The 141940-nt window shown below is 49.7% G+C and overlaps 3 protein-coding genes, 1 long non-coding RNA gene and 1 pseudogene across 5 annotated transcripts in view; 2 read left to right on the forward strand and 3 right to left on the reverse strand.

The window, feature by feature from the left end:
- The first annotated feature begins 273 nt into the window (after positions 1-273).
- Positions 274-45334, forward strand: PPP2R5A (protein phosphatase 2 regulatory subunit B'alpha). The gene is made up of 13 exons (XM_084788606.1): positions 274-1107; positions 24652-24848; positions 27991-28092; positions 35292-35384; positions 38246-38376; positions 39618-39677; positions 40242-40350; positions 40766-40819; positions 42323-42373; positions 42554-42673; positions 42757-42884; positions 43500-43601; positions 44308-45334. The coding sequence occupies exons 1-13, from the start codon at positions 927-929 to the stop codon at positions 44438-44440; spliced, it is 1461 nt and encodes a 486-aa protein (XP_084644732.1). The 5' UTR covers positions 274-926; the 3' UTR covers positions 44441-45334.
- A 978-nt stretch (positions 45335-46312) lies between these two features.
- PACC1 (proton activated chloride channel 1) lies at positions 46313-69915 on the reverse strand. Its single transcript, XM_084788667.1, has 8 exons — positions 69752-69915; positions 67414-67510; positions 56443-56652; positions 54871-55022; positions 50892-51034; positions 49328-49472; positions 48086-48193; positions 46313-46762 (listed from the first exon to the last, which is right to left on the reverse strand). Exons 1-8 carry the CDS (start codon positions 69785-69787, stop codon positions 46601-46603), a joined length of 1053 nt encoding a protein of 350 aa, XP_084644793.1. The 5' UTR covers positions 69788-69915; the 3' UTR covers positions 46313-46600.
- A 7364-nt stretch (positions 69916-77279) lies between these two features.
- NENF (neudesin neurotrophic factor) lies at positions 77280-88958 on the forward strand. Its single transcript, XM_084779960.1, has 4 exons — positions 77280-77577; positions 84995-85055; positions 85789-85892; positions 88489-88958. The coding sequence occupies exons 1-4, from the start codon at positions 77401-77403 to the stop codon at positions 88663-88665; spliced, it is 519 nt and encodes a 172-aa protein (XP_084636086.1). The 5' UTR covers positions 77280-77400; the 3' UTR covers positions 88666-88958.
- A 10289-nt stretch (positions 88959-99247) lies between these two features.
- The window catches only part of LOC311605146, a 69530-nt gene continuing 26837 nt past the window's right edge, over positions 99248-141940 (reverse strand). The window contains exons 2-4 of the long non-coding RNA XR_014781821.1: positions 110541-110685; positions 99921-100130; positions 99248-99535 (exon numbers count right to left, since the gene is read on the reverse strand). This is a non-coding gene — a long non-coding RNA (uncharacterized lncRNA). The remainder of the gene's footprint in view (positions 99536-99920; positions 100131-110540; positions 110686-141940) is intronic.
- On the reverse strand, positions 138560-139320 carry LOC311595364 (large ribosomal subunit protein eL34-like; annotated as a pseudogene). The gene has a single exon. The product of its transcript is annotated as a large ribosomal subunit protein eL34-like (transcript).

Genomic DNA, 141940 nt, shown 5'->3' on the forward strand with positions numbered 1-141940 from the left:
TCCCTCCTGAGAGCTTTCATCTCAGTTGTGACGCACAAGGCGCCGCTCAATGCCTTCACTTGCCATTGGCTGTGGCCCGCGTCTGTCACATAGCTCCTCCCTCCCACGCTTGATAGACATCCGGGAGGCCACGCCCTCTCTGCCGCTTAGCCCTGCGATTGGCTGAGGGAACTGGCATGCTTTCCCGCCCCGGCCCCCTCCGGAGCCTCGGGAGGCTGGTGGGACCCCGCGGAAGTTGTCAGTCAAACTCCTCCTCCTCCCTGCACCCCCCGCGAGGACCTCCCCCGGGCCTCGCGAGCGCGCACGCACGCGCACCGGGCCCCCCCGCGCCGGTGCCAGCTGCCCGCTCAAGTTGTAGCCGTCGCTCGCCAGGCGTGCTCCGTGGGCGGCCGGTGGGCGCGTGGGGGAGAGCGGCGGCGACCCTCCGGAGGTCGGGGCGCGGGTGGCCGCCCCGGGCGATGAGGGGCGAGCGCTGACAGCAGAGCGAGCGCTCGTCGGCGGCTCGCGCGGACCCGCGATGGAAGCGCCCCGGGAGGAGGCTCCCGGCCGGGCGGACGGCGCGGGCAGCAGCCGCTGAGGAGCCGCCGGGGCTCCGCGCGCGCTAAGGGGACGCGAAGCGCGCCGGGCGTCCGCACCCGTGCGCTCGCCCCAGCCGTCCAAACTTCGGGCTCGCCTCTGCCCGCCCTCGGCGCCGGGCGTCAGCAACTTGTGCGGCCCGCGCGCCCCCGCCCTCCCCTCCGCCAGCCCCGGGAGGCGGCCGCGCGGCGCGGGGATGCGGCCGTGAGGCGCTGTCGGGCGGGGAGCAGCTCGCCGAGCGCGAGGGCGGCGCGGCCGGGGCCCGGGGCGCAGGGGCGCAGGCTCGCCGCGCCCGGTCCCTCGCCCATTTCCCGGGCCAGCGGGAGGCGCCGAGCGCCGGGGTCGCGGAGATGTCGTCGCCGTCGCCGCCCGCGCCAGCTGCCTGCGCCGCCATCTCGGCCTCGGAGAAAGTGGACGGCTTCACCCGGAAATCGGTGCGCAAGGCGCAGAGGCAGAAGCGCTCGCAGGGCTCGTCGCAGTTCCGCAGCCAGGGCAGCCAGGCGGAGCTGCACCCCTTGCCCCAGCTCAAAGGTTGGTCCGCTCTCCCGGGGGCGAACCCCGCTCCCCTTCCCCACCCGAGCGCCTGCCCCACCTGCCCTTCCGTGGCGACTCCAGGGCGCCCAGGGTACCCGCTCTCCCTTTGCTCGTCCTGTCCTCCGACTCCCCCCCTTGGGGAGCCTCAGCCCTGGTTTTCTTCACGCCTAGCTAATTCTTCTCTTTCTGTTAGTTGTCCCTCAGGCGCCAGATCCAGGGTCCGAACAAACTGCCGCTGAATTAGCTGGCCATTAGACGCAGCTATACTTACAAAAGCTTAAAACCGGGAGCAAATGACGGGTCTTCTGCGTACTGTCTTGATAGGCGCAAATGTTAGCCCTTAGAAGAGCTCGGTTGTCTTTGGAGAGGTTATGAGGGAAGAGTGTTTCTTTGCAGTGGAACGGGAACTTGGCTCACGGGGCTGTGCTTCCAAGGACTTTGTAAGGTTTTTGTACAGTAATTCAAATTGGTACCCGTGCCTAATGCCTTGCAGGAGTGCTTGGCACTCCTTTTGGCTCACTTACTTTTCCCACAAGGTTTGGAACCTTTTCATGAGTTGTTCCCTGGCGTTCTTGCTTGTTCTTTGAGAATTACTGGCTTTTGATTTAATAATTTTACATCTTTGCATCGAATGAGCTAGGTGTTGTTATGGAAGAGATTATTATGTTCCTAGATATTAGAAATTCTTGTAGCCTGATAGAAATCTAGAGATGATTTACAAGGCCAAGAAATTAAAGGGTCATGCCAAAACAGATACATGATCAGCAGATTTTTTTTCAATTCGTTTGACAAAGATCCAGCATCCCTTTCAAGGCCAATCTGGTTCTGATTTGTTTTTGAGCCTATGAATCCTGACTTAGTTTGGCAAGGAGTGTAGAGAAAAATCCCAGATAAAATCAAAAGTTGACCAGCAACAGCTTTGGAACCCTATTTGGACCCTACATGTGCCTCTTGGGGTGCTTCTGAATCAAGGACATACATACCACAGCTAGAATCAAACGGACCTTTGAAAGGAGTTTATGTATGTTTGGTGCGTGTGATCTCATTTATTACTTGGCTGTCCTTTAATATACTAGAATTGTTAAAATTGACACAGCACCATCAGTGGAGTGCAGCAACAGCCATAAAATGACCCTATCCTACCTGTTAGAGTAGTGAGTTGCTACTCAGAGGTTAGGTTTTCATACTTAATTAAAAGTTATTTTATACCTTGATTGTTTTTCATTAATTTGTCTTGTTAATTTCAGTTTGAAGTCTTGATACTAGCATTTTTCTTCCATATTTAATTTGCTACTGTGAGTTATTCTTGTTCTTAGTGCTGTACTTTGCCCTCTTACCTAACTGAACTTTAAACATCTGGTTAGTCTTATGAGATGTAGCTTTGAAAGATTTTGCTTTTAAAACTGACACAAGTTCATAGAGTTGATAATCAGATTCTAAGTTACAGGGTGTTTGGTTTAAGAAGCTGCAGATGCCATAAATGTTTTTATGGGCTGAGTTTGGTCAGAAGTAAAAAAAAAAAAATGAAACTATATTAATTTTAGGCATTTGCACGTATCCATTCCTCATAAGGTATTTGCCATGATAAACTGGTGCAGATTCAATCGAGGAAATAAAACTTTTTACTTGGAAATAAAACACTCACATAGGAAAAACCAGTTTTATTCAAGTTGTCAAAATGCTTGAAAAGTGGTTTTTTGTTTGTTTGTTTGTTTGTCTTTTTGTTTTAATTGTGTTGCTTACTTAGTTCTTTGGCAGAGCCCTAGATGCCTGTTTTGTTTTGTTTTTTGGTTTTCTGTCAGTTGTATTCTCCTTCCTCCCCCCAATTTGTGGGCTCAACAAAAACAACAGCAGAGGAAACCTTTTAGTGTGAAATAGAATTTTCCTTCTTGCTCTGAAGTACAGTCTTACTGTGGAGTACTTCAGATATCTGTGGGCATCCAGGGTCTTTGAGGTATTTGTATCAGCCTGTTTACTTTACACTCTGTCTACATGGATCTAAACTGGAAAGGTGCCAAGTAGTTTTCTTAAAAGCAGACTGTGAATGAGGATTAACAAAACAATCCAACCTTTTCAGTCTATTTTTGCAAAGTCATGTAGGTGAGTGGGTTGCATGATTGTTAATGCTGAAGATGTTAAAAAATAAATACCAACTTCCCCTGAGAGGTAGATGGTAGAAAATAAAGTTAGGAACACTATATGTGAACCATTGCTTCTGGCCTTGAAACTTATGGTCACGTAGGTTGTAACTTTTCTGCCTAAAACTTGTTATTTGATAATGAACAATTAGGAAACTTGTTATTTAAACTAGGTAGTCTTTCAGTGTGTTTAGCCTATTTTGGTTTAAGTTTCTGGAAGGATTGGCTTGGTGAAATAGATGGTCCCTTATATGCATATAACAGCTTAGTATTTTAAATAATTATCTTAAAGCAAAACAACATCAACTAGTATTGCCCGTGACAGCTGGAACAAGCTAAAACTGTGGGCGTTTACCCTTGCTTCTGCCTTTCCATGCCGACTGTGGTGGTGCTGTTATGCTGTCCTACGATAGAGTAGGGCCCAGTGTGTTTTCACAAACATCTTTCTTCAGGTGACGCTGGTACCTTTCTGTTGAGAAGTTGAGGCTTCAACAGGTTAGTTCCCGACCTGCTGTTTGGGGGTGCTTCATCTGACTGTGGGGTTCTGGTCAAATGTCAGGAGCTCTGCTGCAAACTCATTTTACACTACGTTGAAGTAGTACAGCTTAGCGAGTCAGGTCAGTGGTGGTGGTCCAGGGTGAAAGTAAGGTTTTGATTTTTTCCAAGTCATTTTCCTTATCTGTATAGTGGGAATAATACTATCTCCCAGGACTGGAGGGATTAAATTAAATAATTTAAGTGCCTAAAAATAAGCAAAGAATGCTAGCTCCCATTCTCCTTTGTGTTTGAGATCCAGATTAAGGTATTTTTAAGCGAAGGATTATTCCCAGTACTTGAAGCCAAGCGTTCCTAGGGTGTTCTTTTTACTTGTGTGTGTGTGTACACGAGTACGGGTGTCTGTAGAGGCCGGAGGTGCTCAATGCCCTGCAGCTGGACGTGGTTGTGAGCAGCTCTGACAGAGGTGCTGGGAACTGAACTCAGATCCTCCAGGAGTGGGACATGCTTTTAGCCTAGGTGCCATCTTCCCAGCCTGTAGCAATGACTTCTTTTAACCAAGAAGAGGAATCAAATTAGTCATTATGACTCTACAGACACGTAATTCTCCTAGAATATACAGTCAGTAAACAGCAAGGGACAGAAACTGGTTTTGAAATTGGATTCCTCTAAAGATGAGGCAGAGAGAGGGGGGCTGGAGAGATGGCTCAGTGTTTAAGAGCTCTGGCTCTTCTTCCAGGGGACGCAGGTTCTGGTCCCAGCACCCACATGGTGGCTCACAACTGTCTGTAACAACAGTTCTGGCAGAGTCAGTGCCCTCCTCTGACTGAGGACACTAGGCACACTAGTGGTACACAGACATACACCCATACACACTGAAATAAATAAGTGAATAATTAAAAAAAAAAGATGAGGTAAAGAACTTTCTGAGAATCCTTAAGTTTCATTGTTGATCTCTGGAGAGCTGAGGCCAGAAAGTTGCTGCAAGGAGCTAGCTTCCCAGTGGGGGAAATGTGTGAGCTTGTTTTGTCATTTTGTATCTGGTCTTCTGAGTGAATTGTGACATAATGTTTTTTTGTTTTTTTTTTTTTTTTTTTTTTTTGCTTTTTTAGATTTGGGGAGAGGCACACTTAGCATTTAGCTTTTAAGGTTCATAGATAAGTTAAGAGAAATATTTCAACATTTTAGTTATTTTGAGACTTTTTTCTGACTATTATCATAGCTCTTCTAGAAATCATCATCATCATTATTATTATTTTGCTTTTTAAGGATATACTTAGGAATCACTAAAGTGTGTAGTGCTAGTCTTCACATGAAGAAATCTTTTCTCCTTTAAGACCAATTCCTATTTAGGATCATATCTCCCCTCCACCTCATTTTTTTGGTCATGTTTCTTAATTTAATTTTGGATTGTTTTTCGAAGCATCTAATTGAGTAAAGTGATAATCTAGGAAAATACATCACGCAAATTGGTGAGACTATTGGGGTAGATAGAGCAGTGTGTCCTGTAAATAGCAGATTTGAGTTGTCTCCCTGCTCAGTGATGACTCCGTGTTGCTGTGGGCTAGCCCTTTAACACCTATGTGCTTACTGGTTATTATTGCCCCTTGGAATCTAGAGACAAAATAATACATGTGGGAAATAATAGGGGTTTTTTGTTGTTGTTCTTGTTTTGCTTTGTTTTTGTTTTCTAATGTAGCTTTTAACATTGTAGCATGTGGAGTGGAGTCTACTTCTGTCTTCAAGAGTTGATACTCTGTGCTACATTGTGTAGTTCCTCTAAAGTGAATCTTGGCCTGTTGATTTTAAAGACTCACAGGGTGATTCTCATGTGCAGTTCCTAGTGAGCATCGCAGGCGGCTGCTGGTTTAACTCCTTAACTGAAGCTTTGTCTTTCTGATACTCTTTACTCTCATCTCAGGCCACTAACGTTTCCTGCTCACTTCACCTTCCGGAGTTCACGGTTCACTCTCTTATCTCTGCTGCCCCCTATGGCTGGCTGACCGGTGCTTCCCTGGCGTTTCCGTGGGACGAGATGATTGATTCTTTTGGACTTTGCTTTATTATCTAAATGAAAGCCCAACTGTTGTCCCTCAGTACCAGGTGATCAGATGTTTTTAGAGCTGAGGTTGAGTAGGCAAGAATTGAGAACACATGACAGAGGCTGGCTTAGCGTCAGCCCGACCTTCAGGATCGATCACCGTCATCAGGTGGTGATCAGCCAGTCACTTTGGAGTATCCAAACGATGTCTTCTATTTCTTGAAGATCTTAGCCTAATATTTATACCTGCTGTACCCAATAAAACGTAATGGTTCTGCACACTCTCAGTCCTGCCACTCTAACGTCAGAGTTTGAGGCCATCCTGGTCTACACAGCAGATTCCAGGCCAACCAAGACTGTGTAGTGGACCTGTCTTTAAAAAAAAAAAAAAAAAAAGTAATAGGAAGGCGAACTGTTGAATTTTTTTTTTTTTTCCCGAGTCAGGGTCTCTTTGTAGCCTTGGCTGTTCTGGACTCACTTTGTAGACCAGGCTGGCCTCGAACTCACAGCGATCCGCCCAACTCTGCCTCCCGAGTGCTGGGATTAAAGGCGTGCGCCACCACGCCCGGCCCGAACTGTTGAATTTAACCATTTTGGGTCATGTCTTTTTTTTTTTTTTTTAAGTTTGTGTATTTATTGACGTAACATCCCGACTGCAGCCCCTCCCCTTATGTTTATTTGCATCAAGTGTTTTCCTCCAGTGCGGTTTTTCCTGTTGATGTTTAACCTAATCTTGGCCGTGGCTTTTTGTGAAACGTAGCAGTGAGGCTCCAGAGCCACTTTTGATCCGCTTTCCTAATTCGCCTTTAGCCTTTCTGCTAACCACTTTAATGCTCCTAGCATTTGCTGATTGTTGGGGGTGAATATTCAGTTGATATGTGGTACTTTTCTCTCCAGAATGATATGGCAAATACTGTTTTGCAAAGTGGATGTCATTTTATTTTTTCAAAACCCATACTACCAAGTACAGTATAATAAATGTCATGTAGACACTGTTGCTGCTTTGATAAGTTTCCCCTTGGTTGTCTTCCTATGTTCAGTATTGACTATCAGAGATCTAGTCTCTTTTGTTTGCTTTTTGTTTGAACATATTTATACCTAAAACAGTTCGGGATAAGTAAATGAGGTCTGATTTCTTAGTACTTTGATAGTAAAAAGTAAATACGGGTTTGGCTTGGTTTTTGTTTTAGTATATGGGCTGCTGAAGTGAGCACAGTAAATGCCAGATTAAAACAAAAGTGCTTGCTGTTGCATTTTGACAGTGTGAACTAACACTGTTCTAGGAAAGCAATCCTCTACAGTTGTGTGGAAAAGCAATGTAGGGTTGACTCAGATATGGGCTTACATGTATTTAAAATTGGATAAACAGGCATAGTTTATACTTACATTTTACAATTTTTTCCTCTTGTGGTAGGATCTCACTGTGTAGCCTGGGCTGACCTCAGACTCCCTGCTGTGTAGCCCAGACTGGCCTTGAACTCAGGGATTACAGGCCTGCATGACCATGCCCAGCTAGTTTATGTTAATCTTAAAATTTGAGCTGCAGTCTTAATTTATGAGGATGTCTTTGAAGGAAGTAAAAAGAAACAGACTCATGTATAATTACTTTTAGTGCATTATTGCATAACAAGAAACCTAATTGCTGAAAGTTTGACATGACAGGCTGGATCCATGTAAAACAGACTCTACTTGTGTGAGCAGGATAATTGAGTAATAAGCAGTTTCAAGACTATTTTTCATGTGTTTCTTTTTGAACTTGTCCCTGAAGAATTTGTTTTTGTGAGCTTTTCTGGGTAAGAATGACTTTTAGAAATCCTATCATTTTGATTCACATTTCCTTAAAGAAATATACAAGGTTTGAGCCGGGTGTGGTGGCGCACACCTTTAACTTTAAACCCAGCGCTTGGGAGGCAGAGGCAGGTGGATCGCTGTGAGTTCGAGGCCAGCCTGGTCTACAAAGCGAGTCCAGGGCAGCCAAGGCTACACAGAGAAACCCTGTCTCGAAAAACCGGGGGTGGGTGGGTGGGGGAGTAAATATATATATACACACACACACATACACACACAAGGTTTTATTTGGTCCTGCCTGTCAATTTCGTAGTTTGCTGACTATGTAGGCTCACAGGATCGAAGCGAACCTATTTCTAACGTGGATACTGAATGCAAGAGGTTTCTTGGGGTCAGACACCTGGAGTAGCAGCCAAGCTAACTCACCTCCTCTAAGCCACTATGAGGTCTCTGGTTGAGTCCTCCAGGACTGAACAGGAAGGCCTCAGGAGTCATTCTCCTGAGCTTCCCGTGGGAATTGATTTCACTCGTGTTCCAAATAAATAGCATCCTACTACTCATTTCATCAGAGTCTCAGAGAGAGAGAGAGAGAGGAGTTTGCTAAGTGTCATGATATCGCTGAAGTGTGAAAGAGACCCTGCCTAAATTTTGTTAAAGGAGAAAGAAAACTTCCTGGAGAAAGAGAGCAAGTGAGACCTAAATGGCTAGAAGGTGTTAGGCCAGCAGCTGAGGACGCCAGCCTTTGTGTGGTCAGAGGGGACTCTGGAGCAGCAGTTAGGACCTGGGTTTTACTTAAGAAGTTATGGTAAACGGTGAGCTCAGGCATTGTACTGCATTTATACCTAACCCTGTTGTGAGGAACGGGGCATGGAAATAAGGATGCTAATGTTGGGATCTGGGCACGAGATGACGAACATTGCCTTCATAAATGGCGATGGAGTGGTACCTCAAACTGAGGACTTAGTGAAAAGAAGTCAAGAATAATACAGGTTTTTCTTTTTTGGACAGGGTTTCTCTTGGCTGTCTTGGACTTGCTTTGTAGCCCAGGCTGGCCTGGAACTCACAGAGATCCTCCTGCCTCTGTCTCCCCAAGTGCAGGGATTACAGGAGTGCGCCGTTGTGCCTGGCTCATGAGTGATAAAGTTTTTGGTTGAACAACTAAGTGTATAATAACAGCTGTCAGTAGGTAGCCCAGGTTAGCCTCAGACTCAACAATCCTGCCTTGTTTAGCTGTTTGAGTGTTAAAATTACAGGTATGCGCCACCTCACACAGCAAAAACAGCTTACTGAGAGACAAATATTATTGTTGTTTTTGTTGGTGGTGCTTTAAATTTTTTTAAACAAATTTGTTTTTGTTTCTGTTTTTGGAGACAGGGCTTCTCTGTGTAACCTTGGCTCTCGTGGACTTACTTTGTAGACAAGGCTGGCCTTGAACTCACAGTGATCTACCTGCCTCTGCCTCCCGAGCGCTGGCTTTAAAGATGTGCATCACCATGCCTGGCTAATCTTTTTTTTTTTTTTTTTTAAGATAGGGTTACACTATAGTTCAGGCTAGCCTTAAACTCACGCCAATCTGCCTCGGCCTTCCAAGTGCTGAAATTACAGGTGTGAGCCACCATGCTAGGCTTTAAAAAGTAATTGTTCTTCTGTGGGATTACGTTGAAGTATATCTGCGGGAAACTGAAGTGAAGAAAGTTAATTTGGGCCTAGAGCTGAGTACGTGTGCATATGGTAGTAATTTGGGAGTCTTCAGCTTGGCAGTGGCATTTGAGGCAGTGGAAGTTGAAACAGCTGCTCAGTAGAAACCTAGTATGAGAAGAAGCCGGGGCGCACCAGTGTCTAGAGAGACAGCATGCGGGGGACCAGGCAGCAGGGTAGGGGAGGCTTAAAAACTGGGTAGGTAGAGCAAGTATCAGCAGAAAAGTTGCTTGGTAAGAACTAAATATTTTCATGCTTTAGGCAGTCTTCCTTCTGGCATCATCATTGGTTATTTTGGGGGCATTTTGGAGGGTTGATAGACTAAATGTGAGACTCCTGTGGGGTAAAGATTAAGTGGAAATTCTCTAAGTAAGAAAGGACAACTCATAGAGTATGGTGTGTGTGTGTGTGTGTGTGTGTGTGTGTGTGTGTGTGTGTGTGTGTGTGTGTGTACATATATATGTAAATATATTCATTTAAATACGGGCTAGAGAGATGGTTCAGTGGTTAGGATTACTGGCTGCTCTTCCTCAGGATCCGAGGTTCATATCTGCTAACAGTTCTTAACTCCAGCTCTGGAGGACTTGTCACACTCTTCTGGCTTCTGCAGGCACCAGGCATACAGTGATGTACAGACAAACATGCAGGCAAAAACACCTATACACATACAGCAAAAGCGTTAAAAGATACATATTGTAGCTGCAGAAGGGGGAATGGATTGTAGCACAACAGGCTGTCAGGAGGTTGTTTCTAACAGGCTAGGTACAGCTCCATCCATCAGACCTGGGAAGGGGTTTCCCTGAAGTACCTTACAGACAGGACTTGTTACTAAGGGGAGTGGGCAGAAGTAGAAAGTGAAGGACAGGTCCTCGAGGTGAGCTTTGTCCTGGACACTTGGGTGATCAGCACTACTGAGTGTTCTGGAAAAGGAACCAAATGGGGAGGGAAGATCCCGTTTTATTTTATAAACTTTGAATTTGAGATCTTTTTGAAAATACAGTTCTAAATATCAAAAGGGCTTTTGGGTTTCTTGGTTACACCTGCTTTTGTGCATGAGTGCGCACTCATGCATTTCTGAAGGTCAGAGGACAGCTTGGAGTTGGTTCTCTCTAGCAGGTGTGTCCTCGGGATGGAATGCAGGGCAGCAGTAGACTCAGGCCAGTGCCTGTGCCACGGACCCATCTCACCAGTCTGTGTATTTGAACCAGCAGTGTCCTTAGGACGTTTCTGTGACTACTGAACAGTTACATGTGTTATTTTGCCTTCAGTAGCCTGCTAAGACTCCCAGGTTTGCTTATGAAGGACGTGTCCATAGCTGGATCTGTGTGTGTGTATAGTGCAGGCTGTGAGCAGAGGGAGATGCTGGGAGAAGGAGGTGCGTGCGTAAGTTACGTAGCTGCCTGCTTTGTGCCTTTTGACTGCTGTGCTTTGAAATCTGACTGACACCTGTGTCTTCCTACACAGCATTTAGAGCTTGCAGATTTGCTTGCTGAGTGAAGTAATGAGGCAAAAGCTATTAGGTCGATTTAAAGAAAGGCGTTTTATATCATGTTACAGTTAACGATTTTGTGTTTTGTGACTGTCTTAGTTGTTTTTCTGTTGCCATGAAGAGACACCATGAACACGGCCGCTTATAGAGGTTTGTTGGGAAATTGTAGTTTCAGAGAGTAAAAGTTCATAAGCATCGTGTCTGTGCACATGGCAGCAGGCAGGCATGGCGCTGGAGCAGTAGCTGGAGCATCCATCTCATCGACAGCTAGGAGATGGGGTGGGGGAGGGGAGGAGGAGGAGAGAGAGAACGCTCTGAATACATGGGCTTTAGAAACTCAGGCCACCCCCAGTGACATCATCCTTCAACAAGGCCACACCTCCCAATCCCACCAGTTGGGGGGAGATATTCCAAATTCTCATTCAAACCACCACAGTAACCGAGCACGGTGCAGAAAGACCAACATCTTAGAAACCAAACCCTAACGTAGGTCGTATTCTTTGCTGGTCACTCACGGTTCGATCTTCTCGGTTGTTAATTCCTTCTCTGTAGTGTAAACTGAAGATGTATGTTGACTGCCTTAAATTAAAATTGAGCACCTTGTTTTCTGTCTATGCAAGAGAAAGACTGTGCTTGAGAGCTTTCCAAGAAAGCTGCTGGGCCATGAGTGAACATTTACCCTGTCTTCACTGCCCTTAAGTAACCGAACGCTTGCTCTAAAAATAATTGAGGACGAGTGCTTTATGAATGAGTCCTGATAGTAAGATAATTGTTAATGGTGCAGCACAGTTGTGACATAGCTAGATTTGTAATCCGAGTTACTGACACTCAAAGTTACAATGAGCTAAAAGTGGTAGCTTGAATGTCTTGTCCCAGACGGTCAGGAACTAGGGCTGCTTACTTTACCTGTCTTTTGGAGATGCTGTGTGTAGGGTACTGGAGTTTTCTTATACTAAGAAAATTAACAACAGCGCTGTCTTTCCTATTGGTTTCCCCCAACTTGAAAGCTTGAAGGAAAGTGGGATGAGGTAACTGAGACATATAAACGTAGTTAGGAGAATTCGTCAAACACTTCACTAGTTTCAGCCCACTAAGGTTTCTAGAGGAGATGACATATTCAGATGCATCTGTGCCTGCAGTTAGTGGGCAAGCCCTAATGTGAGTGTGGGCGCAGCTGGAGTAGCGCCTGAAACAGATGGGCTTCTAGGTCAGTTTGAAGTCCTGTTTCCTTCCTGGGAAATTCTTGCCATGCAGCGGGACATGGGAAAGCAGCTCAGTTTGCTTAGCTGCAGCAGCCTGGGCGGCCAGGGATGGAGCTGGTGCCTGGTGCGGCAGATGGCTGGTGTTTCTGCCATCACCTGGAGGACCCTGCACACGCTGGGAAAGGTTTGGTTCCAGAGCAGTAATGGTGATTTTAGGATATAGTACTTGGTGTGAGTCACGAGTCTCAGTTTTCATTGTTTTCTGAAATAAACTCATTTAAAGAATACTCAGTGAGAAGTATCTTTCTTAGAACCACTTCAGTTTTTCATGTGGCTTTTAAAAAAGAGCTTGTAGGTTATTAAAAACAAAACAACCCATTCAGAGCAGACCTTTCATTTAACACCCTACACGTTGCTGTCAGTGGGACAGGTTAACTGTAGGTCGCTCACCCATCCTTCAATGGTGGAGAGTGTTAGAAACAGCATGATTTTTCTGAAAGGAAAGAATTCTGAACGGGATCTGAGTAAATTATGTATTTCTAGAAAGGCTGAACTGGGTGGGTCATTTGAAGCCTTGGTTATAGGCTATTGAAAATGGCCTGCATTTGAGGTGGTCTCACCCATGCCCTGAGACTGGATACCCAATGTAAAATAAGTAAATGCTAATAAATAGTAGATTCCACATACTAAAAGGAAGTTTCTTTTTTACATTTTTATTTACTTCCTTACTAACATGTTTGTATGCACATGTGTGCACTCACACAGGCATGCTTTGGCAAACATACAGACGTCAAAGGGCGATTTGTGAAAGATGGTCCTACTATGTTGTTTCTGGGGATGCAACTCAAGTGGTCAGGCTTACCCGTGTCTTTACCTGCTAAGCTACCTCTCTGGCTCAGAAATAGTTTCTTCTTTAATTTTCAGGTTTTTGTAGCGTTGAGGATTGAATGAGAATCAGTAACTATTATGAATACTGTTTCTTAAGAGTCTTGTTTCAAGAGTTTATATATAGATCTATTAGAAAATCCAGTTAAATCCATCATATTTTAAAAAGAAAGTTGGTTAAGTACCCTCAGGGTTCTGCTCCCAGCGTCGTGCAGGGCCAGGCTGTGATGGGGCAGGAAGTGGAACCTGCGTGGAGCTGGGGCCCTGCTGAGAAGCTGACGCTCTGAGCACAGCAGCTGTTTCTTCAGACCTGTGCAGGGATGAGCGTGAGCTAGCCTTCCTCACAGCTGCTCGAGTGGGGTAGCTATAGCTTCCTTAGCCTTCCGTTCCGTTCGTAAAGATCCACTTAACACTTCTTCCTTACAGGTCCCATACTCTCTTGTTTCAGGAGTAGCAGGTTTCATATTCGAATGAGATTACGATGACACAAGTTTTTCATTTATTCTCCCAAGAGACAGTTTTCAGCAAGCAGCATCTAGTAGCTCATCTTTGTTGTCACTGCTTTATCAGAAGTGATAGTTAAAATTCAAAAGGTAATATATAATTAGCTTCCCTCATTCTCCCCTCTTCTCCTCTCCTCCTTTCCTCTCTTTCTTGACTGGATTATGTAGCCAAGGCTAGCCTGGAGCTCTCAGTTCTCCTGCCTAAACCTTCAAAATATCAAAATTATGAGTATATGCCACCCTACCCATCTTACAGTTAATTTTTAGTTAGTATTGTAATGGTTAATCTTAATACACACATATCAGACTGGCACCGGGCATTGGTGACACATTCCTGTCATCCCAGCATTGTGGGGAGGGGTGGGGGAGGCAGAGGCAGGAGGGTCTCTGTGAGTTCAAGGCCATCCTGGTTCACAAAGTGAGTCCGGGATAGCCAAGGCTACACAGAGAAACCCTGTCTTGAAAAAGCAACAACAACAACAACAACAGAACCACCCAGTGAATGTTTCCTAAAGTGTGATGTCTATGCTTTTTTCTCTCCATCTTCAGTTGTAATGAAATACAGACTTCTAACTAAGTCATACTTATATAGTGCTGAGTAATTGGTTAATAAATATAAATATTTCCATTGCTTCCTTACTATAGCCTGATCTTTAGCTTTAGATAAAAGCTAGTTTAAGCTCTTAGTTATAATGTTCTTGGGCACTGCCAAAAAGCTACATGTCCTATATCCTGTGTCAGTCTCTTAAATTAGAATTCTGGACCGCATCCTTAGCATGCTACTGCATGGTGGTGCTGGGTTGCTATGATACTGCACTCGTTCTATAATTTGTAGCATGAATCCAATATGAGGTGTTACTTTAGATTTCAAATAAATGAGCAGCAGTAATTGGGGATATGTTTTATGAAAGTATCTTATTACAAATTATACCTGCTCTTTCAAATACTTGTTATTAAACATAGCACTAACAAATGAAAAGGTTGAGATGACTTGGTTGTGCCCAGGTTTCTCACATTGATTTGGTGAAGAAGAGGAAAGCTTTAAGGCAGGCTGTTCAAACATCCCTGGTCCCTTCCCGTCTGGCCACAGCACATCCAGGAGCTAAGGAGGAAGCAGCGGTATGGCGCTGTGCACTGTCTTCTGAGGGTCCACTGCTGGCCACACTGACAGCTGTCTGTGCCACCCAGGGAGGGCTCCCCACCCACCCAGCCTGATGAAGTTCACAGACAGATACAAGGCCAAGCAAGGTTATGCCATGTAAGGATTGCCCATTCCTAAGGGTGTAACTTAGAGCAGATCTGTCCATTATGGTGTTGACCCACTAAAGTTCGCCTGAAGCCCTCAGTCTGTTGCTGAAAACAGAGCTGAGTGCCTTTGTGACTCCCTGAGAGTCCTAAATTCACTGCGCTGGTGACTATTCCAGATATAATCCTTGGCGATTATCTGCATTGGCCATTCTATAGATCCATCAGAAGACATCCTGACGCCCAGTGGGTCACTGCACCAGCCCACAAGCACAGAGATGCATAGGCTGCCAGCTGCCAGCTGCCAGCTGCAAGGCTTTGGGAAGGGCCACACGTTTCACCACATTGTTGGTGGCTCTGGCTGTTCTGTAAAAGTCATCCTCGATAAGCAATTTACGAGAGGACCCCCCCCCAAAAAAAAACAATCCAAATCCAAATACCAGTGTTCTTCAATTTGGTGTTTGAAACCTTGAGAAGTAAGAGCACAGACTAGCCGGGCATGGTGGCGCACTCCTTTAGTCCCAGCACTCGGGAGGCAGAGGCAGGCTGATTGCTGTGAGTTCCAGGCCAGCCTGGTCTACAAAAGCAAGTCCAGAACAACAGAGCTACAGAGAGAAACCCTGTCTCAAAAAAGCCAAAACCAAATCAAAACAAAACAAAACAAAAAAACAGACTAGACTTTGCATTGCGATGCGTTTGAGATAGCAATAGCAATACTATGCTTTAGGGCCAATTCCCAATCATATCACTGCAGTTATTTATTTACTTATTCATTTGGTTTTGGTTTTTTGAGACAGGTTCTCACTATTTGCTCTGGCTGTCCTAAAACTAATTCTGTAGAACAGGCTGGCCTTGAACTCACAGAGATCAGCCTGCCTCTGCCTCCCTTGTGCTGGGATTAAAGGCTGTTACCACCACACCCATCTTCACTGAATTAATTTTTAAGAGTTTGGCAAACTGTTCTACAAACTAATCCTATGTAGCCATATTCATATATTTTTCTATTATATCTTTATTTTGTTTGTTGGTTTTGGGGCTCTCATTTATGGATCTTTATAAAATTTTACTGAGTCCAATTTATTATAAATTATAAGTTATTAATGTTTTATAAAGATAAAAGAAGGAGATCTAAGCATGTGTTCTATATATGTTTGTGGTGGACTGAAATTTATACGACAAAGACATTAGCACAGTTGATCTGTAAACTGTTAGCAGCACTCAGTAATGCTAGGTTATTTGACAGGGAAGCATTTGAGAGAATAGAACTGGACTACATTTTAAAAACAGCCTTAGCCGGGCGTGGTGGTGCACGCCTTTAATTCCAGCACTAGGGAGGTAGAGGCAGGCGGATCACAGTTCAAGGCCAGCCTGATCTACAAAGCAAGTCTAGAACAGCCAAGGCTACACAGAGAAACCTTGTCTCGAAAAACCAAAACCGAAACAAAACAAAACCAAAAAATCAGCCTTATTAGGAAAAAATTTACAGGGCTGAAGACGTAGCTCAGTTGGTAGAGTGCTTGCGTTGTATTTACAACCTAGGTTCACATAACCAGGGCTCATAAAACAGATTGCTGCAGTGCAGTGTTCTTGTAATCCTGGTGCCTGGAGGTTTAAGGTAGGAAGATCAGGAGTTCAGGGTCATCCCTGGCTGCACACCAGATTTGAGGCCAGCTTGGATATGTGAGACCCCACCTCGTCCCACGATTGAGTCGGTTTTAATGCAGTCACAGGTGTGTGCTACCATCAGAGTCAGCTATGGAATGTTCTCACCGCTCAGTTTCTTTCTATCTGACATCTTCGTTTTTACTTTCCTGGGTATAGGATTTTTGGTCCAGTGTTTTGAGACTTCGAATATGATTCTATATTCTGGCCTTTGTGTTCTTGGTTGGTAACTCAACTATTAATCTTACCTCCTATGGATAACTGTTTTTATCTTGGTATTTTCAAGATGCTGTCCTTGTCTAAATTTAAGTATTTTCACTGCACTGAGTCCGTAGTTTATGGAATTTCTTCATTTTTCCCTTCATTTGGTTTTTCAATTTACCTTTGTTTGTTGCGTGTGCACATGGCAATGCATGGACACCTAGGTCCACAGAATGCATGTGGGGGTCAGAAGATAACTTGCAGAAGCCTGTTCTTTCCTTCCACCTCTCAGGTTCTAGCTTGGCGACAAGCATCATACTGGATGAGCCCTCCTGCTGGCCTGAGCTGATCCTCTTTAGTAGGCCTTCTCTTCTCTAAGTTCCACTCATTCCCGTCTGACTGCGCAGTTGTCTTCTGCAATGCTACAGGGCACAGTTGATCTGTTCCAATCCAATTCAGGCTTTAAGAGGTTTATGTCAGTGATCTTGTTCACAATAGGCTCCTCCAAGCTGCCCCCTTTACAGATCTCTCTGAAAATGAGTGGGCCTAGGATTACCTCACGTGCTTGGTGAATCTAGAAATCTCTGTCATTCTCTGCCATCATAGCCCCTGCTGTTCTGAGAGCACCTGTAAGCTAAAGGGTCCTTTGGGTGAGGAGCTACGTGTATGTGAGGGAGATTGTAGGTGGGTGTAGCCTGCGGTCTTTCAGCTGGCGTCCGAGGCCAGCAGCTGGGTGACGGGCCATGTTCTTAGTGCTGCTGCCCACAAGTACAGTCTCTGTAGTATCAGTGGCGTAAGGAAGGAGTCCTCACCTCTCCTGCACTTGGTAGAACTGAGGAGTAGAGGCCGCTGTCTGCTCCTTACCTGAAGAAGGCTGTCAGGAAGCCTCACCGAGAGGGAGCCGCCGGTTCTAGCCCTGAGTTCCTGCCTAGCTGAGTGATGGGAAAAGGAGCTATCTTAGTTCAGGTTCTGTTTAGTAAGTTTTTGTAAATTATTTGTGTGGGGGTCAAAACCAAGGCCTTGTTTATATTAGTTGAGTGCTTTTCCACTGAGCTACTGCCCTGAGTTTTCATAGACATTCTTAAGTGTTTCCTGACATGGTGTTTGCCCTTGGGTCTTTTCAGTTTCACACCAGACTTTAAATTGTGTTTTATTGTTTATTTTAAAACTTGACTTATTTATTTTGGAAAAGAGTCTTTCTGAGTAGTCCTGACTGTCGTGGATGTAGCCATGTAGACAAGGCTAGCCTTTAACTTCTGGTGATTCCACTGCTCAGCCTCTCAAGTTCTGGAATTACAGGCATGGGCCACCATACTCAGCTAAATGGTTATTTTAAACTGAATTTTGGGGGAAGCGGGTGCATCTGAGGAATTCTTACCCTTGTCTTCTTGGAGGTTGGTCTTTGACTTTAGTACAGTTTTAACTTGCTTTATAGTAATAATTAGGATATTATAGCTTTTAGGTACAAAATTATGCATTTATATTTGAAATCTTAGAGGATATGGGAAAATTCCTTGAAGTAAATAGTTTTCTAAAAATGACACAAGAAGAAATAAAAACATCTATTTAATTGAGTCTGAATTAAGAAAGAACATTACATTACTAGAAAGTAAAATTACAGAGCAATTTCTCTTATGAACATAAATCAAAAAACCTTTAATTAAATATTGGCAAATTGAATTCTAAAATATATAGTTAGAATAATGTACATTGACCATGTAAGATTCATGCTGGGGAGATACTTCCTTAATGACAATCATTTCTTGGCCTTTTGCCCATAGTAAAAGTGTAAAGCACGACTGCCCTTGGCTTTTGACAAAGACGTAAAGAATAAGAACCGAGGAAAAGGCTGCCTCCTTAACAATAGCCAGAAAAACTAGATTCCACAGGTGGAGGAATGGGCCCTGATCCATACCTGCCATGCTGCACTGTGACAAACTCAGGATGGATTAGGGGCCTTAGGTTAGTAAACTTGACCTGGAAATTGCTGGAAATAAGGTACTTCATGGCATATCACAGGCAAAGGCGTGCTGGAAAGGATTCCAGGAGCCGAGGAAATAGCCCTGGGAGTTGGCAAATTGGAATTACATGAAATCAAGCTTCTCCACAGCAAAGGAAACCATTCCAGAGACAGCTTACTGAACAGGGAGAAATAAATCGTGGCTGTTGTGTTCACCAGAATGGAGATTTGTCCAAATACAGAAGGAGCTGCAAAAGTTAAACACACAAGTCATCTAGGCGGTAAATGGACATTTAATAGCCAAATAGATAGTTCTCAATAGAAAATATAAAATGCCAGTGGTGCTGAACAGCCTTCCTTAGCCATCAGGAAAATGCAGATTAGAGCTTTTGACAGCAATGCTACCAAGGCCCTGCTGGTGGGAAGGCCTGTGTGTGTGGCCACTATGGAAATCAGTGTGGGAGTTTCTCTAATAACTGAAAATAGACCTGTCCTGTACCCCAGCTCTTCCACTCTTAGTGTATACCCAAAGGACTCTAATCAGCACATTACAGAGATAACGTACACACCTGCGCTTAGTGCTGCTACACTAGTCACAATAGCAGGGAAATGAACCCAGCCTAGGTATCTTTCAGGGGACGTGGCACATACACAATGGAAAATTATTCACCTTGTGTTCGGGTTCTATAGAGAAACGGAACTGAGAATGAATCTATATTAGAAGGGAATTTATCACAGTGACACACAGGCTGTGGCCCGGCTAGTCCAACAGTGAAGGAAAGGCCAAGAGTCTGGTGGTGGTCCTGTCCACAAGGCTGACGTTCAGCCCTAGAGGGAGTTGTAACACTAGCAAGGGAGTGAGCGCCTCAGCAGCAGTGGCGGCGGCGGCGGCGGCGGCGGTAGCGGCGGCAGCAGCGGCAGGGGCAGGGTAAATGAACTTGCCAGCTAGAGCGAGAGCAAGCACACGAAAAGCAAACACTTCCTTCTTCCGAGCACCTTTTTTGTAGTTTGCCGCCAGAAGCTGTGGCACAGATTTAGGGTGGTCTTTTGAGTTCAGGTGATCCAATCACGGACGGTCCTTCACAGGTGTGTTCAGCTACTTGGGTTTTAATTGGCTCAGTTAGGATTGGCAGTGAAGATCAGCCATCACATAGCTATAAAGAACAAGGGAAGCCACGGCATGAGCAGAAGAGTGAAAGGGACTGCAAATCATTGAGAGAAACAAGCCAGTGTCAGAAAGCCAGTGACCACTTGTTTTACTCTTATGCAGAGCCCAGAGTTAAGAGGGGCGGGGAGGGAGAGAGAGAGAAAGCCATGAGAGACCATGGAAGGGCAGAGCTCTGAAAGGTGGGATAAAATGAGGTAATGGCACACATGCTGGATACATGTGACATGAAAGTAGAAGAGGGCGCCAGCTAGGCAAGTCTTGGTTTCTTGTTTGTCTGTATCCAGTGGTCCTCAGCCTACCTAGTGGTGATGCTTTGATACAGCTCCTCATGTTGTGGTAACTCCAACCATAAAATTATCCCCATTGCTATGTCATAAATGAGATTTTACCACTGTGATGTGTTTTCCTATAGTCTTAGGCAGCCCCCGTGTAAGGGTCATTTTATCTCCAAAGGGGTTGAGGCCCACAGGTTGAGAACTACTGTTCTAAAGGAGCATTGGATGCTCTGTCAATAGCGTCATTCTCTTTGCGTTCTAGGTGGTTTGATCTCGGCTCATTACTGGTTTACTGTATCATCTTAGGCTTGATAGTATTTTTAGTTTGTCGTAACTAGAGGTGAAGTCTAGCGCCTCACACTTGGTGGTGGGTCTTCTTCCATACCCCAGCCCCTGATATTGTAGCTTTTTACAGTATGGTGGAATGGTGCCTTTCAAACTTTTAAACTATAGACTGCTGTGAAATAAAGCACATCCTGCTTTACAGCTGAGGGTCCAGGTACAGTGCAGTGACACAGTGATGCAATGACACAGTGCTGAGCTCTAGCTCTGACCCAGCAGAATGGCATTACTATCCAGTTGGTAACAGTCTGTACACTACTCTAGGATGGCATTTCTCTTTCTTCCTTCCTTTCTTTTTAAAATTTATTTATTTTTATTAAGTGTACAATGTTCTGTCTGCATGTACTCCTGCACATCGGAAGGGCGCACCCGATCTCATTACAGATGGCTGTGAGCCGCCATGTGGTTGCTGGGAATTGAACTCAGGACCTCTGGAAAAGCAGCCAGTGCCCTTAACCTCTGAGCCACCTCTCCAGCCCCATACAGTGCTTTCTTATTGGTGACTTTAGTGATAGTTTCTAGAAGGCTCCTTTACAATAGCCTGAGCTCTGGGGGTGTTAATGAAGATGAGTACAGTTTGATATCACAGGCCATTATATAATACTCTTCCCTGGGCGACATGAAAACCTTATGGCGTTGAAATTGTTGACTGTGTTGTATACATGCATTAGTTCTGAATTGCTCCTTGGTAGATACTTGACGGAGATCTGAATACTGCTGCGGGCTTATGTGGGATTGGTTTCATTTTATCATTAAGTGGAGTTCACTAGGGTGTCAGTAAACTGTCCTCATCACTGTGTCAAAGGTACGCGACAGAACAGTTTAAGGGAGAAAGTGTTGTGGCCCATGGTTTCAGGGAATTGGTGTGCCACAGCCAGGCAGGCAGGCACAGCAGTAGGAGCCTGTGCCTGCAGAGACAGTACAACTGCTACAAGCCCAGTCACCTACCTCTGCCATCTTCCCATGCTCCAAAGGTTCCGCAGCCCCAGAAACAGCTCCAGCAGCTATGGACCACATGAGCCAGTGGGGGCAGTTCAGACTCAAACCATAGAGCCTGTTTTAAATACTCTTCGCTTATATGCTCAGGGTTCGGTGATGTGTTTCGAAGTAATTAATATTTATCAGTGTGCTAAGTGTTTTTCATTGCTCTGACAAAAACACCTGATACAAATAAAGGAAGGATATTATTTTTTTTATAAGCTTGGGTAGAACAGAAGTGTGTGGTGGCGGGGTGGACAGGAAGCTGTTACAATTTTCAGAGGCGTGGCCCCTGGTCCTAGTTCCTCCATCTAGGCCCACCTTCTGAAGTGTCCATCATCCATGAAAGTGCCACCAACCAGCTGGGCCTTGTGGAGAGCATTGCATTTTCAAACCATAGCACCATTTGAAATAGATAAATAGCATTATAATAGATTAAACAGAGGCTGGCCCCTGTTAGACATTGTCCTGCCTCTGACTCTAGGGATTAAAGGAGTGAGCCACTACTAGCTAAGGTTTTGAGTGGGAGACATGGCTTTTGAAGAGGAGGAGGAGGAGGAGGAGGAGGAAGAGAACTGGTCTTAATGTGTGGAAGTGTGAGGAAGGAGAGAACAGGGCTTGCTCGAGGGTGGTGATCACACGTGGAGGAACGTAAAGCATGAGTCTGTGTTCGTTTCAGCATCAGAGGGAGAAAAATGCTCAGTGCTATTTTAAGACAGTTAGAACTGTCAGCTTCTAAAGGTGGCACCTGTCGTTCTCAAATCATCATTATGGGGTTTATATAAACGTAAAGATGCCCTGCGAGGCCTGGGACATAGCTCAGTGGAAGAGCCTTGTCTGGCATGTATGACTCCTTGTGCTCAGCCCCCAGGGTCACATACGCACAGAAGATTAAAATGTAATACAGACACGCTGTCTGCTTGAGAGAAGGTAAAATAAAGCCAGCAATATTTGGAGGATGTAGGTATTTTTGAAAATAAATGAGCCATGGAGAGAACTGTGAAGGCTTTGTGTGAGTTGAGAAAGGTTCTTAGAGTGGGATAGTCATCGTCCTGAATGTGTAGTGCGTAATGTGTATCAGAAAAGCTCAACATGCTTAGAGAGTTTACAAAAGCAAAGGTATCTTATCTTCTAATTTTTAAACAAAGGAATTTGGTGCCAGTGTTAGGAAATGTCATTTATTAATTGAAGTTAACCATTTAACAAGAAACTCCAAAAGATTTTTTTAAAGGCTGTTCAGATGTCATCAGATTAGCAGAGCTGGAGCAGCTTCTGCTGCTGAACACCTGCTGGTGTTTGGGGTGAGCAAGGGTGCTGGCCTGACTGCTGGCTGTGCGTGTGTTGTCAGGTCTGCTTCATTCTCACAACAGGGTAGTAATGCCTCATTTCAGAGCACAGAGACTTACCATAAAGGGCTGAAAATTTAATGATCCGTTAAAAAAAGAAGGTATGTTAAAATACGCCCACTTCAGAGTAGCTCCATAAAAGGTGATTGAATTTAAAAAAAAAACCCGACTACCAAAATAGAAGTAAAAATATTACTTACTGTCCCTCAGCTTCATGTCACAGAGGCCCATGAGGCTCAGTGATAGAGCAAGTGATGAATTTCTGTGGGTGTAGAACTGTCTCAGGAGCTTTCAGTGGCGCGGCCACAAGTGGCTGTTACAGCAAATACAAATTTTATTTTGTAATTTTCATCATTCACTCTAGAAGGCTTGTAAATGCTGTCAATCTTTCTAACATCCACACTCTGCTGTAGTAAAGAATCATGAGGCCTGGGGAAATGGCTCAGGCTGGGCCCTGTAGTCATCAGGACTGAGTTGAATTTCCAGTACCCACAAAAGAAGTCAGGCACCTGCAGTCCCAACGTAGAGGAGGCAGAGACAGCGGTGGGGGAATGGGGGGGGGGGTGTGTGTGTCCTGGAGCTTGCTGGCCAGACAGCTGGATGAATTGGCAAGTTCCAGGCTCAACTCCTGACTTTAAAAATAAGGTAGAAGCCGGGTGGTGGTGGCTCACGCCTTTAGTCCCAGCACTTGGGAGACAGAGGCAGGCGGGTCTCTGTGAGTTCGAGGCCAGCCTGGTCTACAAAGCGAGTGCAGGGCAGCCAGGGCTACACAGAGAAACCCTGTCTCAAAAAACCAAAACAACAACAAGGTAGAAATTGATTGAGAAAGATGTCTGATGTCAGCCTCGGCCCTGCGCGTATACTCACACAGGTGCACACTTGCTCACATGCAGATACCTGTCGTGAGATTTAAATCTTTCTGAAGATCTTTTTTGTATATTTATATAAAATAGGTTCTGGTTTTGGAATGGAGAAATCATTTTACATATTATGAGCCTAAGTACCAGGTTTTAGCTATGTGATCTTAGGAATTTAAGCTGAGTAGTTCAGGGGACTGAGATAAGTAAGCTATAGGAGGTCCCTGTTGGTAGATGTGAAAGTCCAGAGTTTAAATGTTGGAATATTTTAACGCTAAGAACAAAAAGATGTAATACATTCATTAGGATCAGTGTAAAGTACCTTGTTTTTGTAACAAGCAAAAGGTAAATATTTATTAAGTGTCTTTTATGTGCCAGGCTCTATGCATTAGAGAGAAGAGAGGAAGAAATAGGCATAATGAGAGAAACTTGATTCCTGCTTTGGGGGACCTCAAGGATTGGGAGTATTAAAATACAAGAAATAATTACAGTATGATACAAAAAATACTGCAGCAGAGAAATATACCTAAAACAATGTAGGGCAAAGGTGGATTAACCAACCAGTTTAGTTTCCAGTCCTACTAGGAAGACCCCCAATTAAGGACTTAGGCCAACATGGAACCAGTGAGTAGAGTCTCCAAGACAGTAAAGTGGGAAGCAGAGATTCTGGGCTTAGGAAGCAAGTGTGCTCGTCAGGAGCCCCAAGGGCACTGGGAGGGGCTGGGTAGGCAGCTGCCCTTCCACACAAGGCAGAGGCTTCATTTGCTAGAGCCACAAGGATCTTACTGACAGTGATAGTACTGATCCTTTTAGGAAAGTTTTAACCTTTTAAGTAGCTTAGATAATAAGTCAGAAATGAATGATTAGCCTGTTGTGGTTGGAATCTAGATACGTATCTAAAATAATTGTGACCACAAGAAAAGTGTGTTAGAATCAGTAACATTCGGTGACTAGTTAGGGGCAGCAGGAACAGCCCAGTATAGGATTATAGGTATAGATTTACCACCCAGTCACCTAGAAGACTGTACACATGCATATAACCTCAACAAAATTATATTTTAAAAAAACAAAAGTAGTGCACGCCTTTAATCCCAGCACTCGGGAGGCAGAGGCAGGCGGATCGCTGTGAGTCCGAGGCCAGCCTGGTGTACAAAGTGAGTCCAGGACAGCCAAGGCTACACAGAGAAACCCTGTCTCAAAAAACCGAAACAAAACCCAAAAGTACTGTTGAAGCTGGTTTGTTCAGAGTCTTCCCTTTCTGTTTACAGATGCCACTTCAAATGAGCAGCAGGAGCTTTTCTGCCAGAAGCTGCAGCAGTGCTGCGTGCTGTTTGATTTCATGGACTCTGTGTCAGACTTGAAGAGCAAAGAGATTAAAAGAGCAACACTGAATGAACTGGTTGAGTATGTTTCAACTAATCGTGGTGTAATTGTTGAATCAGCGTATTCTGATATAGTAAAAATGGTAAGCCTCCAGATTTCTATTCCTCAGATTTATGTAAGTTCAAAGATCTGAGGTGTATGCACAGTGACTAACATGCACAAAGAGCGTTCTTGGAAACATCCCACCGGGGCCAGGCGGGTGGCGTTAGGTCAGCCAGGCCAGCCAGGGTGGCATTGTGAGATTCTGTCTCAAAGGGAAGGGGAGAGAAGCTCACTTTTATCTTATTGATGTGGCCATTGATTATAGGAGTCTGAGGAATTAGCAGTTATTGGGGCTCTCGGATACCATATCGGATGGTGCAGATCTTAAACTTAGGAGAAAGACGCAGGCTCAAGCATACCGTCCTTGTATTGGAACTCGGTTCCCAACACCCGTATCTGTAGCTCACTGCCTGTACAGAGCTCCAGCTGCAGGAGGGTGCCTCTGGCCTGTGGCACCTGCACGTAGGTGCACGTGTCTGCACACAAACACATGCATGTAACTAAAACTAAAATCTTAAAAAAAAAAAACTATGTAAACTCAAGTTTATGCAGATAATAGGTAATGTCTGGATGAGAAGTCATTGGGAATTGTAAAGGGCAGAGAAATGAAGGGAAAGAAACACATGTAGGCACTGGTTAAGAGAGAAATCCTGCTCAGGACATTTTTATGTTGTGCTTGTAGGTTATAACAGTATAACTCACAGTCTATAAGGAGTTAAGTAGTACTTCTTATCACGCCTCCTTAATCAGAAGCCAGAAATCAAAAAAAATTTAGAGCACTAAAGACATCGACTATAATTGCCTTTACATTGTGTGTGTAAGGCTCTAATGAAACAAACGAGCTTCATGCTTAGATGCCCAGGTACCTTGTTATAGGTCCTGCTCCAAGCATTTCAGGTGAGGAGCACTCAGCTGGTGTAGATAAGTTACAGGATAGCTCATGTGAAAAAATAAATCGTTGGCATCTCTGCTGTAGGGAGGTTGTTTAGGATGAGACCATGAGTGTCTAACCACCTTCATTAGGGTGATACTGTTAGTGATCTAACCTCCTCCTTCGCCCAGACCATAAACTACACCAGGACAGAGGAACAAACAACCTGAAACATGTTCTAGGGCAAGAGTAAAGTGGGTATTAGGAAAGACAGATTTGGCCCTAATAAATTAGTTGAGTTTTCTTTGTATCACATTTGAAGGCCTGTCAGAGGAACTTAGGAATTTGTGATGTATTTCTAAGAACAGAAATTAACTCCTTAGTAGGGTTTTGTTGTTTGTTTTTAAAGATTGGTTATAGAGAGAACGTTAGTCAGAATAAAATTAGCTTCCTAAACCTACACAGGTAGTAAGAGGGAATGTAAATATTAAATGCTGACAAACTTTCTGTTTTTATTTTATTATTAAAATCTTAAGAGTAAAGGTTATTGTCATCTGCTAACTGATTTCCAGTGGTTTTTATTGAGGAATTTTGAAATTCCAATGGAAGATACTATTTTATAATATTGATATATTGGTTATTCTGTAATTCTCTCTATATTGTTCTGGCATTTAATCTCTTTATATGAGTAAAAATATGTTTACCCCATTTTGTTTATTTCTGGTGCTATCTCCAGGTAAGAATTGGGCCATCTGGTCAGCTTAGTCTTTGACATGCTTTCTGGACATTTGCTACAGAGTATTTTACTGGTGGCTGCAAGGTTAACTTTTCATGTTACTAGTGGCAAGTAGGAGACATCCTGCTGTTTGTGACGCTGGTGCCCATCAGTTACTGGCTTTACCTTTAAACTTGGTTTTGAGAGCTGAGCTGGGCATGGTGGTGCACACACACCATACCTTCTATCTTTAAGGCAGGGTCTCTCTGTGTAGCTTTGGCTGTCCTAGACTCGCTTTGTAGTCTAGGCTGTCCTCAAAGTCACAGTGCTCCGCCTGCCTCTGCCTCTCTGAATGCTGGGATTAAAGGCTGCACCACCAGCCTGGCACACGCCTTTAATCCCAGCACACAGGAGGCACAGGCAGGTGGATCTCTGAGTTAAGGCCACTCTGGGCTACAGAGTGAGTTCCAGGGCAGCCAGGACGACACCAAAAAACTCTTACACACACACACACACACACACCACACACACGTTTTTGAGTTGTAACTGATGAAGCTCAGGACACTTTCCTCTTGGGGTTACGGTAATGATGGTAATGCTGCTGACAGGTATTTAACTGTCCAGGATGCCGCTTTGTAAGAATAGTTGGAAAAGTACTCATACGTAGCTAGCAGTTTACTTCAAATGGTCCTCCCCTCACTGTAGCCGTCCCCTCACTGTAGCCGTCCCCTCACTGTAGCCGTCCCCTTACTAGCTCATCCTTAAACGTTTACTAAGCTACCTGTTCTGTTTTGTTCATCTTTCTTAAAAGAAATAGGCTGGGTGTAGTAGCACACACCTTTAATCCCAGCGCTCTGGAGGCAGAGGCAGGCAGATCTCTGTGAGTGAAATCAGGCGTATAGCGAGTTCTAAAAAACAAAAAGACTTGTTGGGTTGGGATCACGGTGTAGCCTTTCCTGGAGAGAAAAGGGCATGTATACGTAGGTCCTGGCTGACACAGATGACGCAAAGGAGGAAATGCTAAACACCATATTTCACTACTCTAAAATGAATCTCCGAGCACGTCCTTGTTTCAGAGTGATTTGTGCTTTTAAAGTCTCAGATTCCAAAGTATTAAAACCTAGAGTTGAACCATCTCCTGAAGTTGTACAGCTGTAAGACAGAAGTGTGTTCCTGTTGTAGGTGTAGAACATGGCGGGGGTAGCATTCAGGAGCATTGTAGGACGATCAGACTCAAGGCAGGCGAAGCTGGTCCCTTGGCCTCGCGCCCATGACTGCCTCTTCCCTTCCCTCATCCTTTATTTGAGGCAGAACTTGAAAAAATAGCTAGTAATGTCAGCATTTGGAGGTTATCTGCAATCATCAGGCGCTCGGATCTAAGGAAGTTGGTTATGAGAGAGAGAGAGAGAGAGAGAAAGGGGAGAGACCTGCCCTTCATATCTTGAGGAGATTCATAGACCTGAGCTAAATGTATATACCTGTATCATTTTGGTTTTGGTTTTTTCCTGTAAAAAATGGTGTCAGAATGTTTTAGTTTTCACTGTTGAATTCAGTTACACAGCAGAGAATGTGACTCCAAGCTCACTCTCTTTTCAGATCAGTGCTAACATCTTCCGCACCCTTCCTCCAAGTGATAATCCGGATTTTGACCCAGAGGAGGATGAGCCCACACTTGAGGCCTCTTGGCCTCACATACAGGTATGCACTGTATTAGTAGTGTGTGTCCACGTGTCAGTATCTGCTTACACTCAGGGCTTTCATCTGCATATGTTGTCCCGCAGCTGTAGCCTCAGCCCTCAGGAGGCTGAGGCAGGAAGGTCATAAGTTTCAAGACCTGTCACCCCCCAAAAAATGGCTGCTGAGGTGTTGCAGTGGGTAAGGGCACATGCTGCCAAGCCTGATGACCCAAGCTCAGTCCTAGGACCAAACGGTGGAAGGAGAGAACTGATTCCTGAAAGTTGTCATCTGACTTTCAGATACAGGGTGTGACACATGCACCCTCCCCACACACACACACTCACAAACACACAAAATAAATACATGCAATTTTTTTTGTTTGTTTTGAATAAAAGTAGTGGGTTTTTTTTTGTTTGTTTGTTTTGAGGCAGTCTCTCTGTGTAGCCCTGGCTGGAGTGGAACTCACTGTGTGGACCAGGCAAGCTTTGAACTCAAAGCAACCCACCTGCTGAGTGCTGAGATTAAAGGCATTGCCACCATGCCCAGCTATGAGTGACATTTTTATTATGATAAAATAAAACCTACATTGCCAGTCTCAGTGGCGCATGCCTGTAATTTTAGTACTTGGGGAGGCAAAGGCAGGCAGATCTCTGTGAGTTCCAGAGCAGCCTGGCCTACAAATTGAGTCCAAGGCTAGACAGAGAAAGCCTGTCTCAAATAAACAAAACAAAAACCAAACGCCTACATTAAGATAAAATACTACTTGGTGGTATTAGATTCATCAGAAAACTGTGTGAGGGCCGTCAGTGCGGGCTCCAGAAACCACATCATCACAGGTGGATGCAATCTTGTCAGTTCTGTCTCCTGTCTCATAGCTCAAAACAAACGTTAAAAACAAATGTGTGTAGATTTACTTACCTAGTTGGATATTTCATTTACATAGAATTGTAATTTGTGGCTGTTCATGTCTTGGGTCCTTTACTTTGTATAGTATTTTCAAGATTCATCCACGTAATAGCAGAGGTCATTACTCTTTATGGCTGAATAATATAGTTTGTGGATGTATACTTTTTAAAAACTCTATTTATCAGTTATTCATTGTTAAAGATGTGGTTTTTTTACCGTTTTGGCTGTTACAGCTAGTGCTGTTAACACATTCGTATGTAAGTTTTGTTTGAACATTTATTTTCCATAAGATGTTTGTGGTTTTTTATTCACCTAAAAATATTTTCTAATCTACCAGTGATTGTCATTGTTTAGAAACTATACGTTCTATGACTGTAGTTTTGTAGAGGTTGTGGCGGTGTGCAGTATGCCCAGAGAAGGTTACACGTGTGCTTGCGCTTGTCAAGGGTCCATGTACGGCTGCGTGGCCTGGGCCATGCAGTCTGCTGGACCTAGCTGATTTATAATGTCAAATCTTCCATTACTTGCTGGTCTGGTCTGTTCATTGAAAGACAGGCGATGATCTCCAGATGCTGAACTTTCTGAGTTTTTACTTCATGTGTTTTGCACCGGGTGATAGGTACGTGTGTTCATAACTGTCTCTCCCTTGTGGGTGGACCTACCATTATACAATGTCCTCTGTCCTTATTTTGAAGTTAGGTTGTCTCTTATTAGTCCAGCCATTCCACTTTTGGCTACTGTTTACTCTTTGTTTCTTTGAATCTAAAGTGTGCCTCTTACAAATAGCTTTTAGTTGGAGGTGCTGGATTCGCTGTTATGTTGTTGTGTTCTGAGGTAGGTTCTCTCTAGAGCTGCCTATGTTGACTGGTCTGGCCTTGAGCTCATAGAAATCTGCCTGCTTCATGCCTCCTGCATGCCAGGATGAAAGGTACCCACCACCATGCCAGACCCTTGAGTTATTTTTTAATAGATTTGAGCACAAATTCATCTGAAATTTTCTGGTAGAGTTGGTATAAAATTAGTGGTTTTATATTTAATAATGGGAGGGGTTTTTTAAGCATGAAATTCTCATTAACTGGTGTTACCCCTTTTTTATTATGCGTAGTTGGGTAGTCTTTGGAAAAGACTTTTAGTTTTCAAATTTTCAAGAGGAAAGATTGGATATTTTTATATACTCATAGAAATTAACATAAGAAACTCAGCCAAGTAAATAATGTGTTTTCCATTTTTCACTTGTATAATTTGAGGCTCCTTTTCCATTCCCTGACAGAAAATGGTTCCTAGTGTTTTAGGAGATGGCAGTTGCTATCAAGATAGGATTTCGAGGCTGGTGCGATTGCTCAGCAAGATAAAAGCATATGCTGTCAAGCCCAGTGACCTGTGTTCAGTCCCATAACCCTTGTGGTGAAGAGAGAGAACCAACCCACAAGTTGTGCTCTGAATACAACACGTGCGCGCGCGCACACACACACACATACACACACACACACACACACACACACACACACACACACACACACACACACACACGTAATTCTAAAAATGGGCTCCTAAGGTGGAAGAAGAAAAAATGACTCCTTCAGGTGCCCTTCTGACCTCCACACATTGTAAAAAAAAATCTGAGTGTGCTGTAGCATGCTCAACATGTATGCACACATAAATAAATGTAATTAAAATTTTACATTTTAAAAAAATTACTTATACAATATTCTGCTTGCATGTGTGCCATCAGGCCAGAAGAGGGCACCAGATCTAATTACAGATGATTATGAGCCACCCTATGGTTGCTGAGAATTGAACTCAGGACCTTTGGAAGAGCAGCCAGTGTTTTTTTTTTTTTTTTTTTTTTTTTTTTTTTTAAACCTCTGAGCCATCTCTCCAGCACCCCAAATTAACTTCTTTTTTTTTTTTTAAGATTTATTTTTTATTTTATGTATATGAGCACACTATCTCCATGTACACAGAAGAGGGCATCAGATCGCATTATGGATGGTTGAGAGCCACCATGTGGACGCTAGGAATTGAACTCAGGACCATCTGGAAGAGCAGACAGTGCCTTTAACCCCTGAGCCATCTCTCCAATCCCAAATTAACTTTCTAACAGGCAGCTTCATTTCAGTTTCCCACAGGTACACCTCAACTTATCCCACAGAAAAAAAAAACATTACTTTTTTTTTTCAAGATAGGGTTTCTCTGTGTGGCCCTGGCTGTTCTAGAACTCACAGCGATCCACCTGCCTCAGCCTCCAGAGTTCTGGGATTAAAGGCGTGTGCTACCACCACCAAGCTTGACAGTTCCTTTTTAAACCCTAGCTGACAACCATCTGTAATGAGATCGGGTGCCCTCTTCTGGTGTGTAGTAATAATGCAGACAGAATACTGTGTACATAATAAAGAAATATTTTTTTTGGAAAAGAGAAGAAAATTGGGTTTCTATTGCTGCTCACTGTGCACAGGCAATGTTCTAAACATGTAGTGTTGTGAGCCACCATGTGGCTGCTGGGAACTGAACTCAGGACCTCTGGAAGAGCAGCCAGTGCTCTTCCCCACTGAGCCATCTCTCTGGTCCTCCTGGGCTTCTTCATATAGGTCTTACTTTCAGATTCTTTAGTGTTTATACTGTTTTCTGGTGGACTTGTACCTTTTTAGTGATGAAAAACAGAACTTTTAAATTTTATTGGGCTACCTTAGGAAAGGCATGATCAGAACTGAGTAGCATAGTGGAGCTGGACTGTAGCCCACTTGGTAGAGTGTGTAAGCGTGCCTAGTGTGCATGGAGCCCCAAGTGTGTAAGCGTGCCTGGTGTGCATGGAGCCCCAAGTGTGTAAGCGTGCCTGGTGTGCATGGAGCCCCAAGTGTGTAAGCGTGCCTGGTGTGCATGGAGCCCCAAGTGTGTAAGCGTGCCTGGTGTGTATGGAGCCCCAAGTGTGTAAGCGTGCCTGGTGTGCATGGAGCCCCAAGTCAATGGCTGTGGGGTGGATCCCTATCCCCCAGCGCTCAGGAGGCGAGGGTGGAGCCATCCAAAGTTCGTGGTCATTATAAGGTATGTTTTGCATTCAAGGCCAGCCTGGGCTCTCTGTGACATTTTCTCCAAAGGACTGAGTAACACAGAAGATTACCCTCAAGTCCTTTGCTTTTATGTACCTCTAGTCTTTAGGCTGTGAAGTTTGACATAGTAACAGACTTCAGCAACTGCTCAGGAACACTCTCGTCAACCGTGACTTCATACAGCTGGTAAATACTCATCATGCCTCTGTGTGTGTGTTTCCAGCATCAGGAGTGAAGGACCACTAAGCAACCCTGACACCCTAATAACTACATGCTTTATGGTATACACCCAGAATAGTGATCAAATAAGCATCCTTTGTCAGATGTGATAGGTCTAGAAAGAAATAATGTAGGAGAAGAGGTGACAGAGTGGCTCTGGGAACAAGCTTCATTTCATAGAAGGACGATCTTACAGTGACATTTTGAAGATTGTCAGGTCTGTAGCCAGCATTTTCTTCCCCTGCTTGTCACAGCAGGCACAAATAACCTTTGTCATCTCCTCAGCGCTGCTGAATTAGCTCCTGGCAGCAGGGATTTGCTAACCTGGACTAGTCACTTTGTGCGCATTGTTGTCAGGGAAATTATGTGGATAAAAATCACTTTAAGAAATTAGGCAGCCGGGCGTTGGTGGCGCACGCCTTTAATCCAAGCACTTGGGAGGCAGAGGCAAGTGGATCGCTGTGAGTTCCAGGCCAGCCTGGTCTACAAAGCGAGTCCAGGACAGCCTGTCTCAAAAAAAATAAATAAATAAAATAAATAAATAAATTAGGCATCTGGAGAGACGGCTCAGTACCTAAGAGTTGACAGCAGCTGCTCTTCAGAGGACCCGGTGTGAGTCCCAGCTCCAGTTCCAGGGAGACATGATGCTCTCTCTCTTCTGGCCTTCTCGGTGCACAGACAGACATAAAATAATAATACAACTAAAAAATAAGCCCTATACAGTTTATGGGAGTCTGAGGCTTGGGCTTGATGTCAGGTAAGTCCGAGGGATACGCTGTTTCTCTGAGAAGTTATTTGATGGAATGCTTAAGAGAATGGGTAGTCCTGGGAGCTGCACAGAGAGCTGAGGCTGTGATTCCACACACACGCCCTTAACCCTGCATCATCTCCATTGCAAGACACACAGTGGCCCGTCCACAAAAGTGATCTTCCTAAGAGGAACGCAAGGCTCAAGTTCCCTGCCCTTCCCAGCCTTCCTTGACTTGATCCTTCACCGTAGAGCTGTCCATCAGATGTCTCCTGCACTCCGTCTGTAGCTTCGCGTCTGTCCACCTCACTTCCCTGGCTGGTCGGATGAGCGTTTGGAGCTGCGTGATGCTTATCCCTGCTCCCCATACACATAGCCCACCCAGTGCCCCGCCTGAGAGCAGGCGCCAAATGGGTCATGCCGTCAGCAGAGCTGCACAGTTTAGCTCTCTGGAGCATCCCAGGCCCGTGTTTCGGCATGTTTGTGCCTCAACACAAAATTCTTCTTATTGTGTTCTCAATGCACGATTAACAGTAAAACCTAGGTATCCCTTGATCAAATAAACATTGCTTCCTGCACTACATGGGTAAAGGTGAATTTAACTTTTTTGGAGACAGGGTCTCACTTTGTAGCCTTGGTTGGCCTGGAGCTCACTCTGTGAGTTCACCAGGCTTTGAACTCACAGAGATCCATCTGCCTCTGCCTCCCAAGTGCTGAGACTACAAGTGGACCACCACACCTGTTTAGCAATTTTTTTTTTTAAGGATGGGGTGGCAGAATTGTGTGAGAGTAGTAAAGGTGCCCACAGAGGCCAGAAGAGGGCGTCAGGTCCTGAAGCTGGAGTTAGAGGCAGTTGTTAGCGGCTGAGCTGTCCAGACCCTTGATACAAGACTCATGAGCACACCTGCTCTGGTGCACAGGCATTCCTTCCACAAGCCCGTGCTTGTGTAGTTCGGTTCCTTACTCTCCAGGTGTACTGCTCTAATTTCACTTTCCCTGCTCTGCCCTTACATTTATTTGTGAGTGTGTGAGTGTGCGCACATGTGGAGGTCAGAGGGACAGCATGTGGAAGTTCTGTTTTGTTCTCACCTTCCACCGCATGGGTCAGCGGTTGGCGGCAAGCCCTGTTGCCTGCTGAGCCACCTTGCCAGACCCCACCCTGGTTTAATAGGAAGACTTGATTGTTAAAGCTGTTCTGGCCACACTGCCAACTCTCAAGGGAGCCCAGGTGAAGTTGAGGTGGGCTAGCAGTGCTCTGGGAAGAAGGAATATGGGCATTCTGATTGGTTCTAGATGGTTCAGTGAGTGATGCAAACTGTGGCTCAGGAGACTGTGTGGTTAGGACCTCTGCTGTTGGATGAACACCATGACCAAGCACAGTCTGAGAGGAGAGGTCACATCACAGCCTGGGTAGGTCAGGGGGTCACATCACAGCCTAGCCAGGCTTTGTCAGGGCTTGCGGACTGGAGACAGGAACTGAAGCCAACGCCATAGGGAAGCACTGCCTTCTGACTTGTTCAGTTTGCTTTCTTACATACCCCAGGGCCTCTGGCCCAGAGATGGCATACATTGGTCACTAAGCATTTTATCAGTTGATCTCCTCTTCACAGATAGTTATAGCTTGTGTCAAGTTGATAAAAAGCCAACCAGGAGATAAACTATAAGGTTCATTAAAACTTTATATTTAGAAGCAATTACCAGCTTGGTGTGGTGGTGCACGCCTTTAATCACAGCACTTTGGAGGCAGAGGCAGGCAAATTGCTGTGAGTTCAAGGCTAGCCTGGTCTACAGAGTGAGTCTAGGACAGCCAGGGCTGTTACAAAGAGAAACCCTGTCTTAAAAAGGGGGGAGGGGGTAGGCTGGAGAGATGGCTCAGTGGTTAAGAGCACCACCTGCTCTTCCAGAGGTCCTGAGTTCAGTTCCCAGCAACCACATGGTGGCTCACAGCCATCTATAATGTGATCTGATGCCCTCTTCTGCAGATAAAGCCCTCATAACAAATAAATTAAAAAAAAAAAAAGCTGGGCATGGTGGCCCATACCTTTAAACCCAGCACTGTGAGTTTGAGGCCAGCCTGGTCTACAATCAAGTTCAGGTCAGCCAAAATAGCACAGAGAAACCCAGTCTCAAAACAACAACAACAAAAAACAAACAAACAAACAAAAAACCCAACAACCACAAAACCAGAAACAAAAGAAAAGAAAGAATTACCAACTCAGACTGGTAAAAAAAGGTTTTTACAGGAACTGTAATTCACGACACTATAGCATCACCTTGCTTTCATTTACTCTCTTACACAGTTGGTGTATGAATTCTTCTTGAGATTCTTGGAGAGTCCTGATTTCCAGCCCAGTATTGCAAAGCGATACATTGATCAGAAGTTTGTACAACAGGTAAGGGGCTCTTAGATCTCAGCTGTTTGTATCTTAGCCCCTGCTTGTTAGCAGTCATTGTTATAGTAGTCATTTAAAAGTACTTAGAAATTATTCTTGACAAACAAAATAGAAGCAGCTCCCAGGGGTTGACAAGATGACTCGGGTCAAAAGCACTGGCTGCTTCCAGAGGCTGGGTTCTGTTCTCAGCATCCACGCAGGGCAGCTCATAGAAACCTGTTAATCAGGTGCTATCTTCTGGCTGCACACGAGCACACAGGCGCACATGTTCTCTCTCTCTCTCTTTCTCTCTCTCTCTCTCTCTCTCTCTCTCTCTCTCTCTCTCTCTCTCAAGTAGCTTTCAGAAGTTGAGTTTCTGCAGTTCCTCAAAGTTTAGGGTAACCATTTAATCTATGGGTGAACCTTCTGTTTAAAATGTGTAAGTCTTTGAACGTGACATGTTTTAACCATTGTGACTTGGAGCTGTGTATGCCTGCCTGGGCTTCCAGCATCTGGACACAGTTGCCTGTCGTCCCCTCCCTGGTAGCACCACAGGCCCCACCCCGTCCAGTTCATTAAGCCACAGGTAAAATAAAAAGGGGCCTTTAAGGAGAGGAGGTAATTAAGCACATGAAATGCCTTCTTGGTTTTCAGAAACTGGTATTACCTCTGTTTCTAGAATTTAATGTGCAATTAATTTCTAGGAGTGTATGCATTTATTTTTATTGTCCAGATCTGTTAAAGACAGTTTAATAGCCTCTTTTTAGCCATTTGAAATTGTCTGGCCCTAAGCAGAACCGTAAAGTGGACAATTCTGTATCCATTTTCTCTCTTAAAGCCATTATCAGTATGTAAGCATTGTTAGGAACTTGATGCCAAGGGTGCAATTAAACTCCATTATGAAGACCTTTCAGACCGCTGTTGCGTGTCCTGGATGATAAAGGTTCCACCTATATAGAGCTGTTCCTGGCTCATACATGGTGAACACTGCCTGCCTGTCCCTTCAGGAGCTCTTTGTAAACTACACAAGACCAGATGTTAACAGTACAACATACAGGAATAAAACTGGTCCAGTGTAAATGGGGTCCTTGGGGCTATTTCAGGTGAAACCCGTTTACTTTCTTATATGGTTCACCCGTGGAATGTGCTCAGGCCCCCTGAAACCACACAGGTTAAACTGTTTCAGGTGACAGCATATGAGGGGGTCCTTGCTATGGGGATGTATGAGCCTTAGGTACTTGGACTGCTGGGCTCTTCTTCGGGGAGCAGGGAGAAACCTGGTCCAACAGGAACCCACATATCTAGGAAGCCAAGGCTGATTCCAGCAGGTCTGCGCACTGCCTGAAGCTGTGAGCCTCTGAGGTGTTTCCAAAAACTGCTGTATGAGAATTCTCAGCTTTTCAAAATGTTAAAACTCGGAATAATAGGATTTTTGTTAAGATTTTGGGAGGGAAAATCTGCATAATTTAAATCTATGTTCAAATCAGAGAATCTCCAAAGAAAACTCACTGTTTTTTGTGACATGGACCTGTCATTTGGATGTGTCATAGAGAGCACCCACATCCAGTGCCACATAGCTAGTAAACGGCACAGTCTGGGTCTGAACTAGAGCAGTGTCACCCTTCCTAGTGCTGTGACCCTTTAATAATGTTCCTCATGCTGTAGTGGCCCCTGGCCATAAAATTATTTCATTGTACTTATATTGGTAATTTTGCTGCTGTTATAAATCATAATGTAAGTATCTGATATGTAACCCAAAAGGGGTTGAGACCCACAGATTGAGAACCACTGAACTAGACCCTCTGACCTTGACTGAATTACTCTTAAAACCAGTTTGAAAGAAAAAACAAACAAACAAAACAGTTTGAGGGCAACAGAGCCAGAAAAAGCAGGTTTCCTGGTACAACTGTATTTCTAATTAGGTTTATTTAACTCCAGTATTTCAAAATACGTCTAGATTTGAACCTCAGCTGGCAACCGCTCTTGAGCTTTAGTGCCCCTTAGAGATAAATCTACTTTGAACAAAGTCACCTTTCAGGTAAACCGACATCAAACATGAGTTAAGGCTAAAATGAGAAGCCTAGCCATTTCTAATTATGATAATTTGGACCAGTGCTTTGTGGGTATTTTTGGCTGGAGCCTCACAGGATACCTTAACCTAGCAAAAACGAGTGAGTACAAATCACAAGGAAGTTGCTTGTTTGGGGCACATGAATGTGATTTAGGTACCTCAGAGTGTCCCCTTGGGTTTGAAATCCCACATAATTAAAGACAAAGTGAAGAAAGAGGGGCATCCGGTGAGGCCCAGAGCGCGTTGTCTTCCCTGTATGTACCCAGCATCGCAGTTTAGAACTGAAGGGTCCATGAAGTTCTGGTAGGCTTCATAGATTTGCACGTGGGCTTGTTTGAGACAGACTCACCATGTGCCTTCGGAACGCACTGTGTAGATCAGGCTGGCCTCCAAAGACCAGTACTCAGGAGGCAGAGGCAGGAGGATTGCAAGTTCAAGGCCAATGTGGGCCACATAATGAGTCCCTGTCTCAAATATAAATAATCAAGTTTTTAGCTTGCTATCAAAAAACATTAAACATTGTAACACTAAAAATTATGTTAGGAAGGAATTTTAAAGTCACTAGAAGGTAAAAAAAACATCTTATTTTTTAGTGTTTATAGTCTTTACAATGATACAAAGACTGTATAAAGATGAATTTAGTGAAAATATTCATGCTTTTCTTAGTTTCATTTATTTAGCAAAGATAAAATCTAATTAAGGCAGAAAAAAACGCTAAAGATTTCATAGGTACTCTTACAAACAAAATTAGAAAAAAAGCGGTTTTAGCTCGATTATTTTTTAAAAGTAATTTGTCAGATTTTTCTTAAAGCTCCTGGAGCTTTTTGATAGTGAAGATCCACGAGAGCGGGACTTCCTGAAGACCGTGCTGCACCGGATTTATGGGAAGTTCCTCGGACTGAGAGCCTTCATCCGAAAGCAAATCAACAACATTTTCCTCAGGTGAGCTCACTGTTGAGGGTCCTTTCCCCCTCATGCCTCCTCTTTAAACAAGCTCCTTTCATTTTTCTTACTTACTTTTTATTCATATTCATAAACTTAACTCTGAACTCCAGCTAGACTTAGAGAGGAAATGAGACAATTAAGAACCCCCGAGAACTCCAGCGAGAGCCGAGGTCCCAGGGCACGGTGAGCAGACCGCGTGGGGGCACCCCCCCCACCCCCACCCCCACCCCCGTCCTGAGCTACAGAAGGAATGGTTCCCTAGGTAACCTGGCCATTGTAGATGCCTGTGACCTCCTTTGTCAGGTCAGCAGTAGTGACCAGGACAGTGTTTGATAGGTGATGTAATGCTGTATTTGAGCTGAAAGAAAAATTTACTAAAAAACTTTGAGTTTTGTTTTTGGTTTTTCGGGGTGTTTTTTTTTTTTTAAACAATCACTATTCAAGCCAATACCTGTAGACATGTTTTCTTCTCATTTTTCTGACAAAGCTAATTAAAATCCATATGGGACTATGATTTAAACACTTGTGAGACATTTGCATCGCATCAGATTTCACATTAATTCCTGTGCTTCCAGGTTTGTTTTCCTTTTCATAATTAATTGGCGGTAGCAAACTAGGCTGGCGTGGGCGATGAGTGGCGGCTGTCTCTGCTCCATCTCCTCATGCACTGCAGCCCTGGGGCAGCCCCACCTCATGCTGCCATGTGCTTTGAAGGCAGGCCTGGGGTACACACAACTAGATAGCTTTGTCATTTACAGTCCAGAAAAATTCTGAACAATTGAAAAAATGGACCATTTCCATTGGATTTTTCTGTGGGTAGTGGTTTCCTACTTTGAAAGGGTTTCTTTAAGCAATACATCTTTCTTATATGTTAAGTAAAACATAATCCAGGTGAAACGACACTGTTATTCTCATAGGGCAAATGTTGGCAGAAGTCTCAGGGAAATAGATCTTTTGTTGTTACTGCTGTGAATCTGAGCTGGGATGTAGCTCGTTTGGTGCTGTGGTAGCACACACCTGTAAAGCCAGCAGGGTCAAAAAAGGTCAAGATTGCCTACGGAGTAAGCTTGAAGACAGTTTGGTATTTGTGAGACCCTGTCTCAAAACAAAGACTGATGTGTACAAAATTCCTCAGGGCTAAACAGTTCCAGAGAAAACCAGTCAGTCAGTGCCTGCTTCTCCTGCGCCCTTTGGCCTGCTTTCTTCACCTTCTTGCCTGTCTTTTATTTCAATTTCAGGTTTATATATGAAACAGAACATTTCAATGGTGTGGCTGAACTCCTTGAAATACTAGGAAGGTAGGCGTTTGTTATTTGTTAAGAGTTAAGTTACAGAATGAATGTTCTATGTTCTAACTGGCTGGAGCTGAGGAAGTGAGCTCCCGTTTTAGAGTTCAGGCACAATGCTACCAAACACAGCTTCAGGGCCTTGGCATATAAACCACTGTAGTGTGGGGGCCTTGCTCACAGCTGGGAAGAGATGGCCATTGTCGGTTCATCAAAAGTTCAGTCTTACCCAGTGTTGATAGCCGTTCCCAATCCAGCTGTTCACTACACAGAGGCAGTGATAGAATTATCTTAATCCCGAAACTCCCCACTTACCACTATACGCGTTGGGAATTCTACTAGCATTGAGACAAACTCTCCTGTTGCTTTAGGGAGGAAAATTAAAGGCAGCAACGCAGAACTGAGGTGACAGTCTGCAAGTGTCAAATTACACGCTGCCTGGAGGGGCGGAGCTCCACCGCAGCCTGCCTTACAACTCCAGCCCGACCAGATGCCTTTCCCCGCCAGCTGTAGACAGTGTAACTTTTGGAAACAAAGTGACTACTTAACCCTTCCCCTGCCTTTTCTTCCCTCCAGTATCATCAATGGCTTTGCATTGCCACTGAAAGCAGAACATAAGCAATTTCTAATGAAGGTTCTTATTCCTATGCATACTGCAAAAGGATTGGCTTTGTTTCATGCTCAGGTAAATTTCAGAAAAATTGTAAATGAAATGAGTGTTTCCAGTCACAAATATAAAGGCCAAGAATTTGAGAGATGTGAAGATGCTAGTTTCATGTATAGTTACGGAATGTGTTTTGGCAATTTTTTTTTTATTATTATGGGTTTGTTTCATGTACTATTAGTGCAGTTACAAGTTAGATATAGAAACGATTTTCAAGTTTACTTATATTCAGGTCCAGGGCCTAGACTTAATGGTCTCACGCAGATGTAGAATGCCACTGAGGATCGGTTAGAAGGGTCGTGGTGACTTGAGCGTTAGAGGGTGACATCTGTATGCTCTGCAAGTGTAGGTGAGCACTGCACCAAATGGGTGTTAAGATCCCGTCATCCCTAAATGCTCCCTGACTGACACCTCTTAAACCTCCTCTGCCCTTCAGCTGGCGTACTGCGTTGTGCAGTTCCTGGAGAAAGACACAACACTGACGGAGCCCGTAAGTGTCTGAGCATGGCAGTTCACCTCAGCCTGTGCAGTCAGTTGTCACACAGTAGAAGCAGCTTCTGGGAGCCTGGGAAGGGAGCGTGCATGAGGGGAGCAGCCATCATCACTGGAGGATGGTTGTCACCTCTGGTAGTAAGAACACCAGCATCCGAGAACCATTCCCTGGAGTTCACGTTCAGAAATCAAACGCAGGAAGATTGAAAATGTTTCCTCACCGTTAGCAAACTGGGTTACAGTCTTAGAAGAGTAAGGGATGATAATTAGTTATTGTGATGAGGGATGATAATTAGTTATTGTGATGAGATCGGGTGAGGACAGAAGGCTGAGAGGCGGAAGAACCTTTAGCCCTAACTGATTTAGAACTGTTAGTCTGGACTGTGATCCTCCTGCCTCAGCCTCCTAAATGCTGCAATTTTGAGCTCACCCAACTACACAAACCACTGTAACCTTAAGTAAAGTGAGTGCTTTGCCAGAATGCTTTCTAAGCACTTTAAATTCTGAAGCTGAGGGATTAACGCATCTATTTCAGGTAACCCTAGGGGTGCTTGCAAATGTTCAGGCGTGGTATTCATCTCTCACTCGCAAAGTAGTTACTGTATTGACAACACGCGTTAAAGTCACGTCAGAATTCGCTCAGGGATGCACAAGAAAGACAAGCACTCTGATTAACATAGTAAATCCACTCGGTGCACACCTGATGAGCAGGAACTAAAACTAGCCCTGGGGGGCGGAGCTTTTAAGGTTTAGTTCTGTTTTTCCTTTTAACCTATTGAGTTGGCTAATCCTGGCATTTCCGAGTTTTGTGTTAGTGTGGTACTAATTTAGTAAGCTAACCCTGGTAAATGTACTGGGACTACTAAGATTTAACTGTTGAGATATATGGTCTCTTTTTAAAGTTTCATTGTACCTTGATTTTGTCAGTCATGAAACAATTCCGGAGCTGTGCCTTTTAAAATGTGTACTTCCAAGTTTAGATGGTGAGAATTACCTGCTTAGATTGCCCCGACTGCCCCCTTACAGGCTTGAGCTCAGCTGGTGGACTGCTGGCCAAACATGCACAGGGTTCCGGTTCAGTCCCCAGCACTTCCTAAGCCAGGCAGACACAGAAGGCTCAGAAATTCAAGGTTACCCCCTCACACACTGTCTTTGGAAAACAAAACCTTTCTCTCGTCAACCTGCCTCCCTCACACCATCAGGCTGTGTTCACTTATGCTGGTCTCTCATGAAAACCAGAGACTTGTCTGCTCATCCGTGTCTGGTATGTCCCACGCCCAAGTCTAAAGCCAAGTAGGAATTTTCATGTACTGAGTGCTAAGTGCTTTACTTCAGAATGAGTTAAAATATCTTTAACTACACAGTCTAGTGAGACAGGGTCTGGCTGTGTCCCAGGCTGGTCTAGAACTTGGAATTCTCCTACCTCAGCCCCTCAAGTACTAGGGTTATAGGCATGCACTGCCACACCCAACTGTTCATCCTAAACTTTGTTTTTTTGTAGGTGATCAGAGGACTGCTAAAATTTTGGCCAAAAACATGCAGTCAGAAAGAGGTGGGTTTCAATAAAAACAAATGATCTTGGCCTGCTCCAGAGTGGGAGGAGGGGGTGGTTCAGCACAGCGGAGCCTCAGCCACTTCCTGAGGTGCAGCTCCACCTGTCCTTACAGCTGCTAAATTAGTGTCATCTGTAAATCTTTTTTTTTTTTTTAAAGAACTTGTTTTTAAAACCTAGGTGATGTTCTTAGGAGAAATTGAAGAAATCTTAGATGTCATTGAACCGACACAATTCAAAAAAATTGAGGAGCCACTTTTTAAGCAGATATCCAAGTGTGTTTCCAGTTCTCACTTCCAGGTACCAACCCCTGCTCTGTGGCGTTCTGATTCCATATCGTCCTTGTCCCCTGTGGATTCTGACGTTTCTGGTGTCTTTTGTAGGTTGCAGAAAGAGCATTATACTTCTGGAACAATGAATATATTCTTAGTTTGATTGAAGAGAATATTGATAAAATCCTGCCAATTATGTTTGCCAGTTTGTATAAAATTTCCAAAGAACACTGGAACCAGTAAGCTTTTGTTTTTTAAACTTTAACCTATAAATAGCACGGGCTAGCCTTGAACTCAGTCTCTTGCCTCTGCCTCAGTGCTGGGATTATAGCTATGTGCCAGCATGCCCAATTCTCATGTGCTTTGTGTATTACTTTTGTTCCCTTTTTAACCATTTGTAAACTATACTGTAGGCCAACGGTCACAGTTTTAGATGTTATTAATCTCCACTTACTAAGTTGTTTGTGGATGTTCCTCGGCAAAGGGTCTCACCAACATGGGGCCCAGTGCTGCTGGGGGACCATCATGTGGCCGAGCTAGCTAGCACCTGGTGCTGGGAGCTGAGGACCACAGAGAAATGTGGAATTCACGCACTGTAACTTCTGTGACGTTTATCTTGCTACCTGTGTCCCAAGATGATACTGCAGAACACCAATGAACAGAATTAGAACATTCTTAGCGTTAAGCCTAAGCATAATGTAGGAAGGGTGTGAACTTCAGAACAGACCCGTTCCCGCCTGGCGCGTGTGGCCAGTTTTTGCACTGTAGTTACATCATCTGTCATTATTCTGTGCTCAGCTGACACCGGCCCGGTGAAGGCGTTGCTGGCCTCTAACCCAGCGTCTCTCTTTCAGGACTATTGTGGCACTTGTGTACAACGTGCTGAAAACCCTGATGGAGATGAACGGCAAACTTTTTGATGACCTTACTAGTTCCTACAAAGCCGAAAGACAAAGGTACGTGATGCATCCTGATATTTCGCTGTTACTCTATCTCCTAGTGTTGCTATGGCGAATGCATTAGGCCTCTGAGCATTAACACCACTGCCCAGTACAGTAATCCTGGGGTTTGTATAAACGTCTTAGACTGTGGTCTTCCACTGATCTCATGCGGGGCCGTAAGGGTTCAGTGTCTGGTAGCAATGTACACTGTAATATGCACAAACCGCTCTGTCCACACTGGCTCCTGAGAGCTCGGCGGCTCCAGGGCTGTCATCAGCATCGTGGTAACAGCTTCAGCCGCCAGTCAGGTGTCTGACTGTAAGGCCGGGACTATGTAGAAGAGACCCCTCTGTCAAACAAACAAAAACCTCAGAGTTCAGATAGAAATGAAGAACACAACAGGCAGAAAGAGGCGTGTGGTGGGGACCTGTAGACAGACCACATCTCCAAAGACAGATGTAGAAATAAAAGCCCGTGTTCGTGCCCACATTCCTCACTTAGTTTTGAAGATCAGAGTTGGAACAACATAAACTGGCCGGTGGGGCCTCTGCCTGTCCCTCCAGGGCCTCCACGTTACTGTAGCTGACCTACAGCCACTCTAGCGGCTCCGCTAAGTCGGTACCACAGGTGTCACATAAACCTGCAGCCACAGGAGACGAAACACTCATTGCCCAGTGAGCTGCCAACGAGCTTCCCATTAAAACTGTTGGTTTCTCTACAGAGAGAAAAAGAAAGAGTTGGAGCGTGAGGAGTTATGGAAGAAGCTAGAAGAGCTGAAGCTGAAGAAGGCTCTAGAGAAGCAGAACAGTGCTTACAACATGCACAGCATCCTCAGCGGTACAGCTGCCAAATAAAGGCGGGCTCCCCCCTCTGCTGGCCGGCAGTTCTGTACGCCTCAAAGCAGACCTCATCAGTATAAGTTAGGAGGCCAGCTAAGCAAAAGAAATGTGGACTCCACGTAGCCCTGTGCTGTATCATGGCCACAGTATATTGTAAACTCTGTCTAGTCATCTATTATGTCACGTTATCATCCGTGTTCTGAGTGAGGTGATTGTGGGAGTGACGGAATCACGACTTGAACACTGATTGTGCAGCACACAGATCAAGTCGTCCTCTGCACATTGCCCTTTTACCATGTGCTTTTCACACTGCTGCAGACCTTGGTTACATCTGAGGAAAGAACCTTCGTAAGATAAACTGAGGTGCCGCCCTTCCCTTTGCTCCTCTCCTGGAGAGGTGGCGGGATAAAGGCCCAGCCTCGTTAAACGTACTGCCATCCTCTGGGTTTTGTTTCCAGGCTTCTGAAGCACAAAGTATTAAAGCTGGGGGAAAGCAAACCAAAATTGTGACCGTTCCGGCGTTATACCTCCATCAGCACCGGCGCCCCAGAGCGAGGACAGAGCGACGCGGGCAGGTGGGCCCCAGGCTCCCCTCCCCTTCATTCCTCTCCTTCCCAGTCCCCGCCCCGCCCGCCCCAGGCCTGCTTGCAGGGTGGAGGCTCTGAGTCCCACGGTGTGATTGCTAGCTCTCACTGCCTGGCTTTATTGCAAGGAAACGCAGTAGGCGTCCTCTGAACTGACTGTGTAGAAGCCCTGTATGTTCTTACCTGGTCAGGTATTTCTCACATCTGTTATCAGTACCATTCCAACCTCTTGCCTTGCAGTTGTATGGAAAACTGTTTTATAATGAAAGATCTTCACTGGGGATTGAGCAGCATTTAATAAAGTCTATGTTTGTATTTTGCCTTACATCATCTGCTCTTTTATATCTGGAAGATAGTCACAGAAGATTACTGCAACTTGTGGGTGTGTTCTCACTAGAATTGGGGTGCTTGTGGTCCATGGATTAGTCTAGGTGCTTAAACAATTCTTTTCATCAAGTCTCCAGCTTCATGTCCCTCTGTACTCTAGGACAGGTTTGATATTAAAGCTAGCTTTAATTAAAATAGCCCAGAGGAAAAGCTGTCTTCTAATCTATGACAGCAACAGTTCTGTGGAGGGCTGCGAGACCGTAACGTGGTTTCAACTAAACACAAGCACAGTGGCCTCCATGACTCTTGGAAATGCTTCCTTGCACAACAGTGGCTTGTATTTTGCTTCCTGTTCAAGCAGTGAGCGTTCCAGGGCCGCTGCTATTCAGTCACACAGAGCTGCTCCCCTGAGGACCGTGACCAGCTTATCCATAGAGTGATGCGCCTCTGCCCTCAGTGCCCAGCTTACCTCAGGGGTCAGAGCCTTCAAGCAGTGAGTCCAGTCTCATGCTACCTTTTGGGTTTGGTGGTCCTAGCACCAGTGAGTCCAGTATTGGTGCCTGTCGGGTTACTGGGTATTCACACTCATTCCTTTTGTGTTCCTTTTGTATTAGCCCAACTTTATTTACCTGTTAATGAAATCAAATACACTAAGTAGGTACCTACTGTATACACCTGTGCTAGAGCTTCTAGTGCATCAGAAATGTAGTCACTGGTTTCTAGAGCCTCTAAAGTCTCAGGTAAGGCTTGGGGTGGCTGTGGAGGCTTTTACTCCCAGCAGTGGGAAGGCAGAGGCAGGCCTAATCTATGCAGAGGTTCCACTAAGGCTACACTTAAGAAAAGCCTGATCTAGGCTCTGACAAGTTCTTGTTAAGTAACAGTAGATGGCATAAAAGAATTTTGTATACAGCGCGTATCAGTCCACTTGAAAAACAAACCAACTAACCAACCACTAAGGTAAAGGAGGAGCCTTAACCTGGAACATCACTATTTAATGAACAAACAGGAAGAAGCCGCCTTCTGCAAGCCTCTCCAAGGCACTATGCAGTTCTCTAAATAATCCATTAATAATTTAAGTACTTAAATAAGTGTCGGGTTATTTCCTGGGTGTTTCCCTCTGGGCTCAGAACAGCCTCTTCCTGGGCCAGCTTTGCCCACCCAGTGTGGCAGGCTGCAACAGCCTTTCAAGTGAGTTCAGGATTGCTGGTGGCTCGTCAACGCGAGTGTGAGGCTCCGGCAGTCAGGAGCGCTGGGCTCGGGGACCTCAGCTTATATGGTTTGTCGCCTGGCCTCTTCTTTTGAGGTATCGCTTCCTGATTTTGATCATCCATTTCACACTTAGTTTGGCAAACTCTGCTGCTTTAAATAACGCCAGGAAAGCCCCACAGAGTAGGGCTATGGTGTTCCAAGGGTTGGCCGTGATTATCTGGGGACAGACAAAAGCGAGGTCGTTGGTTGGCATCAACCTTGACACACTGTCTCAGATTGTGGAGCCAACAGAAAGACAAGGCTTCTGCTCAGACTTAACTGTTCCCAGCTGCCCAAGCCATACACACACACAGACACACACACATGCACACATACACCTGCATACACACAGACATACACGCACACATGGGCCCACAGGCTCGCACTCGGGCAGGTGAGAGAGCCAGGTGTCTCTTTGTCATCACTACCTAGGCTTTGAGCTGTCTCCTTCCCCTGCTGGGACGTTGTCCTATCTAGACTTCCTAATCCTCCCAACTCCTCCCTTCCTCATCCACTCAGCCAAAACACTTTTCCTTCAACAGAGTTGTTTATCCCACAGAGCTCCGACGGCTCTTTACTGTCTGCTAATGCTCTAAGGCACGAGCGCAGTCCTTGTTTCAACACTCTTATCTCTCTGCGGTGCTCACAGATGGACTGCAGGCCTTGTGTGTGCTAGACTCCCACGGAGTCTACTCCCTTAGGCAGAGTTCCCACATTTGAAATCCCCGTGTGGTTAAAGAGAAACAACAACAGCAACAACCCACTTGTAAGCCTGGTTCGGTGGGGTGGTCTGAGGCAGGATGAGTCCACGTTCACATAGGCACAATGGCCACACCTCCTGTTAGCCTACGCGCAATCCTGCTGTCATGCCTGCAGGAACCTGGCAACTGCTTATGTCATAACCTGCTGCCGGGTACGATAGGTGTGTGAGTGCTGGATAAAAGGCCCACCCCTGACCGCAGCTGTCTCTGTTCAGAGTGCCCTGCCCTCATGCTCCTGCTCCTGTCGGTCTGTCTGTCTGCATGTCCACTTGCCCGCCTCTACCTCTTCCCCGGGATCTCACTTCCCTCCACTCCCCAATAACCCTCCTTCGCACCAGGTCTGTAGCATGGTGCATTACTCAGGGGCACACCTGGCACGGGCCCGCCAAAGGCACCCCCTCACCACGTTGTAATTCACATCACCTCTGCCTGCCTACCTGGCCCATGAGCAGCCTCTCATGACAGATGGCTCATGTTAAAGAAAACCAGAGCACACACAGCCACAAATCGTTCCCTTTCACCCTAGTCGTGTTAGTAAGCTTCAAGCCTTCACCCACCCCTCACGCAAAGCCTAGGCCAATCTTCAGGGTCATGGGTGGCAGAAAATATGTCCACACCGTAGACTCGATCCTGGGATCTGAAGTGCCCGTGTCTGAGATTTAGAATCTCTTCCCTACTGCCGTGGTCACCTTGAGGCGCCCTGGGCTAATATGAGGAAGGCCACTCTTAGCAGTACTTACATCCTGGACCTTCTGGATGAAGGGATCTTTCCACTCGAAGACCACAAAGAATAACTGAGTGCTCTTGTCAGCGGCAGGCCTCTGGTCAACGTAATTAACCACGCTGGTCTGGGTGCAGAACAGAAGAGTTACCACTCTGGGCCTTCCTTTGCCTGGGCCCGGGAACAAGAGCCGGCAGGGGCTCGGCCTCGGCTCTCCTAGCAGCATCTTCTGGAGGGAAAGTCCAGCCTCATGTATGAGACCTTTTAACTGGTACAAGAGCCAGGACTTCGCTGCGGCTGCCTCAGTTCTTAGAGATAAAAAGGACCACGATGCCTAAGTAGCTTGAACTGTCACCGAACTCTGCCATCGGGTGTCTGGACTCACACGTGAGCCACACTCAGTCCACTACAGAAGGCATCCAACACAATGAAAGGCCAAGCTAGAACTCAGGGACAAAGCGCAGCCTCCACTCCTCACTGGCAACTCTATAAACAGTAAGCAGTCACGATACAATCAGCCAGTCAGCTGTGATAGAGCTGCGGCACCCAATGGACAGAAGACAGGCTGCAGTGGCACAGGGCCACCTGACACTCGCACTGGCTACAGGAAGGTGATTCTGACATTCTTTGCAGAGCTGCCAATGAGTGAGGTGACCAAGGACACCTCAAGCCTTTGTGGGGCCGGGCAGTTGTCGTAGTCTTGTTTTCAGGGGTGGTTACCACCTAGACAGGAAAAATCCTGTCCCCGTGGCTGGACCCCACATGCACAGGGAGAGCAGTGGACGCTCTGGAGGCCTGCTATGACATGGCAGCATTCCCAGGGAAGCACGCCACATCCCTTTCCATCCCCGCAGCTCTGCCTTTTCCGTCTTCCCAGATCACAGGAATAGATGCCCAGCAATCCTCCTGCCTCAACGCCCAGCATTCTTTCTGGCTGCAGCCAGGAAACCAAAAGCTTTCTGATGAGCTCATGCTCTCCTGCATCCTAACAGGTCATCACACCCCTCGCTGCACCCGGTGTCCCCTCATCTGCAACAATCCCCGGCAGCGTTAGGAAACGCTGTGCTTCTATGAGGCACAGGGATGGTTCTGTGGAGAACGGTGTACTGCTGGAATGCCTCGGGTGCAGGAAGCCTTCACAGGGGCTACTAAGGGTCTCCTTGTCCTTGGGTCCCACCTGACAGCCCCTCCCCCTCGAGGTCTCCATCCACCCCAGACTCAAGTGTAGAGATCACCTGTGTCAAGGAAGCAGCGCCATTACCTCTTGGCGGAACTCAACAGCTTCTCGCCCGTCCTCCTCTTTGGTCTTCACCAGTGACATCTTGACCCAGGTGCGGAAGCCTCCGGAGAACTTCCAGCTGGAGTAGGCGCTCTCACAGGCCTGCATGAAGCCCGCCTTGTCTGGGCTTGGAGGAGAGAGAGGAGGAAGGGAGGTCCAGGTTAATCCAGGCCTGACAGCTGGAGCCCAATGTGGCCAAAGCAAACTCTAGTCCCGTCTCATGCTGCTAACCTTTTCTGGTACAGTCAGGGTGCTGTGGACTCCCTGCTCCCTCAGCAAGCACCAAGAGCAAAGCCCAGCCCGTCCACGTCCACACCTCCATTTTGCTTCCAGACAGTTCCACCAGTGGGAGGGCAGCGGCATGACTCCTGCCCCCAGCCCCCACCTCCACTGTGGGCACACACCCTCCACTTTCCCACAGCGTCCCTTCCTGCAGCTTAGTCACCCACATGATCCCTGAAGCGTGGCCTGCCGTACTTCTCGGTGAGCTCGGCCTCACTCGGGAAGAGCATGCCATGGGAGCTGTACGTGCAGCCAGAGCAAAGCAGCTACGTGCAAGTGCAAACCGCAGGCCAGAGCTCCGCAGAGGTGCACGCCTGTCAGCCCTGCACCTGGGGGGCTGAGGTGGCATAGCCTGGGCTACAGTAACATCCTGCTCAAAGCCAGTGCTTGGCCCTAAAAGGGACAGCTGTGACACGACCCACCTGAAGGGTCAGGGGACATCGAGCATTGCAGAAGAGGGGACAGGAGGAATGCAAGACCCAGAAGATGACGTCATATGCAACAAGACCTCTCTGACGTCACTGCAGAGCTGCCTATCAACACTTCATCCTGGGGACCATTAGCCATCATTGGCTGATGGCAGAGAGGCTGTCATTTCCTTCAATGGTGTAACCACTGCAGTCCCACCCTCGCTCATGCATTATATACATGTGTGAACCTGTTAAAGAATAAACACACCAAAGCAGCAGTGCCGGGCTGGGGACCTGACTAAAGCAGCCCAGGGTGACGCGCCTCTGACAGCTTCCAGGAGGGAAATGACAGACTGGCTATCAGCAGGGAAGGTGCTGGCAAGGAGGTCCCGGGTGGAGAGAAAGCAGAGGCAGTAGTGTGTCACTTTCTCTTCAGCTGGACTGTCACCTCACTGCCACTGTGATGTATCTACCTACACCACAAAAATGGAGCCTTCTGCTCAGCAAGACTAGGCAGGGGCAGGCAGGAAAGCTCCTATTCCACCAAGTGTTTTAGGCCCTGGAGATGGCACTGCAATGCGGTCCGGTGTTGGGAGCCAATAGGAGGTGTCAGCAGGCAGTGTTCTGCAGGCAAGAAGGCCCACGGGCCATGTGGAAGCAGCGCCTCTGCTCCTCAGCAGCCCGGGTGCAGAGGCACGCCTGCTTAGCTGCAGTCAGTGCAATGGGCACTGGGATCTGAGGGCACTGCCTTGCTGGGCCAGCTCTGCTCCCCTTCCCTGCCCTCACCCCTCCATTTCCACGTGGCCATGCGCGAGGCAGGGCACGGTGAGGCCCCGGGAACTCTGAGCAGCCACCTTTGCATGAACTCCCGGAAGGAGGAGAAGAGGAGATAGTCAATGGCACTGAAGTCCTCATCGCTCTGGTTCAGGCGGAACTGGAGGAACACCAGCTCCCGCTTCTTCACTTCCTGGGGCCCCTGGACGATGAGGGCGGACTGCTGCGGGGAGACAAAAGCCAGAGCCTCAGTGCTGGAGGCTGCGTGCTCCCAACCCTCACACAGGCCCACAGAGGCATCAGCCACAAGCACTGCCTGGCAAACACACAGCAGGTCACCCGGCAGCCTCCTGCCTAGGGCTGCAAGCCGGCCATGGAGACCTCTCAGCAGAGCCAGAGCCCAGCTGAGTATGACACATGTCCCTTTTCACAGGCCATCTACCTTTTAGGTAAGGATGCTGGCTTTTGCCCGCTGTGTGTTGGTGTGTCCCAGTCAACTATGAGTCGATACAGTGAAGGAAGCCTGTCGTCTTCTGTACACCTTCTGGCTGGCTCGCTAAGGTATGCCAGCACTTCAACATTCCCCAGTGTGTCCCTGTCGTGAGTTTAAATCTTACATGTACATACTGCAGATGCCTGGCTTTAGTTTTTATGTGGCATCGTAGGCACCCGGCGCCCAGCCCTGCCTCCTTCCTGCCTCCCTACATCCCTACACTGCTCCTGGCCTGAATGCAGCCCACAAACACACTGGTCTGTCCCTGAGCCAGGACTGCTGCCTGTGGCATCACCTGCTGTGTCAGGTGACTCTGGCCTGGGCCAGAAGCTCCCACATTATTCCTTCAGAGTCCTAGTTGTTTCGCTATGTCTCCTCGCTTCTAAACCTACTTTAAAGCGAGCTTGTAATGTCCAACTAAACTCAGGGTGTTTCAGTGAGACAGAACTGAACTGATGGGGTACCGTGAGAATGTCACCTTCACCTTCCCTCACCTTCCCTCACCCTCACCTTCCCTCACCCTCACCTTCTCTCACCTTCCCTCACCCTCACCTTTCCAGGACATGTGCTCAAAAGCTGACCATGACCATGTGGACAGGACAACAGCACAGGGGACACTGCTGGGCAATCCCACGAAGCAACAGTCCCCACGTGAGCCTGCCTGCCAGTCAGGCCACTCCCAGAGAGAGGCTGCCTTGGCCTCCAAGGGCGGCTCCGTCAGGAAGGGAAATGTGCACACAGGAGCTGAGCCCCAGCTCAGCTTAACACACTTCGTCAGCTGGGAGCTAGAGGAGCCCCAGAGACGGCCTCAGCTTCCCCTGAGGGGGCGGGATGACCTGAACACTGGGAAAAGAGACACTGACCCTGCAGACTGGAAAGGCAGCGGCCCTGGCTGTACAAAAGCAAAGCACTGGCTACAGACAAACCACCAGAAATCCAAAGCACAAGAAACCAGGAACTCTACAAAAGCCTGAAGATTTATAGTGTGCCTGGACAGGACCCTCAACAGGAGTCACTGTCACAGCACTCAAAGGGCTCAGCCATCCAGAGTCTACACATTAACATCTCACTGCAAAGGGTGGTAGGAAGGGCTGGGTGGGAACAGGCCACCTCCCAGCCTGCCAACTCAGGCCCAGTCCAAAAAAGACTTAAGCTGGAAGCAGGCTGAAAACAAAAACAAAACAAAACAAAACAAAAAAAACAGGTGCAGATCTCAAGGGCAGTTTCCAACATCCAGTTCTGATGTAGCCACCACGGCTTCCAGCAATTCAGATCCGTCTGTGGGTGAGGCCAAGGCAACCAGAGTTCCCCAGAGAGCGGCAGGAAGGACATCCTGCTCACTACAGCAGAGCTGCAGGCCCTGGCTGGCTGTCACCAGGCATTGCCAAGCAGCTGTGGATACTCTGGTGTGTCCATCTTCCCTTGTTTCATTTTCTGAGGTGGAGTCTCACTGCGCTGCCCAAGCTCAACTCCCGGGTTTGAGCAAGAACCTCATGCCTCAGCCTCCCAAGTGCCCGGGATGCTGGGTGCACACTCCCTCACCAGTCTCATTACGTCATTACTCGCTAGTTTTTGCTCAGGGAGCAGTTGACCAGGAAGATGAGGAAATTTCTTCGAGGTTCACAGCTTGTGGCTGGAAGGAGCTGAAGAGCATTAGCCGTCCCCTCAGAACCAGAGGGAGTGAATGCACCTAACTTCCTCCCCGTGACAGCATCCCTCATTTCACAGGCTTTATGTTTAAACTATGAGCCACTACAGCAGCTGCCTCCTGGGAAACATGCCAGTCAACAGGGGGAGGGGGAGGGGCTCCCAGGATGGGCACAGCTGCACCCCACTGCCACTGTGCCTCTCAGAGGGACAAGGAGAGCCGGCCGGGAGTCCGGAATCCGGCTGCCGCTTCCCTGGCTGTGGCCTCCTGACAGGACTCCGATGCTTCCCTCGAGGTCCTCTGCTGGCTTCACGGAGAAGCCCGGGGACCGCCAACTGTCCGTTCTCGGGGCGGCCCGGGGGTGGGCATCTCCCCAGTGCTTACATGTGCTTGCCTAGCGCTCGCTCCCCCTTGCACGAAGGCCACCCATGGGAGCGCTCTCCCACCGTAGGCCAGGTGTTCCCCTGAGGAGATCCCTGCAGCAGTGATGACCCGAGCACAGCCCTGTCTCCACGCCTGAGCAGAGGGCCTTCCCTCAGTCTGCACAGAGGCTGCCGTTGAGGCCTGGCATCCAGAGAAACACCTTGCCCAGCAGCTCTGCAACCAGGAAGGACAAAGCCCTCAAGTCACAGCAGTCAGCCCTGTTCCAAACTCAGTCACTCGATCACGCTGAGCTGAGGGCCAGAAGCTGGCACCACCCGGCAGTCCTGCCTGGGTTATAAGCCTTCTCTGACTGGCCGGCCCCATCATCCAGTTCCAGTCAGTAATCTGCACCTCCCACTGGCTCCTCCAGCCTCCTGCTCTAACTGTGCAGCCTCTCCGTGTGAGGCTGTCTTCACGGCCTGTCCTACCTTGTTTTGCAAGGAGTAGAAATCATTTCATCAGGCCTTACACGTGGCCCAGGAAAGGGTTGACTGGTCTCGGTGCAATTCTTTCATCTTTAACTACAGAGGCTCCTCTCACCCAAAGGGGCAAGACCGTCCCCACAGCAGGACACACCCGCTGTCCTTTGCTTCTGTCCCTAGCCACATCTCACATTCTCCCCCAAGACCCTCTGAGCCACCCTCACCGTCACCTTGCCCAGAGGCACAGCTGCAACGTTGGCCCTCTCTACCACCACAGTCGGTGTCTCAGTCACTGTCCATGGTGAAGAGACACCATGACCAAGCAATAAAGTAAAGCATTTCACTGGGGCTGGCCTACAGCCTCACAGGGTTAGTCCGTTATCACGGCAAGGAGCATGGCGGTGCCCTAAGCAGGCAAGGTGCTGGAGAAAGAGCTGAGAGCTTACATCCTGATCCACAGGCATGGGGGAGGGGGCAGCACGCCACTGGGCCTCAAAGCCCACCCCCAGTGACACACTTCCTCCAACAAGGCCACACCCTTCTAACCCTTCCCAAATGGTTCCATTAACTGGGGACCAAGCATTCAAGGATTCAAAATGGGGGCCATTCTCACTGAAACCGCCACGGTGGGCAACGTCCTGCGCCCAGGGAGCTTCTGTGTTGACAGGATGTTCTCATGTGCCCCCTTCAGTCCCGACACAAGAACGCAAAGCCGTATCCCTGCCCGGGAACCCTTAGGTGTCCTGTGTGGGGTTCACCAGCTGAGCTGTGTGGTGTTCACACCAGACTAGAGCACCATCTTCACATTGGCAAATTTCTCAAAAAGAATGGATTCCTGGACATTGGTATTTTCAGTGACACTGATCAGGAGCAAGCAGACCAACCAACCTTCAGCCCTGCTAACCTCCCATCTCAGGGCAAGAAGACCTGAGGGCCATCAGCCCTTGCAGCACATGCACATGCCTCTCATCCGCCACAGAGCAAGGACCCATGAGAATACGGGCGAAGGGAGGCTAGGACCTTTAGGGTGAGAGTGGCTAACAGAGCATAGGACCCAGGGAAACAGGCATTACCATGGTGTGATTGGAGAAGGGGTGGGTGTAATTGATCCTCTGCGTGGTGCAGTTCCTGTCTCCTGGCTGGCCAGGGCTGGTAAGAGGTGGAATGACCTCATAGTGATGCTTGCAGCTGAGCAGCTGAGCCTGACCAGGGTACAGGGCAATCCCTGGAAACAAACAGAAGTTGGCAAGTGTCAGAGCACTCGACACGATCTCACACTTACCTCCTTGGGAAAGGACCAAGAAGATCGTAGGAAAGGGGGCAGGGCACAGGCATGGTCCGACTCCAGCGGAGGGAGTCACCACCTCTGACACCTCCCTCACGACACAGTGGTGCCTCACAGGCCCCGCCTGCCCGGTGCTGCCAAGGCTCTGGGCTCCCAGGGCTCATTCTTAGGCTCTGCCAGGTGGTCCACAAACACACACCACATAGAGCGCCCTGCTCGCTCCGGCTCTGGCTCCCAGGAGACACTGACAACAACACAGGGCACTGAGGCGGGGCTGAGGGATGCGAGCCAACACCACAGCAAAGCCCCACAGAGAGGCTGAAGCAGACGCGGCTAAGCCAGGGCAACAAGAGAATAACCAGGCCAGGCTGTAGGGTGACTACTGTGTGGGAGCCCTGGCAGGATGAACTCCCGACTCTGGCTCTAGCCTGTGCGCAGGATGTCCTGGGTGTCACTCAGGGTCACAGCAGGTGGCACACTCATGGTGGGCAAGGCTTGAGCCCATATTCCTTCTCCAGTGCCAGCGTATGGTGCCAGGCGGCTCTCCCACTCTGGCAGGCAGCGATGCTCAGGCATCAGTCATCCCAGCAGAGGGAGAAAGGTACCCAGAGCAGCCTGGAGCCCCTCGAGGCTAGGCCCTACCTGAATGGCTGGCTGTTCACTCGCCTCCACATCCCGTCACCTTCCTAAGGCCTACTCCAGCCTTGACTCTCACTGCCTGTGGCACTCTAAAGGACAATGGCCACATAGGCTCATAAGTCATATACTCCGACCCCAGTTGGTGGAGCTGTTTGGGAAGGGTTAAGAGGTGTGGCCTTGTTGGAGGAGGAGTGTCACTGGGGGCAGGCTTGAGGTTTCAAAAGGCTGCTGCTGTTCCCAGTGCACCTTCTGCTGCCTGCTTTCCCTCCAGCTGGGCCTGCTACCAGGCCTTTGCTCCACTATCATGGACTCTACCCCCTCTGAAACTGTAAGCCAATTAAATGCTTTCTTCCGTAAGCTGCCTTGGTCACAGCAATAGAAAAGCAACTAATATACCATGCTTCATCCCCGGCCTTCAGGTCCAGGCAGAGTGCTCTCTCCTCTCTCCAAAGAGGCCCAGTGTCTCCCTACACACACCCTGGCCGCCTCGGCTCCTCCTCCCACAAACACTGGCTGTCCACCTCATGCCTAACAAAGCCTGGCTCTGGTGCTACCCTCCCTGCCCACCCCGGGGGATCCAGGGCCCGGCGCTGGCTCTCAGATGCATGTCTGTCTACAACTAACCCCTGTCCTGCTGTCTGCCTGTGCTGGGAACACAACGGGGGCTCAGGGAGGCAGTGCTTGCCGACCCCGGAAGGCCAGAGCGGGGCGGGCGCCCTACCTGGAGCATCGTAGCGATCCACCTCCTTGTAAGACACAGACATGACAGGGTGCTTGAGCTTCTCCCGGAAGTCTGTGATGGTCTGGTACACCAGGAAGACGGCCACAGCCATGAGCAGCAGGTAGATGAGGATGAGCAGGACGGAGAAGACGTTCTTCAGGCAGGCCTTGCTGAAGCGGATGCTGCTGGAGGCAGACTCACTGTCCACACCTGCCAACGGGACCTCAGGGTCACCAAAGCAGCTAGCGATGGGCTGCCGCCTCCAGGCCCTCACCTTCCAACCCTCATCACAAAGGGTACCAAGAAACATCATCAACTCCATCTCTCCGCCCTGTCCCCCTCCCCCCGCCCCAGCCAACACACCAACATCGCCACGTTTGCTGTCTGCAGGGACAGTCAGTCTCTACCAGTCAGGCCCACATGCTCCCCTGGCCCCCCCACCCAACCCCCACTTAACAACGCTCTCATCTTTCAATCCTGGAGCCGCTCACTCACATCTGCCACTCACGGGCCTGTTTTGAAGAACTGTTCATACACAACTCCACCCCGCCTTCCAGGGGAAGCCTTCCTTCCCTTGATGGCTAATATGATGGGGGTGTCCATGCTGAGCGCCCCCTCCCTCCCTCGGATGACACATGACCAGCAATGGCCGCTCCTGCTGCAGCATCTGGTATGATGGACCACACCCTCTCAAGCCTTCCTTAAGTTGCTCCCTGCTGGGTATTTTGTCACAGGAATGAGAAAAGTACCATATGCGTTAACCCCCAGTGTGAGTGAATTTGGAAGGGGGGGGTGGTGGTGAAGATGGATTAGTGTAAATGGGATACTGAGGAAGGGGCTTTAGCTGAGGCAGAGCCCAGGCCATGAGGGCGGCGGGAAGGCAGCTTTCTCAAAGCTGAGGAGAGCACACACTAGACACCGGAGCTGCGGCAACCTTGACCACAGACACCAGGCACCAGACTGGGGGGTTCCTGTAAGAGCCACCCAAAATGGCGGTTGTTACGCAACCTGGTTTGCCCGCCCATGGTGCTCCTGCTCCCCAGCTCAAACCACAGTTCCCTGAGAAAAAGCCCGGATGCCACTGTGGCTGTGGCTGTCAACAGGCACCAAGCAGTGTGGTCAACCACCTGCCTCAGGTGACAACCATGGGATCAGAACAATGTACTTGAAATTTAGTGAAGACATTTAATGGGCAAACACAGGCAGACAGTGGGGAGGGAATCTGCCTCTGGAGAGAAGGCCTGTGAGATGCGAGTGTCTAACTTTATTGATGTTGTTGTTGTTATAATTATTATTGATCTGTCGTCACACATTAATATCATCATCATCGATCTGTCTTCACACATTATTATTAATATCATCATCATCATCATCGATCTGTCTTCATATATACTAGAAGAGAAAATCAGATCCCATTACAGATGGTTGTGAGCGGGGAACTGAACTCAGGACCTCTGGAAGAGCTGTCAGTGCTCTTAACTGCTGAGCCATCTCTCCAGCCCCAAATGACTTATTTTTTGCCTGAAGGTTCATCCCAACTCAGGGTGAAGGGTGAAAGCGGAGAGGAAGTCCTGAAAATAGGTGCGATCTCTAATTCTGTAAATAACTGACATGCTCAGTCGAGATTCCAAGGCGTGGGGGAAACATCTGAACTATGAAGAGAAATGGGTGATTCCGTCTGCTGCGGTGCAAGGCAGTTAGGACTCAGGCCTTGCTGTGCTCACCTGCTGAGATAAAAAGTTCTTCAGAGGACCACTGCAAGGGCTAGAATCCTCACTGTGCTGTCGTCCGCCCAGGGGACACAAGCCTCTGAGACTGGGCTCTCCAGAAGGGATTAGCTGAGGAGGGAGGAGCCGCTGTCAAAGTGAGCAGCCTCTGCTGACACAGGAAAGTGCCCTGAGGGAAAGCAGCAGAGTGGCTGCTCCAGTGTGAGCTCTGCCAACCTCTGCTAACACCTAACCCCACCTTCCCAGGCGGAAACTCCAGGCTCTGTCACCAGCCGCTTTCCAGGAAGCTCCCAGGCCTCCTGTCACCAGGGTGCACTGAGCAGTCACCAGGGGGCACTGAGCAGTCACCAGGGGGCACTGAGCAGTCACCAGGCTCTCTGCCTCTCCACATGCTGCTGACAGCCAGTGCTGGACTTTATCATGTAAGCCAGTTTAGCAAATATCCTACACACAAACACACACACACACAGGCACACACAGAAAGAGACAGAGAAACACATGAGCGCACACAGACATGTTGCGGTTGATATTGACTGCCGTGTATTCAACTGTTCATTGCTGTCTCCTGAGATCTTTACTGCTCTATGAAAAAATGCTCACATACGCCAAGTGATGCTGTGTAACCTTGCCTCCCAAAATATCACTGATAGGCCAATAAAATTGCCTATACCTGGGCTGGGCAGCCGAGAAGGAGGCGGAGCTAAGACTGGGAGGGCCGAAGGATCATGGGAGAGAGAGATGCAAAGAAAAGAGGAAAGGAGGAGGAGCAGCAGGTCCCCAGGGGTTAGCATGAGCAAGAAGCGCATGGCCGTGGGGAGCTCGCTCTGAGGACTGGCATGATGGAGAGAAGCAGCCCAAATGCAGCATGTGCAAGTACTTATGGGAGCTCTGAATGGCATGTGCTGCTGGGAGATAACAGGGTGATGCTTAGGGGGTTAATATCTGCCCATTCCCAGGTGTATTAAGGCTTATTAAAAATCTAACAGGAGCCCGACATGGTGCCCACGCCTTTAATCCCAACACTCGCGTGGCAGAGGCAGGTGGATCTCTATGAGTTCGAGGCCAGCCTGGTCTACAAAGTGAATCAAGGACAGCCAGGGCTACACAGAGAAACCTGTCTTGAAAAATAAAACAAAACTAAAACCTAACAAGATTCTGTGTCCATTTATCTCTATAATAGTGGGTTAAATAATAACTACTACATCTAATAATCATATGAATTAATAATAAATATTAATAATCATAATACAACAGACATGTGCATGCGCGCGCGCGCACACACACGCACACACACACACACACGCACACACACTCGCGAGCGCTCTGTTGGTTCTGTTCACCTAGAGGAATATGCCTAATACACTAGTGTCCAATCAAAAATGACTAGACATAAGGAGCTGGAGAGATGGCTCAGCAGTCAAGAGCACTGGCTGCCCTTACAGAGGACCCTGGTTCAATTCCCAACACGGTGGCTCACAATCATCTGTAACTCCAGTTCCAGGAAATCCAACACCCTCTTCCGACGCCACAGGCACAAGGTATACGTGTAGTTCACATACATATATACAGGCAAAAATGCTCATACAGAGTTTTTATATATATATAATATATATATATATATATATGCATCCCCACCTCTCTTCATTTCCAGCATAGATTGTTCCTAGCTAACAGGCTGTGGCTCTGCAGCGTCCACGTTCCACTGTGTGCTCGCTGGAATAGTCTCTGCGAATCCTGCACCACAGACATCACCGTTTCCTTCCCAGGTGAGGCTTGGGGAGCTGTACGCATCCAAGGTTCTGGGCAGTTAGAATCCACGTCAGCTCATGCTTTCGCTCAGGTTTTACATCTTTCAGTTGTAAAGATGTAAGAAAGAAAATAAATGAGGAGAGTATCCTCCCTAAAAATCCCCTGGTGCCGGAGGCTCAGATTAGCCAAGTCCTCTGTGTGCCCCAAACTCATCAGAGCAAGCGAAGGAAGCTGAGAGGCCACTGCGCTGCCCAGCTGCAACCAAAGCCAGCAGCACAAACAAACCAACAGACTGAGAGGCATTTTCAAGAGAAGGCCAATTACTACTGAGGCCATCAGGTAAACGGTAGAAATATCTGGTCCACTGTACACAACAATGAAACAAAAATGATGAAAACTCAAGGTCACATGGCGCTTAAAAAGAATGTGCCAAAGAAACTCACAGAGATGAATGCCTGCTAAAGGATTTAAAATGTGGCCCCGTGCCACAGAAAGACGATGCAGGGTGTGAACACGGATGACGCCAATGAGAGGGCCCAGCGGGAAAGGATTAGGCTGGCTCATCTTCCTTAACGTTTCTGGAATACTTTGACGGCTAGGTGAAAAACATTAGGGATCAGAAACCTATCCAGTGAAATGGGAGAGAAAACGTGCCTAACCTTGGGAAAGATGTGGACACTAATGTACGGAGGGTTAGGGGTCCAAACAGACACGATTAGGAAAGATCTGCACCATAGCATGTCACAGTGCACACGTGACCAGGAGAGATCTACAGCACGGCATGTCACAGTGCACACGTGACTGGGAGAGATCTACACCACGGCCTGTCACAGTGCACACGTGACTAGGAGAGATCTACAGCACGGCATGTCACAGTGCACACGTGACTAGGAGAGATCTACAGCACGGCATGTCACAGTGCACACGTGACTGGGAGAGATCTACAGCACGGCATGTCACAGTGCACACGTGACTAGGAGAGATCTACAGCACGGCATGTCACAGTGCACACGTGACTGGGAGAGATCTACAGCACGGCATGTCACAGTGCACACGTGACTAGGAGAGATCTACAGCACGGCATGTCACAGTGCACACGTGACTGGGAGAGATCTACAGCACGGCATGTCACACGGGGCACCCTCTTTACACCAGCAGCAGACCCTCAGCAGAAACCCTGGAGCCAAGAATTTATACCCAACAATGTGGTATAACCTTCAAGAAGGGAGATGAAAGAAAGGCGCCTTCTATGACAAAAAACTGAAGCAGCCATGTCCACAGGCTGCCCTCACAGAAGCTCAAGGTGGCCTCTGGTGCCAGCTTTGTGTCACTGTGACAGTGACCTAAGCAAACAGCCTCCAGGAGGATTTATTTGGCTCTCAAGTCTCAAAGGTTGCAGTCTACTGTGTGTGTGGAGAACTCGACAGAGTAGCACGGCTCACCTCAAAGCATGAGGAGCACAGGGAGGGTGCTGTTGCCCCCGCCTTTCCTCCCTGCTCTGCTCTGTTCTGAGCTACTGACAGGTGCCGTTCACACCAGGTGGCTCCTCCCCACTACTTCTCTATAGATCAGGCCGCCAGGCCACCCAGAAGGAACGTGCTAACTGCCTTCTTGTCACTTCCCACAGCCAAACAACAATCAAGACTTAAAAGCATAAAGCCCTATAGCTACAAGAAGGATAAATCCAACTGCAAGAGCAGAAACTTAAAAGGCACCGACTTTACTGGTACAGTGAGAAGCTACCAAACTGCAACAGCCAACACAGAAAGAGAGCAAAGGATGCTGGGAACAGCAGGAAGATCCCCCCCACAGAACGCTGGGAATAAGTCCTCAGCCTGTAGTCTAACGCTGATCTAAATGGACAGGAGGTAAGGCGGGTGCGGTGAGGGAGGGAAACAGGAACACACTGCTGCGGCTGGAGAGACGGCTCGGCAGCTAAGAGCAGTTGTTGCTCTCGCTGAGGGCCTGAGGACCAGCACCCACACGGTGCCTCACAACTGTCTGTAACTCGCAGGCACTCCCACGGCATACGTTCATACACATAAAATAAATAACCCTTTAAAGTTTAAAATATATTTTAGAATAATATATAATAGATTATATGTAATATACACAAGTTATATAAATATATTTATATTATATAATATATTGCCCAAAAGAAACTGAGTTGACACATAAAGACATACAGGATTAAAGCAAAGGAATGGAAAATGAGGGCTGGAGAAATGGCTCAATGGTTAAGGGCACAGCCTGCTCTTCCAGAGGTCCTGAGTTCAATTCCCAGCAACCACATGGTGGCTCACAACCATCTATAATGTGATCTGATGGCTCTCCTGCAGATAAAAGCACTCATATATAATTAAAAAAAAAAAAAAAAAAAAAGAATGGAAAACGGCTTGCTAGCCAAACAGAACCCTGAACAACGGCAAAGCCTAAGGGATGGCCGGATCTGCATTAAACAACAGAGACTTCAAGGCAAGAATTGTAAGACAAAGAAGGCTGCCACACAGTGACCAGAAGATCGGTTCACCCAGAAGATACAGTGACTGTAAGTTCACCACACCTCATATCAAGTCCACAAAACAACACTACCACACCTGAGGAAGAAGAGGACCCAGAAGGATCAGCCTCAGTGCACAGCTTCATCACGGACAGGTCAGCCAGACCAAAATTCAACGGAGTTCAAACTCTCCGCAGACAGCTCGGCACTGCGCACATCCCGTCCGGCAGCTGAAGAACGTTCTCAGCTGCTGAGCCGTCCCCCTACCTCATGGTGAAGGTCTGTGTTGTCAATCTACTACGTTTAGAATCACCTAGGAAGCAAACTTTAATGCTGAGGTGTTTCCAGACAGGTCTGAGGAGGAGAGACCCAGTTTACATGTGTTGTCACCATTCCTAGGCTGGATAAACTCAAGGCTGGCCTCCACAACACACGCATGTGCACATACAGATACATGCTCACACGTGAACACACACACAGAAAGAAAACTGAAATGTATCTATTTGCAGAAACTGGTGGAGTTAGATACCTAGAAACAAGTCCCTCGTGATCTCTCTCAGCTGTGGAATTAAAAGAGTCAGCCTGTGCACACAGCAGTGCCACGGAGAGCGGGCAGGCGGACGTGTATTTTATTGGTGTGCTGTATGCATGTATGGACACCATGTGGGACACCAGAAGCACGGAAATAACACCACAAGGGGCACAGTAATTCTCCAGGAACTTACTGTTAACACAAGGGAAGGAATTCCAAGTAACAATCACGGAAGCAGGACGAGAGGCGGCAAGCAGTTCCTCCATGGAAACAGAAGCAGTGTGTTCTGAGGGCTCAGTCGTTAGGATGAGAGATGGGCCGAGCATCCCGGCACTCAGGAGGCAGAGGCAGGGGGATCTCAGTGAGTCTGAGGTCAGCCTGCTCTACAGAGTGAGTTCCGGGACAGCCAGGGCTACACAGAGAACCAGGGCAAGGGTGAGAGATGAAGATGCAGGGTGAGTGAGAAGCGCAGCTAAAGCAGCCGCAGCCGACTACACCAAGCAGAAAGCGTTTCTAGACCAGAAGTCAGGGCTGTGGAAACCAGCCAGCTGTAGAGGAGAGACGTACAAGGGAAGAAAAGGTCTGCACAGGAGAAATCACAGAGGAAAGGGGATGAAGGCTGGCGCAGAGTGCTACTGTTAAATTATATCCACCGAGCAAGGTCTGGGCACAGGCTCAACGTCTATCACTCCAAAGAAACTCCTCGTCCACACTTTAGGCAAGCTGCCTGGAGCCACAGACAGCGAGACCTGGAGCCAAGAGCAGAGGGTCTAACCTGCCACCCTGGCACTGAGTGGGGGGTCTAACCTGCCATCCCAATGCTTAGTGGGGGTCTAACCTGCCACCCCGGCGCTGAGTGGGGGTCTAACCTGCCACCCCGGCGCTGAGTGGGGGTCTAACCTGCCATCCTGGCGCTGAGTGGGGGGTCTAACCTGCCATCCCGGCACTGAGTGGGGGGTCTAACCTGCCATCTCAGCACTGTGGGGGTCAAGGTGTGGATAACAAGACCTGGGCTGAAGAGAGATCATATCTCAGAAAAGTAGGTGGATAGACAGAAGGATGGATGGACAGACAAAAGGAAGAAATAGGAAGAGATGGAGAGGAGAAAGATGAAGGGAAAGGAGAGAAAGGAAGAGAGAAACTGAAAACCAGAAAGACTTTAAAAAAGAAAGAAAAGAAAAAGAAAAGGCTAACTCACCAATTCCCCAGCAGAAGGAAGGCCAGGGCGCAGAGCGACAGAACACAACGGTGAATGCACACTGGGAGAAGCACCAGCGAAGAACACCATCCTCAGTGAGGCCACTTCTCAGACATAAAGAAGTTTTGTTTGTTTGTTTGTTTGTTTTTTCAAGACAGGGTCTCCCTGTGTAGCCTTGGCTGTCCTGGACTCGCTTTATAGACCACGCTGGCCTCGAACTCACAGCGATCCGCCTGCCTCTGCCTCCCGAGGGCTGGGATTAAAGGCATGAGCCGCCACGCCGGGCTTATAAAGAAGATTTTAAAAATCCTTCCACGACAAGCAAAGCTGGAGTAGCCATCCTCATTGGCCTAACCTGGTAAGAAACAGCGATGGAGCCGGTTCAGCCAGAGACACAAGGGTAATTATGTCAGGGACACACACAGGGTAACCCTCTGGGAGGGGTAAATTCATGACTAAATTCAGAATACTCCATTACTGTGTCACAGAATATTAACTTCCAAAATTTAAGACTCATTTTTTGTGGATGTGTGGCCTATGTGGTAGGGAAGATGCCTGCAGAGGCCAGGAGGGGGCGCTGGATCTCCCAGAGTTAGTTACAGGTGAGCTGGAACCCTCCAGAAAAGACAAGATCAGTCTATCAAAGGCTCAGAGCATTCCGTATTCACAAAGCCAGGAGCTGGAGCCCACCTAAAGCTCCAGGACATGAGATCCCAGCTCAACCCCTAGAGCTGTAAACAGAAAACAGCCATGTCTAGCACATCTTCCTTGTAACCCCAGAGCTGGGAAGGTCAGTATGGCATCTCCCAGGAGGCTTGCTGGCCTGCCTTGCCTACACAGTGAGCTCACAAGGCAGGAATGGGAGTGACATGGGTCTACAGTAGCCCAGGAGACCCAGTGGTGGCAAACCATGTCTAGATGCTCACAAATTTTAAAATGACCATGACAGGCAAGATGCCCCCAGTGCTGATCCTAAATGGTTGGAAAGTAGAGTTTGGAGTAGCTCAATTGCAAGACAGCAAGCCAGAGGTTTACCTGCAGTAAACCTGTGTCATCAACTCAGAAGACAACGGTGAAGACATTCCATATCTATGCGGACTACCCTTCAACCAAATCTCAGTCAAGGCCGGATTAAAAGTTCCAAGTCAGCCAGGCCTGAGATCCCAGCACTCGGGAGGCAGAGGCAGGTGGATCGCTGTGAGTTCGAGGCCAGCTTGGTCTACAAAGAAAGTCAAGGACAGCCAAGGCTACACAGAGAAACTCTGTCTCAAGGCCATCTCCCGCCCTCCAAAAAAAGGTTCCAAGTCATCCTCAGTGCGTTCAAGACCAGCCTGGACTACGTAAGACCTTATCTAAAAAGAAAGTTTGAATTTTTTCATCTGTGATGTGGGTGGATGTAAGAACAGACACAGGCCCAGTGAGCTCAGTCACAGGGACTGTAAAAGGGCTGGCCTCACCAGAGGAGAAGCGCGGGGGCCAGACACAGGGAGGGATACGAGAGGCGGGAACACAGGCTTTACGACACAGTAGACTAGAGCAGTTGGCAGCGGTGTGCCACACCTTTCAAAATAGTGAGAAGAGATTTTAATGGTCTTACCTGAGTGTGGTAAATAAGGTGATGCACTAATTCCCAGGACGGAATCATCACATGTACCGAATGCACACGTGTACTGAAATACCACAGGCGGACCCCACAAATGCGGACAATTATGTGTCGATTTAAAAATAAGCCAGGCCAGTAGGATGGCTTCGTGGACAAAGGCACTTGCAAGTCCCACGGCCTGAGTTCAATTCCTGGAGCCCACAGAGCAGGAGGAGGTGAGGAGATGTGACTCCCACAAACTGTCGCCTAACCTCCACAATGCCTACTCACACCCTCTCTCACACAAAATAAGTAAATGTTAACAACAAAACAAAACAACAGAATTCAGCAGGGGAGCTGGCGTCAGAGTGCCCGAGTCTGCAGGCCACATCTACAAAATGAAGACACCACTGTGCAGCATTCTTATGAGAATTAAACGTGATAGTTGGGGGTGGCATAGCCCAGCCTGAAATGGCAGAGCAGTGGGGAACAGCTGCTTTGCCTGCTTCCTAGGTCTCCTCGAGGTAGTGGGGCTAAGTCACAGGATGTCCTCTTCTACACAGACAAACGGACCAAAAGGACAGAACACACCTGCCCAGCTCTCCCAAAGAGCTGGAAGCAGGCTGGGGCTCCGTCCACTCACTCACACTGACTAGGCTAAGGCAAACAGCTGGAGGTCAGATATCGGTAGAGGGACAAGCAAAGCCTCTTCCGCAGCAGCAATACTGCAGGGCACAGGGACACAGGGGACAGGGACAGTACTGGAGGGCAGAGAGACTATAGAAAAAAAAATCAGCAGGGTGCTTAGGAACAATTAGGCATTAACTAGGAGAGGAAGGAAGCCTGGCAACCTGAGCTCAATTCCAGGAGCCCACATGAAAGGCGAAGGAGCACTGTTGTCTGGTCTCCGTGAACTTTCATGGCCTTCATGCACACACATACATATCAACACACACACACACACACACACACACACACACACACACACACACACACACACACCCTAATGATTTAAATGTTAAAAGGGGGCTGACTGAAGATGGCTCAATGGATGAAGAACACCTGCTGCTTTTACAGAGGACACAAGTTCCGGTCCCCAGCATCCACATCAGGTGCTCACAGCCACCTCAACTCCAGCTCCGGGGAACCCGATGCCCTCTTTCTTCTTTTCCTTTTAGGTTTTTCGAGACAGAGTTTCTCTGTGTAATAACTCTGGCTGTTTGTAGACCAGGCTGGCCTCGAACTCACTAAGATCCACCTGCCTCTGCCTCCTGAGTGCAGGACACATACGCCTAGTTCAAGGAGCCCGGCGGGCTAAGGACGGACGGAAAGCCTGAGCTTGAAGCAGGGAACCAGGCCTACGTGAGCTCACCCACCAGGCAGCAGCACTGAGAGGCCTGACAGAGCCACGCAGGCCAGCAGCTCCTCAAGGAGAAGGGATGGCCTGGCTTCGGGAACTGTTTCAAACCTGCTATCAAGAACGCAGACCTTGAACGGGCATACGCAGCAGGAGGCTGATTAAATATGCAGAGCTTTGGAACTGGGGCAGACCTTGAGACTCAACACCAGGGTACAAGCGTGGTAGAAAAGAGGCACCCCCCGCCCCCGCCTGGCACGGAGCCTGGACTGGGCTTCCAGCTGCAGCAGCACACAGCCAGTTTCCTGTACCCTAAACCCACTTACCTGGCAAGACACCTGGACCTTGGACTTGGACCAGCTCCTTGTCTCGAGCGTCGGCCTGCTCTGAGTTCTCAACGACCTGGTCCAACTCTTCGCTGAGCTAAAGGAGAAGAAAGGGAGTGAGCAGATCAGCTGGGAGCAGGTCAGCTGGGAGCAGATCGTCCGCTGGATCAGCCTTTCGTTTTAGAGGCTAAAAAAGCAGAAGCTGCCATCCACATAACTGTCACGCATGCACAGAGACCACATGACACAGGATGTGTGAGAGCAATTCCACTGTCTTCTCTCATAGCCTGAGGCTGGGAAACTACAGTCAAGGTTTCAGCAGGGCTGGCTCCCTGAGCTGTAAAGGAAACTTGTGTTTCCAGCCTGTCTCTTAGCTTCTAGTGATAGCCAGCTAGCTAGCCTCGGAATCCTCAGCTTGCAGCTGAATCTGACCTCTACCCTTTACCTCCATCTTCACGAGGACCCCTTTAGTATGTACCCCCGAGTTGGCGCATCTTTAAGGACACTCACCATGCTAGATTCCAGGCCCAGCATAACCTCGTCACCTGAAATGACTCTATTTCAAGTTTCAGACAAATACTGGCGTTACACTTCAACATCTCCCTCTGAGAAACACCACCCCACAGCCACAGAGTCAGCTAATGAGACAGGAGTCACGCCACCTTGGTCTTGTTTTCCAAAGCCCATGGTCTGACTACGTCCCAGAGGAAGAGGAAATGTGGTTTAGAGTCGGCTGAGAGAGAAACCAGAACAGCGAAACTGGTGTCAGAGCTCTGATGGACACTAAAGCCCACAGATGTGGGTGCAAACGGCAGAACAGGTGGCAGATGTCCAGCTAACAGGCATTAATTAGCAGCAGGGTACCAGGCAACACAATCTCAACTCATCAGCACTCTCACCTGACCTGTCAGATGGGGGAAATTTTGCCACTGAGAAAGCAAAGATCAGGCTAAGCTTCCCATCCCTTTATTTATGAAGGCAGGTGAGGTTGGTTTGTAGGGGTTGTTCCCAGGCTCATAGTGTCATCATAGCCACAAAGTCCTGTTTTCACACTCTTGAGACAGGGGTTCACGTAACCCAGGCTGGCTGCAAACTCACTGTAGCTTGAGTTTCTGACCCTATTGCCTCCAACTCCTAAGTGCTGGAATTATAAGCACTAAGCAAATACTGAACTAACTTAGCTATGAACACTCCCAGCCCTCAGAGAGCCTTCAAATTAATCCCAAACGATTTAGGTTAAAAAAAAAAAAAAAGGTCTCAAGAGTGACGGTGGTCCCAGCAAGACTGGAAATTCTCAGAGCCAAGCCTGGCCTAAGTGATCCTGACCCAGGTCTGGTGGCAAGCCCTTCCCGACATGCGGCAACCATCACAAGCCTTTTCCAGTCCCGGGCTAAACTTCTCAGAATGTTCCTTTCCAGAACAGAACCTCAGCAGACAGCTAACTCAGAGTCAGGTACATTCTCAAAACAACGCAGGCAAGAAGGACGCAGGTCCATCTCTAGGCAGTGTTCTTGACTTCAACCTAAAGAAGGCAGTGGGAGGGAGGCTTTGGGCACGACTCCAAGGGGCACCTGATTCCGCTTGTGGCCTGCTCTGCGAGCGGGACAGCAGCCTGCATTTCAATAAACTATCTTTCATAAGCTCTGCTAGGTAGGGAGCTACCAACCATGTGTGGCTGAGCCGAGGTCCTCTGAAGCTAGGACTCCAAAACTCCCCCACAAGCAAGAGCTGACAGCATCCTGCTACTCACTCGGGGTCACTAACTTAGCCGGGCGCTGAGCTCAGCACTCTGCCAACTCGTTTGGAGGGCGTTAGTTTCCAGTGTGGCCAGAGCCTCCGTGGGTGGAGATGGCCAACGAGACAAGCCGAGCTGTGGAAACCTGCTGAGAAGTTTGGGCTGCTCCGGTTGGACGAGGTCTAACGGTGTGGGGCGGCTGCATGGCCTGGAGCAAACCTAGACCGTGGTGGCTGACGGCCAGGGATGCGGCGCTGCAGAGAGACACCCAGGGCAGAGCAGGGCCGGGGCAGCCCCACGCCGAAGGAGCTGAAGGGGCCCGGAACGAGCACGGCTCTCCGCAAGGGAAACCGGAGGCTCGGGCGCCAGACAAAGGGCTTCAGGGGTCTCGGGACCCGTGGGGGCGGCGGGGAGCCACCGAGGACCGGCCGGCCACGCGGGTTCCCCACAGCCGGACGCCAGGGTCCCTGCGTCCCTCGCGTGCCCGGACCACGCAGCAGCTCCACCTGCTGCAGAGCCCGCATGCCACGAAGTGCCAATCATCCACCTGCGCGGGGGTCGCGGCGCCCTGCCCGCCTGCCCACCGCGCCGCCCGGTCCGCACCTCCTGGTAGGATGTGGAGAGGTCCTGTCGGATCATGGCACTGGTCTGTTGTTGCTCACTCAGGACCGCGACGCCACCGGAGGCGCGAGCTCCGAGATGAGCCCGCTTCACTAAGTTAGACCCGCTCCAGACTACAGCCAAAAACCAGGCGTGGCGGCGCTCCGCGCATGCGCAGCTCCTGCCGCCGCCGGGACGGCGCAGGCAACGCTGGGAGTTGTAGTCCTGCGTTCGGGCAAGTCTGGGAGAAGAACTTGCTGGGCTCAACCTCCTCGCACTTCCTCTCTTTGTTGCAGGCGGAGAAATGGAGTTCCTGAGTGCAGCATGGCGCAGGGGCCAGGTCAGCTGGGTCGGGGCGCCCAGTAATGGGAAGAGGAAACTTGTCCGTGTGGTTTATAATGGGAATAAATGTCCAAAGAGACGTTATGCGTTACCAAACTCGCCCTGCAGTTATGTCTCGATCCTCCAAGGGTCCTGCAACAGGAACATTTTCCTAACTATTTTACGGATTGGGAAACTGAGGTAATGGGGGATACTCCGCATCAGAAGGCGAGGAAGAGAGTGGTGATCGAGAAGTTACTTCATCTGTGAACGGATTAACAAAATTCTGAGGGAGCAGGGAGGTGAGACTGCCCCTCTCTCTTGGTAGCTCAAGCTGGCCTCGAATTCATAGGCGGTTACTGTGCCTCGGCTTGCTCCAACTCATATAATTTCCTTTATTCCTTTTTTAAAGATGTGTGTGTGTGTGTGTGTTCACATGCCTGAATGTAAAACTGTGTGCTGCATGTGCGCGTGGAGGGCATCGGACACACCCAGCCCCATGTAGTGCTGGGAACCAAACCCAGATCCCCAGCTGCAAGAGCAACAGCTACTCTGAAGCACTAAGCCAGCTCTGCAACAGGTCCCTGCACCCTCAAGTTGCACACTTTGCAAGTCCGGCTCTGCCCCTCACCCACAGATCTTGCCGTCCACACCCTGAACCCTCCTCTACGCTAACACGGCAGCAGCTGCCAACACAGTCGCTTGTCTCACAGTACCTTGTAAGAGGCAAAGGCAGCGTTCAGCAAACACCCAAAGACCTGTTCCACCACAACAGAAGCCATGAGCCACGAGCCCTTAATGTGAGGGGCATGGGTTGTCTTCCATGCGGCCTGGGCTTGAGGACCACAGCTCACGGCCTACGGTCACTCAGCTAACACTGCTCTTGCCTGCTGCAGCTTCAGCTTGGCAGCCCCGCCCCCCACCTACTCACACCCCCTGGGCCCCTTCCCCTCTCTGTGGCAAGCATAGTGGCACTAACCCTGTGAGAGCACCCTGGGCTCTGGGAGTGTTTGCTCTGTTACGTGCTCCTCCTTGGAAGGTTTCATATCGCTAGGTGTTTAATAGCAGCAGCTAGCAGAACACCCCCGCCTCCCCGGGCAGGTGAGAGCAGCAGCAGGTGCCCCCTCTAGTGTTACGGCTCCCACCCAGGCCTCAGGTAACAGGACATAGCTAGGTACCAGGACCCTTCGCTCTACAGTGGTACAGCTTTCCTCAGGCACAGGACATCAGGACTCCTCAGCCCTGGTGGCAGCCAGTACTCCAGGCCAGGAACCTGGGGTGTTTGAGACCCTTGGCCCTGACAGCTCCGTGGAGGGCTTCCAGGAGCCAGGCCCTATGGTTTCTCTTTCCAGACTTTCTCTAGCCTTGCTCCCCACTCTCTACTTTTGTCATCCTGGTTCCTGTGCAGGCCACCATCTCAAGCGCTCCAGCGGCAGCTTCTTTAGCTGATGGCTATCTTGCTGCTTTTGCAGCTCAGCCTGCTGACGGCTCAAGTTTGGCAGCTGTTGTTGCTGCTGCTGCTGCTGCTGCCGCTCTGTCTCTACTGCTGCCTTCTTCCTGTTCCCAGCTCATCCTGAACCACTGAAAGTAGGCGATTCAAGACAGCTAAGAACAGCTTTTTAGTGAGCCTAGTGTTGGGACACCAAGGCAGGCAGCACACTGGGGAAGTGGGTCCTCTCATGGAGTGAGCCAGTCTGTTTATATGGCCAGAGGAGGGCCATCTGTGCCAACCACAGCAAACTTCCCATGCAAATGAAGGTTTGTATTTTCACCAATCACAACATCCCTTTAGCATTGATCACCCAATCCCCTGCCAGGTCACCAGGTGGGAGGGCTCTTCATCTGGCCTCAGCTGAAATGGCTGCAGGGGTACCTAGAGTTTGACAAGGCTTGTGACAGCCAGCAGTCTGACACCGGCTCTGTGAAACAACCTTGGCTGAGGTTGCACCTTCAAGAGCAAAAGCAATGGCCAGTTGTATAGTTTTCTAAGGTTCCTGTGGACCCGTATGTTCAGAATGGCTTGTTCTGCCAATAGGTAGTCAGCTGGCTATCAGGGCAGTGGAGGGGGGGGGGAAGCAGGAGCTGGTCCTGACATCCAAGTGCCCAATGGGAAAATCCTTTCCTTATTTGCCAGAAATGATTGGGGGAGGGGGGGGATTCTTACGAACTCAGCAGATCTGTAATAGAAGTTTAACACTTTTATCAAAGTGTTCCAGGGAGACAAGGGTTCCCTTTGTGTGTCTTAGAGTCATTCTCCCTGCCCTGGGTCCTCTGTTTTTATGTCTATTAAAAGGGCCACTATACAGACAGTACACTCTCACTCCAGAGCAGCCACAAGCTTGAGGAGCAGCCATAGGCAGTATGTGTACCACCTAACACAGTGTCAGTACCTAACGCACGTTGGTTAACTTTATTAGTGAAATACCAGTGCAGCCATCTCACTTAATAAGTGCTCACCGTGCTGGCTAACTTTAGGCCAGCCCAACACAAGTCATTTTGGAGGAGGGAACCTCAATTGAAAAGTGAACCCCACCACATTGGCCTGTGGGTAAGCCTGTGGTAAGTTTTCTTGATTGATGATAGATGTGGGAGGGACCAGCTCAGTTGAGTAGTGCCACGCTGGGCTGGCGGTCCTGGGTAATAAGAAGGCCGGTGGGTCAAGCCATGAGGAGCAAGCCAGTAAGCAGCACTCCTCCACGGCCCCTGCATCAGCTCCTGCCCCCGACTTCCCTGCATGAAACTATAAGGTGAAATAAACTCTTTCCTCCTCCAAGTTACCTGTAGCCACGATGTTCTTATCACAGTAATAGGAACTCTAGCTAAGACATTCAACCAAAATCACAAGCTGTATTCCTTACTGTATTGATAAATAGGTAGCTGATGGAATGTGTAACACATAGGATTTTATAGCTGAGAGGAACCAGATAACTCTATCCCAGCCAGACACGACAATGACACATTTGAAGTCACTACTGGCTAATGCAATAGTCAACTCCGTTTAACAAGTACGCTGTGCCATGTCCACACTGGGTCTAGAAAACAGCAAGACGCCCAACTCTCTCATTGCTGCGGCTCTGCCGTGCAAGTGTGGAGAGACCGTAAAATAGGGTTCTCAGCCCTTGAGGTTCCCGAAGCCCTTTCCCCGAGTCAGGCTTCAGAAGAGTATGTGGCTTCCGTTTGTCAAGCCAGGTGGCTATTTCCTCGTGTCGCTTCCTGTTTGTTCCATGCACTGTTAGTCTGCATGTGTGAGATGGTGGGTGGTTATGTGCATTATGATCAGAAGATAACTTTTTGTAGAGTCTGTTCCAGGGGTTGAGACTTGCGAGGCAAGCACCGTCCACTGGGCACTCTCTCTGCCTCTGTGCCTCTTACTCTTGTGCCCTGTGCTGCTGCACTGGACCCCACACTCCTTTCCCCAGGAAACCCTTTCCCTCCTGGCTTCCAGGGCCGCTGTCTGCTACCCTCTTCCTTCCCAGTCTTGATCTCTGGCTCCTCCTCCTGGTTCTACAAGACCAAAACCAGCTTCCTGTCTCCTCTCCACTTACTTGTTCCCTAGAGGCCAGGGATGCAGCCATCTCCAGCCTTGTGGCTTCAAGTACTGTCTCTCTCTTAGAGCCTTGGAATAAGTTCATATCCCGCCAAACCATTCGGAAGTACCTCAAAATGTGACTTTGTTGGGAATAAGGCCATTGAAGATTTAACTGGATGTAAGTGGAACTTGGTAGGACCTAGTCCAATATGACCTGTGTCCCTATAAAATGATGGAAGGTGTCTTACTTACTTTTCTACTGCTGTGATAAAACACCATATACAAGGCAACTTATAAAAGGAAGGCATAGGCTGGGCATGGTGGTGCACGCCTTTAATCCCAGCACTCAGGAGGCAGAGGCAGGTAGATCACTGTGAGTTCAAGGCCAGCCTGGTCTACAAAGCTAGTCCAGGACAGCTAAGGCTACACAGAGAAACTCTGTCTCAAAAAACAAAAATAAATAAATAAAAGGAAGGCATTTGATTTGGCTGTCAGCTTCAGAGATGAGAGTCCATGATGGTGGCATGAGGCTCACATCTTGATCTGCAACCACAGGCCAAGAGAAAGCTCTAAGGCTCCCATGAGTCTTCTGAAGGCTCAAAGCCTACCCTCAGTGACACGTCTCCTCCAACAAGGCCACACCTCCTAATCCTTTCCAAACAGTTCTACTATCTGGGGACAAAGCATTCAGATGTGTGTCCCTATGGGGGACATTCTCATCCAAACCACCATAAACAGTGACAGGAGGAGACCATGCAATGACAGAAGCAGCCTGGAGTGGCACAGAGGCCAGCCAAGTGGCTCCAGTTAGTCTCATGATCGCTGCAGGTCTCCACTCCATCCATGGGCCATGTGTGCCCCAGCCCAACACTAAACCACAAACTTACTTAAAACATTATGCATTTCTTTTTAAACTGTGACTTGATTGCACAGTTCTCAAACATGAACTCTGTAGATGACAACGTCATGTCACTCTGCCAAAAGACTGGACGCACCTATAAACTATGCAGTCTGTGGTCCTCCGGTGCAGTAGCCCCAGGAAACTAACCCCACTCCCAGATGCAGGGTACCGCCTCACTGCCAGCTCTCTGAGACCTTGGTCTGTGTTAGAGTTCCCATTGCTGTGAAGAGCCACCATGACCACAACAACTCCTACAAAGGAAAGCATTTAACTGGGGCTGGCTTGCAGTTCAGAGGTTTAGTCCATTATCAGCATGGATGGAAGCATGGCAGCGTGCAGGCAGACATGGTGCTGGAGGGGCAGCTGAGTTCTACATCTGGAGCCATAGGCAGCAGAAAGACTGAACCACTAGGCCTGCCTTGAACATCTGGAACCTCAAAGCCAGCCCTCAGTAGCACACTTCCTCCAACAAGGCCACGTCCACTCTAACGTGGGAGCCATTTTTATTCAAAGCACCACAACGTGTGTGCCCAGTTGTCTGTGCCACTTCTCCACTCAACATCTACCTAGAAGCAGCAGAGGGCAGCTAGAAAAATCGAGAAGCCAGCACCCTGATGCCCAGGTCTGTCTTGGCATTGCTCTGACTGACCCTGTGATCCTGGTAAGTTCATTTAGCCTTCCTTTGTCTCAGATACCTTATGTATAATATGAAACTACTGCTACATGTTCGTGATGGTTAATTTTGGTTGTCAACTTGACTGGAACAGAGAAGCCAAGGGCTTTTGGTGCACTGGCAAGTGTTCCTTTAGGTGTGTCTGAGGGGGCTTTTCCAGACAGGACAATACCTGTCCCACATGTGGGTGGCACCATTCCCCAGCAGGCGTCCAGCAATGGAGAGAAGTGGTAGAAGAAACAGTAGGCTGGACACGGGCGTTTTTTTCTCTGCGTCCTGCTTGCTGAGCTGTGAACAAACAGCCTTTACTCCCAGGCCTCTCCACCCTGATGAACAATAGCCCCAAAACCATGAGCCAAAGTAAGCCTTTATTTCCTAAAGATGCTTCTGGTAAAGCATTGGCTATGAACAACATTCTAGTTACTAGTGTGTACTAGTTGTCAGTTTGTACATTGGTTACTAATGTGTACTAGCTATCAACTAGTACATTGGTAACTAATATGTACAGCTATCAACTAGCACGTTGGTTACTAATGTGTACTAGCTATCAACTAGTACATTGGTAACTAATATGTACAGCTATCAACTAGCACGTTGGTTGCTAATATGTACAGCTATCAACTAGCACGTTGGTTGCTAATATGTACAGCTATCAACTAGCACGTTGGTTGCTAATATGTACAGCTATCAACTAGCACGTTGGTTACTAATATGTACAGCTATCAACTAGCACATTGGTTGCTAATACACTATTCACAGAGCTCAGGATAAAATGAGTTATCAGAATCGTTGTCAATCTGAAGTCAATCAGAGTCATTGACTTCAGTAAGGGGGAAGTGCTGCCTGAGACTGGCAGGGAAAGGGCCCGGACCGTAGGGGAGCTGTGTTATTTCCTTAGAACGCAGCTGTCTAAGCTCAGGATCCGACGGCTTCTTATTTCTCTAAGTCTATACCCTCACCCTGGCCACCGCCACCACCTTCTTCCTTGCCTGGTCTCCTCTGGGTCGCCTCGGGGTTGTTGTGGCCTCTGTGTCACTGTGTGGCCCTTCTATTTTACTGTTGGACACAGCTAAGAAATAAATGCTAGTAAACAGGAGTGGAAAATAGCTTCTATTTTCTTTTTAATTTTTTATTTATTTTGTGTGTGTGTGGCTGCTTTGTCTGCATGTATATCTGTGAGGCACGATTGTGTCTGATGCCCGCAAAGCTCAGAAAGTGCGTCAAGTCCCCTGGGGCTGGAGTTACAGATGCTTCTGAGCTGCCGTGGGAATGGTGGGAATTGAACCCAGGTCCTCTGGAAGAGCAGCCAGTGCTTTTAACCACTGAGCCATCTCTTCAGCTCCAGTTTCTGTTTTCTTTGTAGATAACTATTGCTTCCGAGTGTTTTAAAACTGAACTGGGTACAAGTGACTCTTGGAGTTCCTGGAGAATCTGGGTTCTAGTGGACTGGAAGGTGCCTGGTGACCATGCTACCCAACTATACACTGACACTTAGCCTCTCGGTAGCCTCTTGGTGTGCTCAGTAGAAACCGCAGGAGGGATCTTTTGGCTTCAAGAGGGTCCTGACACACAGGCCAGAGGAGAAGCGGATGGAGCAGCCAGTCAGAGTGACGGAGGCCAGGGATTTCATCAAGATGTGTTAGGGCCTCAGGAAGGCTGTGTGATACTTCACCCTGGGGGTTAGAAGGTTCTTCAGCCTTGAGACTCTGTGACGCGGCATAAAACACACAATGTGCTGTGTAGTGTGGCATAGCCTTCAAAGAAGCCACAATCATGTTAGTTGCACGCATCCTATAAAAGATCCAGGCTAGGAAGACCACAGAGACACAGCCAGCCGGAAGTACAGAAAGAAAACCAGGAAGGAAGGAAGGAAGGGAGGGAGGGAGGGAGGGAGGGAGGGAAGAGGAAGGAAGGAAGGAAGAAAGAAAGGAAGGAAGGAATAGTGCCAAGCTAGCTCTGTGATCCCATTTAAGAACAGTATAATTTGCGGGCGGGGGTGGGGGGAGAGAGAGAGAGAAGAGAGAGGGAGGGAGGGAGGGAGGGAGAGAGAGAGAGAGAGAGAGAGAGAGAGAGAGAGAGAGAGAGAGAGAGAGAGAGAGAGAGAGAGAGAGAGAGAGAGAGAGAGAGAGAGACTTAATAGACTGGGTCCTGTCTTGCAGGGCCCCTCCCTAGGTGCGGACCTTGCTCCGCCCCACCGTCACCGTCCTCCCGCCTGCGCCTGGCAGTCCATGGCGCGCCCCGCGCCCTGGTGGCGGCTGCGGCCGGCGCTGTTGGCGCTCGCCCTGTTGCTGGCTCTGGCCCCGATGCCCACAGCCCGGGCCGGGCAGACGCCGCGCCCCGCAGAGCGTGGGCCCCCGGTGCGGCTCTTCACCGAGGAGGAGCTAGCCCGGTACAGCGGCGAGGAGGTAGGCGGCGCGGCCTGGCCCGGCTGCTGTCCCGAGGCCCGGCCGGTGTCAGGCGACCCAGGCGAGGCCGGTGGCGGAGACCCGGTGTTGCCCTCACGTCCCACTCCCGGCTTCCCTAGCCCCTTCTTGTCGCAGTACAGATCTCAGACCCTTCTAGATTTTAGTGCGAGCATGGGCTGGGGCCCCAGGGCCTACAGTTTGTGCAAAGTGGCTGGCCAGAGTAGGCGCACTGGGCTAGGGGCACTGGGGCGGGCCCAGATGATTCAGGCAGGCTTTCCCAGCCCTTGCTTTTCCTGCCCCGTGTCCCGGGGCCTACTGAAGCCCACCCTTCAGACCCCACTTAGTGTCTGGGTCCGTGGGGATGAATGCACAGGGGGAAACAACGCTCCCTAGGATGAGCAGCTGCTTTAGGTAGGGAGGAAGCCGGGATATTGTTTGGGAGAAGCAGTTCCATGGTATTGCAGTGATTCCAGGAGTTAATCCCTGCCTTTACAGATGGGAAACTGAGGCACGCCCTCAGTGGTACAGGAGGGAACTACGCGTGCTGTTTTGACCACGGAAAAACACAGATATTTATACTATGATTCATAACAGTGGCAAAATTCGTTATGAAGTAGCAACAAAATTTTTATAACTTTGTGGTCTGGGGTCACCACGGTCATCACAACATGCAGAGCTGTATTGAAGGGTAACAGCATTAGGAGGGTTGAGAACCACTGGTTTAGACCCGTGAGTCCACAAGGACACGGATAGGAACGCGAAGGGGTTTGGCCGGAAGCATTGTGGATGGAGTTGAGGGACAACGGAAGGAATTCTTGGTGCAGATTTGTGCAGAGAACAGTTAGCAAGGCAGCCTGGTATGCTAGCAAGGCCTCTCATTCGACCCTAACTGAGGCATGGGGGGGGGGGTGGGGGGGGTGGGGGGGGGCCGGCGTCTCACTGTCTGCACTGGGTGTGTAGTGTGGTTTTGTGGAGCACCGTGCATGGGAACTCAGAGTTTCCAGTGGGCAGGGGAATGGCTGGGGAAAAGAAAGTGGGAGTAGACTCTCCATCTGAGTGCAGCCCTATGGAGACCTGCTTGCTTTCATCCACATGGGGGAGGCGGTTCTTTTGTTTGTTTGGGGTTTTTTGTTTGTTTTGTTTTGTTTTGTTTTTCCAAGACAGGGTTTCCCTGTGTAGCCTTGGCTGTCCTAGACTCACTTTGTAGACCAGGCTGGCCTCGAACTCACAGCGCTCCGCCTGCCTCTGCCTCCCAAGAGCTAGGATTAAAGGCCAGCGCCACCATGCCCCGCCCACATCGGGGGTTCTTGACACCCACCCCTCCACCCCGCACACCCCACTCCAGCACAGAACACACAGATAGGCACATCTACCGACTGCAGGGCAAGGACTGAAAAAAAGACTAATTTTTTTTTCATATTGTAGATTGAGACTTAAGGGTGGAAAACCATAGTTTGATTGAGGTGGGAGGAGCTATTTGATGGTGGAGGTGAGCTGTGGGTAGAGTAAACAGAGGGGGGGTGCCTAGGAAATGGGTTTGGGCTGACTGTGGCCCTGGGGATTTACCCCTTCCCCCACCACCAATAGCGTCAAAGTTTGTGTGGTGCATCATGTGGTCGCTCCAAAGCTTATACCTCTGGGCTTGGATTCCTGCTGTGCTGGGTGATTTGGACCAAGTTACTAATCCTCCCAGAGGCCATATTTTCAACTGCATGGTGTTGGCATCAGAGCGAGAAGAAAAAGCCCGCTGTACCAGGAGGGAGGCTGGAATTCCACAGCAGGGGCCTTTTTTCTTTTTGGAGGGGCGGTGTTGAGACAGGGGCTCACCCTGTAGTTCAGGACTCACAGTGTAGATCAGGGTGGTTGGAAAACTCTGAGAACTCACAGAGGTCTCCAGGAAGGCGCTGAGTCCTGCTGGGTGGAGCTTCTTACTCCTGAGGGGAACTCCATGGCCTCTCAGTGGATGGGGCAGGCCACACCCACCCAAATTAGCCGTGATAACTTCCTTTATGTAAAGTCACCTGACTGCAAGGTTAGCCTTCTCTGGCTGAGTCCTGGTAAACTCTGTCTTGGTAGCACTTCTGGATGGATGTGCAAAGCTCACCTCCATGGTGGCTGTGAGCACAGCCTCTACACAGGCATTTTGTGGAGCTGGGATGACACGGGGATGCACGGGTGCTGAGCACCCCTAACATTTTCACTTATATGGACGTTGCTTCAGAGAGCAGAGGGAAACCTCAAACTCCAGCCCTTCTGTTTTCTACTTTCTACCATGACCCTTTTAGTCTGTTGATAAATCTCTGTTCTGTGACCCACAGATAGGTCACGGTGCCACCTGCAGGTGGATGCACATGGCCTCAGACCACAGGAGGCCTGTTTTCTCTGAAAACAAAAAAACCCGAAAACCCCACCACAGCAGGTTCCCTCTATTCCAAAGATGGGCGCTGAGAACTGGCTTAGCCCCGGCCTGGGCCCAGAGGTTGGTGAGGTACAGGTGCTTTGCCCAAGTAGCTGAGCCCAAGGCCAGATGGCGAGGCCACTGCATGTCCCAGGTGAGGGACAGTGAGGCTCTCATCCCTTCCTGCCATAATGTGCTTTCCTGGAGCCCTGAGTCTTGTGCAACTTTGGGGCCTACTCACTCTCCCTTACATCTAGGCAAGTCCTAAGGTCTAAGGGTGCCCTCTGGTGGGCAAGAGAGAGAGAGGGAGTGGGGGGAGCGAGCGAGCATGGGGGAACTCTGTGGTCCAATGCTCCACATATGGTCCTGCCTTCTCTTGAGTCACTCTGTATCACTGGATCCAAATAAGCTCCTTAGTCCAAATACGCGTACTCAGCAGGGTGTGGTGGGGAAAGCCTGGAATCCCAACCCTCCGGAGGCATTCCGGAGAACTGAGTTCAAGGCCAGCCTAGGTTACATAACAAGACAAAGCTTACACAGGCATGTACACATGCATACACACACATACATGCACTTGCATGCATCCATGCGTACATGCGAGCACACGCAGACCTGTGCATGTATGCACAACAAAGCCTCACTCATAAGGAAAATGTTGATCATCTTCTAGTTTTATCTTCAAAGTCCTTTTGTGCAATTTTTGAATTGTATTTTATAAAAGACTTTATTTTTATTATGTATACAAAGTTGTGTCTGCATGTACAACTGCACGCCAAAAGAGGGCATCAGATCTCATTATAGATGGTTGTGAGCTGCCATGTGGTTGCTGGGAATTGAACTCAGATCCTCTGGAAGAGCAGGCAGTGCCCTTAACCTCTGAGCCATTTCTCCAGCCCTGGAATTACATTTTTATGTTTTTTTGTTTGTTTGTTTGTTTTAGACAAGGTCTCCTATTTGACCCTGTGTCTTAGGGTTTTTATTGCTGTGATACAATACAATAGCCATGGCCAAAAGCACCTTGGGGAGGAAAGGGTTAATTTTATCTTACACTCCATCACTGAGAGAGTCAGGGCAGGAAACTGGGGTCAAGAACAGAAGCAGAAGCCATGGAGGAGTGCCACTTCCTGCTGCTCCTCACAGTTCTCTCAGCCTGCTTTCTTATAGCACCTCGGACTACCAGCCCAGGAGTGACACTGCCGGCACTCAGCTGGGCCCTTCCATGTCAATCAGTGATCAAGAAAACACACCACAAGCCAGCCTATAGGCTAATCTTAGGGAGACATTTTTTCACTTGTGGTTTCCTCTACAAAATAACTGTAGCTTGTGACAAGTTGACATAAAACTGGCCAGCCTGCCCTAGCTGGCCAGGAACTCGCTATGTACCAGGCTGGCCTCGAGCTCACAGAGATCTACTTGCCTCTCCTTGAATGATGGGATTAAGGATGTGTGCACCCATACCTAGCCGGAGCTACGTTTAGGAAAACACCAGTCTGTCTTGGCTCTCTGATTCTTCTTGGTTTTATAACCCTTAAAACTAAGATCAGGCTCTTCTTGCAGTCATCTCTCTTGAGTGGCAGCTACCAACATGGTGTTCAATCCCTTTGTGACTTTGGACCAAAACAAGAACTGGAAAAGGCATCAGGTGCCCCTTCCCACACGTGGAGGGAGGCCATGTCTTCTCTTCTTTCTGGAGAGCTGACACAGGGGTATAATGTTCCATCAATGCCCTTTGATAAGATGGCAAAGGTCATATGAGGACACCACAAGGTCAGCAGATTGTCAAAGGGGTCCAGGCCCACAGGAAGAGGTGTCACTGAATGAGTGAGGGGGGTTGTGGGAATAGGGGGACGGGGGTGGGGAGGCTAACAGTACAACTGTCCGTGTGGGCATTCATCTGGGAAGGTGGTTGTCACCAGGCTAAAGCTGAACAAAAGACCACACATACACACACGTGGCTGTGTCACAACGCTCCTCAAAAAGCACCACACTTTTGAGTGCTATCTTTCCCTTCCTGTGATTCCCCCTTAGCATCATGTCTCAAGTATATAGTTTAGTAAGGAAAGAAATGTCCTACTGGGGAAGAAATGGAGAGAGTTAGCAATAAGAAATGACACAGAAGCAGCAGAACAGGAAGTTGGACAAACACTAAGTTAAGCTGTGTACACATGTGGGGGAGGAGCTAAGATGTGACACACATGTGGGGGGAGGAGCTAAGAAGTGACACATGTGAGGGAGGAGCTAAGGTGTGACACACATGTGGGGGGAGGAGCTAAGGTATGACACAAATGTGGGGGGAGGAGCTAAGGTTTGACACGTGTGGGGGAGGAGCTAAGGTGTGACACATGTGGAGGAGGAGCTAAGATGTGACACATGTCGGGGGAGGAGCTAAGAAGTGACACATGTGAGGGAGGAGCTAAGGTGTGACACACATGTGGGGGGAGGAGCTAAGGTGTGACACAAATGTAGGGGGAGGAACTAAGGTTTGACACGTGTGGGGGAGGAGCTAAGGTGTGACACATGTGGAGGAGGAGCTAAGATGTGACACATGTCGGGGAGGAGCTAAGAAGTGACACATGTGAGGGAGGAGCTAAGGTGTGACACACATGTGGGGGGAGGAGCTAAGGTGTGACACAAATGTGGGGGGGGATGGTAGGAAGCTTTGAAAATTCAGAGCCTAACAGTGACACACATACTCTAACGAGGCCACACCTCCCAATCCTTCCCAAACAGTTCCACCAGCGGGGGACCAAGTATTCAAATATATGAGCCTCTGGGGGCCATACTCAAACCACCACGCCCTTGTTAGTGAGGTTGATGGAGTGGCAGCCATGGATGGCCTGGGGACTCTGTGGGTGGGACAGGAAGCTGTGGCCAAGCCCCCCAGTCATGATGGCTCGGTGCTCACATACACCGGGCCCTTCAAATTCCTGCATGTGGCTGGCAGAGAAGCTGACACCCAGGGGTTACGGGTGGTGGACTGCATGTCTCTGGAAAGTTACTCATGTTTTCTGAGCATCACTTCCTGTCTGTTACAGGGATGTAGACATGTGACCAAAACCTTATAAGCACAGGAGCTCAAGCAGGACCCCTGACAGAAGTCAAGTGGCAGCTCTCTCCCTAGTGACCTGTGAACCCCTGGCTGGCACCCCTTCATTCCCAGGGGCTCTGCTCCTCACCCCAGCCTGAGCCCATACCATATGCCCAAGTGTTATTCCTTTATGTTCTCTCTCTTGCTCTCCCTCCTCCCTCCCTCGCCCTCCCTCCTTTCTCTCTTTGGTGACAGGATTTCCAAGGTGACATATTATACCCACTAATGAAGGCAGAAGTCGAGTCTAACCCTACTGTGCACAGACTCTGCAGAATGCATGGCTTAGTGTTTTGGGGGACAAACCACCAACATTGTAAACAGTTACGTAGGTTATATACCCTGACCTGGTGAAGTCTCCATATTGAGTTAGGCTTCAGGGAAGTAGAGTGTGGTATTCAAACCACCACCATTCATGGTTCCAAGACTGGAAACAGCCAGTTCCCACACGGCACCACCTACAAGAGTATATGCTGTGGCCCTGGGGAGATGAGGCCCTGTCAGGAGCACAGCCATTCACAGGGTCCCATGAACCTGGGTAAGAACCTGTCTCCAATGCGTGGACGTGCCACGTGAAGCAGAGCTGCCCGTAAGAAGCAAAACACGAGGCTGGAAAGATGGCTCAGCTCTGAAGAGCTTTGCTGTGCAAACATGAAGACTGGCGTTCAGATCTGAGAGGCACCTAACAAGTGGGGATCCTGCACACACCCCAAACCTCAGCTCTAACAAGAGTGGAAACAGGAAGATCCCTGGGGCTTGCTGGCTTCCAGTGTAGCAGAGAAAATGGGAGCCTGGATTCAGGGAGAGACCCTGCCTCAAAGGAACAGATGGGACATCACAGAGGAGGACACCCATTACCCTCCTCTGGTCTCCATATACACGCACGCACACTCACACACACTCACACTCACACACACACACACATGTACATGTTCTCACAGAGAGACATACAAAAACGTTTTAGTTTTTAAGTTATTTTTATGTATATGAGTCTTTGCATGCATGTCTGTGCACTGCATGCACTACATATATGTCTGAGCACTGCATGCACGACATGTATGTCTGGTGCCCACTGAGGTTAGAAGGAATCAGATTTCCTGAAAGTGGAGTTGCAGACGTTTGTGAGCTGCAGTGTGGGTGCTGGAAGTCGAACCCAGGTTCTCTGGAAGAACCAGTACTCCTATCCACCGAGCCATCTCTCCAGGCCAAAGAAATATTTCTTTTTAAAAAACAATAAAACTGTATCACTGGCATTCTTAGTCCCATGTGAGTCTGCTGGTGACAGGACAGTGCTGATGGAAATCACAAGCATTTTGTGTTCTTTTGATTTGTATGTTATTTGTTTTGGAGATAGAGTCTCACATAGCCTAGGCTAGCCTCAGACTTGGAGATAGAGTCTCACATAGCCTAGGCTAGCCTCAGACTTGGAGATAGAGTCTCACATAGCCTAGGCTAGCCTCAGACTTGGAGATAGAGTCTCACATAGCCTAGGCTAGCCTCAGACTTGGAGATAGAGTCTCACATAGCCTAGGCTAGCCTCAGACTTGGAGATAGAGTCTCACATAGCCTAGGCTAGCCTCAGACTTGGTAAGTAGCTGAGAATAACCGTGACTCTCTGATCCTCCTGCCTCCACTTCCCAAATGCTGAGCTTACAGAGTGCCCCACCAGGCCTGGCTCACTTGTCTGCTTCAGCTCCTGGTTTTCAGGAAGATTGCCATGTCCCCACCCCCAGCCCCAGCCCCACCCCCCACCCCCTCAGGCACTTCATGACTTTCTGGGCTTTGGTGGATGAGTCTGGGATTGCCTGGGAGGTGGTGACCTGCCGGGGTCAGGCCTTGAGACTCACCTCCATACCTTGCCCAGCTGTGGAAGTACCCCCTGGGAGGGGAGACCCAGAGTCCCCTGCTCCTCACCCGTCTCCCCTCCTTTCCAGGAGGATCAGCCCATCTACTTGGCAGTGAAGGGAGTGGTGTTTGACGTCTCCTCTGGAAAGGGTAAGTGGCTCCTTATTTCTGGGAACTCAGGGCCACAGCAGAGGCCTGGAGGAATGTGGCCAAGGCGGCCATGTCAGGCAAGGCCTTTCCCTTCCCTCTGGGAGGCCCTGAGGGAGCTAATCCCTGTCTGTGTTTTACCCAAACCAGCCTTATCTACTCAGTATTTCCTAGTAGTGTGGTGGTCCTATTTGAAGGGCTGCAAATTCCGTTCAAACCTCATGAACAATCTAGTAGAAGCCAAAGAAGTGTCCCTTAGCTAAGAGTTGCTGTTGTGGAAGGTGACAGAACATTTCAATACCAGTTGACAGTCTCCCTGACTGTAGGTTTTTGTGACTCCTGTAAGTCCACATAGAAGGAGACTTGGCTTCCTGAGGTGTCTGAAGCCAGAGGCTCTTCTTGTCTATGTTGTGTATACATCTGCATATATACATACATGCAGACATTCATACATACATAGAACACACACATGCCATATACACATATACCACAAATATACATACACCCGACAGACACAAATCAGAAGATTAAACCCAAGGCTTTATGTATTGATGAGCCACATGCCTAGCCTTCCTCCCTTTTTTAAAGTACTTATTTTGAGGCAGGTACAGGCTAGCCCTGACCTTATAATCCCCCGCTGTGTTCCTCCTCAGAACTACAGCCTTTCTGAGAACTCCAAGCTCCTGGCTGCTCTCCTTGCTTACCCACGCCCTTTGTTCTCCACTCTCCGCTGTAGAGTTTTACGGACGAGGAGCCCCCTACAACGCCTTGACCGGGAAGGACTCCAGCAGAGGAGTGGCCAAGATGTCGCTGGATCCTGCAGACCTCACTCATGACACTGTACGTCGGATGAGCTTTTGTCAAAGTGCAGTCCTCCCATGATATGGGTTTGGTTCTTGTTTGTTGGGACAGGGTGTTACCTATGTAGGTCTGTCTGGCTTGGAACTCTCTGTAGGCCAGGCTGGCCTCAAACGCACAGGATTCCCTCTGCCTCCAGGTGCTGAGATTAAAGATGTGCACCACTGAGCCCAGTTGCTTTTCATTTTGTGTTTGTTTTGTTTAAGCCTTTGGGCTAAACAAAGTTGTTTTATTAATTTGTATTTGAATTTAGGACCCCATGTACTAGGCAAACACTCTGCCACTGGGCAATATCCTCAGCCCATAAAACTTCTTAATCAACCTATTAATAAGCGTTTGTGGCGTGATGGCCAACCACTTTCTTAACCTGCATTATCTTACCTGGTCACCCCTACTTAGGAGCCTCTGATAGCTCCTCGATGCCTACAGACTTAAGTCCAAACTCTGTGTGGACTTGTCACCCCACTTAGGCGACCTCCCTGCTTGTCCCCAGCCTGCCCAGCAGATTGATACTCCTGTGGTCTGTACCCCACCCACACCCCATCTGTAAGTCCCACTCTCGGTTGCTGATAGAGCTTAGTGGATGGACCGGGAGAAACACCTCTCCATGCATACGCTTCTGTGCATTAAAAAACCATCATTTAAGATATGGGGCTGGTAATGGCCAGGCGTGGTATAGCACACCTTTAGTCTCAGCACTCTGGAGACAGAGGCAGGTGGATCTTTGAGTCTGAGGCTAGCCTAGTATACAGAGCAAGTGCCAGGCCAGCCAGGGCTGCATAAAGAAACTCTGTCTCAAAAAAAAAAAAAAACAACAACAACAACAACAAAAACCAAAAACACAAAAGAGGGGTGGTGGTGGTGAGATGACATCATAGGTAAAGATGCCACCAACCTCATAACCTGGGTTCAATCCCTGGGACCAAATGAAGAGCGAGAACTGACTTCAGCAAGTTGTCCTGTGACCTCTACATGCATGTAGCATGTGCATGCCGTGCATGTACACACATAAATACGTGTAATTTTAAAATTAATTTTTATATAGTAGTTCCCACAGTGGGCTGGCATTCACTCTTCAAATCAGTATAAATCAACTGAGATAAGTATGTTCTGGTTTGGTTTGGTTTTTGGTCTTTTGAGGCAGGAGTTGGTTCTCAGTGTAGCTCTGGGTGTCCTAGGACTTTCTCTGTAGAACAGGCTGGCCTCAAACTCAGAGATCTGCCTGCCTCTGCCTCCCAACAGCTGGGGCTAAAGGTGTGCACTACCATAGACTGGCTAATGATAAGTAAAAACTTTAAGCCACAACATTATTGGAAGATACTAAGGGGAAAGATTTAGTCAGTTTTCCATCAATGTAACAAATATCTGACATAAATAACTTTAAAAATTTTAATTTATGTGTGCCTGTATCAGTCTATGTGTACCACAGGCGTGCAGTACCTGTAGAGGCCAGAAGAGGGCAATAGAACATCCGAAGCTGGAGTCAGAGGCAGATGTGAGCTGCCATGTGGGTGCTGGGAACCAAACCTAGTCCTCTGTAAGAGCAGTAAGTGCTGTTTCTTTGGCCTTCTAAGTAATGTCTGAAGAGAAAAGGTTTAATCTCAAGATTTTAATCTATGACTGACTGCATGGCTAAAGCATGTGGCAGAGAAAACCTGTATTATTCATGAACAAGAAGCAAAAACGGAAGAAGAAGTGCCCGGTGTCCCACAGTTCCTCTCAAGCAAGGACCCCCTAAAGGCTCCCTCACCTCCCAGTAACTCCGCTCCAGAGTCCACATTACAGCAGATGGTACTTAAAAGTATAGTGGCATAGAGAGGTAGGCGCAGGCTGCAGTGCTGCCCACTCAGATTGGGTGTCCTGTGGACGAGAGTTCCTGTATCAGCTGACCAGCAAAAGTGATGGAGCCAGTGCTTCCCTGCACTCACCCCTGTGCACACACGCTGCACTCTACCTCTGCAAGACACTTTGCACTCACAGCCTGAACTCACAGAGCACACTCTGCTCACACACCCTGCACACACACCTTGAACACACACCCTGCACGCACACCATGTACACACACCCTGCATGCACACTATGTACACACACCCTGCATGCACACCTTGAATACACACCCTGCACTCACACCATCTACACACACCCTGCTCACACACCTTGCACATACACCCTGCACGCACACCATGTACACACACCCCTCACTTACCCTCTGCACACACACTCTGAATACCCAGGACTTTCCATTCCTTAGGACTTTTTTTTTTCGTGCTTTTCTGGCAAGGACAGGCACCTTGAACATAAAGGCAGTTCCTCAGGGTGAGCCTCAGCCATTGTGCTCTGGATGTGCCGACCCCTGCCATTTCTCCAGACGCAAGAAACTAATTACAGAGCCTGTGATGGTGAGGCCTGTGTTCCTGCTCTCTCCCAAAATAGTTTTTGTTTTGTTTTAGTATGTTTTTCTCTTGCATTTGGAGTTTACAATGGGTGGGTAAGACAGGGGGCAGAGAGAGGACAGTGCCAGACACAATGTGGCCAAATTCAGTTTGCTCATCTCTGTCTCCCATCTCTTCTCCCCAAGACGGGCCTCACAACCAAGGAGCTGGAAGCCCTGGATGAGGTCTTCAGCAAGGTGTACAAAGCCAAGTACCCCATTGTCGGCTACACCGCCCGCAGAATCCTCAACGAGGACGGTAGCCCCAACCTGGACTTCAAGCCTGAGGACCAGCCCCACTTTGACTTAAAGGACGAGTTCTGATGTCACACTGCTGGTGCGAGGGCGAGAGGAGGGGACCGGAGTTCAATGTCCCATGGACCGACGTGGGGAAGACTCCGGGTGCCCTGCCTCTGAGCACAGCTGCCGTGTAGCGTCAGGGGCCGTGCCTGCCTGGGTGTCTGTGCCCACCATCAGCTGTGTCTACAGCATCGCCATCTGGGCGGTGGGGTGTGAAGGACCCTCCCTGCTTCTTCATTCGCTTCCGTGCTCTTCCCTACCGCAGCCATGTTTACTTTGCAGTAAGGATAAAAAATAAATATCCCATTGCTGCCAAAGATTCTCCTGCCCCTGCACTTCCTCCGCACGGCTTGCGGGGGTGGGGGCTGGGGCGGCAACTATGCACTTCCTCCGTACAGCTTGCTGGGGGCTAGGCTCCGGGTTCCTGCCTTGGTCCTGCTGCCCATATCTGCCCGTGAAGAGGCTGGGAGGTGAGGACCACCTAAGCAGTGAAGAACAGAGCAGATCCGCTGAGGGGTGGCAAGAAGTGAGTAGTCACGGGAGCTGGAGGCAGCAGACTGTGGTAAGGCTCCTGGAGCCCTGCATGGCCGAGCCTGGTCAGGGGTCACTCGGAGAACACGACACCCACACCTCATATTGTCTTTCAGGTTCCAGAAGGAACCCCCTCTTCTGGGTATTACCCTTGCTGGTGACATGGGCACTATTTAAAGATAGTTTTCAGTTTGGGTTTTGAGGATGCAGGGAGCTAGTGCACCTGTAATGCATGGGACAACCCCCCCCCCCCCAGCCTCTACCCCCTAACTGCCCTGGGAAAGAATTTCCTGGCCCAAAAGCAGTCACATTGAGGCTAAGAAATGCTACAGACCCTGGAGTAGCAGAAAATGTCTTTATATAAACCTGTATTTGTTTGTTTAGAGACAGGGTCTCACTGTGTAGCTCTGGTTGTCCTTGAATTCACTAGTTAGACCAAGCTGGTCTCAAACTTAAAAGAGATCAGCCTACCTCTGCCTCCTGAGTCCCCCTCTCCCTCTCCCCCCCTCTGTGTGTGTGTACAAAAAATAGAAATTAAACTGCTTCTGAAGCTAAGCTAGGGCACATTCCTGTAACCCTAGCACTCAGGGAGGCAGAGGCAGGCAATCTCTTTGAGTTCGAGGCCAGCCTGGTCTACAAAGTGAGTCCAGGACAGCCAGGACTACACAGAGAAACCCTGTCTCAAACAACAACAACAACAACAAAATCTGCCTCTGAGAGAATTTTTACATTAAACAGAAGACTGTCCGTAGCCTCACCCCAGGACTCAGTACCCCTAGAACATAGCCTGGGAACTGCACTGTTGACCTCTGGAAGTTTTGACTCAGCAGGACCAGAGGCCCTGGGAAAGCCAGCCCTGGGCCTTCCCACACCTTTAGAGAGAGCAGGCTCAGATCCCTCTAAGGACGCGTGTGACCCTCACCGTACTTGGCGGTGCATTCTAGGGCTGTGGAGTGGAGTGCAGGCCTCTAGGTCCCTCTCCAGAAGCTGAGGGCTCAGTAGCCACGCAGGAGTAATGGGCCTAGTGTGTGACCTGCGGGCCTCATGGCACTACGCGCTCTGGAAGCCATAACACTGACGCAGTGCGTGTAGCCGGTAGCTGGCCTGTGGACCAGTCTGCAGTCCCCACGTCTGCCTCCTTCACTGTGCGTGGAGACCCTGGTGGGTCTGAGCACTCACTCTCCAGTCGGAGGCAACGTGCTAACCAATCACCGTCGATCGGCTTCACCGTGTGCAATGGGGCAGATGTCCCCTGAAACCGTCTCCTGAGCTGTTTATCTCCACGCCCTTAGCGACCCGTGGGCATTGATTGCTGTTTGGGCAGGGGCTGCCCCAGCAACGATGGTGACACCAGAAAGACTTAGGCCTAGAATTTCAAAAGTTGTTCCTTGAGCCAGTGTAGCCTGTATGGGGACATTTTATCCCAAACAGATGACACAGATCTATCCCCACAGAATGCAGCCCTCAAAAACACCCAAACACTGAGGTGCTTATGACTCAGCAGGGGGCTCCACAGAAGGGCTGCTCCCCGCATTTCCCCCAGCCCTGCCCCACCTGGGTCCAGCTTTCCCTGCCAGTCCAACTTCCCTCCCTGCTGCCTTCACAGCTGCCACCTTCCTGCAGAGGCCTTTCCTCGGCATGGCTGGTCTCCCACCTCACTGCCAAAGCCTCTCCTCTGCGTGGCTGGTCTCCCACCTTCCTGTAGAGGCCTCTCCTCAGCATGGCTGGTTGCCCACCTCGCTGCAGAGGCCTCTCCTCAGCGTGGCTGGTCGCCCACCTCGCTGCAGAGGCCTCTCTTCTGCCTGGCTAGTCGCCCACTTTGAGGTTCCAGACCAGGAACTTGACAGGATGGAGCACACAGAAACCTGGGCAGCTGCTCGGGCTGCAGGCAGGGCCAGGTCTGAGGGAATGAACGGGCAGGGATTTGCTCCCTGGGCACAGATGCCCGTGTCCACACTACTCCTCATTTGCTTTGTCTGTTCGTGACAGCTTCCTGTAGTCCAGGCTGGCCTGGAACTGGCTATGCAGGCAAGGATGACTTTGACCTCTTGACACCTCCCGCTGCCACTATTTCTTTTTTGTTTTGTTTTGGGTTTTTTGATTTTTGGTTTTTTTTTGGTTTTTGTTGTTGTTGTTGTTGTTTTGTTTTGTTTTTTGTTTCTCTGTGTACTGTTGGCTATCCTGGATTCACTCGGTAGACCCGGCTGACCTTGAACTCACAGAGATCCGCCTGCCTCGGCCTCCTGAGTGCTGGGGTCATAGGTGTGCCCCACTCTATTCTTCCAGCATTTGCTTAGGATGCTTCCTTTGCCCTCAGGGCTTATACCTGCTTTGCAACACTCGTGGCCAACGTGTTCTCCTGTCACCCAGAAGCACCAGCACGCTAGGGATTGCCAGGTGAGTGGGGGTTTCCTAAGGGCCCCGGACTCTCACTTCAGTGACAAACTAGGCATCTGAGGACTCTGGTGGCATTGCTATGATGTCCCTCATCTCAGGAAGCCTCTGTGCCGTGGACACCCCTGAGGGACCGAACGGCACCTAGCTGAGTGCAGGCTTCCTTTGAGCTGAGAGGCCTTAGCCATGGCCACCAGCAAGGAAGGAGCCTGATTGGCTTCAGAGGGGAAAAGTTATCAAAGGAAGCCCATGAGAGTGGCATCTCTACCCGCGGCCCCTGGAGCTGCGCTTCAGCATCTCCGTGGGATGCCTGGCCCACAGACTGGTGTAACTTTTGAGGTTATTTGCGCTGCACCCCCGGGTGAGTGCCAGTCCCCTCACATCTGTGCTCTGGGTGTCTGCAGAGCACAGACCTCACCCTGGATGTGACATAGAGCCGGCTTCTTTGCTGGGACAGAGGAGAAGCAAGGCCTGCAGCATGGAGCCACCAACAACAGGGGCTGGAGGGACACCTTAGTAATTAAGAGCACTTGCTGTTGCAAAGGACCTGAGTGCAGTGCCAAGCACCCACTGCATACAGCTCAAACTATCTGTAACTCCAGTTCCAGGGGATTTGATGCCCTTTTGGCTCCACAGGTACTGAGCATGCGTGTGGAGCCCACTTATTTCATTCAGACAAACATTCATACACATGTGAAATAAAAAACAAATAAAAATCATTATAAAAGAGGTCCAGCCTGGTGTGGTGGCGCATACTTCTAATCCTGTCATTCAGGGGGCAGAGGCAGGTGGCTCTTTGAGTTTGGGGCTAGCCTAGTCTACAGAGCTAGTCCCAGAATAGCCAGGAAACTCTGTCTCAAAAAACAAACAAACAAGTTCAATAGTGATTGGATCTCTCTCCCTCCCTTCTTTCCTCCTTCCCTCCCTCCCTCTCTCCCTCCCACCCTCTTTCTCTCCCTTCCTCCTCCCTCCCTCCCTCCCCCCCTGTGTTTTCAGTGTAACTGACCTTCCTACAGAAGAGCAAGCAATGTCATGAGAGGTCACCTGACCCAGATCTCAACCTTATCCTGACTCCCACCTCCACCTCCTAAAGGCATCTATCTGCTCCAGGGATTTTCTTTTTTCTTTTCTTTTTTCCTTTTTTTTAGGTTTTTGAGACAGGGTTTCTCTGTGTAGCTTTGATTGTCCTGGACTCACTTTGCAGACCAGGCTGGCCTCAATCTCACAGTGATCCACCTGCCTCTGCCTCCCGAGGGCTGGGATTAAAGGCATACACCACCGTGCCCAGTCAGGGATTTTCTTGACACCTTAGCTACTGCCTCCTGGTCACTGGCACCCTCGATCTGCTGGTAACTTCTGCACGGAGCCAAATCTAGAAGTCTATGTTCAGAGTCCAGACCCCAGGAGGAGTCCTGGCTTAGACTGGGGTGTCCAGTGACCTGAAAGGGAGGGGCAAGGCGTGCAGCAAGCAAGCACCCTCCCCCTGGTGGACGTCTGAAACCACAGGGCTGGTGACAGTGCTACACACTGGTAGGGAATGTGACACCAGGCAGAGGCTGGCCCTGCCTCTCTGCCCAGGACATCAGGTGTCACGTCACCTGGACAATCACTTAATGCCATGTGTCTGTCGGTTGTCTGTGACATTTCGTTTCACAGCGAGGCAGTCTGTCACACGTGTAGCTTCTCTGTGTCTGATTCTGCTTTCTCCCTGGGCTCCTGGACCATGCAAGGGTATTTGCAAGCCAGCAGGTGCAAGGCATCAACATATGGGGCTGTGCCACCCTCAGCTACTGTGGGGCTGGAAAGACAAGCCCGCCGGAGGCTCATTCTGTGGGGCTTCTCAGTGTTCTGGCTCATCAGCTCCCTGGAACTGTGGACAGTGCCCAGCCTCCAAGAATGAAAACAGCTTTGCCCACCGTTTCCAAGGCTTCAGCCTACAGCCATTGCTCCAACTGCTTTGCAGTGACGCACATGAGGGTGGGGTGCACTGGAGCAAACTGTTCACCTTGTGGTAGCCAGGAAGCAAAGCCTGTGGAAGGACTGAAGTCCCACCATCCTCCTCTAGGGAACCCCCTAGTCACCTCAGCTCCTTATGCTAGGCCCCACACCTTCCCATGGTACCACAGCTTGGCAGACACGCTTTTCACATATGTACTTTTCACGGGCAACCCAGACCAAACTAGAGTGAGCCCCAGCTGCTTACGGTGGGACCCACTGAACAGTGCACCTGTGCTGGCTGAGCCTCCAAGTGCTGGGCCTGAAGGCGCACCGTCTCACATCACCCATTTTACACAGCTCAAGTTCAAGTTAGTAAACCAACTGCCTGCCCCAAACTCACGTTCAGAGTGTCTGTGAGCCCATAGCAAGGAGCACAGTGGATTGTGTGTCTGTCGTGTGTGTGTGTGTGTGTGTGTGTGTGTGTGTGTGTGTGTGTGTGTGTGTGTGTGTATGAGAGAGACGATGAAGACGCCGTCCTCACTGACTCACCCACCTTTCTGGTCGTCGCTGTAACTGGCTGGCTCAGGGCTCTGTTCCTTTCTGCGGGTTACTTTTTCCTTCATGATCTGAAGACAGGCAGCCAGCATCATTTCTACTCTGCATGGGACCCACAGAGTCCCCTCCCGAAGCCATGGGTTGTTTGGGACAAGTCCAGCCCTCTGTAGTTCCCTTCCGGGTTACTCCTTAGGATCTCATGACACAGTACCTTGTTGGCTCAGACTCTGCAGCACCTGAGATGCAGCAGGTGTTCATGGCCGTGTAGATTCGGAGCCACACCTGTGTTTGAACCCTGGTTTCATCACTGAGGCTGGTGGGGCTAGGTAGCTTCTTGGAACTTCAGGTTTTTTTTTTTTTTTCTTTCTTTCTTTCTCTTTAGCTTTATTTATTTATTAGGTATACAGTGGTCTGCCTGCATGTACACCTGCAGGCCAGAAGAGGGCATCAGATCATATGATAGATGGTTGTGAGCCACCAGGTGTGGGAATTGAACTTATGACCTCTGGAAGAGCAGTCAGTGCTCTTAACGGCTGAGCCATCTCTCCAGCCCCTGGAACTTCAGTTTCTTAATGTTCATAGTGAGGGCAAAAATGGCCACGCCACAAGGCTGGCGCAGGACTAGGGGGAGGCAGGTGTGTGCTGAGCCCAGATGCTTCCTGACGTCTGTAGGTGCCGCATCTCCCCATGTTTGTCCCCTCTCTGCTGCATGCCACCTCCACCTTCTGGGCTAGTCATCATCTTCCAGCAGGGTATGGCCACAGGCAGGCAAAGGCATTCAGGAGCATGCCCAGTGTAGGGGCCGTAGACTGTGCTGAGGAGGAAGTGCACATGGCAGTGGCCTGGGCCGAGCGTTGGCCTTGGTCTCCCGGCTCCCTCCTGCAGCGTCAGGGCTCTCAGATGCCCTGTGGAGCTCCCCCACATCTCATGGGCAGTGGGGTAGCCTGCCTCTCTCCGGGGAATGGCCTGGCCTGCGTTTTTGCTATGAGGAGCCTCGTCACAACTGTTTCAGTGGCTCCAAATCATCTCAGCCCCAGCCCCCATGACGGGCTGGCTCTTGGCCCGGCTCCCACGCTGCCCAGGATTGGACACGCTCTGGAAGTGCTGCGCTCGTCTCTTCCAGCCCAAGCACATGCTATTCCCCCTCCCCACACCGTCTGCAAAAACCTGTCACATCAGGAGAGCATCTCAGACACCCTGCCAAGATGGGCCACAGAGAACCCACACTGCCCCGAGGGGGCACAGACCCTGCTGAACTGTAGTTTTGTTTTATGTTGCCGGGTTACAACGGGGCTGGGACACCCTCACTCAGTTGGCCACATCCATGCCACCTCGCACAAAGTCTGATCCTGGGAGCAGAAGGGAAGATGAAAACTCAGGAACAAATGGACGATGAATGAATTGGCGCGCCATCTCTGGGCGCAGCCTTCCCCAGCGGCCCTCCCACCCCACACTCGGGGCTGTGTGTGTGTGAGTGTTGGGCCTTTCCTCTCCCTGCCAAGCTCTCCTTTCTGGCAGAGTCTACTTGGGTGTCACCTCCCAGACCGACCTTGCCAGAGTGTTCTCACAGCTCATCCTCTAGCGCCTACATGAAAACAGCGGGCAGTTCCCCAGGCAACCACAGCAGCAGGCGGTAATCAGCCTGGGCGGTCTATGCTGCCCTTGCTGGTGATCTTGGCTGCCCAGGGAGCCAGCTGGGTTGCCTCTCCTGGCCTCAGACCACCTGCTCTGGAGCCCAGAGGGGAAACGGGCGGGCGGGAGGACACTCCCTGGAGCCAGACGTTCCATCGGTCCTGGGTTGCTGCCATGTCCTCTCCCTGTTTGGTCACCGAGGGCAGCTTCTAGCTACCCTGTTGTCCAGGGGCCTACCTGAGGGATGTCGGCAGTTACAGAGGGATGAGCTCCATCTTGCAGCCCAGGTCTCCCGATGCTTTAATCTTGGCTCGAGTCCTCAGTCCCTTGGTTCTAGGCCCTCCCTGCCCTCCAACAGGACACACAGCCTGGCTCTGGCCTTTTCCTGTCTAGGGTATTGAGAGGGTGTTGGGAGTCCTGGGGTCAGGGGTGGGGGTGGGGGTGGTGCAGATTGTGAACTGTAGTGGTTGCTAGAAAAGAAAGGCCAGAAGGTAAAAGCATCTGTGGCCAGGGCCCTAGTACCACCTGTGGGAAGAAACCCAGCCGCTGAGATCCAAGCTGGTGTGGAGGCAGAGCCTGCAGCCGACTCTGGATGTGTGGAACACAATGGGTCTGTGGCTATGTGGAGCTCCCTGGCTCTCTGTGGCTCATCTCAGGCAGCACCACCTGGCACGGGGAGCTTGCTACAGATCTTAGCCCTGGCTGTCTCTTCCCTTCAGACGAGAGCAGGCACACTCAGGGTGATAGAGCAACAGACACCCCTGTAACCTCCAGTTGTTATGCTTGTCTGAGCGTGGTAGACGGTGTGGATATGACAGTGCTGTGTGGTGGAGCTGTGCGAGGACCATGTGCTGGCTCTCTCTGTACTTGCTACTTTATACACGGAGATGCAGTCTTCCCTCGCAGTCCTGGCCTAGGGCAACGACAGTGAGGACACAGCTTGGGGTGAGGGGCTGGTGGCAGAGGCTCTGGATCCTGGGGGCAGGGGGAAGACATCTTGAGACACCACTCTCCCACCTCCTTCCCGTGGTTTAACCCTTTAGGCAGCGGATATTTGCCATGCTCTAGACTGCCCAAGACTTCTGCAGTGAATGACAAGTGGGTAACGTCCTCTGAGAGCGAGTCCTTGGAACAATGCCAAGATACAGGTCTGGGGTCCTGGGCCCCATGGCAGCAGCCTGTGGGAGCCAGGCCCACCAGGGGGAGCTCATAGCTGATGGTGGAGCAACTAGGAGCCACCTCAAAGATATAGGAAGACAAATGTGAAATAGAAGGACCCAGAGGGTTCTAGAAACCTACAAGAAGATCATGACAGGTGGATCTGGGCCCGGGGAGTGGGGGTGGGGGGGAGGGTTGCTCAAACTACTGCACCAACCAAGGACAATACATGCAGTAAACATCAAACCTCTACTCTGATCTAGCCAATGCACAGGACATTCTCCACAGTTATGTGGAGAGTGGGGACTGACTCTGACATGAGCTCTGGTGCCCCATATTTGACCACCTCCCCTTGGTGGGGAGGCCTGGTGGCACTCAGAGAAAGAATAAGCAGGCTACCAAGACGAGACTTGATAGCCTATGACCATATAGTGGGGGAGGAGGTCCCCCTCAGTCTTAGACCTAGAGGAGGGGAATAGGGTGAAAGTGGGAAGGAGGGAGGAATGGGAGGATACAAGTGATGGGATAACAAGTGAGTTGTAATCTGAATAAATTAATTTTAAAAAAAAAGACAGATACAGCCTTGGGGGGCTAAAGAGCCCAGGTAGAAGCCAGGTGGGAAGCAGTGGGGTCCCTGGCCTCAACTTTCCCAACTCCTGGTACAGTCACTTAGGATCCTGAAATGGAGGGTTTGGTTTCAGCATTAGGGAGCCTCCAGCTGAGTCCCCAGAAGTTCGCCCAGCATCTTCCTGCCCGGGCCTGCCTCTTCCTCCTCTTTTCTGCTTACCCGTGTCTTCTCCTTCACTCTCAGCCATCACCTTCTCTCTGATCCGCCAACCTCCGCCAACCCTCAGGTGGCTGGGGAGGCGGCACAGAAGGTAGCAGCACCTGCTGCCAAACGACGACTCTGACTGAAACCCATGTAAAAGCTGGACTTGGCACATGTCTGTAATTCTAGACCTCCTGCTCTGTATAGGACATGGAGACAGGAGAATCTTCTGGAAGCTCATGGCCAGCTAGCCTGGAGCACACAGAACAGTGTCAAGCAAGACCTGAAAGCAAGGTGGAAGATGAGAAACAACACCCAAGGTTCTGCACACATATACAGAAGCAACTACAGTTTTTTTTGTTTTGTTTTTTGTTTTTTAGTGAGGGGAGGGCGTTGAGACAGGGTTTCCCTGTGTAGCCTTGGCTGTCCTGGACTCACTTTGTAGACCAGGCTTGGCCTCAAAGGCATAGAGATCCACCTGCCTCTGCCTCCCGAGTGCTGGGATTAAAGGTGTGTGCCACCAAGCCTGGCTGCTAAATATATATATATATATATATATATATATATATATATATATATATATATATATATTTAATGAACTAAAATACACAGAGGGCCACTAACTTGCACTGAGCTCCTGTGCTAGGTTCCCAACAGGACAACCCAAAATAGAACCCCACATGCAAACTCCACACCACCAAACCAAATCCTAAGGTCCGTCCTTCATAGAAGCAGGAGGGACCAAGCCCACTGAGAAGAGACTCCCTAGAGGACAGGAGGTTTAAAACTGACCAGCCTGGACCAGTGCTTCTTTCTTTTCCTTCTTTGCCCACAAAAGCAGCTCTCTGAGAGGCCTGTGGTCGTCTTCTGTCTTCTAGACCGGATGCTTCTTGGCTCTGGTAGAAGATAATTAGATGTTTAAAACTGGTAACATTTTATTCTTTGATGCTGTTTACAGTTTGTTAACTACACTTTCTACATGTCCATCTCTTGAACAGCCAGATGTGCATTTCATGTTTATTAGCCAACCAGGCCTGGGATGGGCTCTGGAAGAGTCCAGGACAAGAAAATTAAAGAACCAGTCCAGCTCTGAGGGGCCCCCAAAGAGAAGCACAGTGGGCCAAGTTGCAAAGGGATTTGCCCAGGACTCTGAGCTGGAGGTCTATGGGACCATAGCACAGAACCGGAAAGCTGGGGTGCCAGGGTAGCGGCCCACATCCCAGCAGCTGCACAGGCGACAGCGCCCTCTGGTGGTCAGAGCAGAGCTGCTCAGGAGACAGCGCCCTGTGGTGGCCAGGGCGCAGACGCTCCAATAGCTGTCTTGAAAGCCGGGAGGATTAGGCTTTGGTTAAGAACTTCTATTTTTGGTTCCCAGTATCTCCAAAATGAAATGCTAGCAGGAGGCAGCCGGTGGCTCTGCAAAGGACCTGGTTACTGCACTGCCGGATCCTTGTTCTATACCTCTGCTCTTGGCTCCACAGGCTTTGCTGAAAGGCTCCCAAGGGTGGTGGATTTACTGGACGCAATCTGGCTGCAGTGGCTGTGTGCACTCTCGGAGTGACGTGTTGGAAAGAACACCAGATCCCAGGTCAGGAGGCCCGGGTGTGCGGCACACGTCAGCAGCTAAGCAGTGGTGAGATAGCAATTACAATAATAGCTGGGTTGCCTCACTGGTGACGCTAGGTCAGCTCGGCATGCATGGCTGACTCCGCTCCTGAAGACCCTGTGAGGTTGACGCCACCTCCGTTTTCTCAGAGAAGAGCCAAGGCGCAGAGAAGGTTCAGAATGCAGCAGAGGCAGGCTTCCGTGTTGGGGAGCGTCTCAGCACATGGGTCGACATGGCACATTTAGGGTGTCCTTCACCTCAGTTACCTCTCAGGAATGCCGAGTGAGCTGTGTCTGAGGTGATTCTCGGTCCTGTGAGGGTGGCAGCGTAACCGTCATTCCTGCGATACAATTTCCACTTGTCACTTCCCTTTTGTGGGTCTCTGTGTGTGAAGCACAGTGGGACTCCCACCAGCATAAAGAGCATTGCGCTCCCGCGTTGTTTGGGGTTTGATACAAGGTCTTGTATAGCCCAGGCTGGACTTGAACTCAACATGTAGTCTAGGGTGACCCTGAGCTCCTACCCTCCTGCCTCCACTCCACCTAGCACACAGCGCATTGCGCGTGGCAGGCCTTGCGCTGCACAGCAGGGTGAAACAAGAGCTTTATTCTGTTTTTTGCATTTCTCATTACCCCCCACACCCCCCACCAGCCACCGGTCTGCCTGTGCTTCCAAGTGTTTAACTACTTCACATACCTCACATATGTAGCCTCATACAGTCAGAATCAAGTCCGCTAGGCGTTTCCTTTGGTGCTTTGTGACTGACAGGAGCTCCTCCTCCTCATAATATGTCATTGTACTTGGACGCCATGTTTCCTTTATCCATCATCTATTGAGGGCCATTTGGGTTGTTTCCATATCTTGGATATTATGAATAAGGGCAAGAAACTATACAGTTCCTTCATCCTAGGCAAACAGAAACACTGAATGAAATCTAATTCCATTGCATTTACATCACAGGAAATTATATTTCAGGAAAAGCTGGCTTGGGGGAGCAAGCACTAGCTGGCTTACAACATACAAACCTATGAGAGAGGACACCACCTCAGGCATGCTCGCCCGGGCCCAGGCCTTCAGAGTGCTTCAGAAGGTGCGCTGATGTACAGACCTGCCAGGTGCTGGCTGGCTCACGCGTGTGCTGAAGAGACTGGTGTAAACACATGCTGTTGGACCAGCTCTCTCTGCGCCATTTCAGAATTATCTGACAGCCACCAGCTATGCCAATCTCAAGGATCGCGGACTCGACTTCGCCCATCTGAATAGGTGGGGGATGGGGAGAGGACGGTCCAAGCCATCTTCCTCAGCTTTGTGCCAGCTGCAGCCACCATGCAGGCTCCCTGTGATGGAGTCTCAGGATGTGCCCTACCCAGCTCGGGAGCTCACTCTCCCTCTGCCCAGCTCTTTGAGGTGGCACATGCAGGAGCCATGCTTGGCCTCCAACGCTGAGGTGTGGGGAAGGCAGTCTGCTGGGCTGGCAACTGTTCCTCCCTGAAAGCCAGGCAGTGCGGCTGTGCAGTGCCCTCCTCTCTGGCCTGTTCCTTTGCGGTGTGGTCTTTCACTCCAAGGTCCCACCAAGATTTTTGAGCAAGCTTTCCCTGAGGTGTTCTGAGGCACAAGCCTACAAGTCGCAGTCCAGGGGCTCAGCTGGGTGGGCAACACCAAGTGGCTTCTTCTCCTCCTGCCCCTCCTAGCATAAGTGCCTGCTGCCCTGTGCCAAACCCACCTGCTGTCTCTCTCACGGTGAGTTCTTTCTTAAAAGACACACTACTCCCTCACACACTGGTGTCAGTGGGCTTCTTGCCTGAGTACCCAGGCAACACCCCACTGTGCACACTTCTACCTCATGAGATAGGTGGGGAAACTGAGGCTGGGGAGGTTAGATGACTTGCTTAAGGACACACGGGTCTCCAGGTCTCTAACACGGTTAGCCCTGTGCTCACACACACAGCCTCACACCACACAGGGTCTCGCCATGCTCGGCCACATTCTGAGATCTCTACCCTGAAGAGATCTGAGATGTGACATGCAGAGTTCCTAGCCCAAGACCAGCGTCAGCATCTCCCATGCAACAACCACCACAAGCCCCAGCGCCAAAGAGAGATGACTCTTACTCGCTAGGTCCAGTGGGCCTTGGTGTTCTAGCTACTGTCACATTTTATAAACCTGGGACTGGGAAAAATGACCATATGGCTTCCAGGAGAAATTAGGCTAGGTTCCTGCGAGCCTCTAGACACAGCCTCCCCATCCCCAGCCATGAAGTGAGTGGCTTTGCTCCATCATGCATCCCTGCCACCGTGGACCTGCCTCCCACAGGCCCTCAGTGTGTTTACTATTACAAGCTCTGGTTTATTGGTAAAGTACAGTTAAGAAAGAAAAGCCCTGGGGCTGAAGAAATGCTCAGTGGACAAAGATCTTGCTGTGCAAGCACAAGCACCCGAGCTGAAGCTTCAGCAGCCACAGGACCAGTGTATGGACACATGTAGCCCCAGTGAGGATGACCATAACAGAACTGGAGCTCGCTGGCCAGCTGGTCTAGGCAATCGGTGAGGTCTGGCTTTGCCAGGGAGGACCCCGACTGGGGTCTGAAAGATTGCCAAGCCTAAACAAGCCTCCCCAATGCAAGTGGGGGTCTGTAGCCAGAGGACTAGGCATGGGTCTCAAACTGCAGCGAGCAGAGGTCCCTCAGGCTGCCTTGGTGAAGGAACAGCCTGGTCCTAAAACCTATGTCCAAGCAGCTCTGATGACTACACCAGGCTGCCTCTGACCTCTGACCTCTGAGAGAAAGAGAACTACACAGAACCTATAAAACTTGCTGTCAAAACCTCATAATGTCCACTGTCCTTGACTGGGATGCTCTGTGTGTGTGTGTGTGTGTGTGTGTGTGTGTGTGTGTGTGTGTGTGTTGCACCTGGGGAAGGAGCCACACTTGCCTCCAAGGGTCTGTGGCCCAAGCCCTCTGCCCACTGACTGGGAGTGAGTGGTAGAGAAAGTAGTGCCCAAGAGTTGTCAGCTCTCAAGGGAGCCACATGGGCAGGTCTCTCAGAGACCAGAGACCATGACACTGCTCTCCTGACTAAGGAACATGGGATCCAGGTGCCCAACACACCAGGCACAACCTGTGACCTGGCTCCCACTCACCAGCCTGAGAATCTCCAGAAGGACAGTTTCTGCCTCCATGTCCGTGGAGGTACAACCCTGGCATGCCACTGGGGCTAAACTCTAAAGCTGTCAGTGTGCTTTGAAAGTGCCCATGCTGGGCCCCTCCCTGGCCCCTGGCGCTGGTCTTGGTCCAGCTGCTCTGGCGGGTGCCTGTGCATCCCAGCGCTGAGTCTGAGGGGAGCTGGAGAGGCAGCAGGTCACTTGTGGGCAGGGTGGGGGTCTAGAATTTGTTAGGGATGGAACAGGTGGCCCTGGAAACCTGGGATGGCACCAGGAAAAGCTGGGCTTTCTTCCTCTTAGACACAGCACTGGTTTTGGGGTTTTTTTGTTTTGTTTTACTCACACCACACCCCTCATTCTTCTGCCAGGCTCCCAGGTTTACTCCAGGACTGGGTGAGATTCAGGTTTCCTCCATGGGGGCAGAGCCAGCATGGCCTGCTTAAGGCAGGCTAGCCAGCCCAGCAGGAGGCTCAGAGTGGAGTGCCTTCTATACTTGAGAACGCACTAGTGCAGGGCTGGAAAATGTCCCCTAAGAGGTGGAAAGGCATGTCTGTGCAGTTGCACAGGGCGTTTCTCACCTCCAACCCCAAGCTTGTAGAAGAATGGGTGTGTTGCACACGGGCTCCTGAGACAACCCTCAGCCAGGGGGCAACGTCAAGCCAGCTCTTGGAGCATGACTGACCGTACTATTTGGTTTTATAAATGTGTTTGCAGCAGAATTGTCTTCCTAGATAAGCAAGGTTCTGGCTGGCCTGGAGTCCAGCTGGATTGACGGATCCTAGGGCTGCCAGTGGGGCTGGGAGGGTATTTATTGGGAGGCGGAAGGATGGGGAGAGGGTGTGGAGAAGTGAGCTGGCCCAGGGGCTGAGCGGCAGGAAATGATCTGCAGGGCAGAAAACAAGCAGTTATCTCCTGACCTGTTATCTCCTTCGGATAGAAGTCTTTTTCTTTGGGTTAATAAGAACCTATTTGAAGAGCTGTGTGTGTGTGTGTGTGTGTGTGTGTGTGTGTGTGTGTGTGTGTGTGTGTGTAGAGAGAGAGAGAGACAGAGACAGAGACAGAGAGACAGAGAGAGCACAGTTGGTCGAGTGCTTGCCTATGTGAGAAATTTGTTTGGTTAAATCAATAGCCAAGCAAGGAGTCATTTACTGAACCTTCTCCTTCCTCTTTTCACCAATTAGCCAATCACATCAGCGTGTGAAGTTGAGCTCCCACCAATGGGATGAGACATAGTCTCCAACTGTGCTCTGGACAAAAGGCAGGGGCAGGGGTCACGTTGGCCTCCGTGTGCTTGCTGTCCTAGTTGGGTCTGGCACACCCTTTGAACACAAATCCTTGAGGCTGGAGAGATGGTTCAGTGGTTAAGAGCGTTGGTTGCTGTTGCTGAGGACTTGGGTTGGATTCCCAGCACCCACATGGTGATTCACAACTGCCTGTAACACCAGTTCCAGGGCATTCGACACCCTCTTCTGGTCCACAGGCCCCAAGGAAGAATGTGGCGCGTACATACACACACGCACACACGCACGCAGGCAAAGCAGTCATACACATACAGATAAAAACAAGTTTTTAAAAAAGAATTATGTTACCAAACTACATTTGCTTTGTGTGTGTGTTCCTTTGTGTAAGGCCAAGATTATCTATTCTGTGTCTGAGCCTAGCATGTCTGAGGGCCTGGGTGTGGGGCACAAGCCTGCGAGCACAGCACTTGGGAGGTGGAGGCACGACGCTCGAGAGTTCAAGATCACTTTTACAGCCTAATAAGTTACAGCCAAACTACATGAGACCTTGTTGCAGAAGGGGGGCGGGGTGGAAGGAGGGAATAAGAGGAGGGGGGAGGGAGGAGGGCAGAGGGAGGGAGAAGGGAGGAAAACATATTTTAAAAAGATTTATTTATTTATTTATTTATTATTGTGCTCTGCCTGCATGTACACCTGCAGGCCAGAAGAGGGCATCAGATCTCATTACAGATGGTTGTGAGCCGCCATGTGGTTGCTGGGCATTGAACTCAGGACCTCTGGAAGAGCAGTCAGTGTTCTTAAGCTCTGAGCCATCTCTCCAGCGCCCCAAGTATCCACAGCTCTCTGAAGCCAGTTTGCACCACCTCCAGGGAGAGTGTCTGGGCCATCTGTCCTCCTGTGTGTCTGGCTGATCTTTCCCGAATCCCCTTGACCCTGTGACCGCCTCCTCTACAGCTCAGCATATGCCAGGTTTTGGAAAACAACCATAGCCAGCACTAAACAACCCAAACCCTGGGGCTCGAGCCTAGGAAAGAGGACCATGCCCCCCAAACCGGACGGACCTGGGTGGGGTCCTGCACCACCGTGGACTCCAGGAGAGTATCTACCTCTCTGTCCTTGTTTCCTTGCTTTGTGTGATTAAATAAACAACACCTTAGGGGAAGGGCTTGCTTTAGTTCCCAGCTCCACTTGACAGAGCATCGCTGTGAGGAGGCCTAGGCAGGAAGCTGAAGCCACTGCTCACAGCCGTGAAGGAAATGAGTTCATGCGCACCTGCTGCTCAGCCATGCTCCACTCCCGCTGCTGCCACAGTCGGAACACTAGCGGTAGGGGCTAGGTGGGCCTTCCCACCTCACTTAAGGGAAGCCAACAGGATGCCCGGAAGGAAGGCCGACCTAAGGTACAGAATCCCTCACTGAGACTCTCGCCAGATTATTCCAGGTTGTATCGGTTTTTGACAATTACAGCTATCACAGGACCGAGTGATGGCTCAGCTGTTAGAGGCGAGGCTCATGACCAAAACTCTAGCCACCTCACCCGGGGGCCTGCTCCACTAGTGTGTCAACACCAATATCCCCTTGCACGGCTGCTCTGAGGATGAAGGTACATCACGTATGTGAAGTGCTCGTATGGAGCACTGTACATGCCAGCCAGCAGCTTACAGCGGAGCGGAACCATGCCACACGGGTGAGAGCTGTCGCTAGCGGCTGTGTCACCTGCAGCAGCCTGCGCTCTATTTCTGAGTAAGATTTTCTCATCTGTAAAATGGGATCACTGACACTGTCGCTGCTCGGGGGATAAAGCAGGGTTGCGCTTGTCCTGGGTGCTCTGTCTCCTCTGCCCTTGGCCTTGGAAAGGCCTGTGTGAGCAGCTTCTCAGAGACTTCCTGAAATGGTGAGCTTGTGTGGGAGACCCCGGTGCAATGGAGAATTTACAGCCAAGGACCTTGGCAATACTCAGCCTCCACCTGTCCACCCTTTCTCCAATCCCCCACTCTGAGTCTCTGTGGATTACCTCTGTCCTCAGAGCTGCCCCACAACCTCCTTGGCCACCTGTCAGTCATGTGGGGCAGAGGCAGAGGGCCCCTGTTTCTCCTAGGATGGGCTGGGAAGGGAGACACCCCATGTGAGGTCACTTAAGTGCTGGGCTGCCCAGCTCCAGGCAAGTGTATGCTGGTGCCCATGCCAGGCAGGCTTGGATGAGTCACCTCCCACTCCGTGTGGTCACTCAGGCTGGCAACAGAGGCACTGTGTGCTTCTCTGTGTGGTTTCGTTCCATCCCATGAGTCAGAAGGCACCAGTCACCGGGCATGTGATGCCAGACTCCCCTGCCAAGGAGCAGTGGCAGAGAGTGTCTGGAAAACCCTCGAAGGACCAGGAGGGCTGCTGCGGTTCCCAGAAAGGGCCCTGAGCTGAGAGGGATGCACACACCTTGTGAGATTAGTGTCAGGGGAGGGGCTTTGGTCTCAGGAGAGCACAGGCCACCACGGCTGTAGCAGCTGCTGGGTAAAAGGCCCAAACCCAGCTCCCTGTGGTGAGAAAACACAATCATTTGGTCTAATTATAAGCTAAAAGCCTTTATGTAAAATTTTGGTCAATTAAGAACTATAAAGAGGAAGGGATGATCTGGGTGATCCCAACGGACACTTTTTATTTATTAATGTCTTTAGTGTTGGGCTTTTTAAACAGGACCATCATCATCATCATCATCACCATCATCATCATCATCAAAGGCTCTCCTGGAACTCATTGTGTAGACCAGGCTGGCCTCAAACTCACAGATATCTGCCTACTTCTGCCCCTGAGTGCTGGGATTAAAAGAGTGGACCTGGATGATTTATTATTTTTAAGTGTGTGTGTGTGTGTGTGTACCTGTGTGCAGGTGATTGCAGAAGCCAGAAGAAATCCCACAGAGAACTGGTTACAGTTGACTGTGAGCCACCTAACGTGGGTGCTGGGAATGGATCTGTAGTCCTTTTTAAGAGCAATATGTTTTCTTGACCACCGAGCCATCTCTCCAGCTTTTTGGCTTTTTGAGAGAGGTATCACTACGCAGCCAGGCTGGTCTCAAACCTGCTATGTGGTTCTACCTGGCCTTCGTTTATGGAGCGCAGGGATTACAGACCCGTCCCACTGTTTCAGCTTAGCAAGCTGTTTCCTGTGCAGTCAGGGTGTCACCTGCCTGGGTCTGGGCTTGCTCCTACCTGAAGCCTGGGCTCCTGTGACTGCAGGTCGCCAGGCTGGCGGACAGGGCCCAGGCAGCCGCCTCTCGCCCTGTGTTGGCTCTTCTTAGCTCCTTTGCTGAAGCTCAGGGGAGATGTTTCCATCTATTTCTAAACAGTCCCGTCGGGGCCTGCTTGCTGGCCTGTTGAGCCAGCTGCCTTGTTCCTGACGGTGCAGGAAAGGCTAGTTGAGAAGACCCAGCACAGGCTCGGGTGTTTGGATGCCTGGTCCCCAGGTGGGGCTGTTTGGGGAGGAGTTATGGAGCCTTTAGGTGGTGGAGGTTTGCAGGAGGGAGCGCATTACTGGAAGTTAATGGCCTCCCTCGAAGTACGACCTTGCTTTGTATTTACTGTTGAAGATGTGCACTCTCCACTTCCTGCTCCTGATGCCAGGCCTCCCCTCATGATGGACCCTAACCCTCAGGAATCCTAAACCCAAACAAACGCTTCCTTCTCTGAGTTGCCTTGGTCCTGGCTTTTAAATCATAGCCGACGGTAGCTGATGATGGTGTCGTAATACGCAGCAGGATGTAGCCCTCGGTGGGCTCTTGTTGTTTCTTTGGTTTCACTTTTCAAGGCAAGGTTTTTCCATACAGCCCTGGATGTTCTGGAACTCACTCTGTAGACCAGGCTGGCCTTGAACTTGGAGATCTGCCAGCCTCTGCTGCAGGGATTAAAGGGATGCCCCACCAGGTCTGGCTAGTCCTCAGTGGTTAACCAGTCAATAGTCCAACAAGAAAGCTGCCCACACAGTGAGGCGCAGCCATGGCTGGTGATGTAGTTTTAAGCCCAGAGTGGCAAATAGTAAGTGGAGGTTCTGATTTAAGGAAATATTGGGTATCAAGTGACAAAGTGTCATGGAAAAGTGGGTATTAGTGTTTACTATTAGCCCACAGAATTATTGCAAGTTACTGTTCAACCCGCTATCATATCAATAAAAGGCACAGGCACCTGTTAGGTTTTAATGTGCTCATACACGCAGCTGGGCAGGAACTGACCCCTAAGCTGCCTTGCTACCTCCCAGCCCCACATCCCGTGCCGCCCGCTTCCGTGCGTAAGTCCCACCAACACTTGCACACGCTTTCCGTCTGGGCCGCTTCTCCCATCACCAACCCTCACAGTAAACGCCTCCAGCCACGTGGTTCTTCTTTACACTGACCTTGGCGGACTCCGCTTCTTCCTTTCCTCTCTGTCTCTCTCTCTCTCCTCCTCCTCTCTTCCCTCCCATGATCCTTTGCCCTCCAAGCCCTGGAACCTTAGCTCTGCCTACCTCACGGCTGCCCCGCCCAGGTGTTTATTGGCCAATCAGGGATAATTTGGAGGCAAGGTTACACAGCGTCCCCTTGGTATCTGAGAGGGGTTGGGGGTCAAGCATTTAACATCTGAATACATGGAGGTTCCAGGCAGAGCCGGAACATCAGAGGTGGGCTTTGTAACGCCTGGTCTTCCCGCTCAACCTCGTGGATGTAGAGTCGCCCAGGAGACAGGGCTCTGGGTGTCTGTGAGGTGTTTCCAGAGCTAATCAAGGTGGGCTGAAGACACCTTGAATGTGGTGACACTATTCTGGGGGTCGAGGTCCGAGAGACTGAACCCAACAAGGGAAAGTGACCAAATACCAGTCCTCTCTCTGCCTCCTGATGTGACCAGCTGCCTCCTGCTGTGAGCATTATGGCTTCCCACTATGATGGATGGACCGTTTCTTAAACCGTAAGACAACATGGCCCTGTTCCCCTTACTCAGGGTTAGGGGTATTTTGCAGAGGAGCTAACATAGTGGTACACAGGAGAGCGTCGAGACCTCAGCGCTGCTGCAGAGCTCCGAGGACTCCACACCTCAGACAGCAAGGTAGAGTTCAAAACACTCCCTCCCAAAGTCAAAGGTCTCCCAGCTGGACGGTGCCCAGGAAGTAAAACTTAAGACCCATCTTGGTCTGCAGGCCATTTCTGCTAAGACACTCGCTTTCTGGGATTGTCAACTGTCAAAGCAAAGGGATGTCTTCACAGCCAGCCCGTCACCCTTTACCCCCGACCCTTGATCCTGGCTGGTTCAGCTGCACTTCTGGAGGTGCCTGGAGTGAGTGGTCATCTGAGGCAAATTCCTAGCTAGCAGTGTCCCTCAGAACTTGCACAGGATGCTGTAAAGCTCAGTGTTACAAACCCTGTCCTGGTCATCCCCGATCTCTCCAAATGGCCATCAAGATGCTTTAGTAGCAATACGTGGGCAGGCAGGTAGGTAGCTTCCTTCTAAATGGTTCGCAAACAGCCTGGGGCCAGGGCACAGCTCACAGTTCCAGCATCCCACACTGTCAGTTAGCTAGGAGTGAAAGATGGAAGAACAAAGCACATACTGGGTGTGTTTTCCCCTTCCCCGCTGCCTCAGTTTGGGGCAACGTCTGGCTTCCCTACCACAGCCCCGCTTACTCCAGTCCACAGAATGAGGCTTGCTCAAGCACAGAGAGGCTGCAGTCCCCTCCAGGATTTAACACCGTTGCTTAACCGTGAGGGCTTCCCACTGGCTGCTGCATATTCCACACTCTTATCCCAACCTTACGCCCTTGCTCGCCCTGCACCAGCTCCCACAACCTCAGGGTGAGAGAACCTTGTTTTTTGCCCCGTTGCTTTTGCTTCCCATGTGTGCCCACTAGGGGGCCCCATTGTGCGGCTCCGCAGTGCTGTCCTAGCGTGCTGCTTTCTTACGCTCCTGGGGCTGATTGTGCTGAACATGTGACAGCCTTCCCAACTCTATGGCCACTGGAGGACAGTGGGGTGAGGAGTGCTTAGGTGACTCCAGACACACCCAACACATCACTGTCGGGATGAGGGGCTTGGCTGGGCCCGTCCGTCTTCGCTGCTGTATGCACAGTCCACTACCTCCCTTAACGGTCATTTTAATCTCTCTTCTTCCTCTCCATATCACTGTTCCATGAGCCCCACCATCGGTGTTTTCAGTATCTTGTTTATGAAGCAATGATGGACCATCAATAGAAACTTAAAAAACAAACCCACTCATAATTTTCTCTTTGCTTGTGTATGCACACGCAGGCACACACACAACTGGATGTGCAAGTATACCCATGTGTATTTGTGGGTGTGGTTGAGTCAAAAACACAAATTAGAATTGTTCTGTTTGGGCCAATGTTTAGACCATGGACTCTTTTTTCAAGTTGCCTGTACAACCACCAACGTGAACTAAAGTCAGTTTGTTTCCGAGGCTATGCTCAGGGCCCCCCACTCCCATCACCCACCCCCCGCCCCCCAGCTCCTGGCTCGCAGATACGCTACTCTACGCAGCTGGCACAGTGGCCAGGTCCCCCTCCGGGTGCTGAATCCACAGTGCCTCTTTATCACCTTGTAACTCGGTTCCTTCCCTCCACCAGAGCCTGCACCCCATGCTTAGTGGGCTCCCCTTTCTCTACCACAGTTCCTGTTGCTCTCTGGAAGCTGGGGGCTCCTGGAGGGTCATGAAGCTTCCGGAAGCCGGAAGTGTAAAATGAAGGCCTCATGGCACCACGCCAACTGCAGTGCGGTCTAGGCCCATTGGCCTCCTTTCATTTCCAGGTGCTCCTCTGAGGGCTGACGGCACGCCCTGCCTGCCTGTCCGGCATCCCTCCAGACCCTCTGTGTGCATGTGACCTTGCCCTCACCTCCTGAGTCACTCTTGTTTGTTTGTGCTGAGGACTAAACCCAGGGGCCTTACCTTAATTACATCTATGAGACTGCATTGCCCCCCAGTAATGTAACCGTCCAGATCTTTGTAGAGGGCACATTCAGCTCACGACAGTCTCCCATCTGAGGCAGTCCAGAGTTGCTCTTCAGAAGGTCTCTCAAGTCCAGCATACCATCTGAATCACAGGTGAGAATGGCATTATAAAAGCACCTCACCTCAGGCAGCAGGGCAATTCTGGAGATTTGGGCTCCGGCAGGGTCATTGGTCAGGGCTGGGTAGCCTATGCTGCAGTGACAGCACACAACCCCAGCACCTCAGTGGCCTAACTCAACACAGGTCTGATCACTTCAGGCTGGCTCAGGGCTCTCCCCTGATCTTTCCTCTTCCCGAGGCCTGGTTGATCAAGCACCCCCCTTACCGGAAATTCTCTGGCTTTTGTTGCAAAAGGAAAGTAAAACCAAAAACAAACAAAAAAAACCTGTGGTGAATTAGAAACTGGTGACACCAATAGTTTTCATTTTGCTCTTTTTGTTTGTCCATAGAACACAGCTGCTGGGAACTGCCATCTAAGACCCCAGAACAGCAACTCTCAGCCTGTGCGTCATGACCCCTTCACAGAGGTCACATATCAGAAACTCCGCAGCTCAGATACTTACATTACAATTCATAACAGGAGCAAAAGTACAATTATGAAGTAGCAATGAAAATCACTTTATGGGCCGGCGTGGTGGCGCACGCCCATAATCCCAGCACTCCGGAGGCAGAGGCAGGTGGATCCCTATGAGTTCGAGGCCAGCCTGGTCTACAAAGCGAGTCCAGGACAGCCAGGGATACATACAGAGAAACCCTGTCTCGGAAAAAACCAAACAAACAAAAAACGAAAATCATTTTACGGTTGGGGGTGACCACAACGTGAGGGACAGCATTAAAAGGTCACGGCACTAGGAAGGCTGAGAACTCCTGTTCTGGGAGAACAGGTGCATAAATCTGCATCCTTCAGAAAGCGCACTGGGTTAGAAAGAACAGGACAGGATACCTTTAAGATGGCACCATCTGATGATGTCATCTAAGCCCCCACCTTCCTCACCTGGGTTACTTCCCTAGCCAGGGAACTGGTTAAAAACAAAATTTCAAGGAATGTACTTGACAGGCCTAATTGGCTTTCTTTAATGATTCATCAGCCGGGCAGTATCTGCCCAAATAGAGGGCCCTGCACTTAGCAGTGTGGTTCTGTAACACAGCTGGAGCAGGAACAAGAGACAGAGTAACAGCAAGGCGATTGCGTCATCAGTCCAGGGTAAAGCAGGCCACCAGCTCTGAGGGACTCTGTCTGGTGAGCTGCTGTGACACTCCTGTCGTGAGGTGATCCGGTCTGTAGGGGTTTCCTGCTTCCTTGGTCTCTGTTCAGTTGTGCGGCTCTTCACACAAGTGACTTCATTTTGCTGGACTTAGTGTAGAACCTCAATGTCCTTCTGTACAACACCAGCGGGAGGCCAGGCAGCTGGAAACTCACAGCCACCCTATTTGATCAGGGACCCATGCCACTGTTGCTGTGACAACAATACTGCTTATTGGACTCTCGGCCCCATGCCGAAGGAAGCTGGGGCCTGAGCCAAGGTTTGAAACATAAGCAGGCCCTGGGTTAAGCCTGGGACAGACAGGGGCTCCTGTAAGACGCCCTCAGGGACAAGCCACACAGGGAGGAACCAAACACAAGCAAACAAAGTCAGCAGATGTCCTCTGCAAGGCTCTCCTGCGTCCTCTGCAGGTGACCTTCTGTGGTGGACCCCACCAAGGAGCTCACAGATCAGGAAACCACTGGACCCCCATCGGTTTTCTGGGGAGAGTGAGTAACGACAGGCAAGTATGGTCTTGACTGATCATCTACCAGGTGTTTGTCCCCTGGGGTCACCAGGATCCGCCCAACGGAATCAGGATGCGCTGCTTGGATGCTGCCATCCAAAAGGAGAAGGCTGGGGCAGGAAAACAATCACAGGAAGTCTCCACAGGGAAAGGAAAATGGACCGCAGTGAAGATGGGGTCACGGGATCTGTGGCCTTAACCTGAGGGGTCTCCCTAATTCTAGGTAGCATCACCCATGACCAAATTGAGCTAATCTCGGTGGTACAGGCCTGTAATCCCAGCTACTCTGGATTACCTTGAGTTAGGAGGATTGCCAAGTACAAAATTACCTGGACAAACTGGAGAGATGGCTCAGAGGTTAAGAGCTCTTGCAGAGGACCTGAGTTCAGTTCCTTGCACTCATACTGGGTGGCTCACAGCTGCCTGGAACTTCAAATCTGGGAGATTCAACACCCCCTTCTGGCCTCAGGCACTGTGACTACACGGTGCACACAAAACACCCATACACATAAAAATAAAATCTTTTTTGGAGGGGGTTGGTTTTTTGTTTGTTTGTTTTTCAAGACAGGGTTTCTCTGCGTAACTGGCTGTCCTAGACTGGATTTGTAGACCAGGCTAGCCTCAAACTCACAGAGATCCACCTGTCTCTGCCTCCTAAGTGCTGGGATTACAGGTGTGTGCCAACACTGCTGAGCAAAATAATAATAATAATAATAATAATAATAATAATAATAATAATAATAAAAAATAAAAAATTTAATTTTAAAAAATTACAGGAGGATGTATCTCTCTGGTAGAGTTCTTGCCCAGTGTACAGATCCTGGGTTCAATCCCTAGAACAGGTATAACACACAGCTGGCGTGGAACGTTGCGCTGGACCCCGCATATCTGGCCATAGAGTAATCTGTAAAAGAAGACACCTGCTTTTTCCTGTGTGTGTGTGTGTGTGTGTGTGTGTGTGTGTGTGTGTGTGTGTGTGTTCAGGTGCACACATGTATGTGCACATATATACATGTGGAGGCCAGACGACAAACCTCAGGTGTTTCTTTGGACTCATTTGTCTTGTTTTATTGAGACAGGGTCTCTCATTAGCCTGGGATTTGCCAAGGACTGACGTCAGGTTGGTGGCATAAATAAGTGGTATGCGTGTGGAGAACAGAGGACAACTTTGGGAGTTGGTTCTCTTCAACCATCTAGGCCCCAAGGGATCAAACTCTGGTGGCCAGGCAGGGTGCAGCAGCTGAAACCGGCTTGCCTGTGCTGTCTTCTTTTCTGTACCTTGCCAGCTGGTGAGCTGGTAAGCCAAGCCCCTGGAACGTTAGCGAGGTTTGGATGCAGGAAAGAGCAAGGTCCAGGAGCCACATCAGCGAGGTGCGCTAAGCTCTGTCCCAGTCCATACCAGGGGCGGAAGCATGGCAGACAAAAGCCAAGAGAGGGCAGCACCAGTCCACCTTAGCCACTCCCGACCGACCTAGCAGAGGCGGGGAACCTGGAGGAGCCCAGGCTCGGGTGCGGCTGCCTCCCGAGGAAATAGGAAGACTACAATGAGATTTCTCTGCTCACAAAAGCTTTTTAGTCATTTGAAGTCTTTAATTTCCTTTCAGGGAGAGTCTGTTTTGAGAACTGGGCCTGGCTGTCCGGAAGCACCGTGGACTTTCCACCCCCTCTGTGGATGGGCCACCTGATGAGCTAAACTTCTCTCACCAGCACATGGTAGGGCCCAGCCATGGTGTCAGGATCCTGGTCATGCTGGGTTAAGGAGTGTGCATGTGACCAAGCTATGATGGGCTCAGTGATCAGTTGTGTGGGCAGTGGACATGAGGTTAGAGACAGTTTCGTGGGAGCCCAGGACAACGCCCCAGTACCAGGGATGAGCAAGCCCCCACAAGTGTGCAGAAAACAAGAGTATGGTTTCTCCTGCTCCTACTGGGAGCCCAAATTAGAACTCTGCCCTTTGTCTGGGCAACTGTGTGTGGGTGCTGTGACCACAGGCCTCTTTGCTCCTCTCACCCACACAGGCTCCTCTGTCACTGAGCTCTGACCCTCCGCCCACAGCCTGGCGGACAAGGGCAACTGGTGCAGTTGACTGTCAGCCTTGTCCGAGGAGTGTGGCCAGAGCACAAGGTGCCTGATGCTGGCCTGGGGGCACTGAAGGCTCTGGGTCTCTCCAGCAGTTTTGGTGTCACACAATGGCAGAGGTACAGGTGTTTGTTTAGTCTGAGACAGGGTCTCTCTACATAGCCCTGGCTGTTCTGAAACTCAGTATGTAGAGCAGGCTGGCCTTGAACTCACAGAGACCCACCTGCCTCTGAGGCATTCACCCCCAGGCCCAGCTGGAATACAGATTTGGGGGGGGTTGTTTGTTTGTTTGTTTGTATGTTTGTTTTGGCTTTTTGTTTATTTGTTTTTGGTAGCCTTGGCTGTCCTGGACTCTTTGTAGACCAGGCTGGCCTCGAACTCACAGCAATCTGCCTGCCTCTGCCTCCCAAGTGCTCTTGGGATACAGGTTTTTAAGTGTCACTAACCAAGGCTCTGGGTGGCATCTTGGGTACTAATTATGTGGTAGATGCTTTCCTCTCAGGCCTTGGCTCTGGTGCACTGGGTCCTCTTCAGGTTTAGCTATGGGCAGCCTGGTGAGACTCAGGAGGGAAGGAAAGGGGGCAGGATTTACTCCCTTGTTGGACGCTTAGCTTGGCTTAGGCTGACAGCTGATTGTCAGAGCTCACTTCACAACACTCTGGGATCCAGCCTGCTCACCTTCAAGCCTTAGGGGGTGGAGGGAGGACAGTTAAGCCCCACCCACAGCTGTGTAACACTCCATACTAAATGCTCTGATTAGAATGCACTGCCTGGAGGCTCCCAGAGACAGTGCTTGGGACCCAGGTTTGAGTCTCTAAACCTAAACGGCAGCTCACAATCACCCTCTCCTGGCCTCCTTGGGCACTGCACATATATCATACACATATAAAATAAAAATAAAATCTGATGTGTATACACACACACACACACACACACACACACACACACACACACACACACACACACACGCCAGAGACTGATGAACTAACAGGTGCCCACCGGGCAAGGCCTTCTGGTACCTGTTTTATTCTTTGTAAGTGTTTACAGATAAACACATCTCACCCATTGAAACAATTCTATGACTAGCCTTCTTGGTTTTCATCCTCAGGGAAGAAGGTTCTGCTTTCAGACCAGCTCTGCGGAGGGCAGGAGCGTACGGCAGAGGTCAGCATGCACCCCTCTGGCTGAAGGATGTGGCTCCCTCTGGTGTCCCGTCTGGATTTCCCCCAAGAAGGTTCCACAGGGGTGGGTCCCGCTGCAGTCACTTATCCAGGCCCTTTGGCTATTTTTCTACTTTGTAGGCTCAGAAAACCCAGGTTGGTTAGATGTACAGTCTCACTGAAACCCGTGTGCATACCACAAGGTTGGCTTGACCTCTCAGGGTGAGCAGTCACTAGTGGATGGCTGCATTTACCCATCACAACCTTGTCTGGTTGGGGAAGGCAGTGGCCAGCACAGCCTGAGAGCTAGCGAGCTAGCCGACCTGGGAAGCAGCTGTGGCCCAGCAGCATCCCAGGGCGTTCTGTCTCCTGTTGTCACCACCCCGGTGGGCCTGAGGAATCTCTCTTTCTCCTCTTTTCCATGTCTGTGCAGTGGAGAATTCTCATTGCCGCTCTCGCGGAGACCGGAGGAAGTGGCTGTGGTCTGAATATGTCCCGCCGCCCCAGAGGAAAAATGTGTTAGAAACTTAATCCTAAATGCACGTGTCAGTGGTGTTTGCAGGTGGCTCCTGATCTTCTGGGCAGACCACATGCCAGAAAATGACGGGTTCATGGCCAAGGTCAGATAAGCCGAGTAGCAGGAAGCCTCAGAGATGTCTGTGAGTGTGCGGCTGAACCGTGCTGCAAGGATGGGGTCTCTACCTGCCCCCAGCTCTTACTCCCTGGGAGAATGGCGCCCCATCACTAGAGTCCTTCCCCACTCTGCTAGCCACCAACAGGACAGAGGGCAAACTCAGTGCTCACGAGGACCCGGTTCACATGCTTACAGACCAGCATGGGCAGAGGGAAGCCAGTGGAGGCATTAGACCATAGGGAAGTGACTCCATGGGGTTGCCAGACCATGGCAGGGTGACTCAGCTGCCCATGGGCAGATGGACGTCAGTCCTCAAACTCAGCCCTTCCCTTTTCTTCCCAGGAACAATAACAAATCCAGCCCTGTGCTTTGGTCACCATGGGAACTAGAAAACACTGGGTAACACGGAGCCTCTGGACAGGTGGGCCTGGGCACACCAGGGTCACAATGATCTTTTCCTGTCCTGTTACCCAGGATCCAAGGCGTCTCACCTGCTCGGAGCAGGCTAGGGAAACAGCCAGAGCTTATCCAAACTCAGAAGGACGGGAGTGGCAGATCTTACCCAAACTCCACTAGGAAGGAGTGGGATTTCTTACAAGAGATGGGACCTTAAGAATCCAGTCCAGGGACCCGAACATCCGTGGCTGCACCTGTAGCCTGTGTATAATACGGATCCTGTCCTGGGCTCTATGGAGAGGGGGCAGGAAGGGGCAGGACTGCTGGGGCCCATGCGCAGGAAGCTCCAGGGCAGGACACTCATGGAAAAGTCCTGTCAGGGAGCCAGGGAAGGCATCCAGGCAGAGCTGTTGAGCATTCTGGAAGGGGGCAGGGTTCTGTGTAGTGACTCAGACCAACACGCCTGAACTGAGTGTGGTACTGCGTGTGGTACTGCACTCTCTGGCACATGTGGGGCTGCCCTGGCCATGGCATCCTCTGCCTGATGCTTTTTGGTCCTGAGTCTTCACCTTCCCTCTTCCCTTGACTTAGCTTCCTCTCTGGCTGTGACAAGACATCCTGGCCAGAAGTAATTTAGGGCAGAAGTGTTTTTCTGGGTTCTGGTTCTGGGTCAGTCATTTCCCACATCCACTGTATAGAGCAGTGAGCATGCCTGCCTGCGGCTCGCGCTCCTAATGTGTTACTATTTTATAGTGTTTTGCCTGGAAGTGTGTCTCTGCGCCCACTCAAGCATGGCTCCCATGACCTCTGGAAGAGCAGACAATACTTAATGGCTGAGCTACCTCTTCAGCTTCCCCTTGGATAGTTCTCTCTCACAGTGCAGGGTCCAGCCTACACAATGACGCCTCTCTCCCTCAGGGCAGATCTTCCCACCTCACCAACAGTCAAGACAATCCTCACAGACACCCCACAGGCCAATTCGTCAATCAAGACTCCCTCCCTAGGTGATTCTACACGTTGGGTCAAGTTGACATTTAAAACTAACCATCTTGGGGCTAGCCGGGGGTGGTGGCACACACCTTTAATCCTAGCACTCAGGGAGGCAGAGGCAGGCAGATGGCTGTGAGTTTGAGGCCAGACTGGTCTACACAAAGGGAGTCCAGGACAGCCAAGGCTACACAGAGAAACCCTGTCTCAATAAAATAAAGTAAAATCAACCATCTTGGGGCTGGGGAGAAACCCGGTGGCTAAGAACACGGGCTGCTCTTACAGAGGACCTGGGTTCAGCTGCCAGCACCCACGTGGAGTCACACAATCACTCCTAACTCCAGTTCCAGGGAATCTGACATCTTCTAAATCCCCAGGGCACCAGGCGTGAACACAGTGCACATACATACACACAGGAAACACTCTTACACATAACATCTGAGGAAGGCAATGGCTTGGGCACCTTTTTTTTTTTTTCAAGAAAGGTTTCTCTGTGTAGTCCTGGCTGCTCTGGACACTATTTGTAGACCAGGCTGGCCTCCAACTCACACAGATCCTCCTGCCTCTGCTGGGATCACAGGCGTGTGCCACCACACCCGGCTGGCATAGGCATCTTTTATCACTACTAGTTCATAAATAACAATTGTGCACATTTATTACAGTATGCAGTGTTCCGATACACAATATACTATGGAAATTTCCACAGCAGCTTCACACCGATGTGCCAGCCTTGTCTAAGTAAGTAGCGCGCCCAAGCTCCTCACCACATGCTTCCCAAATGCCTCCTCTTTCCTAAAGTGTCAACATGATTCCAGATTTAAAGCCACTCTTGATGTCTAGACAGACCTACTGCCAGTGCAGAGGGAGCAGCAGGTGGCAACTCAGACCTTCCCTCATCCTTTCCCATGGCCGCCATCCTGGCCCTCTTGCTGTGGCCGCCATAGCCGCCGTGTAGATATTCCCTTACTACCCTCTCCCGTATGCACCCCTCCCCACCCCACCCCACAGCCCTCTCCACCTGTCCCTCGGCATTCATCCCAAGACTTCTGGCTAGTGACAGTCCCCTCATGTTACTCTGCTGGCATACTTCTTCTCCTGGGATTGGACTCTTCCCGTCCTGCAGCATGGCTCTGCCTCTTCCTCCATGTTCAGTGACGTCACACTTGTGTTGCAACCAGTGAGTTTATCCCACTTCACATAACGATGCTACACACTTTCCTGCATGCGTGTGCATGTGTAGTGTGTGTGCCCGGCTGCATGTGTGTGCATGTGCGGAAGCCAGAGAAGGTTAATGTTGACTGCCTTCCTCAGCTGGGCTCCGCCTTATATACTGAGGTAAGGTCTCCCGCTGGAGCTCAGAGCTCACTGACCCAGCCACTCTAGCTTGCCAGCTGGATCTGGGGGTCCCCCATGCTGGGGTGTCTGTGTGAGTGCTGGAGATCCACGCTCGGGTTCTCCCTGAGCCGTCTCCCCAGCTCCAGCACACTTGGGGGTTGTTGTTCTTGTTAATTATTATGGTGTGTGTTGCACGAGGAGGAGGTCACGCGCCAGAGAGAACAAGGGGTGTTGAGAAACCCCACAGGTGAGTACAGCTGGAGGCCCAGTGTGAATGGGGAGAGAGGCCAGGCGAGGCTCCCGCCGCCTTCAGGCCACACAGAGCTGCACGCAAGCCCACAAGCAAGGGGGTTGCTGGAGGGTCCTGGGCAGATAGTGACACTCAAGTATTGAGCAGCTCATGTTGGGAGCATTCATTTCTAGTCATGTGATGGCAAAACTCAGAGGGAAGGCTGGCGCTTGCCCAAGTTCACGTTCAATGAGCGCTCCAGAGCCAAAGACCCACAGCAGATCAGAACCACGCTGGAGGCCACTCCTCCCCTTGTCCCGCACATCACAAGGGCCAGTGCTCAGGAGTGGTGAGGGATGGCACACACAGGAGTGTGAACAAGCCGGGTCATAGGTCACAATACCTGAGAAGTTACTAGAAGTCTTGTGGTTTCTCTGACCCCATCTTAAACCTACCGATTGGTAAACTTGGACACCGCGAGGGTCACCAAGTTGTGTCCTCCTGAGCCCCTGGGGAATTCTGTGCACACAAAGGCTTGAGCCCTGCAGAGCCATGGGCAATATGCTCTTTCACAAGCCCACCTGGCCCCAAGCTTTGGCCTGTGGCTTGGAGAATGGTTTTCCTGTCTGCTAAGAGGTGAGGAGGTCGTGCAGTGAGGAAGTCACTGTGCCAGCCTCTTTCTCTGCTGATCCGGCCCAGCCCTGGTCGTCTACAGGCCTATGAAATGATTCACCTGAGGGCCCAGTAAGTGTGTTTGCTGTCTGGTTTCCCTGACAACATTTCTAGACCCTATTCCAGATTAATATTAACCAAAGACAAACAGCTTAAAAGCCAAGCAACAGAAATGATGCAATTTCCGGACAGGCCCCAGGAGGCCATGAAACACCTGGGCAATCAGCAGCCATAGTGTGATGTCACACAGAGAAATGCTGGCTCATGGGCAAAGCGAATCACATGACCTGGCCTGAGTGTGAGGGGAGCTCTCCACGGAGCTGGGAGTCACAGCAGAGAGCCAAACACAGGCAGGACCTGTGTCATCATGATGAACTCCACTCATGTGACTGGGCCTTTTCCTTCCCCTAAGTTTTCATTTTAGAGCAAAGACTCACAACAAGTGTGGAACCAGGCACCCAGCCTCCCAGGAGGTGGGCCTGCCCTGTGCTGTGTGGCTTCAGATAACGGTTCAGACTCTCTGAGCCTCGGTCCCCTGAGTTAGAAATAGAGAAGGCGATTTCTGTCTCACAGAATTGTAGAGCAGATGGAATGGTAGTTTTGAAGGAGATTGTGCCGCGCCTGTATATTATAACACTTATCCCTGAGATAAGCTAAAAGCTTTTGTGTCTGGTCTCAACTCCAGAGCAGATTAGAAGTGGTAAGACACCAGGCACGGTGGCGCACCCACACCTGAGAGGCACCAGGGAGGCAGAGGCAAGCACATCTCCGTGAGTTCAAGGCCAGCCTGGTCTACCTAGTAAATTCCAGAATAGCCAGGCTATGTAGAGAGAAAGACCCTGTCTCAAAAACCCAAACCCAAACCCAACCAAAACAGAAGTGCTGAGGTGAGACCTCTTCAAGGAAGGCTCAGAAAGGGCAGGGGGAGTTCAACAGGAATGCCTGAGGGTGAGGGAAAATGCAGAAAAACAAAAAGAAAACCAAGATGGCACCCGGGATAGGTAAGTATAGGGCCAGAGCGATGATGACAGAAAAACAGCTACACAGGAAGCAGAGATGGCCCAGCAGACCTGTAGCACCTCCTCACCGGAGCAGAAGGATCTTACTGTGTAGACCAGGCAGCCCTAGAACTCTTAGGAGACCCTCCTGCCTCTGACTCCACAGTGCTGGGATAAAAGGCTCGCACCACCACACCTGACTAAGCTTAACACTTTAAAAAGTTAATTTATGAGTTAAAAAAGTACATTTTCAGGGGTTTAGGAAACTCCCAGGTGACACCAATGGATCAGTTGGAGTTTTTGTTTTTCTTCTTTTTAAAAAATATTGTATATGCATGTGTGTATGTATGTATGTGCATGTGTATGTGCACATGTATGTGTGCATGTGTATGTGTGTATGTGTATATATGTGTGCACATATGTATGTGTGTGTGCATATGCATGAAGGCAGGAGAATAACTTATGAAAGTTGCATATCTCTTTCCCCAGTGTGAGTCCCATGGGCTGAACTCAGGTCACCAGGCTCGGCAGCGAGCGCCTTGGCCGGCTGAGCCATTTCGCTGGCCCCCAGCTGTGTTTTCACTCCACTTCTCATCTGTATGTCAAAACGGGATGCAGGGTCTGGGGCCCCTGCGCCCGCTCAGACAGTGCTGCAGCACAGGTCCCTCCATTTCATGTTTTAGCCATACTAAGCTCACCTGAGGCCAGGATGGCTCCGATTTATCCTGAGACAGAAATGACTGTGTTCAGTCCTCCTCCCTGCCAAACCGCGCTGTTTGTGGCGCTCCACTGCAATGACACCATTATCTACCACAACAGTAACGAAAGCAGTGAAGTTAGTGTGCTGGGAAACTATATGTTGCTTTTTGTTTTTGAAACTGAGTCTGGCTATATGGCCCTAGGCTTCCTACCTAGTCTAGCCTGGCCTTGAACTCACAGCAATCCTACTGCCTCAGTGTCTCCAAGCACTGGCATTACAGGCTTATGTCACCACCCCAGTGTTGGTGCTGTGTTAGGACCCAGAGTCTCTGTGCAAGACAGGATCAGTTACTTCAGTTTTCAGACGTAGATCTAAGAGTCTGCGGTGTTACAGTTCCTGCCTCAGGCCAGTGACATCCAGGGATGATCAGACTTTTGATATTGCAATGTGATGTTGTCATCTACAAGGTTTGTGCTCAGAGCTACACAGCTAAGTCACAAAAAGTTTGGCAGGAATCCCTCATAGGGTTTTAAGTAAGTCGGCAGTTCTGTGTTGGGCCGCATTTATAGCTGACCTCAATCACATTGGGCTGCGGTCCTAGATTCTGCCCAAAGGGGGCGCTCAGTCACAGCAGCTGCCAGGCCACAGAGCAGTCCAACCCCTGAGGCCTTAGGCGGTCCTCCACTTTGAGGATTTAAAAGTGTGTGGTTGAGCCCCAGGCATACATGGACCTTTCTCTCTGAGGGGCCCTTGGGTGAGGATGTGGCCCCGGCCACAGGACAACTAGAGTTCGGCTGCCGGGCACCGGCCCTGGGCAAGGATGTATCCAGGACTCAGAGGAGCAGTTTGCTTCTCACGCATCTACTTCCATTCACCGGGGCCTCCCAGAGCGAGCAGAAGGGGCCAGCAGCAGCCTTGGAGAAGCAGAAGGACCAGCTTCTAAGCAATGGCCTGCTTTCCTGCCCGACCCCTTGGTTGCCCTGCATCTGGGGTCTCCAGTGAAAAAGCTCTCTTAACTTCTGAAAATGTCCCCTTCCATTTTTCACTTGACATCTGATTTTTTAAGGTATAAAACGGATTAAGTTCTTAAACCCTAAGTAAGTTCTCGCTGTTTATAAATTCCCGCTCTGAGCCACTGACACTGTTTTGAGGAGACTGGGTCAGGTCACGGCGGCGGAGTTCTGAGCTCCCCATCTAAGCAGCAGGCCCAGCGGGGCAGGTGGCGCTGGCAGGCAGGAGGACGCCTAGTACCTGGGATAATGAACTATGGACTCTAATGGTGATCCCAGGTGAGTCACTGCGTGGCTTTAGGTTTCTTTTTCTCTAAAATGGAAACTGGATTTGCTTCCTCAGTTGAGTAGCCTGCCCTTCCCAGACTGCATAGCGCTTAATAAGGGGTGTGGCTAGTGGTGAGTGACTCCTCTAGGTGCCTATCTCATCCATAAACTCTATCCATTATCTCAACGGTGATAGAGTGTACGGCCACACTATCCCAATAGGTCCAACACATAGCCATCTTATCTACTTCTTGTTAGAGATTCCCTTTGTTTACTTTAGGGAGCAATGCACCTGGCTGAGGAACTACATTTCCCAGACTCACTTGCAGGTAGGATGCTCCTAGGCCACTGGGCTGGTGTGGTCAGTGAAATGAAAGTAGACCCATGTGGGGGCTGGAGAGATGGCTCAGAGGTTAAGAGCAACGTCTCCTCTTCTGAAGGTCCTGTGTTCAATTCCCAGCAACCACATGGTGGCTCACAACCACCTGTAATGAGATCTGGTGCCTTCTTGTGGTGGGCAGGCACACGTGTGGATGACGCTAAGGAGGCTCAGCTGGCAAGCACCTTTGCCTCCTACTTTCCTTCTCCATTTCTGGTCTGGAAGGAGGATATGATGTGTGAGCCTTGGTGGCCATGCCATGACCATATGATGTGTGTCTTGGTGGCCATGCCATGACCATATGATGTGTGAGCCTTGGTGGCCATTCCATGACCATATGATGTGTGAGCCTTGGTGGCCATGCCATGACCATATGATGTCTGACTGAGCCTTGGTGACCATGCCATGACCATATGATGTCTGTCTGAGCCTTGGTGGCCATGCCATGACCATATGATGTGTGAGTCTTGGTGGCCATGCCATGACTATATGATGTCTGTCTGAGCCTTGGTGGCCATGCCATGACCATATGATGTCTGTCTGAGCCTTGGTGGCCATGCCATGACCATATGATGTCTGTCTGAGCCTTAGTGGCCATGCCATGACCATATGGCAACCGTGGAAATAGAAGACACGCACATCTTAAAGTCAGGGAGGACAGAAAGGTGGAAGGAGCCTGGGCAGCGGAACGCATGGTGGAGGCTGCTACAGGAGCCCTGCCCTGTACTTCAGACTTTCTGTTGTATAAGAGAAACCAGGCATTTAATGCAATCATTTGGTAATGGTCTCCCAAATGTGGTAAAGGCTCGCTCCCTAAAAATGGCACCTTTGGAAGCATTGTGGAACCTGTCAGAGGTGAGGGGGCCTAGAGAGGTCTTCTAGTCATTGGAGGCATGTCTTTGTGGGGGATACTGGGGACTCCACTTCTTTCTCCTCTTCTTCCTTTTCCTTCCCAGGCAAGAGTTGAAGGGCCCTGCCACACTGTGCCCCTGGCCGTGGCCCCAAAGCAATGTGCCAAACAGCCATGGATTGGAGCCTCTGTAAGTATGGACAGGAACTAGATAGTTTGAGTGACAGCATAAAAACCACAGCACATTATAACGGTACAGATAAAATAATTCACAGCATTGCTTCAGGAAAGGACCCAGACCCTCTATTTGTGGGTCCTACCGACTGCAAACCAAAACTGCTTCAAAAATCCCATCTGCACTGAAGAGTTATTTCTTTCATCCCCTAAACAATGCACCCAACAACAATTTCCGTAGCATTTACGTTGTATTAGGCATTATAGGCGCTCCGGGAAGGCCTTGAACTGTGGAATGCGTGGGTTATATTCACATGCCAGACCATTTCATATAAGGAACTTGGCGACCCCAAGGACTTTCGTGTCCCCTACAGACCCTGGAGGCACTCCTCTCTCCTGTGGCCATCAGGGACAGCTGCGTGAGAATTAAGGATTAGTGGGTGAATGAACACATGAGTGAATAAGCGGGAACAGGTTTTCCTGACTATAGAAGTGAGGTGGAAGCGGGTATCCGCCGCTTGACGAGCACAGCAACGATTATTTTAAGTAAGACACATCAATGGAAACCAACATCTGTGGGAGGAGACATGATGAGAAACAGGATGTTTGCACAATGTCAATGTCTCATCATGCGACACTTAACACAGCATTGGGAAGGTGGTGACCTCACAGTGGAAAGGCTTGGCAGACACCACCTGAACCAGGTGACCAGTTACTACAGCAGTAACCTAACACGTGACCTCATGGACCACTGCCTTGGGACTCTGGGATTGATCAACATAAACTGTGATGTCCCAGGCAAAAATGTCCAGTGTAAGCAGACATCAGCAAACCCAAATTTAAGTACATTCTACAAACCAGGTGGTGGAGGTGGCACAGGACTTGAGTCCCAGCACTCGGGAGGCAGAGGCAGGAAGATCTGTGAGTTCAAAGCCAGCCTGCTCTACAGAGTGAATTCCAGAACAGCCAGGGCTACACAGAGAAACCCTGTCTCAAACAAAACAAAACAGGACATTTCACAATGGACAGTCCAGTGAATACTTTTCGGAAGCATTAAAGTCTCAAAAGAGTCAGCTGTGGGCAACCTCAGCCCAGAGACCAAGGAGACAGAGCAGCTGGATGCCCCGTTGATGCTCATTGGGCTCCCAGGCCAGACAGACACCAGTGGGGCAACCGGACAGAACTGGAATGCAAGTGCACAAAGCACGATGTAAGTTGGTGGCATCGATGCCTGGTCTCATGTACGATGTGGGGGAAAGATCATGAAAGACATCCAGGAATTGCTTATACCGTCATGCAACAACTACCCAGGTCACTGCTGAGCTGAGACACCAGGACGAAAGCAAGCCGGGGAAGAAAGGGTTTATTCAGTGTACATCTCCACGTCACCGCTCATCACTGAAGGAAGTCAGGACAGGAACCTGGAGGCAGCAGCGGATGCAGAGGCCATGGAGGGTGCTGCTCACTGGCTTGCTCCCTATGGCTTGCTCAGTCTGCTTTCTTATAGAACCCAGGACCACCTGCCCAGGGATGGCCCCACCCACAGTGGGCTGGGCCCTCCTCCACCAATAACCAATTAAAAAAATGCCCTATGGGTTTGCCTACAACCCAATTTTATGGAGTCATTCACTCAATTTAGGCTCTCTCCTCTCAGGGGACTTGAGCTTGCGTTGTCCACATGAAACTAGCCAGGACAGTCAGTCTGAAATCACTTTGAAAAACAAGACAAAACCGGTCCTGTTTTGCTCAACTTCTCAGGCTTCTCAGTAGCTGTCTGCGGAGTTAGCTGCCTTACAGACTGCATCCTGCTGCCGGCCTGCAGGCCCGCCTTCCCTGGTTTGCTTCGACTTATAAACCTATTTGCAGGGAATCTGGCCCAGGCTCTTGGTCGCTGAAGCACTCTCAGCCCACTTCACGTCTCACCATAATTATAGGTCGCTGTTTACTGAGTCGGCCTCCCAAACCCAGAAGTCACTGCCAAGATGCCTATGAAGCCTTAGGGGCTTTGTCTTCGTTTGTTTTCTGGGGCTACAGCAGAACACCAGAGTCTGGGCGTTTTGTTTTGTTTTTTAAGAAGAGAGGTTTGTTAAGCTTGCAGTTCTGAAGGCTGGGCAGCTCACGGTTGCTGGCAAAGCACTCTCTCTATAACAGCAGTCCGCAAGCTTCCTAACTCTGCAACCCTTTATACAGTTCCCCACGTTGTGGTGACGCCCAACCATAAAAATCATTTTTGCTGCTACTTCATAACTGTAGTTTTGCCACTGTTATCACTTGTAATGTAAATACCTGTGTCTTCTGATGGTCTTGGGTGCCCCTGTGAAAGGGTCATTCAAGCTCCAAAGAAGTCACAAGCCCACAGGCTGAGAATCGCTGTTCTATAGCATTCCATGTGGCATGGGGCAACCAAGAGAGGGCTCAACCGGCTTTTAAACAGACTGATTGTGAGGGAAACACATTGCTATGGTTCGGATAAGTGTTCCCACAAAGGCGGTGTCTGAAAGGCTTGGTCTCCAGCCATGGTGCTATTGGTAGGGGAGTACCCTGTAAGAGGTGGGACCTAATGAGGAGGTCATCCGACTATTATGGTCATGCTCTCAAAGGGCCATTAGCATCCCAGCTCTTCTGCCGTTCGCTCCGCTTCTTGACTGCCATGCGGCGAGCAGCTTTGCTCTACCATGCACCACCCGCAGTGTTCTGCCTCATCACTGGCCCCTGAAACTGTGAGCCCAACAAACCCTCCTTGTAGGTAAAAGAAAGCTGACAAACACAATCTATTAGTGAGGACCAAGCTCTCATGACCCAGCTCCACATGGACCCTTAAGACGCTTGAGAGTGGAGATTGTGACCTGCGGTTTTAGTGGGAACATTTAAACCAGAGTAGAGATCTTCTAGAACTTACCACCAACCACTCCTCTGCCAGTACACTTGTCAAGCCGTCATTTCTAAACAAATATGACCTTTGCCCTCCTAATGGTTTCTTCCTTTCAGCCTTCAAGCTCCCTTTCCATGGAGCAGCCAGAGGGAACCTCCAAAGGCAAAAGTCAGTCTCATATCACTGTCACGGGCCCTCAGCATCACTAGTGTAAGGGCCTTTTAATCCCACCTGGCCTCACCGCGAGCCTGACTGTCCATGACCTGCCCCGGTGGCCAATTCCACTTTCATTGGCATCTCTGGCTGATGGAGGAATGGGAGCCGGAGGCCTAAGGCCCCTGCTGCCGAGCCTCCGATGACTCTGCAGGGACATTTCCTGGGAACTTGCTCTGGCCTAACTCTGTGTGGCAACAGGCTCAGGCTGCCGCCCCCAGATAAGCTGACCCACTCACTCCTCTTACTTCCTGGTTTAGTGCTAAGAACAGACAAAGCTTTCTACAGACACACGCACTGAGAAGCCAGCTAGGCTAAAAATATCCCCTCCCCATTCCTCATTCCTTTTTCTAAAATTACAACTCAGGAGACCAGAAATTCCATCAGAAAAGAAAGCTCTGGCTGTAGGCAACGAGAGGACTCCAAGGCAGACGTTGTCCGAGACACTAGGAGTCCCATGTCCGTGCGCCATGCTGTTGAGAGGCCTCTCCTGTCGCTGCGCCTGGCCATCACTCAACAGAACAGCAGCTGAGCTTGATAATCCCAGCGATTCCCTGGCGTCCAGTGCGGTACCTGGTTAGCGTAACCGTGCTGCCAGGAAAGTCGACACGGGCGCATCTGGACCACTGGCTCTCATTCGTTCCTCCACTTCAAAATGGCTACTGAGCACCCACACTGTGTCAGACAAAAACTGTCCTCCCAGGAGCTTGCACTCCCTCAGAGAGATAATAAAACAAAAATATATAGTGTACTCAACTAGGGTGTCAGGGACAAAAAAGAAAGGGTGGGACCAGGAGGAAGACCCTATGGAATATACCCACAGGTGAGGCTGTGCCGTGCAGATACTCAGAAGACATGTTCCAAGCAGAGAGGAGGCCGCTGTCCAGGCCCGAAAGTGGGGGTACACGTGGCGTTTTCTAGGCCTGGAAGTGGGGGTACATGTCAAGTTTTCTAGGCCTGGAAGTGGGGGTACACATGGAGTTCTCTAGGCCTGGAAGTGGGGGTACATGTCAAGTTCTCTAGGCCTGGAAGTGGGGGTACACGTGGCATTCTCTAGGCCTGGAAGTGGGGGTACATGTCAAGTTCTCTAGGCCTGGAAGTGGGGGTACACGTGGCGTTCTCTAGGCCTGGAAGTGGGGGTACACGCGGCGTTCAGCGTTCTCTAGGCCATGGCAGCTGGCTGCAGCGAGCAGACACCACTGGGCTAGCAGCCGCACTGGCCCCTGAGGGGACTCCGGCTCTGTCTTTGAATTAGACATGATACCATCAGGAGGCTGTGAGCTGAGGAGGGGGTCTCCGGCTGCTGAGTGAGCTCTCAGGATTACAGAGGAAGCAGGGAGACATGAGGACACCACAACAAAGCAGGCCGGGCTGGCTGGGGCTCACAGCAGAGCAGCCAGAGGGACAAGCGACCAGAATCCGTTTGCAGGTTGCAGAGATGCAGATATGAGAGAAAGAGAAGTCAACTGTGTCTCCAAGTCTACGGCCCATGCAGTGATGGCACCGCCATTGTTGATTGGAGAAGAAAAGACTGAAGACTTGGCTTTCAACCTACAAGGATGGTGACGCTCTCAGCCATCCCTACGAGGAGCCAGTGGGTAGTGGAGGGTGGGTGAGCTCAGGAGGGGCCTGGGCTGCAGCAGCCCATGTAGCTTTTGCTGACGTAGAGCTAGACTTGGCAAGCTCACCAAGATGGTGGGGCAGAGGCAAGATCTGGTGCCAAGCCTGGGACTCAGCTTCGTTCAGAGAGCAGAGGCAGAGGCCGGCCAGGAAGCTGCCCTCAGGGCATGCTGCAGAGCTCCGTGCACAGATTTGCAGCTGCCATGCTGATATGCAACACTCTAATGTACAGCCCAGAAATTATGACAGAGGGCAATGTGGCCAAGGAGAATTACAAGAATGCAGAAGGGCCAAGGTTACGGAAAAGAGCCGGAATCCTGCGACGGTTTGAGCAGAGAGGGAAAGCTCGCACCAAGGAAACAGCAGATGACATTCAGACAGAAGAAGGAGCTTGCACAAGGGCCTGGAGATGAAATTCCAAGGAGGAGGAAACTGAAGAGAAGAGAGTGGGAGACAGCAAGCCATTCCTTCTGGCTGGTTCCTAGAGAGGGAAAGTAGATGCAAAGCTTGGATGCAGACTGTGGAAGACGCTTTATCAGAATAAACCCACAACTTGGTGATCTCACACAGGTGGTCTCACATTTGGGGAGCAGTAGGACAGGGGCATCTTACCTAGGCTTGGAGTTTCCTTGAGAGTATCTCATTGTCCTCATTTTAGGAATGGAGAGATGGACTTAAAGCCACTTATTCACATCCACAACTTTTTGTTTTTCGAGACCAGGTTTCTCTGTGTACCCTTGGCTGTCCTGGACTCACTTTGTAGACCAGGCTGTTCTCGAACCCACAGAGATCCGCCTGCCTCTGCCTCCCTAAGCACTGGGATTTCAGGCATGCCCCACGGCTCCAGGCTCACATCTGCAGCTTTAAGAGCAGGCTACAAGTTCTTGACTGGATGCTTGGAGGAAGTGGCCTGGAATTAGTAGCAGTTCTGTGACTTGGAAATGGAGGAGCAGGTTTCAGTGGGCTACACTGAAATCAAAAGGGTCATAGGGCACCATTAAGTAGGACCAGAAGGAGGGCGCAAAGACAGAGCGGCAATCTGGAGCTTCAGTAGCAGGTAGAAGAGCTACCAAGAGAAGTGCTCTTCCTGGAACTCTCTCACCTACAACACCTTTCTCCCCAAAGCCAACTCAGGCCCCAGCGAAAAGTACTTAGGAAACTGTTGTGAGTGGAGCAGAAACGGGTCACAGAAAGGAACACACAGCATCTAAACACAGGGACAGATAAGTGACAGTGAAAAGCAGGTTGCCTCTGGGCATAGCCAGATGTGAGCGCGTATCCCAACCCTCTCCACATCCCAGGGCCCCAAAGGGCATTTGTGGTATTGATCCATAGCACGATTCTCGCTCCAGAGGGAACATATTCTGAGCAAATATGAGTGGCCCCAGCCGGGAACATGGATTCGGTTTGTCTCAGATGGCCTGTTCTACCGTGGACATGGTTACCTGAACATGTTTTATTTATTTGGTGGGGGGCGGGATCTCGTGTAGCCCAGGCTGTGTTTGAACTCAACACGTAGCTGAGGATAACTTTAAACTCCTCCTGTCCCCTCCTCTCGTGTGCTGGGCATGCACATGGGAGGCTGTGAAGGTGCTGAAAATTGAACACAGGACTTCATGCATGTTAGGCAGGGGACATGTTAGCTGGTGACTGTACAGCTAAGCCACATCCCCAGCCCTACATGAACTTTCACAGTCACAAAGTCAATACATTTAACAAATACACAGGTGGGGACAACAGGTAGGCAGGTTCCAGCAGAGGTGGGCGAGGGTTTTAACTCTGTTCAGTGTCATCGGATGACGTTCTTAGCCGAGGTTGGTGGAAGCCAGTGTTCTGCTAATACATTCATGTTACAATAGTCAGGTTCAGGAGGCTGTTAAGGGAACTGCAGCCCCAAGTGATTGTGGCTTTGAAGCCACAATGTTCCACAGCTCTCCAAACCCATGCTATTCTAACTGGTAAGTGAGTCTGCAGAATCTTCACAGATGCGGCTTCTCTAGGAAGTGCAGTTCAACAGTGGAGGGATGTTCTGGGGACATCACGCAGAAGAGTGTCATTCTTCACTCAGCCTGTTTCCCTTTCTTCCATGTCTTTATTTCTGCCACCACCACCACCCCCACCTCCAGACTGACTGTGGGAAATGGGGGGAGGGAGTGGCCACTCCCAGAGCTGCCCTTCCCCCAGCTTCTGTGAGGCTCTTGTGTCTTCTTGGCCTGCCAGTCCCACATCATTTCCCAGGGCAGGTGACCTGAGCACCCTGTAGGAGCAGTCCACCAGGGCCTGGGTGGCAGGGTTTCTGTCTGTGACTGTCCTGGGCAGCAAATGAGATGAATTAGATTAAGCCACTGGCCTTCCTCATAGAGAGAAGTTTTTTTGAGAATGAATACAGCCAAGGACTGTAATGTATTTTATCCTGTTTGAATGTTTAAAATCTGAGATTTTTTTCAGTCCTGAAAGGCCATTTGGAAGGGTCAGCAAGGACAGTTGACACTGAGTTGTGTTCTAGGATCAAAAAGAGCTCCCCTCCCACTTTTCCTAACGGTGATTGTACAACCAGACCCCATGCCTTGTGTTTGGGGCTCACAGAGCCAAGCCAAACCTTGGACCACTGAGAGCAACCCTTTCCCCACTGGGTAATGATGACTTACAGGGGCATAGGTTTAAGGTCCACTGTCCTCCTCCTGGTCCCTGTGCACACTGGGCATGCTGACCACTGGCAGGTGATACGGTGATGCGTCCCAGCAGTCCATCTTCCTACCCATGGTTCTGGGCTTGACCATGTGACCTGAGTCTTACTCTCTCTTGCTGCTAAGACCCTGTCTGTTCTCACGGGGAGCCTAGGCTCATCTACAAAAAGACTAGACCACTGATAGCAAAGACAGGCCACCCCTGCAGTGTTCCCTATATCCCAGCTGTCTTCAAAGGACAGTGCCCCCTGAGGGAATGCTTGGCCACAGCAGAGATACTGTTGGCTTGCTGTTGAGAGCTTGTGGGCAGAGGTTAGGGACTTAGGTTCAGGATCTTGCAATGGCCAGTCCCCACAGGGACTTGCCTCATCCCAAAGGTCAGCAGGAGTAAAGAGAGGCCGCCTTAGAGAAAGCCCCCAGTGGCCCTCTCACCACAATGGCAGCACCGTGAGCAAAGTCAGATGGCAGCAACAGGAGAGCAGCCCACCAACAGCAGGCTAAACTGTGAGGACTCGTGACTGCTGTACACCATCATGTTTGGGGGCGAACTTTATGCGGCAAAGTCTGGAACAATATCTCATGGTGTTGTCATGAGGGCTAACTGAACTAAGACTTCTGGAGGGAGAACACAAAGAAGCTATTGGTCTGTGTGTGTGTGTTGTATGTGTGCACATGTGTATGTGTTTGCATGTATATGTGTATATACGTGTGTGTATGTGTGTGCATAAGTCTGTAAATAGCACCAAGAAAAATCCCTATGTGCAGCCCAGACTGTTGTGACATGTGACCAGCCACCCCTGCATTCCCAGCCACATAGAGTGGGCGCATATGTGCACGTACACCCAGCCATGACCACCCCAGCCAGGTGCCCAGTTCCAGACATATTCTGTGCCAGCCCCTGTTCAGAAATAGTATTTCTTGTCTTGCTTGGGTGGGACAGATACAACTGCCACTCAGCCAGTTTGGTGACTTACTCAGGCTCTGCTGTCACTGAGGTGCACGGGTTGAACCAGCAGCAATCTAGCTCCAGAGACCCTGCATCGTTTTAGCATAAAATTGTTGTTGTTGTTGTTGTTGGTGGTGGTGGTGGTGGTGCGTGCGTGCGTGCGTGCGTGCGTGCGTTCTTTTGATTTCCACACAGGTCTCGTGTCTCTCAGGCTGGCCGTAGCTCACTATGTAGTGCAGCATGACGTACTTCTGATGCTCCTGCCCTCCCCTCCCGGGTGCTGGGTTTGCAGGTGCGCACCACCACACCAGGTCTCTGTGGTGCTAGGGGTCAATGAGGCCCAGGGCTTCTCATTGTCCCCCCCTCAGAAGCAGTGCATTATAACCTCCTTAGCGTAGCCAGCAGCTGCCCCGTTACCTGCCTGTCTATCAAAGGCTTTCCTGCTCAGACGCTGTTATCTTTTACTTTCTTCATCTTTCCAACTGGCTTTGTACTTTCATTATTAGTGGGCACGGTGGGATTTGGGGAGACCGATGGCTTTTGCATAACAGAATCAAGGGCTGAAGAGTGTTTTGTCATTTCCCTTGATCGTGTGGTTGACAGGGCTCCTCTTGGCATCACCTCACCTCACTGCATGCCTTGCAAGGCTGGCAGCTCGGCTGGGGACACAAAGGGGCCTTGTTGGCATCTGGCGCTTGATGCTAATGTTGCCTGGGATGTCTCAGTTCTCCTCACTGCTCCTCATCTTCCATCAGCTCTGACAGCTTATTTAAGGGGTGCTTCCAGACAAGAGTTAAATGCAACATCACTTCCATAAATCCTACTGTTTAAAGCAAGGCGTTTCACACTGAAGATTTTTGGTGGGAGGTGTGGCAACGCCATCTTGTAAAGGGACAAGTGCAGCTTGGAGGGCTGCTGCAGCTTTTTTTCACAGGAAGCCTATGGTAGAGACATGAAAGACCAACCTCAGGAAAATCAGTTAAGTTTGGCGTTTCCTGTCCTCTTATCCTACTCCACAAGAGTCTGTGTCCTGAATGTTAACGTATTTTTAGATTCTTGCTAACTAGGGCTGGAGATACGGCTCAGTGATTAAGGGCACAGGCTACTCTTGCAGAGGGACCCAGGCTCAACTCCTACCACACAGACTGTCCATAACTCCAGGTCCAGGGCATCCGCTGTCCTCTTCTGACCTCTTCAAGTGCCAGGCATGTAACATGGTGCACATACACACACGCAGGCAAATACTCATACACAGAAAAATAAATGTCTAGAACTCTGCTAACCAGATCCCCTAGTCCTAGGCAATGGTAACTATGTAAGCCCCAAGACTGTGTAGGGGTCAATGTGGAGCACACTGTTCTCATCAAAGGGTTTGGAACTGGAGAAACTTCAGTTAGTAACTCTCTACCATGGGTAAACATTCTCTCTCAGCCTCTGTTTCCTTATTTATAAAATATGATTTGTGACCACAAAAAAAATGAATTTAATATCAAACTCATCACCATGTCTTGGAGCAGGTAAATGACCAGCAAATAGTACTACCACTAGGTGGGGTTTGTCTAATTCCTAAAGAAAAAAACCCGAGAAAAAAAAAAAAAAAAGAAAAGAAAAAAACCTGAGGAAAAAATTCTGATTGGTCCCTTTGGGACATCTGTGAAAGGGAACTAGAAGAGACACCAGAAGGGCATCTGGCGATGCCTGCAGCAGATCCCAGCACCATGCTTGAGTGAGGCTTGGCCAGAGCTAAGGCAAGAGCCCCCAGTACTGTGTCTAGGCTGCCGGCTATGAGGGAGTCGGCTTCACATGAGGGACTCTGGCGGCAGTGAGACTAGCCACTGCGTGAGAAAGCTCTTGCTTTTAACATCTCTTTGGCCCTCTCCCTCACTCTGGTGGACAGCCCTTAGGTGCCAACATCAGATGCTAAACCTGAGTCTCTAATGATCCTCAGGGCTATCACTCCATGACAGAGCATGGAACGTGAGGCGGGTGTGCATGCATTTATATTTGATATGGGGGGTTGTACATGTAAGTGCTGGTGCTATGGAGGCCAGAGGCATCAGATCCCCCTAGATCTAGAATTACAGGGGAGCACCTGAAATGGGTCCTGGGAATCCAACTTGGGTTCCCCGGAATGGCAGCATGGGGGTGAGACACGGCCTCTATAGCCTCGCATGCTTGGACACTTGGTCCCCGGACGCTGGTGCCAGTTGGGAGCTGCTGGAAGCTTTAAGAGGTTGAGCCTCGCTGGAGGATGACCTTTGATGGTGTACGTTTGAGAAGCCTGGTCCCACCTTCTGTCCTCTCAGCTTTCTGTGTGGATGAGTATGTGGTCAGCCAGCTTCCTGCTGAGTTCTTTTGTCAAGCTGTTTTATCACAGCAACAGAACAGTGAGCAGAGCTTGCTGTTCCCCAGGAAGGCCCCTTGCCAGCCCCAGCATGCACTTCTCCAGTTCACAAAGCTCATCAAACTTTCAGAGGTCTTCCCTCCCGAGCTTCTGGTTAAGTAGCACAACTCCAGGGCCCTCCCTTTCCAATGCACACACTTCGGTTGTGGCCTTAGCATTATGATAGACTTATGATTAGAGCAGGCAGCAGGTTAGGAAAATCCAGAGATTTCCTCTGTCTGGTAGGGGAGTGAGCCTCACACAGGACGGCACTACACTCCACGGCATTTGCTCAGTGCTTCTTTTTTTTTTTTTGGTTCGGTTTTTGTTTGTTTGTTTGTTTGGTTGATTTTTCAAGACAGGGTTTCTCTGTGTAGCCTTGGCTGTCCTGGACTCACTTTGTAGACCAGACTGGCCTCGAACTCACAACAACGCAACTGCCTCTTCCTCCTGAGTGCTGGGATTAAAGGCGTGCACAACCACTGCCCAGCTTCCCCGTGGTTCTTTCGACATCCAGTAGAGTGAGCCAGCTTTCACCTCGTCCATCTTATGTCCGTTTAAACTTCCTGTTTCCTAGCACTCCTCACTCTGCCCCCAGGCCACACCGAGAGGGCTCAGGCCAGCTTGGAGAGTTGCAGCTATACCTGAAGAGATAGCTGGATGCTCCTTGAAGGTGCTTCCCACACTGGCTCTTCTCAGTAGCGGCATCAATGACTAATTCCTAAGGATACAGCTTTTCCCACGAAAACAGTCTTGTATGATTTTTCAAGAGAAAAGGACAACTCCAGAAGAACTCTAGCACTGAACTAGATCTTTCTCTCTCTAGTTTAATTTTTTAAAAAATCATCTTCTGACTCAAAGGCAGAACAAGAAATTTCTCAGGCTCTGAAATATCTGTTGACTGGCCCATTGTGCGTAGAACAACCTCAAGCCTCCTGGGACACAAGCTAGCAATTTAAAAGATAAATCTGGACCCCACATGTCTAATAGGAAATTTCAGCAAAGTCACTTTGTTGCCAGCTGGCCACAGTTTTCCCTCCTTCTGTCCCCACCTATGCTTGCCTGGCCTCAGGTGGGGAGTGAGGGAGTCAGATCCAGGACAGCTGGACTGCCCATCAGCCCTTCTCACGCTTCTCCCACCATGATCTGATGACTCACTCAAGTGAGGGAGCACGGATTTCTTCCTCATAGCCCATTTACCATTGAACTGCGCCCAACAGTTCAGCTGAAACGCAGAGGTATTCCCAGTTTGTAGAGTGTCTCCTGTAGAGTTCTGGAGAACCAGGTGTGTGTGTGTGTGTGTGTGTGTGTGTGTGTGTGTGTGTGTGTGCGCACGCGCAGGTCATGTGATCATAGCTGTTTGGAGCTGGCAACTCATCAGCACTTTACAGAGAGCCTGGGAGAAGCGGAGAGCTCATAGCTCACAGGAAGAGGAGTTCTGCCTTAGGCCCCAGTGAACTGATCCTGGCTTCTCAGCCCTCACTGGCAGCACTGAGGATGAAGGGTGGGGGGCTTGCTGGCAGGTATTTAGGGTTCAAATCCTGGCTTTGGGCAACCTTAGGCAGAGTTCTTAATCTCTTTAGGCTCTGTCTCCTGCATCTGTGGGATGAAGATAATGCCTGCATTTTGGGAGGTTTGTGGCTTTGAGCAGAGCCAGCACACAGCAAGAGCTCCTGAACACAGCTGTTGGCCTTCTCAGTCCCAGCCAGGGCCACTGGCCTTTTCCTCACTGCCTGCTTTCCCTGGCTCCTGTCCTCTCCTTTGTGATCAACCCTCTTATTGTTTGTTCTGAAAGGTGGACACCAGCTCGCACATGAGCCAGGTACTCCTGTCCCTACTTGACAACACAGAAGCTGAGGCAAACTGGGTGATTTCCCCAGGCTTTGAGCTTGGGTCAGATTCTAAATTCAGTCTCTAACAGCTCTCGTGCTAAGTCCATGGTTCTGGACCAGCTGCCACCAAGGGAGACCTGGATGTGGCCAAGTATTCCTGTCACCAAATTCTTCCCAAGCAGTTTACTCCCTGGCCTCTGGGCAGTTGCCAAATGGAATGCATCTTTCAGAGGATTCATGAAGAGCAGTGAAACCTTGAGCTGTTGCTGACTGCCCTTGCTATATAGCAGGCTCCACACAGTCCTGAAGCTATAAAATGTCCAATGTGTGACCTCTGCACTAACCTGCACCCCCCTCAAACCCCTCATGCACTCTCTCTAAGCATAGTGGCCTTGCTCTCAGGAGTCGGCTTCAGCTACAACAGTGCCTGCCCCTCAATAACATGACTGACTGACCCACAAACAGCCAGGTCAGAAGACAAAGGCCCCAGTGATCATAGCAGGGGTGTGCGGGACCAGACGCTTGGCCAGGAAGCCTTCTGTGGAGGCTGCAGTTGGCTGATGAGAACAAACAGGCAGCACAGGTTGAATCCTGTGGAGGGCTGCGGTCAACCAGGAAGGCCAACAGTAGGACCTCATGGGGCTGATGTAGACACAGGAGCTAGAAATTGGGGATGTTCGCTTGGTTCCCCCAACTCTCACCGTATCTGAAGGCACCGACTCTGACAAGATGAAGCATCTCTCAGATGCCTACACGGACTACTTAGAAGGACCCTCCCCAGGCAATGCCCCTGCTCCTCCCTGCCTCCCTCGCAGCAGGAAAAGCCTGGCCTCACCAGGAAGGATGTGAAGGACAAGATGATTAAAAGGATGGAAACAAGGCTGATACGGGAACAAGGGCCGAGGCGACTAAAGCACATAGCCAGAGGAGGAAGGAACGAGAGCAGGCCAGTCAACCGGCTCTTCCTGCATCACAACAGGAAAACACATCCCCTTCTTCCTCTGAGCCCAGCTCTCTCCTTCTCCCTCCGTTGTTATTTCCTCCTCCTTTGTGTCTGACTCACTTTCCACTTGATTTTATCATGATCTGGCACCTACTGTAGGCCATGCACTCTGCCAAGCTCTAAAGGCAGTGGGGTCAAGTGGGAGAACGGGGCTGTACCCAGCTGCCTGTACTGGAGAACCTCGGAGCAGTGGGTCCTGGGGGACATCACGGAGGCAGAAAGGCTGAGGTATCTGGAGCCAGCCAACATGGTCAATGAGAGTGAATCAGAAAGCCAAGGGAACACGTGTCCAGAGAAGAACGCAAACCCTGCAAAGGCCCAGGATGTAAAACGCAAAGTGGTTAGGCAGTGACAGACAGGAAGGCTTTGCTGAAACAAAAGGCAGAGAGCTGTGCAATGCAGTGTGGCAGGGCCAAGGGGCACCCAGATCCCAGGGTAGAGAACAGAGGTGTTTCTGGAACCTAGCTCTCCTGTGTTCAGGGTTGCACAGGTGACAAGTGATGTGTATCAATCAGCCACAGAGTGCTTGCCTGGCCTGCACCAATCCCTAGGTTCTCAGTCCCCAGCGCTGCAACAATAGAACCAGACATGATGGCACATGCCTATAATCCCTACTTGAGAGATTGAGGCAAGAGGATGAGGAGTTCAAGGCCAGCTTGGGCTACAGGAAAACCTGGCTCAAACAAAATTACCACCACCATCATCCACAACAAACAAATCCAGGGTGATGCTTGGTCAAAAAATCCGAGTGACTGTCCAGGACAGCCAAGGCTACACAGAGAAATCCTGTCTCGAAAAACAAAAAAACAAAAAACAAAAAAACAAAAAATCTGAGTGACTGAAAGAAACAGATTCTTTTTTTTTTTTCATTTCATAGACCAAGCCTTGACTTTTATTACTTAAAAAAGCTACATATTTATTTTGCTTTCTGACTCTGTGCTTGCGCCTTCAACAATTTCACTACGATTTTCTGCTCCTCAATAAGGAAAGCCCACTTGATCCTGTCTCGGACACACTTGGCACACATAGAGCCACCATAGGCCCTGCTGACGTGCTTCTTTGTCTTGCACAGCCTCATCAGGACTTTAGGCCTCACAGCACGAACCCCTTGCAGTTGGCCTTGGCACACACCGCATGCGGATTTAGGTGTTTTCCCAACCTTCCTGGGGTACAGGTAAACAATTCTGTTGCCAGGGGTTCGAGACAGCCGAGTTTTGTTAAGAGGCTGTATTGTAGGAGAGCCTCCGATGGCATGTCAAACGCTGGGCCATTTTGAGTGCATCTAAGCACCGTCCCCGGAAGAGAAGAAACAGATTCTTGATTGAAGGTGATTTCACCCCAGAGGACATTAGGCACTGGTGATAGGTCTTTCCTTGGTCTAACTTGGGGTGGGCCGTGCTCCTTGCTTCTCTGACACAGGCACAGTCAGTCAGTTCTGTCCTGGTCTGTCTGCTGGTTGACCATCCCGCCATGCAGTGCAGTCTGGAATGGCTGGTTTCACACAGTCAGGACTGGAGAGACAGAGGAGAAAAATCCCTGGGAGGGAGGGTGCAGCAAGATGGGTAACAAGCTGACCGCTAGCTCCCTGGGACATGCCTGCCATCGGGATTTGGGAGTGAATCTAGGGGGTCTTTCCATACAGTAGTCCTGACCGTGGGTGTCAGTGGGAGACAAACCTGGCCCTGAGGAGCCAGGGACCTACTCAGCTGGCTGCTGTGAAATGCCGCTCTTCTTCTTCTTCTTCTTCTTCTTCTTCTTCTTCTTCTTCTTCTTCTTCTTCTTCTTCTTCTTCTTCCTCTTCCTCTTCCTCTTCCTCCTCTTCTTCTTCTTCTTCATTTTAACAGTGGTTTGTGACATACCCACTCTCACCACCTCAGGAGGTCTGCCCTACGAGGGCCAAGCTTTTTGTTTGTATTGTTACTGCCATGTGCCCAGTGCCTGGCACATAGCATATAGTATTAAAGAGTGGGGGCTGGAGAGGTGGCTCACAGGTTCTGAGCTTCATCCCCAACTCAAAATTGTCTCCTGTTCAAGAGGATCTGATTCCCTCCTCTGCCCTCTGTCGGCACCAGGCATCTGTGGTACATACAATTACATATATGCAGGCAAACACTCATGCACATAAAATAAAAATAAATGAATATTTGTAATGTGTTAAATGAGGACCACTGAGATGGCTCAGCAGGTAAAGGAGCTTGCTGCCAAGCCTGCTACAGGCTTGAGTTCAGTCTCTGGAACTCACACGACGGGAGAAGAGACCCTGGGTTTTACAGGTTGTTCCCCTCAACACACACACCTCTCCCCCCACCCCCTTCTCTCTCTCTCTCTCTCTCTCTCTCTCTCTCTCTCTCTCTCACACACACACACACACACACACACACACACACAGAGAATTAAATGAATGTAAGTTTAAAACTAAAGTTGAGCCTGCTTTCTAGCCAACAGGCCACTGCGACAGTCCCTCCTCTAAGTCTCCTGGAGGACAGATATTTCCTACTAAAATGTGCAGCACTGTTTTCATTTATTCATAACAGTCAACCTGAAATTGCTTTAGGAAGATTGGTAGAATTTCATCCTCACACACAATCACTCCTGAAAAAAACAAAACAAAATGCTAGTGTGAGGGACGGGTCAGGGCATCCTGATGCAACAGGCCAACCAATTAGCAGCCAAATGAAATTGTAGCCACTTGATAAGACCCGGCAGGAGCAAAGGGCTCTAGGAACTGCTGCCCAGCACTGTGACATATGGGCTCACCCTGTGGGAGTTGGTGCGAGCTGAGGCCACACAGCTGGCAGGGCCTCAGTCACTGCCTGTTTGCCTGAGGAAGCCCATTCATCATAGCACTGGCCACCAGGAATTGATTACACAGTGAGTGAGGACCAAAGAGCAAAGGCCGAAGGGTCCCCCTGAAAAGAAATGCAAGGGAACACACACAGTAGAGGCAATCCAGGCCAGGCCAGGCTCACCCAGTGACTCCCTGTTAGTGGGATGGGTGGACAACAGGGGTTGACCTGTTCACACTCTGCGGCTTTCCTTCGAGACAGTTTCTCACGTACATGGAGCTAGGCTGGCAGCCACTGAGGCTCAGGGTCCACCTGTCTCTGTCTCCAACCAAGCAGAGCTACAGGTCTGTGTGGCCACACCTGACTTCTTATATGGCTGCTGAGGATTTGAACAGCTAGTGCTCTCACCTACTGATCTGTCCCCCAGTCCCTGTTATTCCAGTGTTAGAAATGGGAAAGCCAGGGACTGGAAGGATGGCTCAGTGGTTAAGAACACACTCTACTCCTTCAGAGGAGCCGAGTTCTGCTCCCAACACCAGGCAGTTCACGGCCGCCCAGAAGTGCAGCGCTGGGTGTTCTAAGGCCTTCTTCTGGACTCCTCTGGTACTATACACACAAACACACACACTTAAAAACAAAATAATTTTTAATGGGTAAATTACAAGTATGCAGATGGCTCGTCTGAGGTCACAGCTGACACTTGGCAAAGCAGAGCCAAGACTTGCTTTATCGTCTGTTAAGTCCAAGTCTTCCCAGATGGCAACAATTTTCCATGGACAAGAAGTTAATTAACATTCAAAGGCTGATTAGGTCGAGAGCCTTTGAATGGGAATGTCTCTAAATTCCTGTAAAATCATTACTCATCTCTCCTCCAAATATCAGGAATGCAGGCTAACAGCATGTAAGCAGCATCACGAGCCTGTGAGTAAACATCGCAGCCTGAAGATGGAAGGAAGCACTGTTCGCCATTAGGTCCATGGGTACTCAGGGCTCGGACTCCAGGACAGCACTGCTTTGATGGGGACTCCATGGCAACACTGGGTTTTGGGACCTGACGCCGGAGGAGCTGAAAGTTGAGTGTGAATCGCAGTCTCTGTCTTCAGGGGCTTGTGGTTTGGTGAGAAGGCGGGCTTCTCTAGCCTGCTCAACGCCCTGTAGAACCACATGAAACCAGACAGGAGAGCACCTAAGCCAGCATTCCAGAGGCAGGACGAGGAGGAATGTAGTGAGCTCACGGTCATTCCTGGCTACACAGCAAGTTTCGGGCTAGCCTGGGCTATATGAGATTGCCTTTATAGTTTCTGCCAGGGTCCTGTTATCATTGTTAACTTGTCTGCCCCAGGCTTCCCTCTTAG

The sequence above is a fragment of the Acomys minous genome, assembly GCF_964271855.1.
Source record: "Acomys minous genome assembly, chromosome: 1".
Taxonomy (NCBI): Eukaryota; Metazoa; Chordata; class Mammalia; order Rodentia; family Muridae; genus Acomys; species Acomys minous.

Bases quoted from the DNA above. Each gene is read 5' to 3' on its own strand.
- NENF (XM_084779960.1), top strand. From the start codon at position 77,401: ATGGCGCGCCCCGCGCCCTGGTGGCGGCTGCGGCCGGCGCTGTTGGCG. The intron at 85,056-85,788 runs GTAAGTGGCTCC...TCTCCGCTGTAG, and splicing joins TGACGTCTCCTCTGGAAAGG to AGTTTTACGGACGAGGAGCC. The intron at 85,893-88,488 runs GTACGTCGGATG...CTTCTCCCCAAG, and splicing joins CAGACCTCACTCATGACACT to ACGGGCCTCACAACCAAGGA.
- PPP2R5A (XM_084788606.1), top strand. From the start codon at position 927: ATGTCGTCGCCGTCGCCGCCCGCGCCAGCTGCCTGCGCCGCCATCTCG. The intron at 1,108-24,651 runs GTTGGTCCGCTC...TTCTGTTTACAG, and splicing joins CCCCTTGCCCCAGCTCAAAG to ATGCCACTTCAAATGAGCAG. The intron at 43,602-44,307 runs GTACGTGATGCA...GTTTCTCTACAG, and splicing joins TACAAAGCCGAAAGACAAAG to AGAGAAAAAGAAAGAGTTGG.
- PACC1 (XM_084788667.1), bottom strand. From the start codon at position 69,787: ATGATCCGACAGGACCTCTCCACATCCTACCAGGAG. The intron at 67,511-69,751 runs GTGCGGACCGGG...CTTCTCCTTTAG, and splicing joins TCTCCACATCCTACCAGGAG to CTCAGCGAAGAGTTGGACCA. The intron at 51,035-54,870 runs GTAATGCCTGTT...GTCTCCCCGCAG, and splicing joins CCTTCTCCAATCACACCATG to CAGTCCGCCCTCATCGTCCA.